This window comes from Aethalodelphis obliquidens, unplaced genomic scaffold (assembly GCF_003676395.1).
Source record: "Aethalodelphis obliquidens isolate GAN/ISIS:26980383/991018 unplaced genomic scaffold, ASM367639v1 scaffold32, whole genome shotgun sequence".
NCBI lineage: Eukaryota > Metazoa > Chordata > Mammalia > Artiodactyla > Delphinidae > Aethalodelphis > Aethalodelphis obliquidens.
The window spans coordinates 8,898,619-9,042,797 of record NW_020837976.1 but is presented as its reverse complement, the minus strand read 5'-3'; positions in this window follow the sequence as shown (position 1 = coordinate 9,042,797).

The window sequence follows — 144,179 nt, the reverse complement described above, 5'->3', positions numbered from 1 at the left end:
CCCTAGATGCACACTACTTTGTGTGTGCCCTCCAAGAGTGGAGTCTCTGTTTCCCCCAGTCCTGTTGAAGTTCTGCAATCAAATCCTGCTAGCCTTCAAAGTCTGATTCTCTAGGAATTCCTCCTCCCGTTTCCTGACTCCCAGGTTCAGAAGCCTGATGAGAAGCTCAGAACCTTCACTCCAGTGGGTGGACTTCTGTGGTATAAGTGTTCTCCAGTTTGTGAGTCACCCACCCAGCAGTTATGGGATTTGATTTTACTGTGATTGCGCCCCTCATAGCATCTCACTGTGGCTTCTCCTTTGTCTTTGGATGTGAGGTATCTTTTTTGGTGAGTTCCAGTGTCTTCCTGTCGATGTTTGTTCAGCAGTTAGTTGTGATTCCGGTGTTCTCTAAAGAGGGAGTGAGAGCACATTCTTCTGCTCTGCCATCTTGAACCAATCTCTCTATAAATTATAGTGAGATTTTTATGTAGAATCAAAATAGGTCACTCATATGATAATATGTAATTAGGTTTTGTATGTAATATTAGAAAATAAATTTAGCTAAACCTACAAGTCATATGTTCTATACCATGATTACAAGATTATTTTATTTATTTCTCCCCTTTCTTCTTTTATTCTCCCAAATACATTAATTTGGGTTTTGAGGAACATCCAAATTGATTTTTAAAATTTATTTTAAATATTTTTACCAAGTTATAAATCTTTTGGTCCCATTGAAAGATAGTAATATATTTTTTTTAATTAACCTTAAACCAACTCACTGAATTGTCTTAGCCTCAAATTAAGGAACACTCAACTTAAAGAAATACACCCATAAAGTCATAGTTTCGAGATAATGATTATTTCTGTTCTATTGTAAAATAAGTAACTATCAAACTAGATTCTTTCACATATGACATAAGATCAATTCAAAGTACATGTTCATCATTCTGGGGAACTCTGCTTTCCATTATTTCATGTATCCTGAAATAATTTATATAGTGCTCTTAGTAGCTGCCATTTGACTACACTGTTATTTACAAAAAATCTTTAAGGTAATTGTCATTTGACCCATTTCACACAATGGGGAGAATCAGTAGCTTGCTAAATGCCATGGAGCTAATTAATGCAAGACTAGGATTCAGTCTTGGGTCTCGTTGACTCCAAAGCTCAGACTCTTAGACACTAACCACTGACTTACTGATTGTCCTTTGATTTCAAGTCATGGATTTAACTCTGGATAAATGTCACCAATACTCACTTGGTAAGAAAGTACTGATACAAGAGATCTTTTGACAAGAAAGTATTAATGTTGGTGTCTTGGAAATCAACATTAATCATAAATATTGATTTCTTGACACAGTCTTCCAAGTCAGTTGTGTTCCAGCCTTGCCATGTACTAACTTGCTAGGTAATTATAATCTCTACTTGTGTGAGTTCTGTAAAGCCTAAGTGAAATTAGTTGATTGGCACAGTATAAACCATGGAACAAAAGTAAGCCTGAATGGAGTTCAAGGAATGTTGTAGTGTTAAATACATTTTCAAAATCCTTCCAAGAGTTGGATTTCATGCTTTGCTGATTTAGAATTTAGGATAATATTGCAGGATTCACTTCCTTTAATTTCCACAGTTCTTTTTATCCCTGTCATTTTAAGTAGTTATTCTTCAGTTTTATTTGCTGGGTTTCTTAAATTTTTACTACATGGATGCTAACCTTTGTACATGGAATCAGATTAATTGGTATCAACTGATGTGTCATAGATTTATTTAAAATTGGAAATGGGCCTAAATGGACATCTGGTATAAAACAACAAGTTGAAAGCATGACCTCTCCTTGGTGACAAAATATATTTGATTTAGAATTGCCAAAATATATCATTCTTTAGAGGTTTTTCTTTTATTAGAACATCAACCCTAAAACTTGATTTTACCTGGCAGAGAAATGAAGTGATAAGTTGTATTTGGAGATGTAATGTTGTTTCTTAAAACAACTTTTCTCCGTGAAACTTTAGAACATCATGGAAAATACCGATTTCACCTCTAAACACATTTTGGAGGATGCTAACTAACAACATTACTTTTCTAATACAGAAAATGAGGACTTTCCACATTCTACAGAGTATATTCTCTTCAGCATTAGGGCTCATGCTTAGGTGCACCAAGCAAATTAGAACATCTGCCCTAGAGATGCCAGGTGTATGCTCTGAGAGAGAGGTTAGCAAAGCATATTTTCAAGATGTGTGGATGTAATAAACTTATTTTTTGAAAACCATAAATTCTATTTTTGCCCATGTTTTTCTAAATATCAGGCACAGGTTTAAAAATCTGGAAGTGCAGCCACTTATCATGCATGTTTACATGAAGAATATTTCTATCAAAAGTCAGGATGGTTAAATATTTAAAAGTTATTTGTTAAGAGCAAATATACTTAAGTTCCTATATAGCACTTCATAAAGAACAGAGCAAAATATCTTAAAAGAGGGTTTTAGCAATATTTTCCCATTTTTAGAGAGTCCATCTCTATTTTACTAACACGATATTATTATTCAGCACATATATAAATTCTAATATTAGCTGGGTTGAATTCAAAAATATAAAAGTATTTTTAAGTTGTAATTAAAACAATCAGATTAAATAGAGAACGTAAGAAAATGATTAATAAGAAAAGTTGATCAAATGGTGAACTCTATTAGGTTTAGTATTGTAAATTAAGACATAAAGTAATGTAATGAAAAAAGTTAGAAAGTGAGGTGACCAATATTTACATTTAAAGGTAGCTGGTAAAAATTCCATTTAGTTAGTTTAGTTTTAATGTGTCAGGGCCCCTCTAGAGACCAAGTGAAAATCAGATGTGCTTGGGTATGTCTGGTAAAATAGAGGGGCCTGAACCCTGAGTCGTTGCCAGTGTTCTGGCTACACAAGGAATGAGGAGTCTCTGAGGAAAATTCATTCCACAAGAGGGGAGAATGCCCCATGAATATTAAACATAATTTTCTGAGATGAATAGACATTTCTTGGTATTATTGAATTGTTGGCTCGAGACCAGTACCATGGGAGCAGAAGAAACACTACCATGAGACCCATTAATAAAGCATAGTGAGAAACGAAAACCAAATGTATCACTTCCCCCCACTTTACTATGTGCTGCCATCAGAGCATTATAAGTGGCTGGAACCACAGAGGTCACCAGACAGACACTGTCATCATATTGGCATACTGGGAAACTCTGTAGTGCTGCCTGGGTGACATGCTGCCGGATGAAAAAGATACATTGCTAAACATATGTGAGGAATCACATAATCAAAGAAATACTCAGAGGAAAATATGCATGGGAGAAATGTCTTGAGAAAGACATTTCCTGGCTTCTTAAGTTGGCAAAAGTCTAGGAGAAGATTCACATACATTTCAAAGGGGCAGAGAGAGAACTTACAATTACAAATTTTCTAAAATAAGTGCTCTACGGAAGTGGAGGTTAGGGGCCTATAGTCAGAAAGAAATCTGTCTGAAGTTCATTCAAGCTGAGAGGAACTGTAAGGCCATCTTGATCACCATCATCCTGATGCTTCTTGATACATCTACAACTTCTTAAGAGTGCTCTTTGCAGTTTTGATGACCACCAATAATGTGTCAGCCACAGTCGTTATGAGAAGCTCTTAATGTTCTTATTGTCCAAGCTGAGAGAGTATTCCAGCTCTCAGCATTCCTCTAAATCCAGACAAACAGAGTTTGAGACTCCAGATTTATCTTTGCTTTTTAACAATCTCCTTTTCATGCTACATTTAATCCAGCTATGGTTGTCTGTCCTGGAGGCAGCCTCTATTATTTCTCTATGCCAATATTGAAACAACATTTTTATCACATTAAAAAAATAGTCAATTTTGCAAAGTACTAGTGAATAATGTAGATTTTACTAAAGAATCCTTAGCAGGAAAAGGATAAGAATTTAGGTCACCCAAAAAAATACAGTTCTAATTTCCCTCAATGGGCCCCTATCCTCCATCCCTTTTGAACTTTCTGTGAACATCTGTCCTCCTGGAGCACAGAAAAGGCTTTCTTCCAGCTTCCTCAAAGACAACTGCAGGGCCAGGTGGTAGAGACAAAGTCTTTGTATGTGCCTGTCAAAATACCCACCCCATTCCCCTCATTCCCCACACAGTGGGCTCTTCCATCAGGAGATTTTACTGCTAAGATAAAGAAGATCGTTCCTAGCAATAGTTATATTTGGATCCTTTGTCTCTAAATGCGAACAGTACTTTGGCTGTTGAAGAACATTTTTCAAATTTATAAAAATTCTAAAGAAAACTCCCAAGGAAAGAACATGCCTATGTTAAGTTATCATTCCCAAGATCCTGAAACTACCAGCCAGGGCTAACTGCTCCCTTGATCCAAGATTTTTCTGAGAATTCTGGCTCTTCCTTACTCACGCATAATTAAGTTAGGTCTTCATGATTCTGCTACAGCTCTCAGGCAAGTCAACTTAACTTTTCCTCAGAGTCCTCCCTGTTATGTGGCTAAAGTTCAGTTTTGTTTCCCTTTAGTGAAGAAGTAAACCATAGATTCCATTCAGATCATACAAATTTTAAAACAGGTCGTGATAGTCTATTGATTTCACAAAACCTTTGTGCTTTTATTCCTTTTTGTAAAAAAGGTAATAAAGTAAGTTTTTACTCTTCTGGGATAAGTAGTTCTCAGGTATTATTTTCAGATCATAACATAGTTATTCAGCATAGATACAGGCTGTAGGGTCAGATCCTAAGAAACTTTTAGGAAAGAATATGTACACAGAAAGAAATCTAAGACTTAAGACTTTTCAATGAAAGAATAAAATCCATCATCACAGTGTCATGAGCTTCTTAGTGTTAAAAGAATCACGTTCAGCAAATGAGGGTAAGATACTCTCTTAAAGCACACACACACACAAAAATCTGTTTTCTTTGAAAGGGAAAGTTGGTAAGACCTTTAATTAATGATTGGTTAAAAATTTTCTAATAAAAAGGGCAATTTCCAATTTGTAGTCTAAGGAACTCAAACAATGTATCATTAATGGGCTTAAATTCCTAGACAAATCCAGAAATGTTGTTTTAATCTGTAATGTAGCTGATAAAGTGTATAGATACAATAAATGGTAAGGGAACAATATCCATTATTGGCTTTTTTTCCTTCAAAATATTACTATCTAGTAAAGGCATTAAAGGTATCAAATAGATGAATAACCTACACGTCTTTGTCTTGATGGACTAGTTCCAGATAAAAATTATACGAAAGTTTCAGAAAGATGATTGAGGTAAAAGGTAGCCTAATCCCTTACATTTCCCCCTGATATCAAAAATTAAGAGGAAAGATATAGAAACAGGAAGATAGTAATTGCCAAGGAGAAATGATGCTGTGGAAAATGAAGCTAAGAAGTCTGAATATTTTACGCATTTCTTACTATAAAATTTAAAGTAACACCCATTCCAGTTAAAGGCACTTGGAGAAATGGAAATTTGGCATTAAAGAGGACACAGTAGTGAGCACCAGTTCACAAGTCATCTTCTTGCCTTCCTATCCATTCAATTAGCCATGTTGTCAAAGAAGCAAGCATAAAAGTTGACACCAGGAAAAAGAATTTCTCCAAAGGAAAAGGAGATGGGTAAGACATAACCAGTGACAATAGTTTTTGATTAGAGGAAAACAAGGCCAGATTAAAAAGAAAGTTTCATCCAGCAGTCCCATGTTGAAAAGGAGATAGAGGGAGGAAGAAATGAATAAATTAACAATACAATTATGCAAAGGCAACACATCTTGGCCCAAATACCTTCCTTGCAGCCTTGGTAATGTGAAGAATGTAAAGACAAGACACATAGAGGAAATATCTCTGTAGAAGCAGTCTAGGGGAAGGGATAATAGCACAAGGCAGAGGTGATGGCTGGAAGACATGAAGGTGGCAATCTGGTATCCAAGATGGTATGGAAATGGTTGTTTGGAAACTAATCTCATTTTCAAGGTAAGAGTTGCCTGTGTAAAGTTCATTCTAGTAATTTGGACTTTATAAACCATGTTTTGATAAATAATTCTCATATATAGACAGAGCCTTCAGAGAATGTAACAAAAGCTCCTGAGTACATTTGTTAGAATCCATGCCATTTCTGGACTATATTATATAGCACAGTATACCATGTAATGTATAGCAAGAAGTTGGGAATCTAAAGATAGCATTAAACTAATGAAGTGTTGTACAGACAAGGGACATTCTCATTATGTTTTGAAATAAGTTGTTGGGTCTTAATTTTTTCTCAAATTCTTTTTAAGGAAGATTAACTTAAAATATTTGTTATGTTAAATATTTGTTAATGTACCAGTTACTTCAAAGCCATTTAATAAATTAGATGGAAGAGTATGTAAATTTTCATACCTTGAACACTGTTATATAATTCAAAACATTTTTGATGGGTTTAAACTTTAATTTTTATTATCTTTATTCAGTATTGTAAGTTGATATAATTTTAAACAATTCCTTGATTTAGCCTCAAATAGGAGAAATATTGGCAGCTGCAATGGATTTCAAAATCCAAGTAGGATGCATAGTCTCTAAAGCAAAAGAGAAGAACATGATAAAAAATAAGGAAATTTAAAAATATTAACCTATTCCCTGCATGATCTTTTATATGAAAAAAAATTTTTTAATCATTAAAATTGCTAATAAAAATTCACTTTGCAGGTATAATCAATTCTGGAGATTTTGAGGACAAAAAGACTGATGTCCGCTTTAGAATTATTGGAGAGGTTTGGTTTTTGCCTTTAGCTTTCAGCCCTATCCTTCATGATAACACAGCTGAGGTGGATATACATATCTTTATGACTCATTCACTGATGAATGCAATTTCCTTCCAATAAAACAAGGGGTGTTTAGAACTTTTCATAGCAACCAGATTCCACAAGTGCTGCCTAATTTAACATAGCATTCAAAGTCAGAGAATGTGGCTGCTTTTGCAAATAAGAAATAACATTGAGAAGAATACATTGTAATTAAAGCAAACTTTAGAACTTGAATATAGATATTATATGTGGAAACTCCAACTTTTCTCCCATAAAAATGAGATTTCAGTGACCTGTGACTGCCAACCTCTTATTTTATTTTTTTAATAAGTTGCATGTTCAACTTAATGTTTTTACAAAAGTTTATTTAGTCAAGTTCAACATATGGATGCTTAAATCAAGTTTATGTCTAAATTTCACATAGATCATGCTGTGTTTTACCCTTACCTCTAGTTAAAGGACACCTTGGACCAGAGACAGACACTGGTCCAGTGTATTTGCTGGTAACAAATAGAGGTGGGTGGTATTTTCCTGATGGAATGCATCTGCTAGTTTTATGTTTGTATAAAATGGGTCATTATTTCTTTTATTTTTAATTTAACAGCAAGTAAAAATCTATGCATCTTATATTTTTTTGCTAAGATTTGTGATGATAAGAATATTCAACTAAAATCTTTAACTGCCACTAGGGGCACAGACAATTAAAAATTGTATTCTCTGGTAGAAGCCAAAGATTTATATTTTAAAATTTTATTGGCTTTTATAGCTTTAAAGTATTATTCCCCTGTTGACAATATATTTGTAATCATGAGTTGCCAGTAGATGCTTTTAAGTCTTCTGTCTTTTTAAACTTATGTTTTTATTAGCTTTTGCACATAACAGTAGGAAATCCATTTGCAATAATTTATGCAGTATATATTAGTGCCTAAGAGAGCAAAGGAGAGATCCCATGATAAAATAGAGTGGTATAATCATATTTACAGTGATAGAGAAAATTTCATTAATGGCTGGTTAATCATGTATGAATAAAAATAGGGACTATAATGAGTATATTTTGGAAAAACATCTTGCCTATATTTCCCATACAAGTATAGTTCAAATTAGAGTTTTTAAGTTATATATCATCTGAACTGTGCTATCTTAAAAATGACAGTTGTTTAAATGTCATGACTTAGAGTTATATTAGGGTAAATGTACATGAGATATGCAATATTACCTATTTACATTAAAAAGTTATATAACAGAAAAATTGATTATACTTTATTTTTTAATTTTGCTACATAAATGTAATAGTCTGAATTAGCCTAATTTGTCACTATGGATAGAATAACATTGTTATAGGAGTTTGTTATTTAGATATGTGAAGAAAAGATGACTTCTAACAATTTACACTAGTAGATTTCCAGTCCTAAAACGTTAGAATACATTAAAAAGAAAAAGCTTGCTAAATATCCTCTACAGTTAGAAAATAATGGAAAATACAACTTATAGTTGGCCCTCCGTATCTGTAGTTCCACATCCTTGGATTCAACCAACCATGGATCGTGTAGTACTGTATTATTTACTATTGAAAAATTCCATGTATAAGTGAACCCATACGGTTCAAACCCGTGTTGTTCAAAGGTCAAGTGTAGTTTGTTAATGAATTCTTTGTAGGTTAGAAGTTTTGAAACTATTTTTTTCATAAAGTTGTTATGAACATTTCATATCTCAGTTTCTAGTTTCATAAACTTTGAGGATTGTTATGTCCTTTTAATGAATTGACCACTTTGTCATTATAAAATGATCCTCTTTAGCCTTGGCAGTATTCTTTGTTTTGTAGTCTCATTTATCTGATATCAATATAACTATTCCAACTTTCTTTAGATTAATATTAGGATGGTATACATTTTCTGTCTTTTAAATTTTAATCCATGCTTGTCTTTACATTTAAAGTGTGTTTCTCACAAGCAGCATATAGCAGACTCTTGCTTTTGTTATCCAGTCCTACAATCTCTATAGTTGAAATGAATTTTTAGGCAATTTATATTTAATGTAATTATTGGTAAGTTTGATTTTAAGTCTTTCCTGTTGCTATTTCTTTTCTATTTTCCCCAACAGTTCTTTATTGCTGTCTCCCTCTTTTTTTGCCTTCTTTTTGATTAAATCCTTTTTATGATTCTATTTTATTTCCTTTGTTATTTTATTAGTTATAAATCTTTGCTTTATTGTTTGTATTTGCATTAGGGTTTATAGTATACATCTTTAAGTTATCACAGTATACCTTCAAGTGATATTATAGCACTTCCCGTACAAGAACTTTCCAATAGTATACTTGCATTTCTCCCATTCCAGTCTTTATGTTATTATCATATATTGTGTATTAAATATATATTAACCCCACAAAAATTGATACTATTTTTCTTTAACAAGCAATTACCTTTTAAAAGATTAAAATAATAGGCAATATTTATGTATATTCAATATCCTTCATTTCTTTCTGTGTATTCACAATTCCATGTGGAATCATTTCATTCTGCACGAAGAGATTAATTTTAACAACTGTGACAGTTATGAGTTGGTTTTGGTTGATTGATTTACTCCTTGTTATGGGACATATTTTTCTGTCTCTGTCCATACCTGGAAATTTTTTATTGAACTTCAGACATTGTTAATTTTAACTTCTTGGTCCTGGATATTCTTGTATTCCTATAGATATTCTTGAATTTTGTTGTAGGATGCAGCTATGTACTTGGAACAGTTTTATCCTTTAGGTCTTACTTTTAAGATTTGTTTTATGGGACCAGACCAAGATTTTGTGTCTGGCTATTTTCTACTACTGAGATAAGACTCTTCTGAGTACTCTAGACAATGCCCAGTGAGTCATAAGGTCTTTCAATCTAGCTAGTGGGATCAGTCACTATCCTCTGCCATGTGTAAGCATCAGCACTGTTTCTTTTAATCCTTCTGGATTGCCCTTGGCCCTGAACTAGTTTCCTTGGAAGTGTATGCTGATCAGTACTCAGCTGAATACTTGAGAAGGACCCTTTACATATCTAGAGTATGCTTTCTGAGCAGCACTCTCCTCATAGGTACTCAGTCCTGCCAACGCTGGCATTTTTGGTCACCCTAAACTTTCAGTTCAACTCAGGTGTTCTGCTGGGTTCCCCTGCCTGCACCATGGCCAGGAAACAAATTGAAGTCAGTAAGCTGGGGCAGACATAGTGCTCTCGTTGTCTGTTTTCTGTTTCCCAGGAATCATCTTTGATCAGTGGCTGATGTCCACTGTCTTTAAAATAATATTTTTATATATATTGTGATTGATTGGCTGATTGATTTTGGTTGTGCAAGGCAAGTGGGTAAATATGGTTCCTTTTAGTCCATCTTGTTTGGAAATGTAACAGCATTCTCTCTTTACCTGGTCTCTAAATAGGAACAAGTTTTTAGCCATTTTCCCAATGCTAGATGCTTTCTCTTACCTCTAGGCTTTTTAACATGCCTTACTTCTGTTCAAAGGCTTATTTTCTCCATTATTCCCCATAGTTAACTTGAAAAATTCTTTAAGACTCCAGGCAATAATTCCTTCCTTTCCTTCAAGGTTACCTAAAATCTCTATTTTCACTAAACCTGTGATTACACCTACCCTGCACTTACAGTGGATTATAATTTTTGATTTATTTCTCTGTTCCCTCACCAGCCTATGAATTATTTAAAGACAGAGATAGTGTCTTTTGTTATGGTATTTTGATGCTCAGTAGTATCTGGAATATAGTAATAACACAATAATGATTTATATAATGAATGTTTGGGTCTTACGTAAGGTGAACCAATAATAGAGAGTAAAATTGCTTTTATTCCATTATTTTTATAAAAAAAGGATGATATATATTAAATTAAGATGCCACTGAAGAAGCCACTAAAGATCAATTTAATTATTTCTAGGTTTCTCTTCTCTCTAATAATCTAATTCTGAGACCAAGTGATCCCACCTACAGAGAAATAACTTGTTCCAAACAAATTATTAATTGATGGTTGGAGGTTTTAAAAGTTTAAAATTCAGGTGACTTTGCATGAAGTTAACCTCACTACTGTACTAGTTTAATTATATTATCTGACAACATGTGGATTTTCTCATTTGCTCCTTCTCTTTGTCCTCATTTATTTGGGTTATCAATTGTTAATTTGCTTAGTACTTTGGGGGCATGCTTTGCTCCATTAGCCCTTTAGAGATTCTATAATATGGCATAGAGGATAAGCATAATGATATGACTGGTTTAAATTCCAGCTTGGCCACTTACTGTGTGACCATGAGGAAGTCAATTAACCTCTCTGTGCTTCAGTTTCCTCCTTTATAAAATGGGAATAATAATAGTAAATACCCCATAAGATGAGAGTGAGGATTAAATTTTCTTACACAGGACACATTTTAGAATAGTTCTAGAAGAGTTCCTGGCAATTGTAAGAATCATGTAAACATTAATTATTATCAATATGATAATTACCATTTGTCTTTAATCCAACCTTGCAACTTATCACTTCCTTTTAATACAACTTTGCTATTTTCATTGCTATAAAAAAAAACCCTGCAGGTTACAAAATCAAGTAAAGTATCTATTTATATTATTGTGGGGATGTAAAAGTTATAGGAAATGGAGGCCGTAGTATCAGGCTTCAACCATCTAAAGGACTGTTATATGGAAGGGATTGAAATTATTCTCTATTTTTCAGAGACAATAGGCTAAAATGTATGGAAGCTACAGGAAGGCTTTTTTTGACTTTCTAATAAATACAGATGACAAAAATGCAACGCATTTAAATTTTCCTTTCTAGAAGTGCAGGAGATGACTCTTTACACTAGAAGGCCTCTGACATGTCTTTTGATTCTAAAGACCTACATAATTCTAAGTAACATTTTTAGGCAGAGAAGACTTTCTTTATCCCTACACTACATGCTACAGGCCCCAATTCTGTTTATCAAGCGAGAAAAAAATCTGTTTGTCTTGTGAACATTTAGAGTGGAAACCTGGGAAGTACTGATACATAAAATGATAAAGTTCATGCTCATATCCACAACACCGTCTTTTATAACTAATAGTATGTTACCCACTTGTGGGTAAAGGAGACATTAGAAGCTGGTGTATTACTTCGTAACAACCCCTTAAAAAGTTCTTTAATTAATTTTGGTATGTAAACTTTCATATCTCTGAAGAGAATTCTAAGTTTGTTGAGGGTAGAAGAACTAGGATAGCTGGATCTGTAAAGAAATGTTCCTTTTCAGTTGACATGCTTATTTTGAAAACATCAGTGAGTGTCTACTATTAGTCAAATATTTATTTGATGGAGCATATTAACTGAAAAGTTGACTTTCACTTTGGGTAAATATCCACTTACAGTTTTGAAGGACTGTCACTTTACTAAGTTATAGACTGAGAGACATATCTATATATCTTTTCTTAGAGGACTTGTGAATAGTTTGACCATAGGCCAATTTACACAAGAATAAAAATTATATGTTGTCCTTTACTCATTCTGGACAAGCAGTATATTTGAAACGGAGCTACTGTGATCTAAAATCTCTGAAGTGTTTATTGCACTGGCTAAAAATCTTCTTTATCTAGCAAATATGTTTTTGAAGAAAGCCATCAAAGCACTGGACCTGAAATGAGAGTTACCTGGACGTGTGACCTTGGGTGAGCTTCTTTAACCACTAGGAACTGGTTTTTTCATCATTAAATTGACCATATAAACAATGGCCCACAACATATTATGTGAAACCTGTGGATCCAATTGTGTTTAAATTCAAATTTAGGAAAATCATGTAGTGCATCTATCATATTTATTTAATACTAAATAGGGTCTGGAGCAGCATCCCACAAAGAAACATATTCATATATTTGCAGTGATTCATGAATATTTATACTAAGTGGGGAAAGCAAGGTCTATAAACATACTGATGAAAGCTCAGGTTAGTTTTGCCTTTAAATGAGTTTTGGCAACAAACTTTGAAAAATTAAAAAAAAAAAACTTTTGGTCTTCAGAGATTTTTGAATTTTGAAAGAGGAGATAAAGGATCATACATCTATACTTGTACAGTGTGAAAGGCAGTTCTGAAGATCAAATGAGATAGCTTTAAGAAAGAACTCTACAAATTATAAAGCAGTATATAAAGTAAGGCATTATTATCAGCTATGTACTTGACTTTATGGCTATTTTCCAGGCTTTCACTGAGTATGAAGAGTTGGGAGATAATTTTTTATTATGCTGGGTTTGAGCCTAGTTTAAAGAAAAGAGATTAAAAGTTTTCTTCTACAAGTGTATGGTGCTCAAACTACTTGGATTTCGTTGAAATCAGCATGGATCTATGTGTTTTCCAGACATTCAAGTTCTCTTTCTTACCAAAATAATGTTTGCACATTTTTGCTATTATAACATTCTTTTAAATTATACCTCAGAGATATCAAAAGCTTAGAATTTAGTCATTTATTCAGTCAGCAATTGCTAATTTTGAATAATTATGTGTGGAGTAAGTATTCAGTAGGAAACAGTATTAGTTCAAGAACTTGACAGAAGAGTTGTTTGACAAAAAGAAAGACTGGAGATATTTCAGTGAGATGTTATTGGCAACTGTGGCCAGGAAAAGCAGTGAGTGCTCATCTGGACTTTCCCTGGCTGGGATTGGGCAGGATTCGGCTCCCCAGAGAACTCTAGGATGCTGGTCACACTTCAAACCCTTCTTTGGTAAACCACTCTGTGAATGACCTTAAGTGTGAGTATAGGAACCACTATACTGATCATTAGTCTCTTCTACCATTATTTGATATATACATTACTTAACTCTACATAATCCTAATCGAATGCAATCAACAGGAAGTATGGGAATCTATCAACTAATGTTTGCTTTATTTAATTCAGCAGCATCAAAACAGATGCTAATACTCTACCTTCTTGGACAAAAGTGGATGAAACTTTTTCTCACAAAGTGAGAATGTGAACGTAAGGCATGAACTTAAAGGAAAGAGTAATGATGAAAGTAATATATATGTTAACATACACGGTCTAGTCTTACTTGTCTCCTAAATCGACCTGATTTTAAACATAGAAACTTACCTGAGTCTTAATTTTCTCATGTATAAACTGTAGGGATAAATGTGATAAACCTGGCCCTGCTACCTGCTCAAAACTTTTCTTTGAAGCTCAGCATAATTTGGTGCTTTTAAATTTCACTTTAGCCATATACTATGCTTCAATAATCCACCCTAAATTTTGAAATGTCAGTGATAGTTTCAGCAGTTTGATACAGTTTTTCTTTTCATGTTTGTTCTTGAATGAAAACCCAGGCAATTTAGAAATCAGCTCCCCCAGTCCTCAGCATTCCCCAAGTTCTCTGGGCTTTGTTAGATTAATGAAAAACTGACATTGCTGTCTATGCACTTAGTGATGAATGCACTTTAAAACACAACTGGATATTTTACACCAAATATATTTTCTCAAATACTAATCATATTGTCATTTCTAACTTTTCAAACCCTTTTCTAGCTTTTTTATTAAAAAAATAACAATTATGAATCTTTCTAGAAGTGACACAGTGTAAGTTTCAGAGCAAAGATAAATTATTAAATGGTGCATGAGTAATGCAAGTAAATGAAAAGAAAGACATGATATGTAGGGCATTAGTAAAATAAAATTTATCTTGCAACTGGGCTTTGAAAATTGATAACGTAAGAACTGTAGTTAAAACACTGCTTCTAAAGAAATATGATTCTGAAAAGTATCATACTGTTCACCTTCATCGTCTTCCAATGTAGTCAATTCTTTTAACTTGTAATGAAAATACCTCGCCTCAGCTGTGTCTCAGTTGGCTAAACTCATGCATTAAAAAGTTGATCAATCTGAATTTAAGGAGATAGCAGGAAGAAAGGATGTGTTTTATTGTTGTTTACATATGTAGTCTCTTATCTTGTATTTTGGAATCAAGACTGTCATTGGTTTCTTAATGGTACTGTAATGTTACAAGTCAGGAAGTGATAAAGATAAATTCAAGGAGTGTAAGATTTTATCTTTCCTTTGACATTTTTATTCCAAGTTCTTTTTTAATTTGATAAATATAACTTGCTTTGTATACACCGAGCAATGTGTAATCAGGGACTGGAGATAAAATAATGAAAATGTATTTTTTTCCTTTCAAATAGCTTATTGTCCAGCAAAGGAGAGCAGTGCATTAACTATTACTGATTGTGATAAGAAATAGTAATAATTTCCATCTTTGGAGTGCTTACTATGCATCAGGAACTGTACTTCCCATTTTATATAAATGATCTCATTTAACTAGCACCATAATGCCATGAAGTAGATATTATAATGCCATTTGTCAGATTAGGAAAGTGAGACTTAAGAAGCTAACTTGCTCCAAGTCTCCTAGCAAGTCCATGGCAGAACAGATACTTAAACCTGGACTCTCTGACTCCAAAGCCAAAGCTCATAACAATTATATTATTACAATGGGACAAGTATTGACATAGAAGTATGTATAAAAATTTAAGGTAGTGTAGATGTATGAAGTGATTGACTTTAAACCAAATTAGAAAAGGGAAAATATATGGAAAACCTTCATAGGGAGAATGATGTTGAAGGATGAAGAGTTATTCACCAGGACAAGTGAAAGAAGATGATTACAGCAGAGGAAATAGGATTAGCAAGGGGATTGAGTAAATGTTGGTGTCTGAGGATGGTGGGCTGTCTGAAGAGAGGAGGCTTCTGACCCCAAGGTGTGGAGTGGAGGGAAAATGGATGAGCCTGAACAGGTGTATAGGAGTGGGTCAAGAACAATCTAGTTAAACCACCTTAAAGACTTAGACTTTTCTTTATGCATATATAGAACCTCCAAATGATTTCTCAACAGGGAAGTGCCAAAATAAGCTCTGCTTTAATGAGAACTGGCAACTGTGAAGAGTAGATTGGAGTAGAAAAAACTGGATAGGGAGAGGAGCTACAGTTATTAGAAGTGTGGCAGGAAGTAAACAGACCTTAATTGAAACAGTAGTAATGTGGAAGGAGAGGAGAGAAGAAATGCAAGAGAGAATTCAGGGATGGAATCAATTCAGTTGGATAATATACTGTGGTGGATTGGGAACAGTTTGGAATAACTCCATGATTAACTATATTTGGTAATAGGGTGAGCAGGAGATACATAAAAATGAACAAGTTTATGAAAACAACAACAACAAGAGAGAATTGTTATGACAATGTTGAGTTTCAGGAATCTATGGTTCAGCCATGTTGATGCCTAGTAGTTGTAGATAAGATGATGTAACTATTATTCTCATAAAAATAAAGTAAAAATTTATGCTGACTCAAAAATTGCAGCAGGGAATTCCCACCAGAGAAAATACTGATGGCCACTCTGAGCAACGGACACATTATTCATATGTGACTATTTTCCCTGCTCTTCAGTTGCCTCCAAGGAGGGCTTGGCACCAGTTTCTGTTTGAAGGCAGAGATTCCTTCTTTGGAACAGTCTCTCTTGAATCTGTGCATAGAGTAGGTACCCCTTCTTTCTCCAAAGGTGAAGAATTAGATTCATCTGTAAAACACAGCTTAGGGAAAATAATCTATAGATACATTTATTTTAAATAGTTTCCTTTGACTGAATATTTTTACTTTTATTTTGGGTTATTACATTTCTATACATGAATCATGCATTTTTTATTTTTTTGAATTAAAGTTGGGTTTTGTCTTTTATTATGGGAATAATTCATTTTTAAGCATGGTAGTCTTTTTGGTTTTTAATTTTTATTTTATATTAGAGTATAGTTGATTAGCAATATTGTGTTAGTTTCAGGTGTACAGCAAAGTGATTCAGTTATACATGTACATGTATCTATTCATTTTCAAATTATTTAATAAATAAGCACAATTAGGTTTTCAAATATTGTTTCAAATTTTGTTTCTTCTGACATGTTGTGATGTTAACATACATATGTAGGAGTCTCCCAAGTCAGAATTTCTAAAAAATCCTTGTGTTAGGAAATGTAATTTTCAGGTATTCAAGTAAAATTCTGTTAGCCCATTAGTTACTTAGGTCTACATATAGTTAATTTGGTGTTTGGTCATTTTAAAAAACAAAAATGAAAGCAAATCTTACCGTATAACATTCTAGATAAATACGTATTTGGTGCAATTTCAATACATAGCCTATAGTTTTATAGCAGTTTTCTATTTTAAGCTCAAATTTTTGCTTTTAAAGGATGGGTGCATCACTAAACATTCATTTAAGGCCTTTAAATTTGAAAATAATTTCTCATCTGCTATCTCATTTTACACTTTAAAATAACCTGAGGAGATATTAATAACTCATTTTACAGATGAAAAACAGATGCTGAAAGATTAAATGGAAAATATGTGAAAAGTCCATGTTTTAGTTTTACAAAGTATACAGTAAAATAATTGGCCCTTAATCTATAGTAATATTACCTTATGAACAAAGTTAAATGTCTTGCAAATAGCTCTAAGAATTCACAACATATAGAACCTTGTTTTAACCTTAGAAGTGACATGAGAAGTCAATTGAATGGTGTTGATTATAAGATGATCTATACAGCTAAAACCCAGAAATTTCTTTGATTTTTTTCCCCAGTTTCATTTAAGTGTATAATTGACAAAAAAATGTAAAATTGTTAAAGTGTACAATGGAATGATTGATATGCATATATATTGTGAAAGGATTCATCCTCTTGAGGTAAATAACACATCCATCACTTCACATATTTACCTTTTTGTGTCTGTGTGAGAACATTTTTCTATTCTCTTAGCAAATTTCTACTATATAATACAATGTTATCAACTATAGTCAACATGTTACACTTTAGATCCTCAAAACTGTACATCTTGTAACTGAAAGTTTGTACCCTTTCATTAACCTCTACCTATTTCTCCCACCCCCTAGTCTCTGCACCACTTTTTTACTCTGTTTCTGAGTTTGACTTTTTTTTTAAGATTCCACGTATAAGTGATACCATGCACCATGCAATATTTGTCTTTCTCTGTCTGGTTTATTTTACTTGGCAGAATGCTCTACAGTTTCATCCATGTTTTGCAAATGACAAGTTTTCTTCTTTTTTAAGGCTGGATAATAATGTTCCATTGTATATATAGAGATATATATACCACACCTTCTTTATCCATTTATCCATAGATGGACACTTAGGTTTTTCCATATTTTGTCTTGTAAATGATGCTGCTATTATGAACATGGGAGTAAAGATATCTCTTCAAAATAATGATTTTGTTTCCTTTGGAAATATACTCAGAAGTGGGATTGCCAGATCATGTGGTAATTCTATTTTTAATTTCTTGAGGAACTTCCATCCTGTTTGTCATAGTGGCTGTTTCAGTTTACATACCCACCACAAGGGTTCCCTTTTCTCCACATCTTCACCAACACTTGTTATTTGTTGTCATTTTGATAATAGTCATCCTAACAAGTGTGAGCTGATATATCACTGTGGTTTTAATTTGTCTTTCCCTGATGTTTAGTGTTGTTGGGCACCTTTTCATGTACTTTTTGGCCAGCTGTGTGTCTTCTTTGGAAAGGTCTATTTTGATCCTTTGCCTATTTTTAAAAATTGAGGTTTGTTTGTTTGCTTTTTTTCTATTGAGTTGTATTGAGTTCATTGTATATTTTGGATATTTATCCCTTAGTGGACATGTTGTTTGCAAATATTTTCTTTCATTCCATAGGTTGTCTTTTCATTTTGTTATGGTTTCTTTTGTCATGCAGAAGCTGTTTAGTTTGATGTAGTCCTACTTGTTTTTATTGCCTTTGCTTTTGCTGTCCAAAATATCATTGCCAAGACCAATGTCAAGAAGCTTTTTTCCTATGTTTTCTTTCAGAAGTTTTACAGTTTCAGGTCTTATGTTCAAGTCTAATCCATTTTGAGTTGATTTTTGTGTATGGTATACAACTGGAGTCCAATTTCATTTGTTTGCTTGTGGCTACCTAGTTTTCCCAACACTATTTATTGAAGAGACTACCTTTTCCCCATTATATTTTTGGCATCTTTGTCAAAAATTAATTGACCATATATGCATAGGTTTATGTCTGAGTTTCCTATTCTATCAATCTGTGTGTCTATATGACATTTATGCCACTATCATACTGTTTTGATTACTGTAGCTTTGTAATACAATCTGAAATCAGAAGGCGTAATAGCTCTAGCTTTGTTCTTTTTTCTCATGGTTGCTTTGGCTATTCAGGGTCTTTTGTGGTTCCATGCAAATTTTAGGATTGTTCTATTTCTGTGAAAAATGCCATTGAAATTTTGAGAGGGATTAAATTGAATCTGTAGATTAATTTGTATAGTATGAACATTTCAACAATATTAATTCTTCCAATCCATAAACACAGTATATCTATACATTTATTTGTATTATCTTCAATCTATTTAATCAAAGTCTTATAGTTTTCTGTGTACAGGTCTTTTACCTCCTTGGTTAAATTTATTCCTAAGTATTTAAATGTTTTCAGTGCTACAGTATATGCAATTTTTTCTTAATTTCTCTCTCTGATACTTTGTTGTTGGTATGTAGAAGTACAACACATTTTTGTATATTGATTTTTGTATCCTATAACTTTACCAAAATTGTTTATTAGTTCTAACAGTATTTTGGTCGAGTCTTTAGGGTTTTCTATATATAAAATCATATTATCTGCAAATACAGACAATTTTACTTCTTCCTTTCAGATTTGGATGCCTTTTATTTCTTTTTCTTGCCTAACTGCTCTGGCTAGGACTTGCAGTACTAGGCTGAAAAAAAGTGGTAAGAGTAGGCATTCCTGTCTTGTTCCTGGTCTCCTTCTTTGACTTTTGATTAACTAACTTTCCCTTTCTCTGTCTCTCTCTGTCTTTGTCTCTCTGTCTCTTTCTCTCTCTCTCATGTTACTGATAAAACCCCACAACTTTTGAGTCTGGTTTTTCTACTAAAGAATTAGCATTCAACTGCAAACGTGGTATCTGGGAGAAGAAAGAGAAAGTGAGGGAAAAGAAAAGAAGGCAATATTTTGATATTATGTTCTTTCTTCATGTCTCTTGACCTTCTTTCCCCCTTTATATTTTCCTCCCTCTCTTGGTTTTCTCACTCCTCAGGCATAAAGTGATGAAATAATGGGAAGTTTCACCTATGGCACTAGAAAGATGTTATTCAAAGGGAAGAGGAATAAAACATTTAGAGCTTTGACTCAGCCCGTGACCTGCTTCTTTTTATGGCTATAGTTCACAGGATGTTAAAAGGATTTTACTAATGTGGTAGGGGCTAAACACAGACTTATAGTGCTTGTAATTTGTACCATCTTATTTTATAAAGTTCATCTATTATCCTAATTCTAATTATTTTTTCAGCTAATTTTTTCTTATTCATTTTGTATCACATACTGCTGATCATTATTTGGTAGTAATCAAATCAATATCTAAACCTTACAGATAAGTTCAAGGGCAGTCCATACCAATGTCCTTGTTTTCTATAATCCAGTTCCAGATCAGTTTTCTAAAGAGAGGCTTGTCAAATTTCCAGGGAGTTTAAGTGATCAGGCAGCCATCTCTTTTAAATTATGGGTTATTTTATAAATTTCTCTTCGTTGTTCAATTGTAGAGATATATATATATATGGCAATTTAATGGTGATTTAATAAATATCCTCGGTTTTTAACCAGGAAAAATTACATCACTGAATTGAATTGCTTGGTGAATATCATATTCCATACAAGATATGGCAGTAAAATATTTCATGAGTAAAATTATAATTTTATTTCCAGGTTGAAAAATTGTACTACTGTGATCAAGGGAAACAATGAACTATTTTTTAAATTATTACAAATAGTTTTTCAAATATAAGATGTATTTATTATATACATTATTGTGAATATTATAACTGATTTAAATTAGTAATTATTAAAACAGTAATTATATTTATGTCATGGATTCACAATCTCAATGTAGATAATATTTCATTCCTTGATATAAAACTTGGTATGAAATTCCTGGACAAGAACTACCTTTAGTTCAATGTGATTCAATCTACAGTAATCCAAATGTTACAGTAAATCAATATTGGGGGGAGGGAGCAAAAGCATTCCCATAATGGTGGAAAGTGCCAATTGTACATTTTTTCTGAGAGCAGAATGAATCATCTGTGTGTGTCAAAATTGCAATATATCTGTATTTCCGTGTTTCTGGCATTTTACAGTAGTAGGATCAGAAATCTACTACTAAGCAGCTACTACTACTAACGAGACATCAACTACTAAGAAGCTCTTGAGCCTTGAAACAATAATGTGAATTCCAATCTTAATATTTTGATTTATTATTATTAATTGAAAATATTTATAGAAAAATAGATCTAAAACTCAGATGTTTAAACTATATTGTTAAAGGAAGTGACAAGGACATGGTTAAAGAGGATAGATTAATACAGCACAGAACTGAGATGAGGTATATGGGGTAATTATAGAACTAATGAGCTAGTTAATCATTCTGAGAACAAACCAGTGCTTCCACTTGATTCATCTGGTGGGAGGTTTGAATAAATGACTTGCATAGTTCTCATGGGACCTAGGATTCTATGACTCTGCAATTTAATATAATTTATGATCTGGATACCGGATTAATTAGAAGGTTTGAGAAGCATATTGTGTCTTTTAGGCCATTACAATAATGGTCTCAGTCAGCTAAGTAAAAGACTTAATATCCAAAGTTCCCAACACATTATTGTGAAGTTCTGAATCAATTAACGTATGAGGATGGTAAAATGTCAAAAACCAAGCAATATACACGAAGTGTTGTGTAATGAATTATTTTTCTGTCCCATGTCTAAAATAGTATCCTAATGATGTATTCATTGTGTCAGTCTACTCACTGTATCATTCAATTCATTGTATGATGTGAAATTTTGGATAAAAATAAACAACATCAAAGATTAATGCACTGATTAATAGATTAGGCTAAATTATCTTGTTTTTTCTTTTTATGATGTCGTGAAGACCTAGCCTATCGAAGTGCCAATTCAATTCAAGAAAGACAATTTATTAACGTCAGTCAGATAGGGTATAATTAACTTCTAACTCCCTGGAATCATATGTTCTAAGTGGCAGCCCAGTGATCTAAAACAGCTGTAAATCTTGACCTCCCTAGCTATCACTCCCAGCATTAGAGAGTAACTTTACTCTGAGGGGTGTCTAATCCATTAGGGTATATGTTATAACACTATATATCTGAAATAGTGGAATATAATTTAGGTAATGGAAAAAAGAAGTACAAAAAGTTTTATATATTTATATATACATTTTAAGTCCCTTCCTTACATTTGCCTTTTTATAAAACATGTGCTATATATATGATATATATATATTACATACCTAAAACATTTATTTATGTGTGTATATACACAGTTTATGTGTATACTTTTAATATCAAAGATTAAATTAATTTGCTTTTTGTTCTAGAGTGACCATTCTTCGGTAGCTGAGACAAACTTTGTTTATGTTGGGAGTCTTTGTATGCCCTAGTTTGGACAATGAATTCTCCCTCTACTATAACAAATACACGATGTCAGTTATCTTTGAATCATAAATTGAGTGTGTTATATCCTTACCAAGGCCCTTATTCATAAAAAGTTATAAGCCTGGTGTACATCTAAAAGCTTCATATGAAAGTGAAAAGATGTGCAATTTTTTAATGAATTCAAAGTGCATTTCATCATTGTATCATATAATAATTTTTCCAGAGGTTTTCAATCAAGGTATAAATTTTCTGATTTTCTCTTTTCAAAGGTAACAAGTAATCGACTTGATTGATCCAATGACAGTATGGTCAAAATGGATGTATAATGCTGAAAACAGCATAAATAACATACTTTACATTCTCTGGTAACAAAAATTTCAGAACATATTTTTAGATTTTTATAAACTTTTGTATTAACTTTATTCTTTTTAACTTACCTTTTAAATTGCATTAAGTCAGATTGGAGATGATTGATATAAAAAACTAGTTTATATGTCAAAGGACATTTTAACTTTTATACAACTTTAGAGTTCACTTTTAGGAAGAAGATAAGCAATCATAAAAATGATTGGCTGAAAATAGCCAATACTGATCATCACTTAAGGGAAGTTCCTCTTTGCAGAAACTTCAGGTTAATATTATAATACCGTGTTCACTGCTTAGATCTGACAGTTCATTTTTTCTACTTCAAATGATCTCTGAAACAATGAGCTCTTGGGGAATAACTGTTATTTTCCAGATTTTCTGTACGTGAGTTTACCTTGATGTTTAAGTCACCCCGTGATATGATCCCATCTGATAGATACTCAGGAAGTGCTGTTAAGTGACTGTCTGGCTTACTGCTAGAGGCTTTATGTACAAAATCTCATTAATATGAGACCTTGATGGAATTTGAATTTGCTCAAAGACAAAGGATTTGTACTTGAGCTTTCATCACTATATTCATGCTCATCTAAAAAACAAAATGAAGCAAAACAAGACCCATACAGTTAGATCTCCATAGCAGAGACCCTGGTGTGGGGATTTTGTTGGTTTTCTGTGGCTGTGTGTGTATGTACATGTTGTAATTCATTCTATATTAGTCTTATGTACTAATGTTGAGTTAGTTCACTATGATATTAACTAAAATCAGAAAGACCAAGTTTCCATTGAATCTAACAAAGACAACTTGGCAAGTTTTTGGATAGGGCAGGATCCTGAATGTTTTGGTGAGTGGGATGGGTTTCTAAAATCTTGAGTCATTTTTGGATAGATTATGTTAATGTCAGTTGGCAAGATTAGAAGACTTTTAAAAAAGTGATTCAATATTTTTATAGATTATAAAAATAATCTATTTTTATAGAAGATTTGTTATTCCATTTTAAAGTTATTATAAAGTATTGGCTATATTCCCTGTGCTGTACAATATATCCTTGAAGCTTATTACTTTTATGCTTAGTAGTTTGTACCTCTTAATCCCTTACTCTTATCTTGCCCCTGCTCCCTTCCGTCTTCCCACTGGTAACCACTAGTTTGTTCTCTAATCAGTGAGTCTGTTTCTGTTTTGTTATATTCATTGTTTTGTTTTGTTTTTAAGATTCCACATGTAAGGGACAGCCTACAGTATTTATCTTTCTCTTTCTGACATATTTCACTAAGCATAATACACTCCAGGTCCATCCATGTTGTTGCAAATGGCAAAATTTCATTTTTTTTCTATGGCTAAGTAGTATTCCATTCTAAATATATATAGTTGATCTTTGTTTTGCTGTTGTCACTCTATTACATTTAAGGACAGGGAATTTAATTTTCAAGAAATGTGATAGTTAAGACCCTCAGGGTGAGAGAAGATATACTTATTTATCTTTTCAGTTTTAGAGTCATTCGTTTCCACTATAATTGCATCATTAATAGCACCCAAATCTCTGGGCTATCTATGATGAAATGCATCATTGCACATTTTTGTTATCGAGGATTTAAAAGCTTTCTAGCTTATTCTATTAGGGAAGAAGACTAAAAATGGTCAAAGACACAAATTGATTATGATTTATGGTTTATAAGAGGGATAGTAAATGAAGGTCAACCAACAAAACAATATTTTCTGGAAAAAAGTCTTGAGGCAAATTATATGGTCTTGCAAGCAAAGGTGTAGTTAGGACCCATGCCACAGATGGATCTGTATTCCTACTCTGATGTATTCTTAAAAGTTAATTGGATGAAGGAGTGGATTGATTTGTAATTTTAGTGCAATGAGTAATAGTGAAGATTTATATCATTTTACTAATAATACTGATATTTAAATTAAAAATCTACCTTTCCATAAAAGAATAAAAATGGGTTTTGGAGTAAACAATAACAAATATACACATACAACTTTTTATCCCAGATATATTGCTTAGCTGTGGACCTTGGGTAAATGTTTAACTTCTCTGCCAATAATTACGAATAATAATTATATATAATAAACATAAAATTGAAATTATAATAAAGCTCTTAATGAGATGTTTTCTTATTTGCAAAGGGATCCAAATGAACACTGATACATGTCTCACTTTTTCTTTCTTGTCCATCTTCCCAGACCACTTTGCATTTGCTTTGCGTTGGCATGACTGCACTCATTCGCCTTTTATCTACTGTACCTTTCCCTCCCCTTCTCTGCCTAACTCCTCTCATCCTTTAAGATTCAGCTCAGAAACCACTTCTCTTGAGAAAATTTCCTGATCTCCTTCTTCTCTCTTAGCACCCTATGCTTTGTCCTGGTAGAATACTGTTTACTGTTGTTTGCCTACTCACCTCATACCCAATCCACTAGACTAGGGGCTCACTGAAGACAGGCACACTTTCATATTCATGTATATCTCAGTGCCTAGCACAGTGCTTGACACTTAGGAAGTGCCTAACCAATATTCATTCATTTCTTGAATAAATCTTTATCACACATCATTTAGTTGTGCCAGGCACTGTGTAAGGTGTTGAGGGCATGAGAGCGGACAATATAGAAGCAACACTCCACTCCTAGAAATATTAGATTAGTGGGAGAGACAAAGACACATATTAAACAAATAGACAGATATAGCTTTGCAAACCATTCTGAACACTCTGAGTTGGATCAGTTCAAGGAACTGGGAGAAGGTCAATATAGGACATGAAGGAACATGGCAAGGCATGAAGCTGGAAGGCCTTCAGAACCTGACAGCCTAATTGAGGTCTTTGGATTTTATTGTGAGTACAATTGTCAGGCACTGAAGGCCTTACGCAAGTGAGTGGCACAAACATTTTTGTGTTTTGAAAGCATTTCTCTGACTTTTGTGTGGACAATGAATTGGAGGGACCCAACTTTCATTAGATTCTAGTGAACCTAGAAAGGTGATTTAGGAAACCATTGCAACCATGCAGGTGGGAGATAACGGTGGGTTTGATAAGAGACACATTGTGGAAGTTGAAATGAGATGGACAAATTTAACATGTACTGTAAATAAATGTAAAAAACATATTTTCAAAATTCGTGCTGTTACTGTGCTATTGGGCTAGGGCACAATGTATTACAGGGCCTGGTTAAATTTCAACTTTCTTCATGTTTTCTATTTGACTGTATGCTTCACTTCACTTAATAAAACTCATTATCAACATCAAATATTTCAATACCGTAGGCAGAAAATAGCAGAAACATTTTCATTTCCATAAGTAGCGTGTGCAATTACTACATATTTTTATTGACTAAGGAATCCAAATGAGGCAAAATGTAAAAATACCAGGCAAACAGAATTACAAAAAAGAGACCATTCAATACTTTGAGATAATAATACTCATAAATACTTAGCAAGTGCTTACTATATTTGTATTGGCTATTGTGTTGGCCTGATGAGGTAGGGCCCCTTCTTGTCTTCATTTTTCAAATGTGAAGTGAAGTTTGGGGTTACTGTTTCTCAGTAAAGACAGAAACAGTATTCATAGTTGAAACTCCCCAAATTTTCATAATTTGGATAACTAGAAAATGTTATTTTTTTCTCCTACATTGTGATAAGATTTTCAGGAAGACCCAGTGCACTTACACTGAGAAATACCACATTTATGATTTGATTAAAAATGTACTATGGGTTAATTTTGGAGTAATTAAGGCCCATATGAATTTTAAAAATTATGATGAATGAACTTTGCTTGGAAATATCATTTCAGGAAAACAGCATCACTAAATAAAAGCAATTTTCTGCTCTAATATGCACAGAGCCAATAAACCTTTTATGTAAATCTGAGGACAAAATTTTATCCATAAATCTCTTAGAACAAAACGTGCAATAAAACCCCATAACCATCTCATCTTTTCTTCTCTTGTAAATCACAAATGGAGTTTTCTTTAATCCATTTGGACAAAAGCTACTCTATCTATTTAGTCTGAACTCCTGGCAAATAACATTAAGCATTCATCCCTGAATAAGAGCTTATTTTTCACTGTTTACCATCCCATGTGCTATCAGACAACTACAGTATGAACACTGCACTCTAATGTTGAGCCATGTCACACTGACCTTGGGAAGCAATTTTGCTAATGAGTGACAGAAGACCAATAACTGTGGAAAACCTTTCTTTATGAAGTCATAAAATGAGTTTTACAAGAAGTCAGTTCCTCATGCCCCTTTTTAAACAAACATCGAAGGCTACAACACCCTTATCCCACGCACATAGATCCAGGACAACAGGATTCTAAATAGTCCCTGACTGGGCTGTGAACCTGCAGTTGCTCAAAATGATGCCAGCTGCCAGCTTGAGTGTTTCATACTGTCAAGACCAAATGCACTGAATAAATTGGACAAGAAGGTGACCATTCTAGTCCGTGCTGATAACCTCATTTTGTGGATCTCCCTCAGAATCATTTACTTCACATTATAATGACAGGCAGCTGTAGATTCACAACAATCCTGCAGCTTTATCACTTGTCAGTTTTATAAAAAATAATCTTTTCAGTATTATAAGATTCAAACCTCTAGCTCTACATAAGGAAATACATGTTTCACACCACTCTTCAAGTATCGTAAAAAATATTGTTCAAGTGAATATTTACTGAACACTGTCATGTCCATATTCTTACAGAGTAATCATCACATTATCACACGAACAAGGATTAGTACTTGACATTTTAGGAAACTTACTGAAGTATTCCATGATTAAATTTAGAGTTTTCAAAGGAACTAGAATTTAACTTGTATAGTACTCGTTTGTGATTTTCAAATAGCCAAGAAAGTACTGAATATTTAATTTTAATAATTTAGAACTTATAATTATGTGCATTGCAAAGTTAAAATTATTTAAAGTGAGAGAATGATCATTTGGCCTGATCCAGCATTTTGAGCATTTAAGAAATGCTAAAGTTTAAAATTTGATATTCAAAGGAAAGGTAATTATATATGTTAGTATTAGAGAATTGCTTCTGCCTCTCTACAAAAATATTTCTATTAATACTTTGTTATAAGGTCATTTTCAAGACCAATATAAATCTTCCAGGCCAAATATGTAATAATAGCAACTGAGAGTCACAAAGAACTAATAGAGTCATAATTTTTCTCACTTAATCCTTTTTTTGGAGGTAGATTTTTATTGTCCCCATTTTTCAAAGGAGAGAGGAAACATATTCAAATAGCTCTAAACTCTTCAGAAGTCCTTGAATGCTTAATAAATAATGTCCAAAATCATTATTAAGGACATAAGCTGTACACAGTCAAGGTTCCACAGACGTATCTGGCTTTATTTCTGCAGCCTTTCTCCCTGCATCGCCACTTTCTCTAACAAAATAAATGAATACCTGGATTAAAATGAAATAATAACTCCTCATGCTAGAACCTCAGTGTCAAGCCTACATGATGATCTCCATGCCTTCATTCGTAGTGCTTCCATAGCCTGAAATATATTGGACCCAATGTGTGTTGAAAACGGACATTCCAATATTTCAAGATGCAGTTCAAAGGTCACTTCCTCTCTGAAGTGTACCGGGCTCCTCCATGAATTGTCTCCTTTTCTTCCTTCATTTCCTTCTTTTCCTGTGTACTGTCTAACATTTTAGTGGACTTATTTGTTTAAATGTTGTTTCTCTTTTCCTAGAATGTACCTCTCTTGAGGGCAGGGGCAAGGACTTTATTGATTTTGTATCCTCAGCACCAGGCAAAGTGTTAGCCCACAGTTTATAATGCACTAAATGCAGTTACAATAAGATATCAAGTGCTAGGTACAAAGTACAAGGCACAATATTGGCTCAAAAGACTGGTTAACAAGGAAAGAGGAGTTCCCAGCTTAAATTTAAGAAGGTCCTTGGTAACGTATTAAAATTTTGTGACAATATTTATTAGAATGTGTAGAACAAAATAAATTTGCTTTCAAGTCAAAACAAAAATTAAAAATGTAAACAAAATAAAAACATAAAGCTTCTTTCAACAAAGTTTGCTTTAATATGTGACCTAGATGAGGTATTGGAGTTTATTTTAAAGCTCAGTTTTGTATTTTTTCTAGATCTTTTTAAAGGTCTTTTCTTGGAAACACATTCTTTTATTGAATCCAAGATGCAGTCCATCCAATGCTAGGAATATTTTTACCCAAATGGTTCTGAACCCAAGACCCCAAGCTCATATTTTTACTTAGTCCCAACTTCACCCTCTGACCCCTTCACTGATGGAAATTGTCTAATTCCGTGGGGTTTTCATAAATTTAAATGGGTACACTCTGTGATTTATTGCTTTTTTATTGTCAAAATATCTTTTTGCAATTGCCTTTTCTTTTAGAAGGAAGGTTTTGTGTGTGTGTGTGTGTGTGTGTGCATCTTTATTCTATGTAACACAAATATTCATTAATCAGGATGTCAAAGGACGCTATGTTCCTAGCACAGTGTTTTTCCACTGTCTGACTTCTGAAGTATGGTGGCTACACTGCTGACTGTCCTGAGCCTTATATGGTGTTATGATATTAATCACTATGAGAGGTGAAACCTGCAAAAGCATAAATTGAAGGTAAGCCTATTTGGGGGGCAATTTACTATCCAGAGTTTGTATGCAGCTGAGAGTAATTTTTATTGCACACTGTGACAATAACACATTCATAATATGGGACAAAAAAGGAACTCAGGTTTAGTGTTTAGGACAGCAATTCACAACTAGCCAAAGAATTAGCACCACATGCCAGGAACAATTTTAATGCAAGGTACAAGTTGGAATTGGGACCTTCTAATTCTATCAGGTTCCTTCTGTCCACTATTAAAAGCAATCGTGTTTTTGTTTTGCTTTTTTGTTTGTTTTGCTTAAAATTTCTGGAGCTGTTATAAGTATGTGAGCAACAGAAAATGAATTCTGAATAAGCAAAAGTTTCAATGAAGGAACAGATGTAGGATTTAGGTGTTTTAAGGAAAACAGAAGTTCCTCACCTAACAAACCTTGAGTGATATCTTTTAAAAATAGTAATTCAAACTCATTCCTATTTAAAAATAGTAAACAAAACCTCCAGTGTATCAGTCAGGGTCCTAGAAGGCAACTGTATCCAACTCAGATGGTTCAAGAGACTTTAATTGAAGGCGCTACTTGTAGAAGTGTGGATGGTGTAAGGAACAGAGAAAGAACATTAAGCACCAGAGACCAGAGACTACCAGTAGCAGCGGGAAGCTACTAACAACTTTAGGTCTGAAGGGACCAGTGTGGGGACAGTGTTCCTTGGGCCCAGTGCAAGATGGAGCCAAGAGCCAAGGATGAAGGGGACCTGGCAGGAGCTGTCATCATGGGTGGGAATGAGCGATGTGATACCACTGCCCAAGTGAAGCAGCAGGGAAGAACAAGCACAGCATCTTTCCCCTTCTGCCTTCTAATCTCCCTGTGATTCTTCCCCCTGAGCACCCTGAGGAGAAAGCAAGAGAATGAAAAAATAGCTATGGGGAACGGGCAAGACATGGTGGTGGTGCAGGGGAATATCAGCACAGTTTGGTGTCATTTTAACATACTAAAATGCCAAGATCCTCTTTTTATTTTTAAACCTAACCCTGGGGATGATCTTTGAAATAATTTTTGAGTGAAAACAGTTTTGTGCTGTGTAGCCTGGAGCAAAACTCCTCAGGAAATTTTATCTGCACTCTCATAAAATGAGACAATATTCTTCTCATAGAATCCCAGTGACTCACTTTGCTGAAGGTTCTATACTTCTTCAACTTCCTGCACTGGCCACCTCTCTCCTCCAGCACCAAACTGCATTTTTCATAACTGAATTAGACATCTTTTCCCTTTACATCGCTGCTTCTGTTAAGAATATCATCTAGGCCTATATGTAAACTCCCGTGAAAGGATATTTCTTTTCTGATTTGTTCTCTGCTCAACTCAACAACTAGCCCAAATGTGGGAAGAGTATTATAAAGAACTATTCAGTAAATAAATGAATTCATAATTTCATGAATTTCCATATTAATTTTGAATGCTTTTTCTTTCTTGTCCCTCAAATCTAGTTGTTTTAGATTTTGTGAATGATCTTTCAAATTTATCATTTGTATTCCCACTATCTCAATCATAATTTATACCTTTATTAAATTTCTTTTTTGATATTGCAATATCTTCTATAACTGCTTATTTCCATTCTTTTCTATATTGTAACTTCTACCCAAAGCATCAGGATTGATTTGCCAAAACTGTAGGTCAAAATTCCAATTCTGTAATTATCCAGAACAAAGAAACAAAAAGCTGGGAAAATGTACATAAATTTTTCTAAAATTTTTATTTATTTATTTTTGGCTGCATTGGGTCTTTGGCACTGCGCGTGGGCCTTCTCTAGTTTCAGCGAGTGAGGGCTACTCTTCATTGTGGTGCATGGGCTCAGTAGTTACGGCTTGCGGGCTCTAGAGCGCAGGCTCGGTAGCTGTGGCACATGGGCTTAGTTGCTCCGCGGCATGTGGGATCTTCCCGGACCAGGGCTTGAACCCATGTCCCCTGCATTAGCAGGTGGATTCTTAACCACTGAGCTACCAGAGAAGCCCCAGGGAAAATGTACATAAATTCTTAACTAAAGTTAATAGAATCACAGATTTTTACCATTTTTGTTTCTTTATCAGCATTTTCTATACCTTATACAATTATCTTGTATTGCTTGAATAATAAAATTAATAAAACAGCCTTGTGCTTTAACTGGTTTTTATATAGGACTACCTTTATATTGGTCACTCAATGGAGTAAACAAATTCAATGGATTACGAGGGACTAGAAAAAACATGTCATAGATGAGTGTTGGAAATAATACACTTTATTTGGGAATTGATTAAAAGCTAGTTTATAATGATTCAATTAAAACATTCCTATTATATCCCTTGATAATAAATCTGTTGATTACAGCTTTTGAGGTAAAGTCCTATTTTTTTTCTTTTTGATTCGACATCTATTAGAACATCGGTCATAGTGTCTGTTATGTTCTAGAAATTGTTTTACATATTAAGAATACAACCAAGTTCCCTGACTTCATGGACATTTATTGAGTGAGGAAAAACAAACGTTAAACAAGTTATTAAATAGGACAATTTCAGAGATTAATAAAGAAGAAAACAAACAGACTAAAGTGATAATGCATGTGCGGGAGGAAGGAGGCTGCTTGAGTCAGTGGTCAGGGAAAGCTTTTCTAAGATGTGAAATTTAATTGAAGCTGAGGCAGAAATACCAAAGGAAGCCAGTGATGTAAAATTTGGGGCATGTAAATCTAAAGAAAATGTTAAGATGAATGGTTTATAATTCATCTCCTTAGTATAGTAAAAATGAAAGTGATGTTTATGCTGATGAAATAACTAGGGCAAAGGCCCTGGGGTGGCAAAAAGCTTGGTGTGTTAAAGAAATAGAGAATTCATGGTACAGTACATACAAACAGGGGAATGAGAGAGGTGGGGGAGAGAGAGAGAGATTGAAATGTAAGAAGATGAGGCTTCAGAGAAAGACAGGAGACTGGAGATGTGAGGACTTCTAAGCCTTGGGGAAAAAAGAATGTGTGTGTGTGTGTGTGTGTGTGTGTGTGTATTTTCTAAGTGATGAGGCTCCTTTAGAGGACTTTAAGCAGAGGAGTGGTGAAATCATATTCAAGTTGTAAGACATCATTGGCTGCTGTTTGAATAACAGAAAGACAAGAGAAGCCGAGGAATCAGTGTGGAGACTATGACAGTCATCTAGGAAAAGTGACAGTGGCCTGTTCATATAGCTCAGGACAAAGCTCAGGATCACTGGTTGGTTTCAACACTGGATAAATATATTAAAGTTTATCAGAAATGTCATTTTCTAAAGAACTGTTATTGGTATGGGGCCAATAAGTGTAATTTTTTTGCTTTATTTATTGAGATGCCTGTGGACCTGAAAAAAGAAGGAAGAAAGATTAAAAGGTCCAGTGAAAATGCCCTACAAAATTTATCTGGGGCAATTTTATGCTTTCATTATCTCTGGCCTTGTTCCCAGCACTTATTTATTTATGTGATGTTAAAATAAGTGGATTAAAAAATTATATTATCAACTAAATGTTTTCTTAAATGATGTCAAATATCTACCACTAAATATTAAATATACAAATTGAAATACAAGAATTTTCTATTAAATATATATTGATGTCCATTTAATGAAATTTGGAAGTTTAATATGCTCATTCAATGCCTTTTAAATTTTTTTTTCAGGAAGCTTTGGTACCATGCAGAGAGAATCAAATGATTTTATTTTAAATTATATTAAATATAGTCAAAATATATCGAATTGTCAAGTTTTTACTTCTCTAAAGTATTGAATTTGTGGGCTTTGTTTTATAAACTCCTACATCTTATTTATAAGCTATAAAATATTTCTAAAGAACTAAGGTGAACACCCTCCTAAGGCTTATTTTTCCCCCATTTAAAAGAAAATCACTTTATGATATTTCTCATTCTTCTTCTTTTGACTGACCTTGACTCGTCATTTCTGAGAATTAATGGAACTCAGTCACCTGAACTTTTCTCAATTCACATTTCACATTTCTCTAGTTTGGGTTTCTTGACAAACACAGAAGTTACGTGATTTATTTGAAAAGGAAAAAATGACCTCACACATGGCATACATAACTACATGTTGAAAAACAAGAAAAGCCTCGAAAAGAATAAAATATATAATAGGTCACATTGATCAGTGACAGTGAAGAATTACTGAAGGGATTTCTGACCCATACAGGTCCTCACACAGCTTCAGAACCAAGGCTTTGATTCAGGAAGAGGAGGCTACTTTGGTGTGATTTAAGGCCGCCAAAATCTCTCCCCACCTCGAGTCCCCCTTTCAAGTTAGAATTATGGAGCTGGAGGTAGGCTTTAGAGAACAAAACCAGCTTCCTTAATTTTCCAATTAGAAACACGAGACCCAATGTGGTGAGCAGAGGGGTTGCAGGTGAGTTACTCTGGGAAGCAGACACTGAGAAGGAAATTAGCAATTAGCCTGTAGGACATTTATTGGGGGAGTGCTCTTCAAATCAACATCCTGGAAGGGTGAATGAAACAGAACAGGCAGAGGGAGAAGCTGAGCCGGAATAAAGCCACAACGAAGGTCACAGTTCCAGAGCTCTGAGTCTGGGATGGCCTTGCAGAGTTGGGCAAAGGGACCTATGTACACCTGTATTCACCAGTCGCTGGATACAGGCCACCTTTGAGAATGGGGCATGAAGGACATGATCTTAGATGAGGCAGCCCTCTTCAGCCAAAAACAATCTGTGGAGGGGAGTGAGTGTTTCCATGTTAATCTGGCTGGAGTGGCATCTGAGTGCTGCAACATCTGTCCATTAGACCGTATCACCTGACTCCTGGTTCTGTGCTCTCAGTCTGCTGGAACGACCTAGGTGCAGAACTTAGCCGAGATCCTGACACGTAATAAGCACTCAATATGCTTATTGGAAGGTCCTCTTGTCCCCCTCTCCACTCCCACCTACTACTTTGGGTTAAGGCATGTCTTGGAACTACCTTTTGCTTAAACCTTGATCATCAAAGCCCTAAGTGACTCAGACAAGAGAGAAATAAGTATAGTGAGGCCTGGGCAAGGCCAAGTGTATGGGAGTTGTTCGGGGCCTGGAAATGAACATGGACACCTCAAAAATGAGGTACAGCTGTAAGGAAATAGACTTCTTCCCTGGAATTTTGAAAAGAACAGTTCTGGCACATACCAGAGATGTCTCAGCACAATAAGAAGATCTGGAAGCAGTTAGATCAGACTGTGCATATTTAAGTGCAATCAGTGCCTGGTGCCAGGTGTGAGAATATGGACAAGTAAAGAAGACTGCTAGAGTGCGTTTTCCAGCCAGAGGGGCCAGAGAGTAAAGACCCTAGACTCAAACTAGGAGTTTACCTAGTTCATCCTCCAAAGAAAATTCATGGGGGAAAATATAATCAAAACTTCATAGTAATCAGTTAACAATCAAGTAATCAGTTTAAAAAATAAGTTAAATTAAATTTAGCCTTTCAAAATGCCTTAACTCCTGTGTTAGGTCAAAATATCCCCTGTATATGTATAGAGAGCAGCTGGCAGGAATATGCTGACACAGAGAATATTCCACATTAGCTGCTCAATATTATTTCCAAGATGGGTAGCAGCAAACATCATTATACCACCAGGACTGTACAGAAAAGGTAAATCTCTCACATTGGGTGAGCTGCTGGCACAGGTTAAAGCCAGGCATAAGTCCTCAGATGCCTTCTTCTGACCATTCTTTTTGGAGCTCACTGTAGTATCTCTTCCTTCCAGCTCCCACTGGGGAATTTTGATTAAGTACTTTCACTGATTTACCAGTCACATTGTGAGGTGTATCTCAACTCAAAATTTAGGACATGACAAATATGAAGATTCTATATTCTTATGATATGATTCTAATTTATGATTTTGATTCTAATCTTATGATTCTAATTTCTTATGCTATGAAACCAAATATATTAATCCATTGTAAAAGCAGACCAAAATATTTTGGCTACCTGCAACAGTGATGCAGCGATTTATCCTTTTTATCATCTCACACAATAAATAATCTGGAAGTAGGCAGTTCCAGGATTGGTAAAGTGATTGAATAGTATTAGTGCCCTAGACTGGCATCTCAGCCATTCCCTTGACCTTCTTTACCTCCTGATCACAAAATAGCTGCTAGAGTTTCAGGTATTGCATCCACACATATAAAATACATGTGATATAAAATAAAGAGGACAAATATGGGCAAAATGAGGCTTTCTTTTGTCAAAAAGAACAAAGACTCTTCTTACATGTCATTGGCCAGAACTGGATCATACGTAGGGCTGGCTGGAAACTGTCTTTCGAAAGGGAAGGCTGCTTTAAGCTTACCACAGTGGGCATGTTGCCATCTCAACACAAATCAGGATTCTTTATAACGAGGAAGTGGATGGGGTGGGAAGGAATGATTCTAGGTTAGGCAATTAACCATATTTGGCATATAACATAAGGAAACCTTAAAATGTAATAGGAGAGGATAATGGGATCAGGGGAATTCAATTTTCCCCACTTTTGTGTATGTTTAGAAATTTCCACATATAAAGCCTAGTTTTTTATCATTCAGTAGCAGTAACCTTAGAAAGTTTAATTTAACATGTACTCAAAAATCAAAATAAAGTTTTACTTTTCTCTTAAAAATATAAAATAGGGCTTCCCTGGTGGCGCAGTGGTTGGGAGTCCGCCTGCAGATGCAGGGGACGTGGGTTCGTGCCCCGGTCCGGGAAGATGCCACATGCCGCGGAGCGGCTGGGCCCGTGAGCCATGGCCGCTAAGCCTGCGCGTCCGGAGCCTGTGCTCCGCAAAGGGAGAGGCCACAACAGTGAGAGGCCCGCGTACCGCAAAAATAATAATAATAATAATAAAATAAAAATAAATAAATAAACTAGGAGAGCAAAGGAAGAAGAAACTAACTTCAAATGGGTTCCTTCCCCTTTCTCTACACTTCTCACTATTTCTCTCCTCATTTCAGGTCTTCTAGCTCATGCAGCTTCAGCTGAGAGCTGGCGGCTTGTTTAGGAATCATAGGCACTTTCTCACTTTGCTCCACTTTGACAGGGAAGTGTTCATAGAGGCGCAAAGGGTTAAGTAATATTTCCAGAAGAGCATGGGGGTGGTATTACAGATATGGAGAGGAAAATGATCAGGGCTCAGGGCGAGCAACCTGTGTGCCATTGTGGCTCCAACCTGGCTGGTCATATGGAGATCATGTGCGAGCCAGGCAGCATATTCATGAGAAAGCCCAAGGTGCCCTTGAGAGGCACAATCACAGCAAACATCAAGAGTATCCTGTCTATCCAGGGCCATGTTCCATAAGCATTCATCACACAATCTAGTCTCCTTAATCAGGAACTCAAGGGGGAAGGGGAAAGAAGCTGACACAAACTTGGTTCAGAGACAGTAATTGGGCTCAGGAAAAGGTTATCACTAAGTGATAGTCAATTTTTTTCTGTACCAGACCTTAAGAACATGGGCTAGCATGTTGAATAAGAAGAGCTAAGTAAAGAAGCCATCCAATGAAGCTTCTGTATCATCACAGAGATGCACTAATTTGAGGACAAAAGTAGAGGAACTTACAGGTATTAAATATCTACTGCACGTGTGTGTGTGTGTGTGTGTGTGTGTGTGTGTGTGTGTGTTTGTATAAGGTGAGCGTAAAGAATACATTTTATGTTTTGATTTCTGTATATTATTTAAATGTCCATTATGTGATATGATCTATCTATGTGATACATACAATATTTAATTTTCCTTATAGCTATGCTAGACAAGGATATTTTTCTCTTAGTGGGCAGATGAGGAAACAATCAGAGCAAGAATTAACTTGTCCAAGGTTTATCACCAGGCATCATATCAAGAATTATGACATGAACTGCACTTGTCACTAGGGGTGAATAAAGAGCTAACCCTTGGGGATAAATAAATGATTTAAACTCTGAGGCGGAAGATGTGGTCAATCATGGTTCTTCACATCTGCTTGAGGGGAACCTCTGCCATTCAATAGAACCATAGGGAGGAATCTGACACAGCATGCCAGTGATTCTGCTGCAAAACAGTGAGGTGTCTGAAAGCTAATATTTTATTAACAGTTGTTATGACTCTATTGGACCCCCAGCTGCTGCAGTCTGAGGAGTAAGTATTACATTAGCTAATTGATGATACAGAAAAGCAGATGAAAAGTTGATTCTTTGTTATGCTAGAAAATCATAAAGTGTTAAAAAACAACCACCGCACTGATAGGGGGATGTCAAAGGGGTACAGAAACTACTGGAAGAGATCCCAATAGTCAAACCTGCAACTATTTGAGCAACAAAATAAAGTAATATTGGATCATAACTCAAAGTATAAAGTAAATATCCATGAGTCCACACTGATATAAATGATATTGACTGCACAAATAAATGGGGAAGAACATACAAACCTCCCATGAATAGTATTTCAAATAATTTATGTAGATACACTGTTCTCAGAAGTGCAGCAGACCTCAAGCCTCGGCTATGCACAGAAGGAAGTATCGAGTATCTTAAGCGGGGTAAAGGACTATCTTTACATTGAAAAACCTGACACACACTACCTTATCCAGGTGCTCAAGGTCAATGTCAACAGTGATACCTCATGTTGATTGTATGTATCCTTGGTATGATGTAATAACAATGGCACTTTATCTCTGAGGTCTTCCTCACATAATCCTAGTCTAATCATAAGAAAAAATCAGATAAATTCCAATAGAGGGCATCCTACAAAATATGTGATTGTGGTCTTCAAGAACTGTCAAAGTTATCAAAAACAAGGAAAGTCTGAGAAACTGTCCCTTCCAAGAGAAGCTTATGAAGATATGACCACTAAATGTAATGTGGTGTCCTGGGTGGGATCCTGGAACATAAAAAGGACATTAGGGAAAACTAAGGAAATGTGAATATAGTGTTGGCTTTAGTTAATAATAACACATCAATATTATTTTATAATTAGGGAAATTGGATTGGTTATATGGGAAATCTCTGTACTATTTTTATAACTTTTCTAAATATCTAAACCTATTCTAAAATATAAAGTGTATTATCTTTTTAAAAAGTTGCAGAGAACAAACTAGTAGTTGCCAGAGGGGAGGGAAGTGGAGGAATGGGTGAAAGAGGTGAAGGGGATTAAGAGAAACAAACTACCAGTTATATGAGTCACAAGGATGTAATGTACAGCACAGGTAATATATTCAATTATATTATAATAACTTTGTATGGTGCATAATGTATAAAATTTTCAAATCACTGTGCTGTACACCTAAAACTAATATAATAAGTCAACTATACTTCAATTAAAAAAATGTTGATCCATGAAAGTGTCTGTGGTATAAATAGAATAAAAAGCAGGACATGCAATTATATGTCCAGTATGCTGAAAGTCTGAAAATGGAAGCATGTATTAGGAAAAAAATAATAGGAACACAACAAAGCTTTTATAATATCTGTGTTTAGGTGGTATGACTATGGTGATTTTCCCCTATATTTATCAGTTTGCCAACTTTCTTTAATGATACGCACTGATTTTATAATAAAAAGAAAAGCAAGAAGATGCTTCATGGATCAAAGAACTAAGAGATGCATTTTTTCTAGACGTAAGGATTTACAGAGCAGAGACTTGGCAGTGTTCCTTTGATATAAAGTATTTAAAGGAACACACAACACTGGCAAAGTCATCAAAATAAAAATCAAAGCAAGAATAAAATCACAGCACAGTTATAGTTCCAGCTAATGCCTATATTTAATAGCTACCTCATAGAATAATTTTTAGCTTTTGTGATAGTTTCAGACTTACATATGATTTCTATTTTATTTTTTTTAATTTTTAATTTTTAGTTTTTAGATGTTTTCGGACTCTAATGTCCTTCATACGGTCAACATAAAACACTGACAATGGATGAACAATAGGGGAAAAGACTCTTCAGCAAAGATCTTCTCGAACTCACAGCATCACTGGTCAAACACCAGAAAGAGAACAGTCACGTGAAGAAACAGTAATGGAATTTAACACAGATTTTTAGTTTAACAACATAACTGAAAAACAAAACCAACCAACCAACCAACCAACCATTCTTCTACCCACTGAAAGGAAAGTAAAAGTGAATCAGAGAGCTTCCAAATCTTGTGAAGCAGCTTAAAAAGGGAGAGGGGAGGGGGAAGGGGAGGCACACAACTGTTGAGAACGTAACACTCTAATTCACAAGGTCAGGGATCCTAACAAATTCTCAAAGTCTCAACATATACCAACAAGAACCGTATTATTAGAAACATAAAGGTACAGAGATATAAATGCATAAAGATATAAACTATTTGGTATTAAAAACAGACCTTGCTATATAAACATATAGAAAGTCACTTTTATCGCTTTATGTGAATAACCGTATAAAGAAAGTCCAGAAGACCCCACTGCTGTCATCTTGCAAAGGATCAAAATTCAGCACCTAGAGGGCTCCACCAACCCTCCATGCTGTGTGTCTGTGTGTCTCTAAAAACAACAACCTGCAATTTGCATATAATTAAACCCATAGGCAGCTTTGAATATGAGATCTAGGCAGAAAAAGTAGCAGCAAAGACAACAGTAGCTGGAATTTGGTAGAAAAGCAAGAGAAGACTTTTTAAAAGCTTCCAGTTCAAGTCAGAATTAAGGTTAATTTTCAACAGCTTGGGATAGCTGTGGATGTTTTGCTGTTCTCTGAAAAAAGAAGAAAATCTATCATAAGTATGTTCATTCGAGAAAAATACTGTGTTTGTTTAGTATTTTAGACATGCCCAAGTGACTTTCAATTTTGTTCACTGTTCAAGGGCAGAGTGTATATTGGTTAGGATGTGCTCATAGCTGGTGCATCTCCAAAAAATGCTTCATGAAGGCTGCCAGCTTCTGACATCTTCGATGGTGACAGCATTATGCAGAGAGGCCCGAATGCCTCCCACGGACCCAGAAGAACCACCAATGCAGCCATTAAGAACAGGAACATCTGGTTGAGCATCAGGACGACCCTCCTTCCCGTCACCAGCTCCTGCGAGAGTCATGGCACCTGAGGCCATCGTGTCCAACCTCCCACCTGAAAGCCCCCGCAGGTGGCCAGGAGCGTCACACATCTCAGTCATTAGAAAATTCCTTTCCAACCCAGTGAAGGACCATCACGCTCACAGGTAACCTAGGTTAGCTCAACTCTTCGATGAGCCTGCCGTGCAGGGGGCAGGGAGCGGGCAGCTGTTCTCATGCGTGAGAACATACATTTTTCATGGAGCTGACAGAATTAACTACTGTCTCTGACGTTCAGGGGAGCAGCAGTGTCCGTTCTTACACTGAACAGGCTGTGCCAGCTGCACCAGAGATGGGATGGCACCTCTGTGCTGTCAGAGCAGAGATTTTCAAAGGTAATTTTGACCAAAGCTCCTAGAAGGTGTGGCCCCCCCATGCTCCCGGCCGTGGAATCGTGCTAAGGGGCCTGTAAGCAGCAGCAGGAGCACCCCCGTAACAAACGGTCTTTCCCAACTAGTTACAATAACTGCTACTCCAGGATGGGCAGGCTTCTAGATGTGTCTCCTTCAGCATCTGAAAACTAAACCAATTCTGTGACAAGCTTCTGGATGGGACATGTGCTCACCTATGCCCTTTCAGGGAGATCATACTGAGTTCAAGAGCTTTGTCAAGAAATCTTTTTTCTAAAGCATCATCTCCTTTGGTGTTGCCAATGTGGAATGGAATATTCCTCTTGCTTCTATTCTGGGGCTCCACTGGACATCAATTGTAATAGTAGCTTTTCCTTTTCGACCACTTTCCAAAATTATAGTTCTCTTCTTCTGTCTAGCAGCTTTGGATGGTTCCTTCACCGATGGAGAAGTTATCCACTGGTACTGTCTCGCCCAGCCGTGGCTGGAAGAAGCTCTGGATACAGATCAGGGGCAGAGGGTGCTCAGGAGCGCCGCCCAGTCCACCCCGCGGAGGCGGTCGGCGTTAACTCCAGCAGGCCCTCCCGCAGGGAAGCGCGCAAGGTGGGCAGAGGCACTGAGTCCTGCAGCGCGAACAGGTCCTCACAGCGCGGGAAGAAGTCGGCCCCGGTGTTGCAGCGCAGCTTCACCGAGTGATCATGGCCCGAGCGCAGCTCCGGGGACGCAAGCTGTGGACATGATGCCCACACCCGCCTGGGGTCCCCGGCTCGCCTCCCGGCCCCTCGGGTGCTCACTGCCCGGCGGCTGCGACCCCGCAGCGTGCGCAGGACCCGCGTCGCAGCCAGACGACGTAGGGCCACGGGCCCCACCTAGGCCAGCCCGTCAATGCCGCGCTCCCGTGCTGAATCGCTGGCCCTTGGCGCCAGCCTCATCGCCCTCCGCGCGCGGGGATGCCTGATTTCTATTTTAGAATACTCTTTACAACATGAATTATACTTGTATGGGAAGTGTCTGCAAACTCACCTGTGTACTATATTAAATGACAGTGATTATGAGGTTCTGAAACAAAAAAACATCACCTTTCTTTATATGGTAACATTATACTTATATACAACTATAAGTATAAAATATGGTTTATTTAAAAATACATGTTCACATTCCTTGTTTCTATTACTTACACATCTGCTATATGTGTATGGTAGTTGTAAATGACACTCAGTAATAATAGACAATATGTTTATAGTCTTTTGACTGCCACACTATTCCTGATAGTAGACTATATAAAAGTGCATTTCTTAAAATGATACATAAACAGAATGGGAAAAGAAATCTTGGAAGCACAATATTCTTTACCATAGAGGTTCATTACAAGGTAGGTAGATGCTCATCATAAACTATATAAAAGCATGTGGTCTATGTAAATATAAGAATGTATTCCTCAAGTGGTGTATCATGAATAAATACCAGAAAGTTAACATAAGTAATCAGTGAGCACAATTTTTAAAAATTGCTAAAAAATAATTGATGACTAAGATACATATACAGCCGAGGCTGAACTGAATCATATTTAGACCTAATGTTAAATGAGAACTACCAAATTCACCTTTATTAGTTTTTACACATTTTTACAAATCGAATATTCAAGATATTTACTCAAAGTTTACCCCATGCTTTAGGAGCTCAAGTGTGTTTTTAAATAAATGTGTGATTATCTCCATTAAAACCACTTCAACATAATTATTTTACATGTGATTTTTTCCTGGCCAAATTCATTTTATTACCCAGTGTATTGCCTTAATAATGTAATAATGAACTCCTTCTTGCTGCAATCAACAAGACGGTGTGGTGTGCTCTTTTTAATCAAATATGTTGCAAATGAGAAAATTAGATATCAAGTAAGAAAATGGGTTGTTTTCATTATAAAGCTAGCGTTGGCATTAATTAGATTGTGTTTACACAACTACATATCAAAGCATAGAAATAAATACACATCATAGAGTTCAACAATAACTGGCTGGCCTTTTGGTCTCTTTTTCAGCAGTCCAACTATGGCCTTTGTAGGTGATGCTCCCAAACTTGCAGCATGCCACTGGTGGCAAAATAAGTGCATGTAATGAAAGCAGCTGCTGAGATGCCATAAACTGTTTCACCAGCCAGAGGTGACAACCTCTTAAAGGCACTGAAAGCTTTAATGGAAGCAGTTTTGTTTACCTGCAGGAAGCAAGACTTCTTGCTTGAAAAGACTGATCAGTTCTTTCATCTGATAGAAAATTTAATTGAAGACAACATCCAGAGGTGAAAATATTGTTCAGCTAGCTGCTTCTCTTGCCATTCTGTCATATTAATCGGGATTGTCCTAATATTTTCATTGCTGAATTCACTTGACAGAATCACTAAATTACATTAAAGTTGTTTAAGCATTAATTCTGTGAGAGGCAATCTTTTTAAATTTGAGCAGTATGTAGAAAGCATGAAACGGATATATTAGAAGGATAATTTCATAATTCTTTAACAATGCAATATAGTGTCTACTTCCATTTACCCATGAGGTGTGACACTCATCTCACACTCCTATCAGTAATATGGGTAATATGTTTTGAAGCAAATGTTTACTCTGAAGTTGACATGGAATGTTTATTAATCATTTTCTTCTGTTTTCTTGTCTCCCATGAGAAGAGATGTGGTATTTTTACTTCTTTTGTACATGCTCAATTGTATAATTAACAGCAATAGATTACTATTTCCAGATTACTATTTCCAGATTACTATTTTCCAGCAATAGACTACGTTTCCAGAATGTAAAGAAAAAACAATATTGAGAAAAAAAGCCTCTATAACCTGCGTACTACACCATCCGATCACTCTGTTAGGCACTGTTTCTGGAACTGTAAACTGTCTCCGTAGAATCTTCTCCCAGTGGGGTCGCCATACTCTTAAACTCTACCTGAGGACAACTGGACAATATTTTTCCATTGACTAACATCCAAGTGTGTTGTGCTCTGTTTCTTACATTCTACCTACATGCTCAAAAGAGAAATTTAGAAGTCACAGGAAAGTCTCCTCGCACTTTTAATATCAAGTCCTACATCATTTATCTCTGAAATATTTTTCAAACATCTCTTGCATTATTTTGTTTCACTTCCAAGCCATGTTGTGTCACATAGACGCTATGGCACCAGCCTTCGCAACGCTGTTGCTAGTTTCTTCACACTGCCATTAAGTGACCTGCTTAAAATTTACACCTGCATTTTAGTACCACTTTGAAACTCCATAAATAATTCCCATAGTGTCTATAGGTGTCATCTAAGCTCTCCAGCATGGTTTACAATGACCTTTGTCATCTGACTCCTATTCGCAGGTACCTCCTGTCTTCATCCTGTAGTTCTCCCTCCCAAGCACTTCACTTAGCACCTGAACATACACCACGCTCTGGCTTACTTTCATGCTTCCTTCATATTCTCCAGTCTGCTGGAAATGCCCCACACCCCTACTCTAAGCTTTAGGTGTACGCCCTCCCCTCCAGGCATTCTTCCTGAGACAATCGCCCTTCACTGAACTCTTTACTTTTTCTATGTTATAATGCATCTGTTGTTTTCCTCAGTCATTGCCCTTATTATAAGGTATTTGTTTCCCTTACCAGTGAGTTTTTTAAACTGAGGACTAGATCTTTTCATCTTTGTAGTCCCGTTACCTTAGCATGGTGCCTGACACATACCAGGTGCTCATTAAATGCTCAGGGATGGCTGAATGTGTTTCAGTTGTAGAATGATTTTTTGATCTACGCTTTTTTGGTTAAAATCTTTTTTTTTTCCCAGAATGACCAGGTAAACTGCTCTTTATTGATCATCAACTTTTCCCAAATTTGTCAGCAATTTTAATCAGTCAGGAAAGTACACTCTGGAAGTTACTTATTTAAGAATAATGAAGTCAGAGATACCTTGGCCAGGAAAAAGACACAGACACAGACACAGGGCTGCTCTCCCTGAAGGATCAGTGTTCTTGCTGCCTAGAGGCCTGAACTCCACTGTTGAAAAACCAGATGCCTCTGCTACTGTGGTTCCGCAGAGATCTGATGTCCTCATCTCACACAGCTCACAATTCCATAGTTGATGGAACGCTAAGTGACATAGATGATCTTGGGCTGAGGGGAGCCTGGGAAAGGTCATTCTGTCTTTTCAGCTTTCACATTAGATGATGTCAAGTTAGAAGACAGAGAGTGTTGTGTGAGGAATCTTGTAATATCCCGCCACACCCTCAAATGTATAGTTGAAAGAATTAGCATTTTTTGAGTCAATAGAAATCAATCTATCAATAGCTTACAGCTGTTTTCTCTGGAACCTTGGGCACTAGAAATAACAATGGCAGAATTCTGAAAATTGTAGTGTAATGCCTTTACAGAGTTTTCTACCAGCCCATATTGTTGGCTTCCAAGGAAACCTAAAAACTCCATCTTTAACCACTTCCCCATCCCTTATTTACTATTATTCCATCCACAGAATTAGGAAATGTTGATGTAGACAGGTGGAGTGCTAGAACACAACTGCATCTCAAATGGGCATCATCTCTTTCAGGGCTCCAAAGCTTTAGGAATTCTTGCTAATGAGTGTGATTCGCTCTCAGCTCCTTCCCAAGCCCAAGAGAGATTTCAGCTCTTCTGTGAAATTCAAAGAGAAGCCATCTTTTAGGATTCAGACAATTAGAAATCCATTCGTTCCTCCCTCAATGGCACAGGGCCTGGGTGTGCTCATGAGTGGAATCTTGGCTCCTTAGGCTTGGATTGCTGGAGTAGGTGAGGACCGCAGTAACACCTAGGAAGAAACACTGCTTCCTTTATGAATTTCTGGTCTTCAGGATGTTTTCCCAGAACTTGTTTTCCCCTCAATATTATATTGTTAAGAGACAGAGGTCTTTCAAGAAAGAGAAGTCACTTAGACTTCCTATTAGCTTAGGAAAACAGAGGTTTCCACAAGGCCTAGGGTGTGTGTTAGGAAAACCACATGATAATAAAGACTTCTATTGTCAGGATTGGTCCTCTGCACGTGAATTTTTCTTGTAAAAGATGATTAAAACCATTGTAGGTGGTTGGACAAGGATGAGACTCTTGGTGGTCAGGATTCTGCTTCTTTGGCCAAAGGGTACTATTTATTGTTATTAACATGGTATATATACTGGGTTTCCTAGCCCAAATGCTCTTTGCAATGCATAAAAGTGGGGAAAATAGGACAAACCAACCAAAACAGGATAACTTCAATTTATCGGTGTGCACTTGAAAGTATACATGCACTGATCCTTTGTACATGTAGTTCTCCTAGGAAGTTTAGGAGTTATAACAGAGTTGCGATCTAAATGTGCCTTGCCATAAGTCACACTCAAGTGATTGTGAACTCAAATAGCAATTACTGTCTGTGGACTTCATTTGGTAATTTATCAGATAAAATCTTCTGATATCTGTTTCATTGTTGCCTTGAATTTTTACTTAAGTATTTTAGTGATGTTTAATATTTCACCTATTTCTCTATCTTATCTTTCTTACCAGATTATGATTCTCTAAGAACAGGGACAGAATCTTTTTTTTTTTTTTTTGTATCCCCATTCTGCCTGGCCCAATTTTTTGGAATTGGGTAAGAACTCAATAAATATTTACCAATGAGTCTCTTATACAGTGTATATTGTTTCCATGCTATTAGATTGAATCATAATGTAGCAGAAAAATCTTATATTTCCCAGGGTGCCTTTAAGACTCTAGTCCTGGTTTCATCTTTCTCTTCAGCTTCTTTAATTTCTCAGCAAGACAAGTGCCCTGAGATTTTTACGGGCATTGAAACTTTGGAATATTATATACTGCAGTTACCACTGGCTATTTCTGGTTGGAGTGTTCATGGATAGCCTTAATTGTTTTATACTTTTCTAAATTTCCCAAAATTATTTCACATCGATTTTGAAATTATAAAAGATATTTTATATTAATTTTTAAATAAATAAATGATCATCATAACTATTCTAGTTGTTTTACAAAAGGATAATCAACTTATCTCTGCCCTTAATGGGTATTAGATTCATTGTTTTATTTAACTTTGCATTTGTCTTTTCTATAGTCTTTTTGATTATGCTCCTTTTAGGGTGGATACAGAATTTGGCATGGTTAGGTAATAGACCACTCAGCCTCTCTTGACATTAAACTAACCAGACCGGGGCTCATTTTCTACCTTACTGAAAATCTTTACAAAATACTTTTCACTATTTTGCTAAGAATTATATATAAATACAAAGTCATAAAATCCCATGATCTATACAGTTGCAATCTGGTTTTATGTATATACAAATATAAATACGACTGATTTAATAACTTTTATTCATTCGAGTCCCATAAAAATAAAACAGTTTCTGGAATAGTAAAGGGAATATAATCTTTCTTTACTTCTTCACAAACCTCCCCCCCAAATCTTTGTACGAGTTGTATAAGAAGTCAATTTTGAACGTTGAGGAACAGTGAAAGATAAGCATAAGATGGCATCTCTAGCCTTGAGGAGCTTACAGGCTTTTACAGACAAGATATATCCATGAAATATTTGGAAGAAAATGTCATGCGTGTATGGTATAAGTTTATATTATCAGGATAGACTATACAAGATAAGAACATTTAAGAAGAGAAATCACAGAAGAGAGAGAAAAGAAAGGAACAGAGATTACTTTAAGGAGACACAACTAATTTATCGCTGAAGGCTATATAGGCTTTAATTGGTTAAAGAGGGGGCAGGCAGACAACAATCGAGGGAGAAAAAAACATCCATCATTTCACCAAATTCTATTGATTCCTTCTAGTACTCTCACTTCTCTGTTCATTTTTTCTTTTTTTCTACTTTAATGATGACTTACCTCTGAATTTATTTAAAAGATTCTGAATTATTTCTATCAATTGATAAATACCTACAATATTTTCTTTCCATATCAACATTTTTTTTAATTTACTTAATCTTTCTGTAATCTTACTGCTCTGAGAAGAAGAGCTGTTTCCTTTTCCCAGTGTTAACATCTATGAGACACTTCAAATCCCATTTCCCAGCTTTTTTATTCTTCAGAAATGCAACCTTCTCTCCATGTCTCTAGCTGTACATCATCTCTTCTCTCCCTGAGTTTCTGTAGTACTTGTGTTCTTCTCTATGACAACACTAGTGACATTTCTCTGGGTATTTACACACACACACACACACACACACACACACACACACACATCTTATCTCCTCTACTAGAGTTTTGGTTTCTTTAGAATCAGTGCTATATTTATTTTATCCTTTCAATCTCAAAAATTTTGCACATGATATCCACTAAGTAAATCTTTTGTTAAGTACATGAAAAGCTGTGCACTTGCTTTTACTATTTGTCAAATGCTTTATCTCTTGGCAGTTTACAGTTTTCCATATGTAACTTTTTCTCTTATACATGGGGAAACTGAGATGCAGGACAGCTGTGCTCAAGGTGAAGCAGCTAGAAAGTGACCATGACAGAATTCAAATTCATATTTGCCCCCTAAATCTATAGCCATTTAAAATCATTATTTGGACTTCCTCCTGTCTCTTTGATATTAATCTCAGCCCTGACATCTGTTGAGCAACAAATACACTATCCCATTGCCCACTTGGATATCCCAACCTTGTTTCATCATGCCCCTTCAGGGTAGATGATATAGACACTCTTAATATAGCAGGGGACATTGTTCCAACTGCTCTAGGGGCAGAAGCTCTCATACCTATCATATATACTTTTTTCTCTTAAGGTTTAATTTTTTAATTTGGGGGTAACTAGAGAGCAATTTGGGGATGATGGATAAGGTGATAATCAGTTAGCTTGTTGTGCTTGATGCCACTCTTTGTGGAGGATGGACCAAAGTTAGAGTAGCTCAGGAGAGAACTCGTGAGAACTTGAAGACAAGCAAAGCAGCTTAGGGTCCTGGTGACAAAGTGTGGCAAGAGCTGAGAAGCTGACCCTTTCCCATCCACTCCTCCTCTCTAGGGGTGGCTACTTTAGAGGCGTCAGGAGGCACAGCCTGGCAAGGACAGTCCACTGTGGCTCTACTGAGTGTGATACGTGGTGTTTGGTTCTATAGCAGAATAACATTTCAAGAAGCACAGTTTGAGAGGGTAAAAATAATTAAGTAAAAATTCTATTCTCCCTCATAGCTCCTGGAAGAAATTAAAGAAAATATAATTCGTAAACCCTCCCTTTTTTTCATTTCCAATTTTCCAGCATAACAGCACACTCCTGATCATCCTGTTTACGAAACAGTCTCACAAAATTCTCTCCAGCATTCTTCTCCTTTGCTCCAACTCTTTGCCCACCCTCAGACACCCATCCTTTGCTTTTTTTTTCCTATACATATATACATTCTTTTTTAAAGTATTCTTTTCCATTATGGTTTATCCCAGGAGACTGGATATAGTTTCCTGCGCTATACCACAGGACCTTGTTTTTTGTCCATTCTAAATGTAATAGTTTGCATATACCAACCCCAAATTCCCAGTCCATCCCCCTCCCTCCTCCCCCCATCCTTTGCTCTTTTGAGGTATATTGATTTTTTACAACTTTTTTGAGGTATAATTGATATACCAAAACATTTATGTATTTAATGTATATAATGTGATGAGTTTAGACATATGAGTTTGGACTTATAATACTATGTAATAAACATATTCATCACTTCCAAAATTCCCTGTGTCCTTTTGTTTTTGTGGTAAGAACACATAACATGAGTCTATGCTCTAAACGAATTTTTGAGTGCACAATATTATATTGCGAATTATGTACTATGTTGTACAGCAGATCTCTACAGCTTATTGTTTCTTTTGTATAATTATAACTTCATATCCACTGAACAACAACTCCCCATTTCCCCCTTCTCCCAGGCTTTGGCAACCACCAATCTATTTTCTGCTTCTACAAATTTTACTATTTTAGATATCTCATATAAACTGAATCACGCAGTATCTGTCCTTCTGTGACTGATTTATTTCACTTAGCATATTATTTTCAGAGTTCATCTATATTGTCACAAATAGTAGAATTTCGTTTTCTAAGGCTGAATAATATTCTACTGTATATATATCCACTCAATTTATTCCTTATCCATTCATCTGTGGATGGATATTTGGGTTGTTGTGAATAATGATGCAATGAACATGGGAGTGAAGAATATCTCTTTGAGATTTTAATTTCAGTTTTTTAAAATATATACCCAGAAGTGAAATTGCTAGACCATATGGTAGTTTTACTTTTAATTTTTTGAGGAATGTCCATACTACTTTCCACAGCAGCTGTACCATTTTACATTCCCACCAACAATGTGCAAGTGTTCCAATTCCTTAACAATCTCACTAACATTTGTTATCTTTTTTTCTTTCTTTTAATAACAGCCATCCTAACAATTGTGAGATGCCTTTATTCAGCATAATACTGGAAGTTCTAGCCAGTGCAATTAGGCAAGATAAAGAAATAAAAGGCATCCAAGCAGGAAAGAAAGCAGTAAAATTATCTCTGCAAATAACATGATTTTATATCTAGAAAAACCTAAAGACACCACAAAAAATGGTAGAACTAATAAACAGATTCAGTAAAGGTGAAGGATTCAGAATCAACATACAAAAATCAGTTGTGTTCTGTATACTAACAACAAACAATCCTAAAAGGAAATTAATAAAACAGTGCCATTTGAAGTAGAATAAATCACTTAGGAATAAACTTGACCAAGAAGGTGAAAGACTGGTACACCGAAAACTATAATACATTGATGAAAGAAATTAAAGAAGACACAAATAAATGGAAGGACATCCTATATTTGTGGATTGGAAGACTTAATGTTGTCAAAATGTTCATACTACCCAAAGCAGTCTACAGATTCAATGCTATCTGCATCCAAATCCCAATGACATTTTTTATAGAAGTAGGAGAGACACTCCTAAAATTCATGTGGAACAACAAATGATCCAGAATAGCCAAAGTAATCTTAAAAAAAAAAGAACAATGCTGGAGGGGCTTCCCTGGTGGCAGAATCTGCCTGCCAATGAAGGGGACATGGGTTCGAGACCTGGTCTGGGAAGATCCCACATGCCACGGGGCAACTGGGCCCGTGAGCCACAACTACTGAGCCTGCGCATCTGGAGCCTGTGCTCTGCACCAAGAGAGGCCGCGACAGTGAGAGGCCCGCGCACCGCGATGAAGAGTGGCCCCCGCTTGCCACAACTAGAGAAAGCCCTCACACAGAAACGAAGACCCAGCACAGCCAAAAATAAATAAATAAAAATAAATAAATTTATAAAAAAAAAAAACACAATGCTGGAGACATCAAACTTCCTGATTTCAAGATATATTACAAAGTTACAGTAATTAAAGCAGTATGGTACTGGCATAAAGACCAATAGAACAGAATAGACAGACCAGAAATAAACTCACCCATACACAGTGAAGTGATCTTCAACAAGGGTGTAGATTGACTTAAACTACCATGATTGAACCTTTCTTCTTCTCCAGATCTCTGTTACAATCCTTTTTGTCTGCTCACTGATTCTGCCTAAAAAAAAAATAAATAAATAACCTAACATTTAGACACACACTAAATGTCTCTCTTAATGGTGATGGGTAGGAAGGAGTAGGTGATTAAGCTGGAAAGGTTTTTCTTTGGCTAGTTAGGAGAGGAAAGAGTCTATGATTATGTTAGCATGTTGTATAACATCACTCTAGGAAAAGCAAGGATAATGGTGAAACATCCAAAAAGCTTTATAAACTGTGAACATGGAAAAATGGACCCCAGGCAAGAAAGAAGGAACCACACTGACATTTGTTGAGCACTGCAGATATTCTAGTGTGTTTGAGACCAAAACTCAATAACAAGGAGTGCCAGTCAGGAAGCTGATTGGAGCACCAATTCATAAGAAGCACAAATTATCACTGAAATAAATTAGAAATGATACCAAATGGTACATCCATTTATAACACCTTACTATTGAAATGCATTCATTTCTTCCTGCAGTAGATAATGCCCTTAAGAATAACTTTAAAAGACAAACAAAAAATGTTTCTGACTATTTTACTATACAGTTGTTGAGCCAAAACTTAAAAGACATCTGTCTGAAGGAGCTCTAAATTATCTCCCTGCCTGAAGTACTTATATCACTCTCGAGCCCTTTTTGAAAATCCTTTTTTCGTCTCAGAAATAAATGGAGTAATTTTGGTTCAGGCAGTTTGGGAACAAGGACAGTGGCCCTACTATTAAACAAACAAGTAATGATGATCTCAAAACAGTGCAATTTGGGGTTAAATAGATATAGACAAAACACATATAGAAGAAATGAACAGAAGAATAGACATTAAATTGAGACATTAAATTATTATTTAAAAATAAAATTAAAGACGTGATTTTAAAGAATAAGTCTTTGACAAGATTTGTCGGAACTGTGGATCTTGAAATTTTTAAATAAAAAGGAATGATAGAGATTGATTAGCTCATTTGTTTTTTGTTTGTTTTTAAGGGAAATGAGGATAAGGAAGTTCAGGGTCTTTCAGCTCTTGATATCTTTGTAAAGTGTTCTTTATGAAGATATCTTATTACTGTTCTTTTGATATATTTTTGTTTTACATGTAAGATTAAAAAAATATGTACATAGTTTAAAAACTCAAATGTTATTGTAAGGCTTGTAACCAACTCAGCAATCTCCTTTTCCTATTGCCCACCCACCAGACACTCCTTATGATATTAATTACATGCTTATATTAGTTCTTGATTTTTTCAAGTCTCAACATTATTATAGTTCTGTTTTTCCTAGAATTAATAATTAATGAATGTGTTTGTGTGCCTGGTTTTCTATGTGTCTATTACTAATTTAACCCTAAACTTTCACTCAGAACTATTAAAACTCCTCTCAAAATATCAGGAAATACAAAAAGGTATCATTTTACATTTTTCTTAGAGATTATGGCAGAGAGATTGCATTAATCACCCCAGTTTTTCACATCTGCCTGCATCCATGCCCTTTGATAGCACTCTTCCAATGACTCCCGGCTTGGCCGTATGAATTGCACTGGCCTCTAGGAGAGCAGCAAACTAAGTACCAGGAGCAGCTTGAAAATGTGCTTGTGCATTTTTGCTTCCTTTCATGAGATTATTTTTTGTTAGTTTGCTGTTAAGGTATGAGATAAATATAAAGGAGAGGAGTCGTCCCACAAGACCAATTTAGCACAGTCAGCCCTCAGACGATCTACTAGCTGATCACATAGTGATCAGTGAACAAGTCTAGCCAAGATCAGTCTGGCCCAGCCCAGATATGCAATCAACTGCTCAGTCAGTCTATAAATGTTAGTAATAATAAAAAAAAATTTTAAATAACTAAGTTTGGGAGTGGCTTTTACTCAACAACATTCAGTCAGTACAGAGATATTCTCACTAGAGCCTTTAGCTATGCTTCAATCTTGATTAGGATTCTTTTTTTTTGGCCGCACCGCAAGGCATGCGAGATTTTGCAGTGGAAGCGTGCAGCATCCTAACCACTGGACTTCCAGGGAATTTCTTGATCAGGATGCTTTAAGCCTGCTGTACAGCTATTGTCCTGGGATGTCTCCTTACCATCCTGGGAATTCCCTTTGTCTGTCTCCTACTTTGGAAACTTTTTTCCTGAGTCCCTGTATCTTTTGTGTTTTTTATTTCCTCCCTCATTTCAGAAGATCACATCCCCCAGTAGCACTTTAAGAAAGGATAATAGATGGATATAAATTTTTAAAGAACCATCAAATCTGAAACACTGTTTTCTGTCCTTTAGAATCAATTCATACTTTGATCAAACAAAAAATTATCGGTTAAAATTATTTCTCAGAATTTTGATGTTTTTCTCCTGCTCATCTCTAACGTTATTGTTAAGAAATGTTTTTAGCTTTTTGAAAGCTTCTCACCTCTTATTTTCACTGCAAAATTCAGAAATTTCACGATGCTTTAATATGAGCTTTATTTTATTTATTGTGTAAAATACTAAATGGGTTGCTACTATCTGGAAAATGATGATTTTCAGATCCAGTATTTTTTAAAAAATTATTTCTTTAATAATTTTCCTTCATCTGTTTTCTCCCTCTGGAACCCCTAGTTTTAATATGTTAAACTTTCTGAATCCATCCTTTATTTTTCACCAATTTTCCATTTTTAAATTTTTAAATTTTATTTTCTGGAAAAATTTTTAACATTACATTTCAAACTAATGGATTTGAAAATATTTCTGCCATATTACATTTAATTTCTAAAGGCTCTTTCTTGTTCTCCGAATGTTTCTTTTAAAAAGGACTCTGCTCTTAAGGAATGTATATCTTCTTTTATCTCTCTGAAGATTAAATTTTTAAAAATGTTTTCTATCCTTGTCTTCCATTATCTTTTTTTCTCCTGACTCCTTTCATTTCTGTTTATTTTCTTAGGTTTCTATGTTTTGTGTTGGAGGTACTCTTCAACTGTTTGATGATCTCTGAGTCTAGTTTATATTTAGACCAACATCCTAAAAGCACATAGGAAACCGAATACTTGAGTAGATCTTGCTGATTTGAGATCCCCTAAACCTGACAGGGACGATACCAGGCCCATGGCTGTTAGTATCTGTGTGCCTTTTCTCTTGGGTTGGTTATTTTCCCCAAAGAAAACTCTTTTAATTATATGACTGGATATTAAAAATCTGCTTTGTTGCTGAGCAAGATAATGGGGTTGGGCGGGTCTCAGGATTTAAGACCTACACTTTCACTCGATCCCTTTGTATTTCATAGAGCCACACCCTCTCCCTACCCTACCTCACCACCACTCCCAGCTCTGATATTTTTACAGAGAAAGACTTTTGCCTTTTGCCAGATGGAAAAGGGATAATTTTGTTGTTGAAGGGCCTCAAGAAGAGAATCTGGGGTATAATCGCTCTTTATAATGATGTGCAATCAATTCTCTTGGTTTCTTTCGTCCTGCTCTCCAAAGATTCCTTCATTCCCAGACTTTCTCTGTTTCCCATGCAGAGAATTGACCTGCCTCGGATTGGTCTTCCTCCTCCTCCAGGCTCCTCGGACCTACTAGTCAATTGCCACCTCTATCCATCTGCTTTCCAAGGTCCAAACTACTGAAGACATATTACTTCTCCCATTACCTTTCCCCATTTGTCCCTCTGGGTTTATACCATTATTTTTAATTTTCACTATCATTTTTATAGAATTGGTGGAAGGGGTACATGCTTTCTCTATGCTATATTTAATTTATTAAAACTCTGAGTTCATGACTTTAAACTTCAAAATATACATTAAAATGCATGTAATTATAGTGGAACCTCTATTACCATAGTTACACAAAGTCGGACTAAAGATGCTTTTAAATACTTTTTGAAAATAGTACTGATTATTAATATGTAATAATTATTAATTCACAAGTGCAGAAGGAGAATAAATACTAAATATTACTTTAAATGATGTGCTGCTGTGAGTTATAGGAGCTATAAAAATTAGGTAAATATTTCTCATGTCCTTGAAAAAAATATATATATATATATTTTAAGATGATTAATTCTAGGAAAACAAATGTTATAAAAGCTTACCTGTTAAACAAGGTCAGATTTTCCCACTATGAAATAAATGTTATTTTTCTCTGCATGTATTTTTTCTTCACAAATTTGGGAGTAGTAACTTTTCTAACCTTCTATTATCTCTGTAAATAATGTTTTCTCAGAACATAAGTTAATGAGGTAAGTCTTAGTGATCTACTCATTAAAGTTCTAAAAATAGATCAAGAGATAGATGTGGTGTCAGAATTTCCAGACAAGGGGAAAATCTGTATCTAACAGTCATCAGTGCCCAATTCCAACGTCATGACGCTGCATATTCATTTAATGAACCTCTTATCTGTTAATTACTACTCTTCCCTGGATTAGGCTGATTCTGCTTTCTGTGAAAAACCTGTAATAATATTGGACTTTTGTATACGATTATTTGTCATTTGCTGAATTTTGGAGGTGATGTGATATGGACTATGTTTTCCAAAGCTCTGAAGAGCTTCCATTATAATTTACAGATAAAAGGAATAACCTTCTCAGTAAAAACTTACTATAAAGGACTATTTTAAGAAACAATTCTTTTGAAAGAATTCAGTGCAGGAAAACTGGCGCCACTGAATTTTGTCCTGCAGTGCTGTTATGAATTCCATGCACATATTAAAAATGTACGGCTCCAAGACCTACCGCTTCTGAATTCCACCTCCACTGAACAGCTAGGGATTGTAAAGTTAGTACTGCAATCAGGTAGTCCAGGCTTGAATACCTACCATGTGTTAGCTGTAATGACCCTGGGAGCGTCAATCACTCTGACAGTCTACATACTCATCTGTAAAATGGGGGCACTGCCATCCACCTCCTAAACAATGGAATCTTGTAAATCTGTTTAAGCTGTGCCTGTGAAACACAGTGCCTAGTGCCAGGCGTGCTGCAGGTAATCAATCCATGTTGGTTTTCTCTCCACAGTCAAAAAAATATATAAAAGATACACAGAGGTCCTAACAACAAGAACTTTAAAAACAAAAGATTTAACTGACCTGAATCATAAATTAACCTGATTTATGAATCAGGTTAATCTGTGTGTAATGAATTCAGTTCTTGATTCCATCTTTCTACTGGGAAGTGGACTTTTTTCCCCTGAATTTATTAGTAAGTATTTGAATAAATTGTTCTCACCAGTTAGTAGAGGGAATGTGTATGTGTCAGAATCAGCTGGGTAACATTTTCAACTGTTATTCTCTCTGCTAGATCTTTAGCGCCAGAGATTTTGATATATCAACTTCTGTCAAAAATTCACTGTTTCAGGCCTATGAAATCCAATTCTTATAAAGACTTTCTGAAATCACATGTCAGGAATGTGAATTTCTATGAAATCATACTTGCTTTCAATTATGTTTGGATAAATGACAAAGTTCTTTCCACTAATTTCATGGTTTATGACAGTATGTTGCTTCCTCATCCAAGTGCTCATGTATTCACTGGTATATATCCAAGGTATATATCCAACTGCAAATTCTAAGCAGATGTATCAGGGCAGAAAAGAAACTAAAATACTTCTTTAAAATTTGGCATGTCAATAAATAATAAAGCATGTCTGTTTATAATGTTCAGACAGCGTCACAATGTTAAAACAAATTCACTCCATTTTATCAATTTTTAAATCATGGAAATTCTAGGTTAAAGATAATTTATTTTTACTGCTGCTGCTACTACTACTACTAGCAGTAATCAGTGGGAAATATCTGAGTCATTACTATGTGTTAACTACTGTGTTAAACAACTTTAACACAGTAAATTGCATAATTTCATCTAATCCTTCCAACTGTATGAGAAAGTTCCTCTTAAGAATAATCTAATATAGCAGTTACAGTTCCAGCTTATTGAACTATAAAGGGTATCTAATCCTTAGTCCTTATAAAAGTCTTTTAAACAATAGTGGACAATTGTATGTCTCATTTTTTCAGATCTGTATTTTTTTCTTCCTGAAATGGTGAGATTGTGATTTTCCTTTCCACTTTGGTAACTGACCTCTTAGTGTCCTATTTTCCTCTTCTAAATGCTACGTGGAACTGAATACTCCTGTACACAACAGCCAAGGATTATCACCTCCTTTGTGTTGGATTTAGCTTCACTCTTCAATCTAATGGCACATTAGCTCTTTTGGCCTCTGTGCCACGTATCTATTAGAGGTTGTGTTACCCATATTTATTGTCCTTTTTCATCTAACTGTCTTCTGAAAATTATTAGTGAAATGTATAGATATGAATTTATAATATCTGTATCTCAAATTTATATAGTTAATTACCATTTTAGTAAACTTGTAGAAATGATGAGGGCTACATACAGTTTTTAAAAATGTGAAAAGTCAACTTGTATTTTTTTTTTAAGAACGTAGACGGAGACAGAAGCTCAGACACATACTCATGCCATCACTGATGTTTTCTTGACTTCATTCAACTCCTAGCATTGTAGGAGTTGGTTGACGTATAACTAAAAATATACCCAAATAAATAATTAGTCATGGAAAATTGAAAACTGACACTCTAATTTCAATAATGTGAGTAAAATGAAAAGCAAGTCTAAACAAAATTTGTAGACATTAAAAATATCCAATGGGGCTTCCCTGGTGGCACAGTGGTTGAGAGTCCACCTGCCAATGCAGGGGACACAGGTTCATGCCCCGGTCTGGGAAGATCCCACATGCCGCGGAGCGGCTGGGCCCGTGAGCCACGGCCGCTGAGCCTGCGCGTCCGGAGCCTGTGCTCCGCAACGGGAGAGGCCACAACAGTGAGAGGCCCGCGTACCGCAAAAAAAAAAAAAAAAAAAAAATCCTATGTGTCCAAGTACACACACACACACACACACACACACACACACACACACACACAGAATTCTTAATTTAAAGAAGTTATGAAGATTCTTACAGCAAATCTATGCATATAGGTAATATATTATGTTGGTAAAGAGCCAATTTCATAGCTATGTGGAACTTAAAGGACACAGAAACTATTTAATGTTTCCAAAGCTTTAGTAGCTTTCTTCATTTCTATCTTTCAACGTTCTCCCAGATTATTACAAAAGAAGATAAAGAAACAAATATGAGTTTCCTTTTGTAGACATGGCCAAATAACTACAAAGAAAGTATTCTATAAAAGCCTTATATTTTGACTTATAAAATTATATTCTTTGGACTGAACTGGACATTTGGACTTGGCCTTTGACTGCTCCATTGTTGAAATAAACAGAATTTCTAAAAAGAAAACGTGCCTTTGGTATATTTCCCCTCTATTTACTCAAAGTATTTTATTGGTTGGTTGTAAATATATTTATATCTTAGGTGATGCTTTTTCTTCTCCCTGGTAGATTCATTTCTCCCAGAGGCTCTCTACTGTTACATATTTTTAAAATTATATATGAACTTTAAGATGCGGTCTTTTCAGCATACTTCCTTCTCTTCCGTATAACACTGAATTTTATCCATGATTTCTTAGTTTATCCGGGGTCTATTCAAAAGAATGCTATCTTATGAATGCTCCTTTATAGATAGATATTTTGTAAGTGGCCTTTCTATAACTTTGAAATTGTCAAAAATATTTCTATATGCAAACTGATGGGAATATCCAGAGTTGCCCCAAACCCATCATTTTTCTTTCTTATGTTTCCTTTTTCTTCATTTCCTGACCCTATCACATGTATTTAGCTCATAGAGTTTTTCTCCATTAATTCAGGTAAGATGAGAATCATTTCTTTACAGATTAGGAATTTTTGAATGTCTTTCGCCAGTTGTAATAATGGTATATTTTTTAACATCTTTATTGGGGTATAATTACTTTACAGCTCTTTGCTAGTTTCTGCTGTACAACATAGTGAATCAGCTACATCCGTACATATAAACCAAATCCCCTGCCTCTTGTGTCTCCCTCCCACCATCCTTATCCCACCCCTCTAGGTGGTCACAAAACACCGAGCTGAACTCCCTGTACCATGCAGCTGCTTCCCACTAGCTATCTATTTTATATTTGGTAGTGTATACATGTCAGTGCCACTCTCTCACTCCGTCCCAGGTTATCTTTTCCCCTCCCCGGGTCCTCAAGTCCATTCTCTAAGTCTGTGTCTTTATTTCTGTCCTGCCCCCAGGTTCATCTTTTTTTTTTTTTGTAATTCCATATATATGTATTAGCATATGGTATTTGTTTTTCCCTTTCTGACTTACTTCACTCTGTATGACAGACTCTAGGTCCATCCACCTTACAACAAATAACTCAGTTTCATTTCTTTCTAAGACTGAGTAACATTCCATTGTATATATGTGCCACATCATCTTTATTCATTTATCTGTCGATGGACATTTAGGCTGCTTCCATGTCCTGGCTATTGTAAATAGTGCTGCAATGAACACTGTGGTACATGACTCTTTTTGAATTATGGTATTTTCAGAGTATATGCCCAGTAGTGGGGTTACTGGGGTTGCAACCCCAGTAGTGGGGTTGCATATGGTAGTTCTTTTTTTAGTTTTTTAAGGAACCTCCATACTGTTCTAAATAGTGGCTGTATCAATTTACATTCCTACCAACAGTGCAAGAGGGTTCCCTTTTCTCCACACCCTCTCCAGCATTTATTGCTTGTAGACTTTTTGATGATGGGCATTCTGACCAATGTGAGGTGATAACTCATTGTAGTTTTCATTTGCATTTTTCTAATGATTGGTGACGTTGAGCATCCTTTCATGTGTTTGTTGGCAGTCTGTACATCTTCTTTAGAGAAATGTCTATTTAGGTCTTCTGCCCATTTTTGGATTGGGTTGTTTGTTTTTTTGATATTGAGCTGCATGAAGTGGTTGTACATTTTGGAGATTAATCCTTTGTCAGTTGCTTCATTTGCAAATAATTTCTCCCATTCTGAGGGCTGTCTTTTCGTCTTGTTTATGGTTTCCTTTGCTGTGCAAAAGCTTTTAAGTTTCATTAGGTCCCATTTGTTTATTTTTATTTCTATTTCTCTAGGAGGTGGGTCAAAAAGGATCTCGCTGTGATTTATGTCATACAGTGTTCTGCCTATGTTTTCCTCTAACAGTTTTATAGTGTCTGGTCTTACATTTAGGTCTTTAATCCATTTTGAGTTTATTTTTGTGTATGGTGTTGGGGAGTGTTCTAATTTCATTCTTTTACATGTAGCTGCCTAGTTTTCCCAGCACCACTTATTGAAGAGGCTGTCTTTTCTCCATTGTATATTCTTGCCTCTTTTATCAAAGATAAGGTGACCGTATGTGCGTGGGTTTACCTCTGGGCTTTCTACCCTGTTCCATTGATCTGTATGTCTGTTTTTGTGCCAGTACCATACTGTCTTGATTACTACAGCTTTGTAGTAGAGTCTGAAGTCAGGGAGCCTGATTCCTCCAGCTCCATTTTTCTTCTTCAAGATTGCTTTGGCTATTCGGGGTCTTTTGTGAAGTTTTTTGTTTTAGTTCTGTGAAAAATGCCATTTGTAGTTTGATAGGGATTGCATTGAATCTGTAGATTGCTTTGGGTAGTATAGTCATTTTCACATTAGTGATTCTTCAAATCCAAGAACATGGTATACTTCTCCATCTGTTTGTATCACCTTTAATTTCTTTCATCAGTACCTTATAGTGTTCTGCATACAGGTCTTTTGTCTCCGTAGGTAGGTTTATTCCTAGGTATTTTATTCTTTTAGTTGTGACGAAGAAAAGGGAGAAGAAAAAAAAGAAAGAAAGAAAGAAAGCAAAGAAAAATAGTAATAATAAAATAAAGTTATTAAAATAAAAAATATATATTATTAAAAATAAAAAAAGGAAAGAAAGAAAGAGAGCAACCAAACCAAAAAAGAAATCCATCAATGATAACAAGTGCTCAAAACTATACTAAAAAGAAAATGAAAAGACAGAACTGTAGGACAAATTGTAAAAAAAAAAAAAAAAAAAAAAAAAAGGCAAAACCCAAGAAAAAATTAAAAAAAAAAAACAAAAAAACAAAAACACACAAAGAAGTATACACATACAGACTCACAAAAAGAGAAAAAAGATGTAAAAATATATATATATATTGAAAAAAAAGAGAGCCACCAAATCAATAAACAAATCTACCAATGATAGTAAGCTATAAATACTAAACTAAGATAAACATAAAAACAGAAACAAATTAGATATTGAAAGCAAACCCCAAGTCTACAGTTCCTTCCAAAGTCCACCGCCTCAATTTTGGGATGATTAGTTGTCTATTCAGGTATTCCACAGATGCACGGTACATCAAGTTGATTGTGGAGATTTAATCCGCTGCTCCTGAGGCTGCTGGGAGAGATTTCCCTTTCTCTTCTTTGTTTGCACAGCTCCTGGGGTTCAGCTTTGGATTTGGCCCTGTCTCTGCTTGTAAGTCACCTTAGGGCATCTGTTCTTTGCTCAGACAGGACAGGGTTAAAGTAGCAGCTGATTAGGGGGCTCTGGCTCACTCAGGCTGGTGGGCGGGAGGGTTACAGAATGAGGGATGAGCCTGCAGCGACAGAGGTCAGATAGACGTTGCACCAGCCTGAGGCGTGCCATATGTTCTTCCGGGGAAGTTGTCCCTGATCACAGGACTCTGGTAGTGGTGGGCTGCACCGGCTCCTGGGAGGGGACATGTGGATAGTGACCTGTGCTTGCACGCCGGCTTCTTGGTGGCTGCAGCAGCAGCCTTAGTGCTTCATGCCTGTCTCTGGTGTCTGCGCTGATAGCAACGGCTCACGCCCGTCTCTAGAGCTCATTTAGGCAGTGCTCTGAATGCCCTCTCCTTGCGTACCCTGAAACAATGGTCTCTTGCCTCTTAGGCAGGTCCAAACTTTTTCCCGGACTCCCTCCTGGCTAGCTGTGGCGCACTAGCCCCCTTCAGGCTGTGTTCACGCAGCCAACCCCAGTCCTCTCCCTGGGTTCTGACCTCCGAAGAAGCTGAAGCCTCAGCTCCTAGCCCCCACTCGCCCCGGCAGGTGAGCAGACAAGCCTCTCAGGCTGGTGAGTGATGGTCGGCACCGATCCTTTCTGCTGGAATCACTCCGCTTTGCCCTCCGCACCCCTGTTGCTGTGCTCTCCTCCGTGGCGCCAAAGCTTCCCCCCCATACACACCCTGTCTCTGCCAGTGAAGGGGCTTCCTAGTGTGTGGAAACTTGTCCTCCTTCACAGCTCTCTCCCAGAGGTGCAGGTCCTGTCCCTATTCTTTTGTCTCTGTTTTTCCTTTTGCCCTACCCAGGTACATGGGGAGTTTCTTGCCTTTTGGGAAGTCTGAGGTATTCTGCCAGCGTTCAGTAGGTGCTCTGTAGGAGTTGTTCCACATGTAGATGTATTTTTGATGTATTTGTGGGGAGGAAGGTCATCTCCATTTCTTACTCCTTCACCATTTTCTCAGTGCCCCCAGAGTGTATTTTTTAAAAAAGAGACAGAATAGGAGTTACTGGAGGAGTACAAGGCAAACTAGAAGAATAGAGAATCACAGAAGCCAAGGATATAAAGAATATTTAGAACGCAGTGACAGATAAGCAAATGCAATTAGCAATATCTAGCAGAGTTACGATAAACACATTATATATTCATAGGGTGTGGGCATCAGAACATCTCTGGTGATCTCAGAAAGTGCTGCTTTGGGAGTGTGGTACTGATAAAAACTGAATTACTGTATTTAGTTGAGTGAAACAGATAAGAGGGTGAAAACAAGAAAGATGTTTACTTCTTTTACACGTTTGTATGAAGAGGAAAAAGATTTTTCAGGAGTATAAAGAGGGCATATAGTTAAGAGAGAGAGATTATTTTTAAGATAAAACAGAGATTCAGATATGTTTACAGGTTGCAAAGGAAACAGCTAGAGAGGGTACAGGACTGGTGGAACAAAGCACTGGATAAAAGCAAAAGATGGGAGGTCTTGATGTCAAAGGCATTAGTGAATGAACCATGTTATTATGAAGCAGATTGCATTATTCTCTTACATTTTCAAGTAGGAGCAGGGGTAAGGATGGTGATAATATGTATTTTAAATTATAAAAGAAAGAAAATTAGAGAGATTATCATTTTTAGTTTGTCTGCTAAAAGCAAAGTTGATGGAGATTGAAATGACTTAAGAGGAGAGGTGAATTTCTGTAATACTTGAAAGAAATGAAAAAACAAGATAAAAAAGAATGTCTAAAATGACCGAATGGACCAGCTAAAATTGTAATTGAAACACTTTGCAGTTTTACTGGTGTTAATTTACATACTGGTTTAGCTCTAATCTATGCACTAGCATTCAATAACTTGATGATAGGTAGTGAAAAAAATGGGATTGCATTGTTGACCCAGAGGACCCAAAAGTGGAGTTTTGCTGCCTAGGTGTGAAAATAAATAAATAAAAAATAAAGAAATAAAGCTGTAACATAATGCAAAGTAGTGTTAAAAATAAATATGCAGAAACCTCTGACATTTCTATACATTAATAGCAAACCAGCAGAAAGAGAAATTAAGAAAACAATTCCATTTACAATTGCATCATAAAGAATAAATTACCTAGGAATAAATTTAACCAAGGAGATGAAAGACCTCTACACCGGAAACTGTAAGACACTAATGAAAGAAACTGAAGAAAACGTGCAAAATAGGAAGATATTCTGTGCTCATAGATTGGAAGAATTCATATTGTTAAAATGTCCAAAACAATCTATAGATTCAATACAATCCCTCTCAAAATTCGAATGGCATTTTTCACAGAACTGGAACAAATAATTCTTAAATTTGTATGGAACCACAAAAGATCCTGAATAGCCTAAACAATCTTGAGAAAGAAGAACAAAGGTGGAGGTGTGAAGCTTCCCGATTCCAAACTACACTACAATTCTATAAGAATCCAAACAATATGGAACACAAAAACAGACACATAGATCAATGTATCAGAATTGAGAGCCCAGAAATAAGCCATCACACATATGAACAATTAATCTATGACAAAGGAGCAAATAACATACAATGGAGAAAGGACAGCTTCTTCAATAAACGGTGTTGGGAAAACTGGACAGCCACATGCAAAAGAGTTAAACAAGACCACTATCTTATACTATACACAAAAATTAACTCAAAATGGATTAAAGACTTGAATGTAAGACCTGAAACCATAAAATTCCTATAAGAAAACATGGGCAGTAATCTCACTGACATCAGTCAGAGTGATGTTTTTATGGATCTTACTCCACAGGCAAGGGCAACAAAAGTAAATATAAACAAATCAAACTAAAAACTGCACATCAAGGAAACCATTATCAAAGTGAAAAGGAAAGCTACTGAATGAGAGAAGGTATCTGTAAACAGTATATTTGATAAGGGGTTAATATCTAAAATGTATAAAGAACTCATCCAATTCAACAACAAAAAACCAAACAACCCATTTAAAAACAACGGGCAGAGGATCTGAATGGACCTTTTTCCAAAGAAGACATATAGATTGCCAACAGGCACATGGAAAGATGTTCAACATCACTAATTATCAGGAAAATGTAAATCAAAATCACAATGAGATACCACCTCACACATGTCAGAATGGCTAACAGATAAGACAAGACAAGAAACAACAAATGTTGGGGAGGATATGGAGAAAGGGGAAGACTTGTACACTGTGGTGGGACTATAAATTGGTGCCATCACTATGGAAGAGTGTGGAGAGTCTTAAATATATTAAGAATAGACCTATCTTATGACCCAGCTATTCCACTTCTGGGCATTTATCCGAAGAACACAATAACACTAATTTGGAAAGATATATGCACCCCTATGCTCACTGCAGCATTATTTACAATAGCTAAGATATGGAAACAACCTAAGTGTCCACTGATAGATGAATAGATAAAGAAGGTGTGATATTCATATACAGTGGAATACTACTCAGCCGTAAAAAGAATGAAATCCTGCCATTTGCAACAACAGGGATGGACTTTGAGGGTATTACAGTAAGTGAAATAAATCAGAGAAAGATAATACCATATGGTTTCACTCACATGTGGAATCTAAAACAAAAGAAATGAACAAACAAAATACAGCAAAAGCAAACTCATAGCTACAGAGAACAGATTAGTTGTTACCAGAGGGAAGGGGGTTGGGGGGTGGGAGAAATGGGCGAAGGAGGTCAACTGTATGGTGATGTACGGTAACTAGACTTGTGGTGGTGATCACACTGTAGTGTATACAGATGTTGAACTATAATGCTGTACACCTGAAACTTACATAATAAGAAAAAAGGAAATACAAGGTATTGTTAAGAGTTTAGTTCAGGTGCTCAATCACAGATTCTAATACAGAGAAGAGAGAAAGAAGATCCAAGTGGCTATATTGAGTCTGGATTAAAAACCAGGCAATCTAGAGCCTGGAAATTTCTGATTTGATGAACATATTTGTTAGGAATAATTAAGTTGTGGGGCTGAAGTTACAGTGAATGAATGGAGTATTGGAATTAAACATTTCTGCAGTGTATTAGTTCTGGTCATTGAAAAGGTAAAAGGCACAGTAATTGGTGGGGGAGGGGTGGGTGGCTAAAGACTGGAGATGGTTTATTATGTTAAAAAATCCAGGCTTATATGTACCACAACTTCTTTATCCACTCCTCTGTTGATGGACATTTAGATTGCTTCCATGTCCTGGCTATTGTAAATAGTGCTGCAATGAACACTGGGGTGCATGTATCTTTTCGAAGTATGCTGAATTTATCTACAAAACAGAAACAGAGTTACATATGTAGAAAATAAACTTATGGTTACTCGCAGGTAAAGGGGGAGATAAATTGAAATATTGGGATTGACACATACACACTACTATATATAAAATAGATAACTAATAAGGGCCTACTGTATAGCACAGGGAACTCTACTCCATACTCTATAATGGCCTATATGGGAAAAGAATTTTAAAAAGAGTGGATATATGTATATGTATAACAGATTCACTTGCTGTACACCTGAAAATAACACAACATTGTAAATTAACTATACCACAATAAATTTTTTTAAAAAATCTAGGCTTTGAAATTTAGGCTTATGATGACGTTTGGAAGCTACTGTTTCACAGGAGATGACCATAAGACATCTACTATAATTCTGCTCAAGGAAATTGCCTCAACTCCAGTCATAATATTGTTCTACAAATACCTTTATGTCCTTTTAAAGAGCCCTAACAAGGAATAGGGAAGGCAAAAAGTCTGATTCTTAAACATGGAATAAAGCTGGATTAGACTTATATACTCAGTCTCTGTGGTGACCAAGAGAACTGTAGGCAGATAATAAGCAGTTTACTCAAATTGGTCAGTACTAAGAATAATATCTGATGATAATTAAAGTGTGTGAGCCATCAAAAATGATAACCTCATCTTAAAATAACTTGAGTCAGTGTTTCATCTGAAGGTGAAAAGTTAATATGACACACATGTATCTAATTCTCTGTACAGCTATGCATTTCACACAGATCTTGATTTAAATCACAGCCCTGCAGCCTTATAGCTGCTTGACCTTGGGCAAATTAATTAACCCTAGGGATCCCAAGTTCTTCAGCTGCTGAATGAGGAAAACAGTATCTATCTCAGCATTGTTGTCAGAATTAGGAATAGTACATGTCTATCACACACAATATGTCTAACACAATAATTACTTATTCAGTACATTTATTTGAATTAGAAATAATAGCACAAATAACACTAGGATGTTGCTTAAAACATAGTACATGTTAATAGGTATATCCATTCCTCTTAGTTGCTGGATTTAACAATTGACTTATAATTGACTGAACCATTACATGTCCATTAGTCCTCTAGGTCTTGAAATATATTGGAATAATTTTTTGAAATTGTCCTAACACGCTTATAATGGTGGAGTGGTAGCAATAAAATGAGGAAACGTTGATAAGCCTCTTTACCTGGTGGGGTAATCTGGGATGGGTCCTGTAGTGTGGATGATGAAATGTTATGCTTCAAAGTGATTGTTCCCCTGGTACCCTGCCACCAGCTTCCTCTGGGTCAGGAACAAAGCCTGGAACCTATATTGTGGACTGGACTGGACTCAAATCTGTTTCATCTTTCTTCCAAAAGTCTCCTTCCAGGACCCCAGTCCTCCTCTTTTTGGCTCTCAATTTCAAAATAAATGTTCCATCCTTTAATGATTTATTTCACAGACAACTGAGTTTGACTGTCCACTACACAAAGGGCTCTTCCTTGGAAACTCACACATACTTATATTTCTTCCTTGAGTATAGCTCTGCCAAATCCCAGACATTACAAACAAGGATGCCTATTCATCTTCTCTGTGGAGAGATGAATAGTATTTTCTGCTTTCATTTTTCCCTGACACGTCTCCACATTTTAAGAATGAACAAAGGGAGTTATTTACTTGCAGTGCCTTACTGAAGGGGGACAACAATGACAAAGTCAAGCCTTCAATGCAATACCATCGATAACTGTGGTGGCCTTGGATTTAAGTTCCAAAACCCTGATTAAAGTTTCTTAAGTTTCCTCTCAAGCAGAAGATTTTGTTTCAAGATTACTGAATGATAAATACAGATAGACAAAAATGTATTAAACACCTTTCAAAGGTGTTTGTTTATTTTTTTCTGTTTCTATCTCCCTTATAATTTACCAGAGAATGAAAAAATACAGGAAGGGGGTGGGCATCTTAGAACACCTCCCATAACTTTGGTTAACTTAATATTAGGGAAGAAAAAGGTTGCAACAGAAGAGGAGGTAAATCCAATCAGCTGTGTGGAGTGGCAGGCTTTGAGCAGACAATGCAGATATTTCATGGAATTTGGAAGTGGAAATGATTCCCAAACCTGTTCTATCTTTGAGTGGCATGTTCCAAGTCCTATCCAATCACTGGATTGTGTATATTTTGAAGTGCAGGCAGTGCAAGTGTGATTCTAATCCAGAAAGGAAGTAAAAATTAAGACTTGATTAAGCAATCATGTCAAGCCATCTAAAACAGAGGTTTTTAAACAGAGGTCAATGAAAATACTTTAAGTAGTCTGTGGACCTATGAAAATTGGAATTAGAATTTAATGTTTGTACAAAATATTCAGTTTTCTAGTGGAAGAGTCATAAAGTTTCCACAAATCAAAGTTTTAAGAATGAATGATGAATGGCGGAGGGTTGGAGAAAGAGTGGGATGTAGGGGACGGTAGAGAAAAATTCTTGTGTGGGCCAGATCATCTATGACCCTGAGCAGGTGGCTCCTGAAATCACAGAGAGCTGCACTAGCAACAGTGGATCACCAGGAAAAACTAGTGATGGCTCTGAAAAAGAAGTCGTTTCTGGGTCTCTGAAGAGGATGGCTTGACTTTTGTTTGAGCTTTTCAAAACTTTGAAAGGTGCACAGAAAGGAAAAAGGGAAAGAAGATGCATGGTATAATGTGTTTACACATTCCAAGGTATAAGAGGATGCGGGATAAATTAAGAAAATGATGCGAACGAACAACTTGTGCCTTGTAGAAAATAATAGCCCTTACTATTCTTTGAGAATTATTTTTTAAAACAAATCCAAGTACATTTTCTGATGTATCTTCAGGTGGAGTTAAACCTCTAAATAATAGGAAAAACAAAAAGCCCCAAACTTAACCTCAAATAACTCATTTTCTGGAACCCCAAAGCAGAATATATTCAATAAACATATTTTTATAATTGTCTAAAATGGGTGATCACAATTAAAGTTTTATTCTTTTTATAAGGCAGACCTGAGCTCTGGACCTACCCCTTCAGCACCCCAATAAATCGACCTGGAACAAAGTTTCCTGAGAATTGTCCCATAATAACTGACTAAGAATATTTCCTGTAATCTCCAGGTGAGATGATATAAATACCCCATTTATTATTATTATAATTAGCGGCTGTGTAATGAAGAAAACCAAGGCAAGAACAGAATTAAAATCTTGGCACAAGGATTAAAATTATATTAAAAATTCAAAGAAAAGAATTGAGCAATCTATGTAGTACTAAAAATAATTTCCCTCTGGACTTCCCTGGTGGTGCAGTGGTTAAGAATCCGCCTGCCAATGCAGGGGACACGGGTTCCATCCCTGGGCCGGGAAGATCCCACATGCTGTGCACCACAACTACTGAGCCTGTGCTCTAGAGCCCACGAGCCACAACTATTGAGCCTGCATGCCACAACTACTGAAGCCCACATGCCCTAGAGCCTGTGTGCTGCAACTACTGAAGCCCGTGTGCTCTAGGACCTGCATGCTGCAACTACGGAAGCCCACGTGCCTCGAGCCCATGCTCCGCAACAAGAGAAGCCACCGCAATGAGAAGCCCACGCATCACAATGAAGAGTAGCCCCTGTTCGTTGCAACTAGAGAAAGCCCACACACAGCAACGAAGACCCAATGCAGCCAAAATTTTTTAAAAATTAAAAAAATAAAAAGATAATTTCCCTCAAAATTTTTAAAATATTTTAAAATACTCTTGTTTTTCATTAGTCTCAAATTAATTTAGCTTAAATAGCATAAGCAAAGCACTTTACATTAATTATGGTTACTAATCAATATTAATTTTTGTTTCAATTTATTAATGTTTTATAAGTAAAACAAGATAAGAGAAATAAACCAGCATTGATTTTACTCTTCAAAAAATTTTCTTTGAAAAATCTTTTTTTTTTTTCTTGGTAAGGTCTTATTTCCCTTCTTTCCTTTCTTCAAATTTGTTAAAAAAAAAAAAGTCACTACTATTGAACGGCTGACAAATGGCTTGAGCTGTGTAGTACATAATCAGACACTGTGCGTTTTATGGTTTTATTCTACAGAGAAATATTTAGATATTCAATGATTCTCCATTTTAGATCATTCTCTCCACGTGAATGTAGAGATTCTATTCAAAATAGAAACTGTGTTTGTATCTATGTCTGAAAGTGTGGTGTGTTTGAGGAGACCAGTCATAACAAGAAATCAGAGAGCTAATTATAAATCATTTATTAAAACTCCGTCAGTCAGAAGAGGTATTTTTCTGCCAGTAGGAATATCTATAATTTTTCCACAAGTGGCTCACTTATAATAAAGACTAAATAAACAAACATTCTGGATACATAAATTATTAAACATATTCTCAAAAGTAAAAATGAATAAGGGACGCTATTATGCTTATAAACCGCCATAGTCTTCCTGGTGCCATACATACGTAATAATGTAGATCGGGGGCATGGTGCATCTACAAAATTGGGATCATAACCAGTAATTTTTCTCTAAATTTTCCCTGACTTTGAAAATGAGAATTAAGCAATGTAAAGAATTCTAGAGCTAAGAAGTCATGAATAATAGATTTTAAGTAGAGATGAATAAGGAAGTTATGAAGAAAGGGAAACATGACATAAAATGAGTCCAAAGAAATTGAGGCTGTGCTCATTCAGTTAAAGGGATAAAACTAGCCCAATATTATTCACCTAACATTCTTTTAACTGTATCACAATTCAAGCTACTATTTTTAAAGCTTAATAATTACCTCTGAAAAAGTTTAAAATGTTACCTCAAACAGGTAAACCCTGAAACTCAATGGCTAAACACAAGAGCATTTTCTCTTCCTCATGCAGTCCAAGGCATTTAGGGATCCAAGCTGTTTGAAACTCTGTAAGCTTTTGCACAGCAAAGGAAACCATAAACAAAACAAAAAGACAGCCCTCAGAATGGGAGAAAATTTTTGCAGATGAAGCAACTGACAAGGGATTAACCTCCAAAATATACAAACAGCTCATGCAGCTCAATATCAAAAAAACAGGGCTTCCCTGGTGGCGCAGTGGTTGAGAGTCCGCCTGCCAATGCAGGGGATGCGGGTTCGTGCCCTGGTCTGGGAAGATGCCACATGCCGCAGAGCGGCTGGGCCCGTGAGCCATGGCCGCTGAGCCTGCGTGTCTGGAGCCTGTGCTCCGCAACGGGAGAGGCCACAACAGTGAGAGGCCCGCGTACCGCAAAAAAAAAAACAACAGCAAAAATATCAAAAAAACAAACAACTCAATCAAAAAATGGGCAGAAGATCTAAATAGACATTTCTCCAAAGAAGACATAGAGATGGCCAAAAAGCACATGAAAAGATGCTTAACATCACTAATTATTAGAGAAATGCAAATCAAAACTACAATGAGGCATCACCTCACACCGGTCAGAAGACCATCATCAAAAAGTCTGCAAACAATAAATGCTGAAGCAGGTGTGGAGAAAAGGGAACCCTCCTATGCTGCTGGTGGGAATGTAAATTGGTACAGCCACTATGGAGAACGCTATGGAGGTTCTTTAAAACACTAAAAATAGAACTACCATATGACCCAGCAATCCCACTCCTAGGCATATACCTGGAGGAAACCATAAATCGAAAAGATACATGCACTCCAATGTTCATTGCAGCATTATTTACAATAGCCAGGACATGGAAGCAACTTAAATGTCCATCAACAGAGGAATGTATAAAGAAGATGTGGTACATATATACAGTGGAATAGTACTCAGCCATAAAAAAGAACAAAATAATGCCATTTGCAGCAACATGGATGGGCCTAGAGACTGTCATACTGAATGAAGTAAGTCAGACACAGAAAGACAAATACACGATATCACTTATATGTGGAATATAAAAAAGGGTACAAATGAACTTATTTACAAAAGAGAAGTAGAGTCGCAGATGTAGAAAACGAACTATGGTTAGCAGGAGACAAGGTGGGGGGAGGGATAAACTGGGAGATTGGGATTGACATATACACACACTACTATATATAAAATAGATAACAAATAAGAACCTACTCTATAGCACATGGAACTCTACTCAAAACTCTGTGATGGCCTATACGGTAAAAGAATTTAAAAAAAGACTGGATATATGTATAATATATGTATAACTGATTCGCTTTGTGGTACACCTGAAACTAATGTAACATTGTAAATCAACTATACTCCAATAAATATTAAAAAAAAAAAATGTTAACTTCAGTGCATTCACTACATTCCTGGTCACTCTCTAAACTGAGATAAGAATAAGAGAGACAACGAGCATAGGCTCATGTGGGCTAAGACTAAAAAGAGCGCTTATCATGTCCACCCATGTGTAATTGGCCAAAGCTTAGATACGTGATCACACCTAACTGCAAGAGAAAGTGGGAAATGTAATACGGCAGTGTTCTCAGAAGGAAAGAGAAATGAGGTTGGTGAATAGCTACCCAGTATCTGCCATCTACATATGTGTAGGGAGAATCTTTAAAAGCATGAAAGTTGTTAGGTCTTTTTAATGCAATAGTCTCTTACTTCTCAAACTTCAGTGAACATACAAGTCATTTGGCTATCTCGGTAAATGCAGATTATGGTTCAGTGGGTCTGAAGTGAGGCCTGAGAGTCTAATTTCTAATAGGTTCCCAGGTGATGCTGATACTATTCATCCATGGATCTCAGGATCAAAACAACCATCATTACGTGAAAACAAATCCCTAACTAACAAACAAAAACACAGACTCAGTGGGATGAAGTTTAAGTCCTATCACCATCTTGCTGTTTCTCTTGGAATACATATTCCATCTCTGTGCCCTGATTCAGCTAAGTAATGTGACTTTAATAATACATAGTTTCTCCAAAGTGCAGAGAAATCTGGAGATTTATGAGATAATATCTGCAAATGCTGTGGCCTCCTTGGGGAAGAGGTATTAGAAATATACTAGGTATTAGCTTGTATTTGGCTGGAAGAAAAGAATGTCCTATTGGGGAAGGATGTTGCATGTTCCTCTAAGTTGCTGAAAACCTGTGCAAAGAAAAGGAGCCCTTTTCCCTGTATGGATTATTTTTGCCATTATTGTTTCCATTATTCTATTTTGACATTTTCTACTGGGGCATACAAAAATCCAACCATAGCATACATATAACCATACAAATAATCACAGAAATGTGATGATTCATCTAGCTTCATAACACACCTACTAACAGTAGAGGACTTAAGAATTAAAATACACGTACACACCTATTACTTGCTGCAGAAACATGGGGATTATGTGAGCAATAGCATATAAACATTCACAGAACCTCAGAAGATTACAGATCCTGCAAACTTTGTGAAGATTTCCCGTTAGTCACATTTACTCTTTGTCTTTCTCTGCCTTAAACAAATAAATATCCCTTTTCATTGTCTCTCTGTAGCTGAAGACATGAAGCCCAGGTTGTCAAGATTGGTTGATTCTTTGATTTATTCATTCATTCATTTAGACTGATTTTTACTTCTCCCCTCCATCCCCAAACTCAGGTAGGCTCAGAATTAGCTGGAGAAAAAAATTAAGGGGGAAGAAAGGGATAAAATGGGAAACTGCAGCCTTCTTTTATCTCTCCAGTTTATAGCCTACTTTCCCATTTCAGCTGGGAGGTTGTTTTGTAGAACTTTCAAAAATACAAATCAAGAATTGCAGTTAATGTATCCTATGGGAGTAGAAAAACAAAGCAAAATATTGGTAAAAGTCAAAGACCTATATTCTTATCATCACTCTTGGTGAGTCTTTCCTAATGAGTTAAAATGAATGCTAAGTGAAAGAAATGTCAAATATGGGATTTTGAATAACAATATCAATCCTCCAGTACTTTTTGTCTTGAAAACTTATGAAATAGCTATTTTAAGGTAAAAATATTCTGCAACATTGTCAGCATATAGCCTTCATTTAAAAATATAATTTTGATATTTTGAATGAATATCTGGTTTTGTTGGTAGCATTATTTGAATTATTCAAGCAAATGGAAATTTTCTGAATATATACAAAACTGCCTCCATCTCTTCATAGCTAGACACGACCACAGTTTACTACCATAATACTAATAATACAGTATGTTACAGTAAGTCTGGTTTTAGCCCTAACAGAGCTCTGAAAGATGGACTAGGTCTGATTATATTGTTGCAATTTCATTGATGAGAAAGAAAGATCAATCAGATGAAGTCCCTCAATATCAATTGCAGTACTGCTAGTAGAAGAGAAAAACTAACTTGATTTCCTGATTCCAAGTGCAATATTACTCTTTAAAATTAGACTGATTAGATCAAATTAGATTTAATTTCCAATTCCCTTTTTTAATTAGATGAGTGTTTTTTAATTATATAAAGTAATATAGGTTCAGGATTTCAAAACAGAGTACAGGAAGGTAATTGATAAAAAGTTAAAATTTCTCCTCTCCAAACTTCCCTGCCAACCAAAATTTTATTCTGCTGCCAAGAGACATGCGTTATTAACAATTTTTTTGCATGTACCTCCAGGAATTTTCTGTGCATATACAGGCATATATATGTGGGTAAATATCTCAATTTCCTTTCTAACTATAAACCCAATGTAGACATAATACGAATTGTATCACTTATATAATTTAATGTGTTATGTTAATGACTAAAATCCTGATAATTATTGTGAATTGAAGGCTTTATTTGGATTATTTTTTAAAGTTTAATTTTTCCCTTAAATCTAAAAAAAGATTAATTTTATAATTTTCATTAACATGAGAAAGCTACATTATTATAGTTATTCTTAGAGCATATATACACAAGCACAAACATATACATGGTCCTTTGTCTATGTAGAAACACCTCTCATTTCAGCTTTTTAAAATCATGAAAACCACTGAGCTAGATGAATTCCCTTAATCATACTTCTCTCTTGTTATGCCTTATTGCTGAAAGGTAGCAGATGCTGGGCTTATTGTCCAAATTACACCAGTAGCTGTATGTAGTGCTGTTCAGAGTGCAGTCACAATGAATTCAAATCCCATCCAAATACACCCTAAAAATGTTGGTTTGACCCCTAATTAGTTGGTGCATGTCTGTGAGCCACCCAGCAAGGCTGTAGGGGTTGAAGAATCGCATTATTCTTTCTTAGTGAGCCTTTTCCCTACTTTCTCAGCAGACAGATGAGTCTCTTATCAGAAGGAGCAGATGGCAGCGTGAGTCTGTTTGAAATTGCAGACATGCACTTGGAGAACAGTTCCTAGAAATTTTTTGTTAGAGTGTATTACATAGAAGGACAATTGGTGTTAGAAGCCTAGGGAAAAACTTCTGAATTTTGGCTCAGAAATATTTCCTGGGTTTGGCTTTAATAGTTATGCAATGTTGGAATTGAAAATGAGACAGCTCATTGGCCCTTTGTCTTCTGAGATGTGGAACACTGATAACCATTTCAGATTTAAGAATTCCTGAACTTTAAACTAGTGGCCCTAGAATAACATTAGCGAATTATTTTAACAGTTTACAAGTGCTTTCATACCCTGGATCTCACTTAATTCTCAGGGCAAATTGATTTTTTGTAAGTCCTCTTTCATAGGTAAAGAAACTGTGGATCAAAGAGGCAAAATGGTTTATTCTAGGACACGTGACTCACAAACAGCAAATCCGCAATTTAGTTCACTGGTCAATATGTGCATAATAAGTGAAATTCAAGAGGTGGGTAGGTAGTTATTATGTGTCAATCATTGCGGTAGATGCTCTATATACATAATGGCTTATTTGTCAGAAAATTGCTGTAAGGAAGGAATTATATCCATTACACATATGAGGTTACTGTGCATAACTTGCCCAAAGCTGCCCTTCTTGGAATGGAAATGTGTTTCAAGCCTACATTTAGTTAACTTCAACTTTCATGCACCCTTACAGCTTCCAAAAGGAACACAACCCTGACAATATCTTGATTTCCTGATTCCAAGTGCAATATTACATGTTTCAAGCCTACATTTAGTTAACTCCAACTTTCATGCACCCTTACAGCTTCCAAAAGGAACACAACCCTGACAATATCTTGATTTAAGCCCAGTGAGACCTGAGTCAGACTTCTACAGAACTGTAGATAATAAATTATGTTGTTTAAGCCACTAATTTTTATGGTAATTTGTTACAGCAGCAATAGAAAACTAATACAGGAGTTTTGTGGGTATTAAATGAGATTAGATAGATGAATTAGGTACATAAATATGCAACATGGCATTCAGTAAGGATTCCATGAATCATAGTTATTATTTTAACGATATTTTATTTTCTTTGGCTATGGCAGTGTTTTGTACTTTGGGAAGTACCCTGCACCTTATTTTGTGTGTCTTAGAAAGTAGTCCAGAAAGTCACATAGCTTTTGTTTGTATGCACATGTGCTTTGCATAAAGAGACTCATATATATATGTATATATATATATATATATATATATATATAGTTCATAGGTTTGAAAGCAGATCTATCCATCTATTTCTTTTTTGTTTTATTTAACTGTACAAAACGTAGTTAACTTTTAAATGTTAAAGGGAAGAAAGACAAAACAAAATAAAGCAAAGACAGACACAAAATAAAGTAAAAAGTTCTACCAGGGATACACAGAGAAAGAATTGTTTTTATTTAACATGCTAGAGATCAGACTAGGATTAGTTCTATTACTATTTTTTCTATTAGCATTATTTGTCATTTTATTTACTTGCATTTTCCTAACTTTGTTAGGAATGGGTTTTTAATTGAAGAGGTTTGCTCCCAGGAATTAAAGATGGAAGCTTAAATAACAAAAGTGCTATGGGTTAATATTAGTTTTGCAGAGTGGTATCACAAAATATGCTTTTAATATTCTTTATTCCTCATGAATTATAAATCAAAAATAAAAATTATTACACAACTAGTATATGCCAGCATTAATTTAGGTGCTGCGGATATACCAATAAACAGAGACAAAAATTCCCATCCTAGTGGGGAAGACAATCAGGTAAGTAAAGCAAATGTTTACTTGTCTTAAGGCAACATGGAAGTTAATGCATTTAAAATCTTGATGGTTAATGTTATAGAATCAAAGAGTTGACATTTAGTCAGCTCTAGAGTAAAACAATGGCTTACTTCTCAGGCATTATATAGAAATAAAGCGTTTCACATAAATGAAACTTCTTCTTGTAAAAGTCATTATTTGTTTGTATGTTCTACATTTAAAACTTTTTGAGGTAAAGTTTTTACTTTGACACCAATTTTTTGTGGACTTTGGAACAGAGTATAAAAAGCATAATTTAACATATGGTGATTATTCTACTTTTATTACAAAGATGAACTTGGAAGCTATTTAACTGTACATGGCTAATTAGCTTTACAAAAATGGCCCCAGACTGTTAAGCCTTTTTAATTTGTATGTTTATCAAAAATCTTTTTCTGTCCCTCCCTCTTGGTTATTTTATGGCACCTAATCCGTATACCTGATTTTTGCAGTTCCTTTGCTGTTATATTTTAGTGAACTTATTTCTAGCCTTGGATTCAAGATAACCATACCTAGCAAATTTTGGTTTAAAATAAAGAGAGCCTTAAGTAAAAATTTTCCAAAACGTGTTTTCCAAAAAGTAAAGGCAGTGGTCCATACATTTTGGTTCATAGATGTTTGTGTTATCAGAGAATTTGGTGGCTTACTTCTGGGATCCTGGTTTTATTTACTATGGCTGAGGTTACCATGGAAATGAGGTAGTCATACGTGGATGAGCTCTGATTGACTCCTCAGAAACAACTCTACTTAAACATAGTTGCAGTCAGAAAACCTGCATTAATCCTATTCATTTTTTACAAGATATGTGAATCCCAGTACCTCTAGATCCAGAATCTGAAATATAATATTATTAAAGAAACTCCTTAACCAGTTTCCAGGAACACCATGCTTTCTTTCCTCAGTTTTTGTGGCTGAAGCGTTTTCAGTTAGAAAATACTCTAGGCCCTTAGAATAAAAAACTTTTACTAAAAAACATCCTGGTGTGAACATCCAAGAAAGCCAGCCTTATCTAATTCTTGCCTTTTAAAGTTTGAGAGTCCCCACCATAACTGGCACTCTTTGGAAGTTAAGATCTTTATAAAGTTCTAGAAATAATGTATTATAAACAAATGTAGTAAACAATAGAAAAAAAATGTTGAGACCAAAAAAAATGAAGCACAATGATTTTAAGGAAATTACAAAGAATTGACAATGAGATGTCTTAGATTTTACTTAATGTGGTTTTAGCTTACAATCATAGAATGCCAAAGCTGAAGGCATTTTTATACATGATGCCCAAGGAAATTAAGTGAATTTCCTAAAGTGATGTATTACAGAGGGAAAGAACTAGGATGTTAAGATGTGAATTTAGGATTTTGGCTCCTAGCCCAGACTTTTTAGAAAATACCATACCATGGTATATTGCTCTATTGTAATTTTAGTAATAACAATACCTTCAATGTTTTTAGATTTCTTTAAATCCTCATATCAATTACGTAATGGTGAATATATTTAATCCAATTTAAGAGCTGAACACAAAACAGCCTAGCTGGGCATACCAGCTAGGTGTTAATTATTACAAAAATTTTGTGTAAGATGCTGAAAATAACAACCACACTATTTATGTTATGTAAGTATTTGAGGATAGACTATGTGATAAAAGTTTTTGAAATATTGAAAATATCTCTGTGAGATTTTATTATTTTATCTAAGAGAAGAGGCTGAACTATAGATGGCTGCAGGGGTAAATGTTGGTCTTGTATCTGAACCTGAGCCAACCTTGCTAACCTTCACTTACTTTGCATGAAATTACTAACTGTGCTCACCCAGCCACCAGACCAAAGTGTGCTCCTGATTAAGCAAAGACTTGCTTTTGGCAGTGCAAACAATCTGACATACCCAGGACTTAGCTGTTGGATTCATGCAGTATTCTTTTGCTCTCTAGCCATCCACAACTTTTCTGATTAGTTTCTTTCATTTCTACATAGGTTCTGTTTCAGAGGATTGGCTTTTGGAATTTAATGGATCTGGATAGATAAGAATATCTTTTCATCTGAGCTTTATTCCTATTTGTTGAATAGATTTTAATATGGAAACATGGAATAATGCCTCATTGTCTATGTAGAAAAGATAAGAAACCTAAATTTAGCATTTATTATAAGACACCAAAGTGCTTTAAATACTATGCTCACTGGCAGGTATAGGGGTGAACGTCCTTTCTCCTTTACTTCATTTATTTCTGGAGTGATTTCCATTGGCCATGGGTACCACCTCTGCCTTCTTCCTTACTTCTCACACCTTTCTGTGGTATCTTTGGAAAAAAATGTCTGTACAAGTTTAGTTCAGTCTTTCCTCCTTCCTTTTAGGAATAAGTACCTGCAGAGATAGTGTGTCCTGGACTGCTCCCAATTTTATGGGAGTCTTGGTAGGGTAGGATATGTTCCTGTGCGGTACTCTGCTGAGTATATCTGTGTAATTCAAGTACATATATTAGCAAGCTATCTGACCAAAGGTTCAAAGCTCTGTCTCCAATCAGATTTAATAGTCATAAAGATGTCTTTAGGAAACACATGGTAAAATGAGTTAAGTGACTCAATTCTAATTTTTATTTATAAGGACATTTGAATTTTTCCCATTAGTTGTCTTATAACAATCAAAGCATATTTTCTAAACAAGAACACATGAATAAATCCAGAAGCCTCATTTTAGAATTGACATTACTTTAAAGAATAATGTTTGTTGTGTCAGAGGTTAAATTTTTCATTATTACGGAAAATTTGATTTATTTTTTCTATTGGTACAAGGCTACTCTATTTTCTCCAAAATGTATTTGTATCCTATAGTTCAAAAATTTCTTGACATACAGATGTTTGTAATAGTATTTTGTAACTCTTGTCTCTTTGTTTTATCTTTAATTTCTGTCCCTCCTCCCTCTGGTTTTTATTTGTTTTGTTTCTTTGTATTTTGGTGATCAGTTTTTTTTCATTTTTTTGTCTAGATTATGTATCTTTGCAAACAATCAGTTTTGTTTTTCATAAATTACTTTCATTGTCCTTTCTACTCATTTCTGGTCTTTTTAATTTTTTCTACCTTTCGTGGAATCACTGTTTTGCTTTTCACCATTTTTGCTCATTTATTCTTAGCCTTTCTCATTTCCTTATAGATAAAAATATACAAAATCTCCTCTAAGTATTGCCTGAACTATATCCCCTAACACTTCTACCATTAGTGCTTTGATTGTCATTAAATACTAAATATTTTATAATTTCCTTAGGAAATGCTCTTTAGCTAAATGTTATGAAGGGTTATTATTTTCAGACATCAATTTTTACCACTGATTTTTAATTGTATCATACTTTTGCTAGAGACCATAAACAATCTGTATTTTATGGTCTTGCTAAAATATCCTATCTTGGTCTAGTACATAGCTTATTTCTGTGAATGTTTCACGTAGACTCAAAATGTTTATTCACTCCATGTTTTCTCTGTAAGCAGTTGTTACATGTGTGTGTGTATGTACGTATACATATATTCATAGATACATATACATATATAAACTCAAACTTATAAATTGTGTTTTTTTTTTACCTTTCCAATAATTTGCTTAGTTTTAATTTTTGATATATTCGCTTCTTAAATAGTACATTAAAATGTCTAATTATAGCTGTTGATTTTTCTGTTTCTTCCAGATAATCCTGTAAATTATTGTTTTAATATATAAGCTGTATTGTAAATGCATATATTTGCATGTGTGACATATCCTCTTGATCTTTTTACTTTTTTCAATGTATATTATTTCTCTATGATTCCTTCACCTTTTATTCTATTCTACCTAATATTGAAGTTACTATCTTAGCAATTTTATTTGGTTAGTATTTATCTTTTTTTTTTTTTTCCCCTGCTGTACGCGGGCCTCTCACTGCCGTGGCCTCTCCGTCGCGGAGCACAGGCTCCGGACGCGCAGGCTCAGCGGCCACGGCCCACGGGCCCAGCCGCTCCGCGGCACGCGGGATCCTCCCGAACCGGGGCACGAACCCGCGTCCCCTGCATCGGCAGATGGACTCTCAATCACTGCGCCACCAGGGAAGCCCTATCTTTGTATTTTTTCAGCTTTTCTTTTCAAATATTCTTTATCTTTTCTTTTAAATAGTCCTCTTTGGGGGCTACATATTGCTGAATCTTCTTTCATACCCAGTTTATGTGTCACTTTTCTCACTGTGTTTAATCTTTTTACATTTGTAGTTATTACTTCAATTAATAAACTTTATATTATTAACATATTTTATATATTAATACTACTTACATATTATATAAATATATATACTAAAATTATATTGTCTGTCCTCCTTTGTCAAAATTCAGTTGCCTATATTGAGGGTCTCTATTCTATTCTACTTGGCTGTTTATTCTTTCACCAATATCACAATGTCTTGATTACTGTTGGTTTAGGATAGGGCTTGAAATTGGGTAATTCCAGTACAATGACTTTGTTTCTCTCCTTCAATATTAAGTTGCTTACACTGGGTCTTTTGTCTCTCCACATAAGAGTTAGAATCAATTTGTCAATATCCACAAAATAACCGTGCTTGGATTTTTACAGTGATTGCATTGAATCTATAGCTTAACTTGGGAAGAAGTGACATTGTGCCCCTCCCTGAATCTTCTACCATGAACATGGAATATCTCTCCATTTATTTAATTCTTATTTGATATCTTTATCAGAGTTTTGTAGTTTTCCTCATATAGATCCTGTACATATTTTGTTAGAACTATACTTAGGTATTTTGTTTTGGGGGTGCTAATGTAAATGGTTATGGTGCTCTATGTGTACTTGTTGAATGAGGGAAGAAATGAAAGTCTAAGTCCAAGGCCCTTTCTAGTACAAGGTAATGAGGAAGGGAAATATTTAGTACCTAATATATTTTTTTTCCTAGAGAACAAGCACTTATTTTCTTATTTGACATTTATTTTCTTATTTTATACTTTATTTTTAACATCTTTATTGGAATATAACTGCTTTGAATTGTTGTGTTAGTTGCTGCCGTATAACAAAGTGAATCAGCTATACGTGTACATATATCCCCATATCCTCTTCCTCTTGTGTCTCCCTCCCAGCCTCCCTATCCCACCCCTCTAGGTGGTCACAAAGCACAAGCTGAACTTCCTGTGCTATGCAGCTGCTTCCCACTAGCTATCTATTTTACATTTGGTAGTGTGTATATGTCAATGCCACTCTCTCACTTTGGCTCAGCTTACACTTTCCCCTCCCTATGTCCTCAAGTCCATTCTCTAAGAGTCTGTGTCTTTATTCCTGTCCTGCCCCTAGGTTGTTCAGAACCTTTTTTTTTTTTTTAGATTCCATATATATGTGTTAGGATACAGTATTTGTTTTTCTCTTTCTGACTTACTTCACTCTGTATGACAGACTCTAGGTCCATCCACCTCAATACAAATAACTCAATTTCGTTTCTTTCTATGGCTGAGTAATATTCCATTGTATATATGTGCCACATCTTCTTTATCTATTCATCTGTTGATGGACACTTAGGTTACTTCCATGTCCTGGCTATTGTAAACAGAGCTGCAATGAACTTTGTGGTACATGACTCTTTGTGAATTATAGTTTTCTCAGGGTATAGCCCAGTAGTGGGATTGCTGGGTCATATGGTAGTTCTATTTTTAGTTTTTTAAGGAACCTCCATACTGTTCTCCATAGTGGCTGTATCAATTTACATTCCACCAAGAGTGCAAGAGGGTTCCCTTTTCTCCACGCCCTCTCCAGCATTTACTGTTTGTAGATTTTTTGATGATGGCCATTCTGACTGGTGTGAGGTCATACCTCATTGTAGTTTTGATTTGCATTTCTCTAAAGGTTAGTGATGCTGAGCATCCTTTCACGTGTTTGTTGGCAATCTTTATATCTTCTTTGGAGAAATGTCTATTTAGGTCTTCTGTCCATTTTTGGATTGGGTTGTTTTTTTTGATATTGAGCTGTATGACCTACTTGTATATTTTGGAGATTAATCCTTTGTCAGTTGCTTCATTTGCAAATATTTTCTCCCATTCTGAGGGTTGTCTTCGTCCTGTTTATGGTTTCCTTCACTGTGCAAAAGCTTTTAAGTTTCATTAGGTCCTATTTGTTTATTTTTATTTCCATTTCTCTAGGAGATGGGTGAAAACGTATCTTGCTGTGATTTATGTCATAGAATGTTCTGCCTATGTTTTCCTCTAAGAGTTTTACATTGTCTGGCTTTACATTTAGGTCTTTAATCCATTTTGAGTTCATTTTTATGTATGGTGTTAGGGAGTGTTCTAATTTCATCCTTTTACATGTAGTTGTCCAGTTTTCCCAGCACCACTTATTGAGGAGGCTGTCTTTTCTCCAGTGTATATTCTTGCCTCCTTTATCAAAGATAAAGTGACCATATGTGCGTGGGTTTATCTCTCGGCTTTCTATTCTGTTCCATTGATCCCTATTTCTGTTTTTGTGCCAGTACCATATTGTCTTGATTACTGTAGCTTTGTAGTATAGTCTGAAGTCAGGGAGCCTGATTCCTCCAGCTCCGTTTTTCTTTCGCAAGATTGCTTTGGCTATTTGGGGTCTTTTGTGTTTCCATACAAATTGTGAAATTTTTTGTTCTAGTTCTGTGAAAAATGCCACTGGTAGTTTGATAGGGATTGTATTGAATCTGTAGATTGCTTTGGGTAGTATAGTCATATTCACAGTGTTGATTCTTCAAATCCAAGAACATTGTATATCTCTCCATCTGTTTGTATCATGTTTAATTTCTTTCAGCAGTGTCTTATAGTTGTCTGCATACAGGTCTTTTGTCTCCTTAGGTAGGTTTATTCCTAGGTATTTTATTCTTTTTGTTCCAACGACAAATGAGAGTGTTTCCTTAATTTCTCTTTCAGATTTTTCATCATTAGTGTATAGGAATGCAAGAGATTTCTGCGCATTAATTTTGTATCCTGCTACTTTACCAGATTCATTGATTAACTCTAGTAGCTTTCTGGTAGAATCTTTAGGATTCTCTATGTATAGTATCATGTCATCTGCAGACAGTTTTACTTCTTTTACTCTGCTTTTCCGATTTGGATTCCTTTTATTTCTTTTTCGTCTCTTGATTGCTATGGGTAAAACTTCCAAAACTATGTTGAAAAACAGTCGTGAGAGTGGGCATTCTTGTCTCATTCCTGATCTTAGTGGAAATGGTTTCAGTTTTTCACCACTGAGAACAATGTTGGCTGTGGGTTTGTCATACATGGCCTTTATTATGTTGAGGTAAGTTCCTTCTATGCCTACTTTCTGGAGAGTTTTTAACATAAATGGATGTGGAATTTTGTTGAAAGCTCTTTCTGTATCTATTGAGATTATCATATGGTTTTTCTCCTTCAATTTGTTAATATGGTGTATCACATTGATTGAATTGTGTATACTGAAGAATCTCTGCATTCCTGGGATAAACCCCCTTGATCATGGTGAATGATTCTTTAATGTGCTGCTGGATTCTGTTTGTTAGTATTTTGTTGAGAATTTTTGCATCTATGATTATCAGTGATATTGGCCTGTAGTTTTCTTTTTTTGTAACATCTTTGTTTTGGTATCAGGGTGATGGTGGCCTTGTAGCCTGAGTTTGGGAGTGTTCCTCCCTCTGCTATATTTTGGAAAAGTTTGAGAAGGACAGGTGTTAGCTCTTCTCTAACTATTTGATAGAATTCACATGTGAAGCCATCTGGGCCTTGGCTGTTGTTTGTTGGAAGGTTTTTAATCACAGTTTCAATTTCAGTGCCCCTGCTTGGTCTGTGTATATTTTCTATTTCTTCCTGGTCAGTCTCAGAAGGTTGTACATTTCTGAGAATTGTCTATTTCTTCCTGGTTTTCTATTGTATTGGTGAATAGTTACTTGTAGTAATCTCTCATGATCCTTTGTATTTCTGCAGAGTCAGTTGTTACTTCTTTTTCATTTCTAATTCTGTTTGAGTCTTCTCCATTTTTTTCTCGATGCATCTGGCTAATGGTTTATCAATTTTGTTTATCTTCTCAAAGAACTAGCTTTTAGTTTTATTGATCTTTGCTATGTTTTACTTCATTTCTTTTCACTTATTTCTGATCTGATCTTTATGATTTCTTTCCTTCTGCTAACTTTGGGGTGTTTTGTTTTTCTTTCTCTAATTGCTTTAGTTCTAAGGTTAGGTTGTTTATTTGAGATGTTTCTTGTTTCTTGTTTGTGGTTTGTTATTGTAGGTCTTATCCTTCTCTTGTGTTTCCTGCCTAGAGAAGTTCCTTTAGCATTTGCTGTAAAGCTGGTTTGGTGGTGCTGAATTCTCTTAGCTTTTTCTTGTCTGTAAAGGTTTTATTTTCTCCATCGAATCTGAATGAGATCCTTGCTGGGTAATCTTGGTTGTATGTTTTTCCCTTTCATCATTTTAAATATGTCCTGCCCCTCTCTTCTGGCTTGCAGAGTTTCTGCTGAAAGGTCAGCTGTTAACCTTTTGGGGATTCCCTTATATGTTATTTGTTGCTTTTCCCTTGCTGCTTTTAATATATTATCTTTGTATTTAATTTATTATTATTAGATTAATATGTGTCTTGGCGTGTTTATCCTTTGACTTATTGTGTATTGGACTCTCTGCGCTTCCTGGACTTGACTATTTCCTTTCCCATATTAGGGAAGTTTTCAAGTGTAATCTCTCAAATACTTTCTCAGTTCCTTTCTTTTACTCTTCTTCTTCTGGGACCCCTATAATTTGAATGTTGGAGCATTTAATGTTGTCCCAGAGGTCTCTGAGACTGTCCTCAATTCTTTTCATTCTTTTTTCTTTATTCTGCTCTGCAGTAGTTATTTCCAGTATTTTATCTTCCAGGTCACTTATCCATTCTTCTGCTTCAGTTACTCTGCTATTGATTCCTTCTAGCGAATTTAATTTCATTTATTGTGTTGTCCATCATTGTTTATTTGCTCTTTAGTTCTTTTAGGTCCTTGTTATATGTTTCTTGTATTTTCTGCATTCCATTTCCACGATTTTGGATCATCTTTACGATCATTACTGTGAATTCTTTTTCAGGTAGACTGCCTATTTCCTCTTCATTTCTTTGGTCTGGTGGTTTTTACTTTGCTCCTTCATCTGCTGTGTATTTCTCTGTCTTCTCATTTTGTTTAACTTACTGTGTCTGGGGTCTCCTTTCGCAGGCCGCAGGTTCGTAGTTCCTGTTGTTTTTGGTGTCTGCCCCTAGTGGGTAAGGTTGGTTCAGTGGGTTGTGTAGGCTTCCTGCTGGAGGGGACTGGTGCCTGTGTTCTGGTGATGAGGCTGGATTTTGTCTTTCTGGTGGGCAGGACTGCATCCGGTCGTGTGTTTTGGGGTGTCTGTGACCTTAATATGATTTTAGGCAGCCTCTATGTTAATGGGTGTGGTTGTGCTCCTGTCCTGCTAGTTGTTTAGCATGGGGTGTCCAGCACTGGAGCTTGTTGGTCGTTGAGTGGAGCTGGGTCTTAGCATTGAGATGGAGATCTCTGGGAGAGCTCTAGCTGATTTATATTATGTGGGGTCAGGAGGTCTCTGGTGGTCCACTGTCCTAAACTCGGCTTTCCCACCTCAGCGGCTCAGGCTTGACACCTGGCTGGAGCACCAAGACCCTGTCAGCCAGACAGCCAGGTACGTGGGGAGTTTCTTGCCTTTTGGGAAGTCTGAGGTCTTCTGCCAGCATTTCAGTAGGAGTTGTTCCACATGTAGATGTATTTTTATGTATTTAGGGGGTGGAAGGTGAGCTCCACGTCTTATTCCTCTGCCATTTTGAAGGTCCTCTCTTATTTTATACTTTAAATAAAATCATTATTGAAAGGAAAATTCTTTTTGCCTTTACATCACAAATAAAAAATTGAGTTTGGCAAGATCGATAACTTGTTCTGGGGCCCACTGTCAGTATGCGCTAGGCCTGATGTTTAAATTATGTTGTCTAATATCAAAACCTGTGCTATTTTCATTTTATCATAAGATATACACACCTTATAGTTAAAAAGTAAGCTTGAGGAGTATTTTAAACTAAAAATTGCATGTTTTCACACTAATGCTAATTGGATGTTGAAAGACACAAAAATAATCATCCTGTATTCAGTTGAACTGTGAACTGATCACTGTTTAGATCACTGAAAAATCTAAATGTTTCAATTTATTAGTGTTAGTAAAGTTATCGTGATCAGCACATAAGTAATCAGTTGAATTTATTGAAAATTTAGAGTGATTTGAGACTACTACTATGCTTTGTGTAGATCAGACATACTCAATTATTTAATAGAACAGAATCAATAATCTATAAAAATGGATTCCTAATTAAGTGCAAAAGTGAGTTTCTTTTTATTTACCCTCTTTGTGGTACTGATGAGGATGAGGACTAAATTTCAGGTTGATTCAAGAATAGAAAGTATGTATAATGTTGATTAGAAATTCAACTGCTATCTGAGTTAAAATTAGCAATGTTTAATGAGAAGGGATGTGTCAATATATAAATACCTTTTTTTTTTTTTTTTGCTATTTGGAAGCTTTCTTTATCTTTTAACTTAAAATGCATCCTCATCACTAAGTTAAAGAGATCTGTTGAAAATTAAAAAAAATATATGAATTCTCTGTGGCTCAGAGATTTACATACATGTGTTTGTCTGTACTAGCTATGAACATACATATGTGTGTATGCATATATGTGTACATATATGTGTATTAGCTATGCTTATTTTCATTTAGTCCTCAACTTGAAGATTTTTTTGTCAGTTTGCTTGTTGTTTGCCTAGACTAGCTTAATGGCGCCATATCATTTTTTCCTGTTATAAAACAGAAAACATGAGAAAGAGAACTTGTTTTTCTCCTGCTGTTTTATAATAGGGAAAGATGATATGGGGAAGATGTGTGGCTCTGATAAAGTAGAAATATATATTTAAAAAGATATTTCTACCTGAAGCATTTTGGAGGAGCACCACACACAGGCTTTAGGGTGAGATTTACAGATAGTGGCAAAGTTGAGTCTCTAATATTTACTTTCAGGAGAATATAGGAAGACTTCAATTACAGCAAGTTAAAGAGAGTCACATGTGTCTGAAACTGCCTCAGGTCAGCAATAAATAAATGGCAAACTATACTAGTTAGATGGAATTCTAACTTGTAACTAGTTTAGAATGTGCAACAGTAGCTCACTATCTGATGTGTAGTAGGAATAATAGTGCAGACTGAATTCTCAGAGTAGACCATATTATCACACTGACTCAGGACAATGGTCTCTCTAGGGCTGGAGGAACTGTAATCACAAATCACTGAGGTAGCTAAACCACTAAAATAGCATCAATATAATATAAAAAAGTAGCCTGAAAAACCAGTGTATAACATTACTCTATGGAGAAAGCAGTTGTTAAAATTTACATCTAAGTCATCTGATATTGTACTATCAACAATAGAAGATTTCCTCCAAAATTTTGTTTATCAGGGTCAGCCTCAGATATCTAATAGAGTAGCTTGCCAGTGATTTAAGCTGGAAGGCTCTGTTTTCCATGGTTTTTGCACAGAGAATTGAATTTATGGACTATTCACGCAGCAGGAGCTATTACATGCAAGGTGCCAATGACTACTTGATTATCTCGGAAGGACCTCAAAGCTAGTTGGGCATGAAATAGAGGACCTCTTCAAATGAAAGGGATCAGAATATTCAACACAGTTTATAAAGTGTGACAATTCTATTATGTAAGTTTGAACAGCAGCCACTGTTGGAAAAAAAAAATCCATGAGAATATCCAGGAGAAAAATAGCTTGGCAGGACTAGTGACCGTGAAAAAATATAGGCTTCATTACTAGTGGGAGAACAATGTTTGGAGATTTTCTATCTTGAAAACTTGAATTATTCTCCATAGAATATGAAACTGGTCCCCAGTAATGTGAAGCTATTATAGCATAGATAATATTTGTAATAGCTGGCTCTAGATTTAATGTAGAAAAATTTCTCCATGATTGGGTTTTGAAATTAGTGATAATATCTAGTCAACTTTGGTTTCTAAATAAGAATCATGCATAGCTGTGTGCAAGAACGAAGAACAGGTTGGTTATCCATCCTTTCCTAAGGGAGGAGGAAATTTTTTTTTTTAAATATACTTTTTATCTTAGAACAGTATTAAATTTGTAGAATTATTGTGAAAACTGTGCAAGAGTTCCCATTTGCCCCACACTCAGTTTCTCTTATTATGAACATATTACATTAGCATGCTACATTTGTCACCATTAATGAACAATGAACTGTTACATTATTAGTTAACTTACATACTTTATTCAGATTTCCTTAGTTATTACCTAAGTCCTTTTTCTGTTCCAGGATCCCATCCACGATACCTAATTATATCAATTTGTCATGTCCCTCTTGGTTGTAACAGTTCCTCAGACTTTTCTTGTTTTTGGCGACCTTGAGAGTTTTGAAGAGTGCTGGTCAGATATTTTGTAAAATCTCCTTCAGCTGGGATTTGTCTGGTATTTTCTCATAATTAGACTGGTGTGATATATTTTAAGGAGGAAGACCATAGAGGCAAATTGCCATTTTCCTCACATCAAGGGTACATACTATCAGTATGATTTATCATTGTTGATCTTAGCGATCACTCCACTTAATGTAGTGTTTGTCAGTTTTACCCGCCATAAACTTATCTTTTTTTCTCCCTATCTGTACTGTATTCTTTGAAAGTCATTGTGCAGAGCCCACATTTAAGGAGTGAGCTTATGCCCTACCTCCTTAAAAACAGAACATTTACATCAATTACTTGGAATTCTTTTGCACTGGAGATTTGTCTCTTTTCTTCCTTTTAATTTATTTGATCCATCATTTATTTATAACTAATGGACTCATGAATATCTATTTTGTATGTTGGGTTATAATTCAATATGAGTTTACTTATTTTGTTGCTGAAATCATTCCAGCTTTGGCCATCAAGAGCTCTTTCAGATGGCTTTTGTATTTCTTTGACATATTTCCAACTTTGTTTTATTTTGAATGTTGTTTGTTTGCTTTTAGTACTTACTTTCTGGCACTACAAGGTTTTGGTGCTAGTTGAGCTCATTGAAACTGGGATATCACTGTTTCTATGACCTCTCAGATGACAGAGCAAAAAGATACCATGTATATGTATATATTCACTTACCTACAAATATTTCTGTATGTAACCATATGCATCTATTTTAAGTTAAACACCAGTTCATACTGAAATAGGACTTTTTTTGTTTAGCATCCAGGACTGTATTATGATGTTCAGAAACGGCACATTCTATATGTCTTTTTGGACACTCTTTAATAAATTTGTATTATACAATCTTGCACTGGTCTGTAATTTTGTTAAAAATAAAACTATTTTCTCATAGAACTATAACTACTCTTATTTTAAGTAAAATTTTCAGTTTTTATTTGCTAGGGTTCTGGGTTTGAGAATATAATCTCCAAACTCAGATGGTCTGAGACCCCTGTGGTCTCTTCTTCCAGGAATGGCAGATTGTTGGAGAACTGGTTTATACTTTTCCAGCCCGAAGAACACTGGTTTTTCTCCTAGAAAATGATTGGGTTTCTTTTCCTCTCAATTTGGCAGAGTGCCTATATATATGTGTCTTTCAAACTTGCCTAAATAACTAAATCACCTGGAGAACTTAAAAGAAAAAAGTACTAATATGATCTCTCTACTCCAGACCAAATTCAGTTTGTGTAGGATGAGGCCGTGGAAATATATATTTTTAAATCTCCCAGATGATTATATTATAGAGCTAGTAATGAGGGTAGCATTGATATAGGTGACTTCTAAGATCCTTTGGTCCTGAGATTCAGCAAATCTCTTATCTTCAATAATATGATCGGTCTGGATCAGTTGGTGTTTCATTCCCAATACAATTTAATACATGCAAAATAAACACAGTTCTAAAAGTTATTTGGTGCTTGAACAGTCAGATTAAAGAGTGTTTGCTTTATGTTTGCTATAGACCCTTTTATCCTGGTACCATATAAACCCCATTTTAGACAATGGGGCTTGTAGCCATCTGAGAAAATAAAATTGAACTAGGCCAATGTGACTCTGTTATTCCAGAATTCAAAGTTCAAATCCACTGTGGGTGATTTGAACTGCTTCCCATATTGGTGAATTGCATACTCTTTGTTGACCTACTTTGAGATAGAAAGATTCAGTTCTTAAAAAGCAGAAAAATAGTGCTTCTCCACCTTCTAAGTAGGACTGTACCCAAAGCAAAATAACAGTGTGGGTTTTTCTCAGAGATCCTTGGGGAAGATTTCACAGAACACTAATAATACATTCAGGTATTGAGTGAGGCCCAAGGTCAGGAAACAGTGAAATCTAATGACTGAAAGTATTAAACTAGAAACCTAGATATTTGGATTTTAGTTCTGAGTCTCTGTAAAAGGCTTTCTGATACCAGGGAAGTCACAACACTTCTGTGTGCTTTGGTTTCTCCATCTGTAAAACCAGGATAATTTTTCTTCTTCGTTACAATGCCAAACAGATGCATGAAGAAATCTGTAAGAAAACACTTCAGATGCTATAGTGAAAAGTCACCTACACTGTACCAAATGCCAAGCTGTTATTGCTCTTCTATTTGATCCAAATATCTTTTGTAATCTAAATAAGCTGCTTCCTTGACAGTGTTTAGGAAAATTAGAAAACTAGTTTACCACAGCTTATTTGCTGATTTGCAATGAGGTCCTTCCCAATGTTTGGCCCAGTGTTTTTCTTTCTAATGCCAATCATCTTTGTGTAGTCATATGTGTGTGTGTGTGTGTGTGTGTGTGTGTATACATATATATATATACATACACACACACACACACATACATGTACATATATTTTCCACATGTTAAGTCAAGTTATGAGTCCCCTAAGGTGAACCTAGAGTATTCCCCAAGAATAAACAGAGCCTGCTACTGCTGATTTACCCAGGTTAAAAGAGTGACTTAATTTTAACTGTTTTATCAGCTTTTGCTTTTCCAGCTCTGAAATTCTGTGATTCTAATAGTGTATGTGAAAATTCTAAATAGATTTAGCTTCTGCATTATAAAGATCTCTGACCCAATCACACACTAAATAAGGTAAGTTGGAGCAAATTATATTAAGAACCTTTATTCTGGGTTTTGATTACGAGCTATTTAGTTGGATGTCTTTCTCCATTAGCTCCTCTGAAGGGCTTCATTTAGCGGAGCATGAGACAATGTAACAGTGTACGTACAGTGCTGCTGGGTTCCAAAATTAAGCTTCTTAATTATTTTTTAGCTATACTTTTTTACAGCTTCTCTGGTAGTTCTTGACTCAGAACATTTGAATGCTATTTCTCTGTAGGTGAAGATGGTGACACACAGTTGGAACTAACTCATTACCTACAGTGCCATATGCAGCTCAAGAGAAAGTTCAGTGAAGGGCAGGAAAAGTAGTTCAGACTTTTACCATTGTCTTTTTGCACCCATCACCTTGTATCCAGACAGCCTAGAAGGGTGGTGTGTGCAAAAGTGGGTTCAGCAGACATGAACCTAAAGACAGGATTGGACTGTAGTTTTTATATCAAAAAAAAAAGCAAACTATAAAAACACATTGGATAATCCCATTATAAACTATATCTTCACAAATATTCCCAGCTTCTTAGACTCTCTTGAACTAAAGAACTTTTAAAACAAGATATATATGGTCAATCTTCTAGAAAGAGTAAATTTTTTGTTAAAAAATACTAAAAAGGGATTGGGAAGACATGGACATCTGAACACTAATGCAATATAGGGAAAGAATCTGTGTCCCATATCTGAAAAGAAACTAAAGATTTTTCTTTAACAGTGAACAATAGATTTATTTTTAGAGAGAAACTGTAAAACAAACTATAACTTGTGCTTTCATTTAGTACTTTGAAAGTGCCAGGTATTTTTATATGATGCCTGATACTTTCTTGAGGTCCTATCTATTTACCCAAAATGTACCCAGCTTTTTCAACCATAGTTGTCTCAAATACATCTACTACCATCATCCGCTCCTCATTGTATAGAGCTTTTGATAACAGACGGAAATGGACTCAACCCATTTTCCCTGAGACAAATCAGAATATGAAACTCTAATCAAAAGGGAAAGGAGAGGATTCCTTGAAAACCTCACCTCAGTGTTTAGCTAGACTTGGGTCACAATTGAGATTTCAGTTCTAAGTCACAAAGGACAGCAGCGGGAGGGAATGGGGCGCCTTGCTCAGTGGCTTTCCCTTTGTGCTTGGATACGAGGCAGAGCTACTTAGAGCCAGGCTGAGGAGCAACACACACCTAGGTTGTACCTTTCCTCCACCACTTACACTTTACTAACTTTGGAAGGGCCACTTGATCACACTGAGTATTTAACCCAGAAGGTTAGCATAAGGATTGACAAAATCAGGTTACATGCATACTCTGTAGAAAGTAGACACTCAATATAGCAATTATTATGTTATTATAGTGTTCATAAATAATATATCAATATATTATCCAAAGTGTCAGTAATATAGAGTTCTAAGTAAATTACTCAATACCTGAAACTGCACTGTCAAATCATTAAACCCTGGTTTTGATCTTTGACCCTTCTGCCACCTAGTAGCTGGGTTCTTCCGACAGCTGAACTTCCGTCCTCACCCTGCCAATCTAGGCCTGCCCTCTGTTTCCCAATCCCAGGTGACAGAGCTGCACCATGGAAGGAAACATTTCAAATCCCTGAAACATATCCTGAAATAAGAATATTTTTTAAACACTCTAAAAGGTAATCATTCTAAAATGTATCCCTTATATCCCTGTAGGGTAAACAAACATGGCTTTTCTGGTGTATTGAAGCTGTGTCATTAGAGTACTCCATCCAGTTGACTGGCACTCATTTATTACTCTCACCCCTATAGCTAATTCAGCCATGATGTCCAGCTGATTCCTCCTACCAAATTTCTCTTAAACCCATTACTTTTTCCTTTCCATCTGCCACCATAGTAGTCCATGCTGCCATCATCTCTCATCGCCTTGGAATACTGCAATACCTCCTAGCAGGTCTCCCGGCTTTCACTAGAGCCACTTCCCTTCACTCTCCCCAAATCACTCTGAGAGGATTTCCCTTGTTCTCCGGATAAATTACAAAGTTCTAGGGCAGCCTGAACGTCCTGCATGATCTGGTTTCTGGCTTCTAGCCTGTTCTCATGCCACTCTTACTTCTTGGCACTCTAGTCCCTCTGTGTTTATCTTAGTCCTTTTTGTCAGGTCTTCAGAAGAGATGTTTCTTCTTCTGAAATGACCACCCTTCTACTCCTTCCTTATCATTAGAGTTAACTTCAGCTCACCCTTTGGAATTTAGTTTAAATAACATTTCCTCAAGGAAGCTCTCCCTGATTTTCCAGACTCCCCAGATTAGTCAGGTCTACAGTATGCAATATATTCCCAGTGTGTCTGACCTTGTCATAGCACTTACTGCTATGATCACTTAATGATTAATTTTGTAATTAGCTATTTATTATTATATAATTATTTAATAATTATCTCTGCTGCTAGAATTTAGCTTCAAGAGGGCAGGGGCAAGTTAACTTTCCTTTGGGTGTCTATGTTTGTAAAATTGTTATAATAGTAGCCTCTACCATGGGAATAAATAGATGATGCAAGAAAAGTGCTGAGTACGGTGACTTGTATACAGTATGTTCTCACTAAAACAATATTAGCGTAACTGTTGTGTTGTGTATGGGGGGGGGGGAGGGAGGAGGGGCTGTAGGACCAAGACAATAGTGCCTAGTCTTTTACTGACTAGTGATGTCTTATCAACAGGTGGTGTCAGAAGGAAAGGCTGCCTTGCCAGACCTGTGGTGGGCTTAATTTTAGCACAAATTAAGCAGTGTGTGCACAGAATTGAGGCAGAGCATCAGAAGAGAACAAACATAGTGGGTGATTGTGTTACTTACACATCCAGGAAATTGAAGCAATTTTAAAACCTCAAGCTGAGGTTTGAATATCAGGCCCACAGAACTCTCAGCAGACTTGAGAATGCACTGGTCTTTTCTATAGAAAGGATAATCACCAAAAGGGGGTTGGTTAAATATGCCGACGTCCTGTGCTAAAACATTTATTCTAAAGTTAACTGAGGTGCTGAAGAGTTTTACTCTTTTCCTGAAGAAACTACATAGTTGACATTTTCTCTGTTGATGGTGAACTGCCTACAGAGAAAGCTTTTTGCTTTACATCAAAAATTGGCCAAGAAGAAAGTAATGAGCAAAATGCAAAAGGACAAATCACTACAGAGTCATTATTCTCACTCTCTGACCTTAAGGAAAGGCAAATTTTGTGTGATTAGGAAGAGTCAGAGAACTGTAGTTTTTCTACTAAAGTTTCTCCTTTGCCTAGGCCATTGAAAAATTTTAAAACAGTCAGCAGAAGCAGAGAAAAAAGCTGTAAATATTTTTGAGACTCTAAAAATGTTTCTAAACATCCCCAGTCTATCATTTTAAAATGTAGACAAAGGTAGAAGAAAATCAGCATGTCTTGAGCACCAATTATGTGCCTGGTCCTGTAATAGGTGTTTTCTTTATATTTTTCTTCTTTGTCTTATTTTAATCTTTAAACAACTCTGAAAGAAATATGTTATTGTTTCCAATTTACTGTTGTTGTTTTTTAAAGTAATTTGCTAAGTCTAATAGTAGATGTATCTGGCATTTGGAAACAAGTTCACCCAGCTTCAAAAACTGTTCTGAAATATATTTTCTCCCAAAGCTAATAAAAACTTTGAGTCTCTTCCAATTCTAAAATTCTAAAAATATATTTAAATCATAGCATTAACAATCTTCCTTCTAGCAAAATTTCAACATGGTTAAATGCGACTCTGCACATATTCCTTGCCTGCACCTGAAAAACTAAAAGTGGATTGAGAAAACCCATAAAAATGCTAACTGGACTCACTTTAAATTCATAATTACAAACCTGAAGGGGACTTAGGTCCTTCCAGGCAATCCTTCTCTCTGTCTCCCTGGTGGAGTCACTCTGTCACTCAACTCTTTCTCATCTGCTCCTCTTTCCTCCAGCCTCTACAACCTTTTCTCCTTCTCACTCTCAGTTACTAAGCATGCTTTTCATTAATAGAGAAATTGGAAAATTTCCAGATGCTTCCATTTACATGTCTACCAACTCAGTTGTATCTGTAGATATATATTTTGTCTTTCCTCACGTTACAGCAGATGGGCTGGCCGCCACAATCTACTGACGGCACCTCAATTTATGCACTGGATTCCAACATCGCATTAATTTAAAGAATTTCCTCCTTAAATAGTTCCTTCTCTCAATCATTATCAGATTTTTTCATATCTACTGGAAAATTCCAAAGAGTATGTGTATATATGCTTATGAATATATAAGCACACATGAATTCATACACATGAATACACATATATATGAATGCATATATATATGACTACATACATATATATATAAAATTAGTTCTATTCACACTAGTTTTGTTCTATAAATTCACCAGGAGTGCTGAATTAGTGAATATGTAAGCTTTGCTCCTAGTAGAAACACAGGGTTATGTTCCTGAGAGCCTCAGTTTACAGCATTTTGTTTTACATGTGTTTCTGTTTAAAGGAACCGTATTTAATACATATTTCTTAAATATAATTAATTTCATGGTCTTTGAATATTTAAGGTTAGGAACTTTGAAATTTATTTGCATTATGTAGGTTTGTTTTCCAAAGTCCTTGTAAAACAAGCCAGTCTCATCAGTGTTGAAACATACTTAACCATATAATTTTTTCCCTGTATAATGCTTAGCAGTTATTTTTTCAAATTCTCCCACAGCCTCCTGATCTGTGGAATCTGCCTTGCCTTCAAGTTTAACATTTTCATACCAGATCCTTTTTCTGAAATGTGTGAACCAGCCAGAACTAGCTGAGATGGGTTTAACAGTTCCCTGAACCTGGATAATGGGACAAATTTCTTTGGCTTTCATCCTCACTACAGTACAGTTCACTGTGCCTTTTTTAAAATCAGTCAGCATCTCATGAATCTACAAATTTAGCCACTTTTCCATATTTACCATAGTTTCATTACACAGTTTATGGAGGAGACTCACATACAGTTCATTGAATTTCCTCTTCCTTTTTCTAACTGTACTGTATTGTTGCTTCATCAACAGTGAACTCAAAACCAATGGCATGATAACTCATGCCCAAATGAAGCTTATTAACATACACATTTCTCCCTAAGGTATACTGAACCTTCTTATGCTTAGGGGCACTAGATAGCTGTACTTAGTATCGCATTGGGAGGGTGTTTTAAACAGGGGAATCACTAGACAAAAAGCACAAAAATGAAAAAATTGTGACACTAAGTAGACCATGAAAAAAAAAAACACTTGTTTACAGTTTGAGAGCTGAAACAAGAAGGCAGAACATTGCCTTGTTGACCTCAATGGAGAATGTACATGTCAGGCCACTCAGGGTTTTCACCAGGTGTTGATTTTGGGGTTACACATAAATTTGAGCAAGTAGTGAATTGGCAAATTCAGAATCTGTGAATAATGGGCATTGACTACATATATGTATAATATATACATTCTCTGTACACATGCAGTAATTATATTTTGTAATTAAAACCACAAATATACTTCGTATAGTTATATAAGTGCTGTAATTGAAAATTAACAAAACCAAAAAGTTTTGTCCCTGATTCATCTGCAATTTATTGCCCTATATCTCTGCTCCCTTTGAAATTTTATACAGTCTTACTAGCTCCAGTAACTTTTATCCTATTCTTTCTTAAACTGCAGTATCAAAACTCCACTGTCAAGCTCATCAACAACTATACATTGTTAAATCCTACAGTTAATACTTAATCCTCATCTTACTCAACCAAACTCATCATCTGATACAGCTGACCCCCTTCTTAAAACTCTCTCTCCAATTACTTTCTGGACACTGTTCTCAGTTGGTTCTTCTTTTCTGGGGCTTTCTCCTCTAGAGCAGGGATTTTCAAATTTATGAGTACATAGTTACAGGGGTCTACAAAGACTTTTCAAGTATTACAATGACAAACACTTTTAAGGGAATCACTGTATCCATTTTATTTTTGCCTGAGACTAAATCATGCTGGTTCTTTTTTGTTTCCTTTCACAGTCACTCTTCTAACTTTACCAAAGAAGAATATACCTTTGCCTTTCCTGAAACTCACTATAATGAACTGCCCTAAACACAAGAGGGTGCCACATAGATGCTAATGTAGGTGCTGAGAAAATGAAAGACTATAACAACTGAGTGACTAATAGCTTTACAATAGATTGCCAGATCTTTCCAATCTTTATTTTTAACGATATTGAAGGAGAACTCTGTGATGTATTAGGTAGAATCTTATGAGAACCAGAACTCATGAACCACCAAACACAGCTTGGACACTGAGACTCAAAACCACCGACTCCATCCCCACCCCCACCCCCAACATACACACATCCTACAGTCTACATTAAGGTGACTTTACCGTTTTAATGTTATAAGAATTAAAGTTATAAATATTTATAGCTTTATTATTCCCGGAGAGACTCATCCAGCGACAAATAACTTAAGTGTTCACTACAGGAATTTCCTGAAAGACTCATAAATTCTTCAGTAGAAAGCATCAACAGGCAGGTTACCCTGCTTCACAAAATACTAGAATTCTGGTTCCAGTAATTATAAACTTATATCATGATTCTTACCCAATTCTAATCAAATCACTGTACCCTCCTCCTGCCATTTACTGAAACTCATGCCTTAAGCCAGACTTGAAATTCTCCATAATATCCGACCATGTTTTTGGCATTACTGCAAGACCCTACCACAAAGCTCTGACTGGGTGGCATTCTCTCTTACCACTATAAACCTAAACTCAGCTTTGACTTATCAACAGTTTGTGTTGGTGATATTTGGAGATCTGGCATTTGACAGTTAAAACCAATCTTTGTAGATTACATGTCTTTGGCAAAAAATCTAAGGGTTTTAAAATCAAGTGACTGTTGATTCCCATCTAAATATTTATTTGAGCAAGGCTTTTTGAAGATTTTATACACACACACACACACATATGTAATGAAAAATATTAATAGAATTGATGCTAACCCTATCTTATTATTATTATTTTATGTTTTTATTCTTTTGTGGTACACGGGCCTCTATCACTGTTGTAGCCTCTCCCGCTGCGGAACACAGGCTCCGGACGCGCAGGTTCAGCGGCCATGGCTCACGGGCCCAGCCGCTCCACGGCATGTGGGATCTTCCCGGACCGGGGCACGAACCCGTGTCCCCTGCATCGGCAGGCGGACTCTCAACCACTGCGCCACCAGGGAAGCCCCCCTATCTTATTAACTTTGTAATCAAAATTTAATGTTTTTGTTTTTGTATTTAATAATTGTACTACTAATAATCGTAACAATAATTCAATCAGAAAATAATTTTCACACTTAGAATTTTATGGAAATTTTTACAGAGAAGTCTTATCTCCCAATGATTACAAGACATAACAAATTTACACTTAAAAATATAAACTTTTTTTTTGCCAGAGAAATATTTTAGTGGGTGACCTTAAAAGTTTTTCAAGCACAACAGTACATAATATTAAATATATTTTACAAACTAAGTAGAATAGAAATATTAGCTGAATAGAAAAAGTGTAAAATTCCTGACCATCAAAGAAGCACTTGATCAGGTATTTTTAGATGAACGAGGGTAACCATCAAAGTTCATCATCTTAGAATCAGTAAGTATGCTTGAAATGTGATATAACAGGGCTTCCCTGGTGGCGCAGTGGTTGAGAGTCCGCCAGCCGATACAGGGGACACGGGTTCGTGTCCCGGTCCGGGAAGATCCTACATGGCGCGGAGCGGCTAGGCCCGTGAGCCATGGCTGCTGAGCCAGCGCGTCCAGAGCCTGTGCCCCACAACGGGAGAGGCCATGACAGTGAGAGCCCCACGTACCAAAAAGCAAAAAAAACCAAAAAATGTGATATAACAGTGTTATTTTAAATTTTTAAAATGTCAATATTTATAATACATTAAATTATCTTCTTTATAACATCTTGGGCTCATGATAACATTATTTTAAAATGTGCAAAGGGACAGCTGGTTGTTTCAAAATCCTTTCAGGGGACACAGGGAAACATGGTTTGAAGCCCACTGTCCTATTTTGCCTCTAAGCTTAAGTATCAGGACTTAATTAATCTTTTGCCTATTTTCTCCTCTAAGAGCTTCCTCTGGGGGATATTCTTGCGTCTCATGGCATTAAATAATATCATGTCACTGAGTACCACCTAATTTATATCTCCACTCCCAGACTCATATACACAATCTTACATGTGGCATATCTACTTAGATATTGCTGGGGAGGAAGAAAACTTTCCTCTACCTTTCTAGGTTTCTCTGGCTGGTCTGAGAATTAAATTAACATGAAACAGATGGACAGGAGAAAATCTAATTTAATTTTGTACCCGTGGGAATCCCACGCATGAGAGGTTCAAAGACAGAAGAGTAAAATGAGGTAGACCATGCCATCCTGAGCTAAGGAATGGGACAGGGCTCCGGGGCTTCCAAAGAGAGGAGGGTCATTCACAGGACGGTAAGAAGAGCAGGTGTTTGGTAATTAGGTATTTGCACTATATAGATGAAGCCACTCAGATATCATTTATCTCTGGTAATAACTCTTTTTCTGGGGAAAAAAAACCCAATTTAAATTCTTCCAAGTGGTTAAGGGAGGGATAATAGTTTCTCTTGAACCCACAGGATTTAGATTGCTTTTAGTTCAAAAGAATTCTCTTGCAAAGGTGGAACAAATTGGGGAGGCCTATTCTGAACCCCTACAGTGTCAAATATGCATCTCAAAACCAAACATATTCCCTCAAAAAATACTCCCAGACCACCTAATATTTTTCTCTCCATTATTTCCATTTCTGTAAGTGCTATTGAAAAAGAAAACTGAAAAAATATACAGATAACTTGAAGTTATCACAGACCCATCTACTTTTCTCTTTCTGTGAAATCTGTGGGCTCTACCTTAGAAATACATCTGGAATCTGACCATGTCTCATCATCCTCACCTCAAAAATCTAAGGAAGTCACAATCACTTGCTCCCTCTACCCATCTCCCCCGACCCTGATCATAGCAAATGAATCTGTGAACTAGTCTTGCTCATAAGTTTCTCTAGAAAGTAGGAACAAGTCTTTACAATTTAAGTGAAATTTTGTTATTTCTCTTTTCAAACCCACCAATGTCTTCCCCTCTACACTTCAAGGTCCTCGTTGATCTAGGCCCCCATTTCTTTTATTTCCCACTTCTCTTCCTAAACTCTGCAGTGCCAGTCACTCAGGCCTCCTTTGTCACTTACCTTTCCTTCAGCCTAGAATGCAATTTCCCCAGCTAGCCACATGATGTCAGCCTCTTCAGGCATTCAGGCCATCTTGTCTCTGACTACCCTGTGTATTAACACCTTCACGTAGTATTCCTCCTTCTGCCACTATTCCTTACCATGCTATATTTTTCCCTCACAACACTTATCTCTGTCTGACATATAAATATGTATTTGCTACCATTCTTATTATCTTCTTTCACCTCACACCAGAATATCAGCTTCTTGAGACCAGGAAAAATTTGTTTTACTACCAAATTCTAAGAACTTCAAACACTACTTAGCACAGAGTAGGTACTCAGTAAATGTTTGGTTAATATATAAATGAATATCTTTTTGGATAGGAAAAAAACCAAGCAAGTAAGGGAACTGACTTTATTCAGTCTATTGCATTAGGGAGATCTAAAAGTCAGTGTCTCAGCCATGTGGGTTTGCCTTAGACTTCTACAGGGAGGAGTAAACAAGATAAAGGTGAAGTGATTTACCGGTGGGGTTGTTTTTGCAATCAGGAGATGTCTCAGTCAGTGAGCCAAACAGAAAATGTTTATCCCTGTGTCTAGCTAGTTTCAGGAGGACCAACAGTTCTAATGTCAGCTAATTAGTCATGAGACAGAACCTGGGAGTTGGAGGATCTGCATCTGGCATTTCAGGAGGTTCAGTGGACAATGAATCTTACCATGAAGTCATATGGGGTAGGGAGGCTCTTTGTGGGAAGCCTTTTCTGGAACACAAAGAGGGAGGTATTTCTTAACCATCTTTGTTTCTGGACTCAGATGAAGTTCAACATTGTCACCTATATTATTTTAGCTTTTCTTAAAAATGTTTCTGATAAGATACTATAATATTTGGACATGTCAGGTATTTTGTTTTGTTATTGTTTTCTTAACTGGTAAAGTTGTTCTGTATTGGGTACCAGTATTGAACATGCAAAATTTTAAACTTCTTTGAGTTTTATTACTTTTTATATTTTTAAAATACCTCCATATGCCAAAACAACTTTACTTACTGCTAACAATTTGTAAAACCCAAAGAATACTATGAAAGATGGAGAGTAGGAAGAAACTGAGGCTCATGGGGATCATATAAGTCCTCTAAGGCCATAGAACATGTAAAAACTGGACCAAATCAAATCACGTTCCTAATGAATATATCTTATTATTTCTATCTTGTAGAACAGTTATCATTGGGAAGACTAATAATATGTTTCTGATTCTTGACTTTATGGTATATCATTACAATTCCTGTTTTGTGTGTTAAAAATAGCTATCACATATATGTACTGTAGCTTATTTGACCAAATAATATCAGCATTTTGAGACTGCCACACTTTTTTTTTTTTTTTTTTTGCAGTACGTGGGCCTCCCACCGCTGTGGCCTCTCCCGCTGCGGAGCACAGGCTCCGGACGCGCAGGCCCAGCGGCCACGGCCCACGGACCCAGCCGCTCCACGGCACGTGGGATCCTCCCGGACTGGGGCACGAACCCACGTCCCCTGCATCGGCAGGCGGACTCTCAACCACTGCGCCACCAGGGAAGCCCTGCCACACTTTTTAATATCATTTCTTCCCTCCTATTTTTCCCAACATTCTACTCCTGTCACTCAGGCAGGAATATGTATTTAGGTTTTTGCCATAGGTGACTCTGAATATTTATGGAACTCAGTGCCATCCCACACATCCAATAAACAGCAGCTAAATATATCACTGCAGACATCCTACAAGGATTTGGTCCTTGCTTAATCAAAGAGCATATGACTAAAATGAGAACTAATCGCTCTGTTGAACAACTTGTATTATTCATAATTTGGAGTATTTCTCATACTGACATTCATTCAAAATTCACCAACTTATTGATAAGCTAGTACCATATACTAATCACAGTGGGGAATAAACCTGGCATGATCCTAAATTATAATAGAAGGAAAAGAAAGTTATGTTAGTGACTGCTTGGAGATCATTCTTGAGCCTCTGAAAAGGAAGGAAGGAAGGAAGGAAGGAAGGGAAGAAAGAAGGAAGGGAGGAAGGAAGGAAGGAAGGAAGGAAAGAAGAAAGGAAGGGAGGAAACTGTCTTCCCTCTCTGGTTTTACCTGGTGTTCATTTATTAGGGATCAGGTAGCCATCATCTTGAATTCTCTTTTTCAGAGACATATGATGCTTTAGAGCAATTATTTCCTTATAAGTCTGTCTATACCAGACCTAAGTCTATCTAACCTCTAAATTCACTGAGTATAGGCACCATGTATAAATATTACGTTTTTGTTTTATCTCTGAGTAGTTGAATGAAAAAATGAATTAAAAAATAAGATTGGTTTGTTTCTGAGTTTTCAGGTTACTATTTATTAACTTTATTTTTTTTCAATTTTATTTTTTTATACAGCAGGTTCTTATTAGTTATCTATTTTATACATATTAGTGTATATATGTCAATCCCAATCTCCCAATTCATCCCACCACCACCCCCCCATTATTTATTAACTTTAGCAATACTGTTAAGCTTTTGAAAAAGAAGTCATTCATTTGTCCATTCATTTATTTAAAAGTATTTAATGAACAATTACTATGTGCCAAGCACTGTGCTATGTGCTAAACATAAGTAGTCAATAAAATGGACTTGATCTACGTTTTCATGTATTTTAATACAGGAGAGACTGTTGATATTAAAGTAATAAAAAGGCAAAAAGAAACACAAATAAAAATATGTAAATGTAGCTCCATAAGGACAGGCTAAGTTTCTGTCTTAGTCATCAGTGTATTTACTTACAGTAGCTCTTTGTACCTAGTAAGCATTTGATCAACTTTCTCTAATTAATTTAAGTAAAATTGTAAGAAAATTACATAATGACTATAACTTGTGAATATAATTTAAAATTCTGGGCAAGGAAGGGGTGCTATGAATAGAATAAACTAAATTAGAAATGGACTCTAACACTATCCTACCAGTACTATGTATAGCAACAGACCATTGTAGGAGAGGAAAAATAATTTTCCCTCTACCCTTCTAGGTTCTTGGCTGAGACCACCCTGTAATAAAAAAATAGATTAATAGGAGAAAAACAAACAGAAGTTCAATAACGTGTATACCTCCCCTATACATGGGAGATATCCAGGAAAACTGAATAACTCCTGGAAATGGCCCAAGCTACCACATTAAATACCATCTCCAGCTAAAGACAAAAGAAGATGTTTTGGGTCGGGGAAGCTGTTCTGGGAGGTTATCAGGCAAAGCACAGTAAAAAAGGGTACAGTTGTTATGCAGATTTAACTTCCTGCATTCTCCATTGATAAATTTCTAGAGAATTAGTCATCCTACTCTTCCTGGTACAGAGAGGGAGACACCCTTACAATGGTGATTTCCCTTATAAATGTAAATTTCTCCTACAAAAGGATAAATTCTATTGGCTTTCAGAGTTTTTCTTGTGTCTGCAGTTCCTTAAAAATAACCAGCTCAGGGCTTCTCTGGTGGCTCAGTGGTTGAGAGTCTGCCTGCCAATGCAGGGGACACGGGTTCGTGCCCCGGTCCGGGGAGATCCCACATGCTGCGGAGCGGCTGGGACCGTGAGCCATGGCCACTGAGCCTGCGCGTCCGGAGCCTGTGCTCTGCAACAGGAGAGGCCAGAACACTGAGAGGCCCTCGTACCGCAAAAAAAAGAAAAGAAAAGAAAAAAAAAACAGCTCAAGATAATCTTTCTGCCAAAGAAGGATATTTTGGGGTAGAAAATTCTGCTCCCCTTCACCATCCTTTAGGATATGTTTTCCTTAACTGACAGTTCTGTTTTTTCATTCAAACTTTGAAGGCTCTAAAACAAGTGAAATGAATTATTTGTATATATAATGCCTAAAATAATTTATCTTATGTTATTTAAGTACTTTTGACTACCTTTTTTTTTTTTTCTGTTAAGTAGAAAGAGTAAAATATCCAGTAATGTAAGTGCTTGAAACATAAAATGAATCCAGTAAATGTTTATATAATGATCCCATCACTCCATTTAAATGTACATTCCTGATATTTGCTAAGTATCACTTTGCTTAAGATAAGACATTTCAATCTTGTATGTTGAGAAATTATTTACGTTTTGTAATGTTATCTTTCAGATAGTGATATATTTTAATAATTCTTTAATGCCAAAACAATGTACAATTAAACACTTTTTAAACCATCTGTGCACACCAAATACTATCTCTTTTTTATTCCACTGAAAGATTATTAAAAGGTCTAAATGGTTGTGTGGCAACCATTGTATCCCTTCCCTGCTACAATACTAACATGCCCAGTTAATATAATATTAAAGAATCAACTTTATTCATATGTAAGTTTTCATCCTTGGGGACTTCTATTTTTAATTTTAATGAAATTCCAATCACCTTATGTAGTCGCATTTTAAGATGATCATCACTGTCCAAATATTGTTTCTCATGTATGTTTGTTTATAGTAATTAGTCTGATTTACTTAAATGCACTGTAAGATAACAAATATATGCAAATAAAGCCTAGAGGGAATAGGATCAAAATTAGTGTTCCTGATTCAGAATGGCCTGTTCAGAGACAGCTTTAGGCAAATTGAAAAGTGTAGAGAATTAACCTGTATCATACCATTTTTGGTACCTGTTCTTCTTCCCAAAGATTCAATATCATTTCTTTTTTTCACCATCCTTTGCAACCAGATTAAGGCGCAAGGGTACTGTCACTCCTCCCCCAAATAAATAAACTCATGTGTTTTTCTCAAAATAAGAATTAATCAAATTGAAAAATAAATAAACTCTAGTTCTGGTAATAGAGTTTCATCTAAGTTAGTATACATGGAGATTTTTTTTTTTTTTAATAACCAGGTGTACTGAGGTATAATTTACATACATTAAAATTTACAATTTAAAGTGTATAATTCAATGATTGTTGACAGTAAATGAGATACTATAGAAAGTGCCTAATCTATTGCATATCATACAATAGTATCTCAGTAAGAAGCTACTCATCATCTCAAAGTCTACCCAGTTCATATTTCTAACCTCTATACTACAAGATTCATAAAAATCATGATTTGTTTTTGCTTCATAATCTCCCTCTAATGCTTACTCCAAACTGTGGAAGAGATAGAAGCCAAATGTGATAAAGGATATATAAATGAAAATTCCTCTTATGTTCCTATTCTCCAGCTGAAAAATTTCCCCTTGTTTTGTTTTTCTAGTTTTTAATCCTTGTAACTATTTATGAGACTCCAGCTCCCATGCTATACCTTTCTGTCCTGCTCTTCCCTTGTGGTATCTCTGTTTCTCTAGAACACATTCCTCAACATGATCCACGTGTCATGATACTGCTTCCACTACTTTGCCTTACGTGATATCTAGTTTTTCCCATGATACTCATTCCTTTGAACATTTCTTATTGATGTGGATACTTCAGAGCTGAATGATTTAAGGCCTAGGTGAACCCCAGTGATGAGTCCCAATCCATCAGACACCAATCTCCTGGCCCAGATAGATTGCATTTACCATATTTCCTCCTGGGAAATGTAATATATGTATTTGCAAGAGAATCTTGGATAAGCCACTTGGGCTAGGGGGTGAGATCTCTGGAGGGACATGACAGAGATGATTTTAAGACTTTTAGACTCAGTACTCACATTTTATAACACACATTATTATAAAATGTTAGTTCTATAAGGCATACCCCATTTACTATCCTGGAATAAAGTTCATGGATAACATAACACAAAATTTCCAAAAAATTATATATATTTCTTATCTAAAATATAAAGGCAAATGAAAAAATAATGGATAATAGAACACTGCATTTCAATGTAAATTGCCTGGACATGATGAAACATAAAGACATAATGAAATAGCCTGATACTGGAACTCAGTAATAATTAATTAAGAAAAGTAAAAGAAAAAATCAGAGACCATCTATATAAAAAGTACAGAAAAATACAGAATAAAAATTGGTGTTAGGAAAAGTAAAAATATACCAGGTTTTAGTTTTCTTTTGTTTTTGTTTTTGATGAGAGAAATAAGGAAATGACATTAACGGGCACAGGAATAACATGCCAAGACAAATTACAGACTGTGGAGGTTGGAAGCAATGAAGAAGAAAGTATTCTCACAAATAAGCAGGTCCTTAGGTGTAAGTTAACGTCAAAACACTCCTCTGTGTTATGACATAGACTGGGGTAGTCACAAGTATCACAGAAAACAAGTCATACAAATAAACAATTTGTATTGTTAAGAAATAGGCTAATGATGGGATTCAAATGTGGAGGCTTATGCGCAATAGATTTAACCTATGATATCGTCTAGAGGCAGATCAGATGGCCAATGCCAACATGTCGCTTTCAAGGAAGCAGCAGTATCACCCATTTCCCAGCCACCAGCAAGTGCGGAAGGAGCACCCAGATACAGGGCTCCATCACTAAGGAGATGATTCAAAAGTGCAGACATTAACTCTTTGTAATGCCATTGACCAAACTTAGTCATATGGACATACCTAGCTGCAGAAGAGAGTTGGGAATGTGACCAGTGAAAATGCAGGGGGGATTTATTTATTGCTCAAAGGAAGAGGGAGCAATCTTTGACACAAAATTCCTCTGTAGAGGCAAATATTCAGTTTCTGCAACTTAAAAAGACTTTAGTGATCATATAGAACTAGAGGAAAAGTTGGAAATTTTAAAGAAAAAGACAATATACAACAGGCTATAGAGATATAGAGTAGACCTTCTGGGACTGTGTCATTGTAGACTGAAAAACAATGATGCCTCTAACAAACAATTTTAATGTATACTTTTCAGGTTAATAAGTGAATATGAAATATATTTTACATCACCTTTACTAAAGAAATTCAATGAAATCTCTGCATTTCATGTGTCTCTGTTACATGAAAGGATTTTGTTTCTCTGCTGTTAAAAAATAAATCCTGAAATTTCTTTGTTATTTATTTGCAACTAGTGTTGCTGCCATTCAAACACCTGTTTTAATCGAAATACATACTTGGAAATGCTCTAATAAGAAATTTAGTTTCTTTCCAAGGAATGATTTTGTAAGTTTTAATGGGGTCCAAAACTTATCATAATTAGATGTATTAAATCATGCTTTGGGTTCAAAATCATCTTTTAATTAATTCTTCCTGAATTATTGACTAGCATGTTTCATATCCATTTCAAGTGGATTAATCATCCAACCTAGTATTACATGTTCATACAGATTTTTAAATTTAAGCATTATATCTTTTTAAATAGAACACAAATGAGAGCAGTGTAGTTCCATTTCTGTGTGCTTGAGCTTATCCTTATTTAACTGCTGCAAAGATAGAAAGTGAAAGTTCCTGGCAAGCAAGGATTTTTAAAATAGTATACAATTGTTAATAAAGTTACTAATACTCCCTTTACTTTATGGCATAAAAGAACCTCACTTATCTTTTCAAATACATATTAAAAATATGTCACATCATTTCATAATATTTTAACTTTGGTATTCAATTTTTATTTGATTAACTAAAAGAATTCTACAACAGAATCAATTAGTGAACAAAATTCTTTTAGAATAATTTTAGGATCAGTTGTTCATTTCTTTATTGTCTTTTCACAGTTTATGAAATTTATCATTCAGTGGGTTACATTAATTATCCATGATAATGTTGTTATCATTAATAACAACATTCTTTGGTTTATGAAGTCTTTAATTCTTGGTGGTTAAGTGCGATTGACGAATATTGAAACATATGCTAAAATACTTGATTCAACTTTAAAATGAGACTTTAAACCCACCTTACTGACTTCCTAACCCTAGGGCTCCATCTGTTTCATAAGCAATGATATCGGAGAGAGGAAATTTTTCATGTAAACTGATATATAAACGTTATAAAAATTGTCAACAATTGTCAACACCCTTTGCTAGGGTGTCAGCTCAGGTTCTTCAAGAGGCAGACACCAAGGCAGGATTACACATTTAAAAATTTCTTGGAGGAAATGCCTATGAAGAACAAAGGGAAGGAAACAGAAGAAGACAAGGAGTGTCTTCAGAATGCAGCACAGGTCTGACACCTGTGAAAGGAGAGAGGAAAAGAAGGAGGACTGGGAATAAAGAACCTTGGATTACGGAGCAGATTTAAGAAAAATTAGAATAGGCAGATGGGAGATCCTCAAGCTAAAGTCACCCACTACAGGAACCTACTGCCCTGTTAGAATGGACTTGTGCTGGTACCTCCGCTGTACTCACTGGAACAGCCCACAGGAAGCATGGCCTCAGTATGAATACAATGGTAGATCCAGAGGGTAGATAAGTCCAGCTGACATCAGTGAATGTCGCCAGCCTGTAGCAGATCTGAGCAGCATATTTCCATAGCTGCCAAGTTAGCAATTCTGAAAGTCACATTTCCTTTATGGTTTTTTAATTAGTGATAAACCATACATCTCCAAGCAGTAGAACTTTATTTTTATAAGAATACTTTCATTCACTTCTAAAGAAAAGATGCTTATCTGCTGTTCATTACAGAGATGGATTTTTTTTTTAACTTTCACTATCTTATAGATTCTTCTTCAATCATTTTCACTGTTTAATTCAATAGAAGAAAATAATTTGATTTGGGTGTTTCTCCTTCCTTAAACTAATGACCTGCTGAAGCTGATAAATTTACCTTTTCTCCAATATTTTTTAGCTTTTGATATTTTTGTATCAGTTTGCTATTCTTTAAGAAACGAGTGCTTTATTATTCGGATTGGAATATTTATAAGCATTCCAGGGACAGTATTATAGTTCTCGGACATTACTGTAAATCCTGGAAGTATAATTTTGTCAGACACAATGGTATTTTTTTTTGTAAAATGTACACTTAATTTTGACCATTCCATAGTGTAATTAAAAAAAGAAAAATTGTTGGCAGAGTAATTCGTAACTGTGGATTTGTGGGCAAAGCTATAAAACTCAACTTCAAATTTCAACTAAATATTGTCAACATTTTGCATTTATTTGGCATTTTGAGATGAGAACTACTTAAACACTCACACACACGTATATATACACACGTGTGTATATAATTATCTTGTCGATATAAGTTTATATTTTATCATGAATACAACACCCACAAACTTACATTGATAGGTATCTTTAAATGGTGAATCAAACACCACCACTGGCAATTTAATTTCTCTAAATGTTAAGCAACTGTTGCTAATGTTCTAAAGAGAACAGTGTTAAAAATTTCCCTAAATTTCCAGTTATATGACTGTAGAATTTAATGCCTTCTAGAATCATGCAAAAATAAGTTCAGAAAGTCATAAGTACATTTTTGACCCATGAAGTTCCAGCAAGACATTTAAAATCCGTGGGACAGAGGTAGTTCCTTACTGTGTAGAAAAACTATCCCTTATGTTGCAAAGTGTCTCCCATTCATGGCTCCTTCAACCGATTCCAGCAATGCCCCTCAGTTGTGATAGTCAAAAGTATCCTTACTTTTATCCAAAATACCCCAGGAAATGCCAGAGTCCTGTGAAGTAGAGAACTTTTTCTATGTTAAAGAGAGTATGTGAGGGCTTCCCTGGTGGCGCAGTGGTTGAGAGTCCGCCTGCTGATGCAGGAGACACGGGTTTGTGCCCCGGTCTGGGAAGATCCCACATGCCACGGAGTGGCTGGCCTGTGAGCTATGGCAGCTGAGCCTGTGCGTCTGGAGCCTGTGCTCCGCAACGGGAGAGGCCACAACAGTGAGAGGCCCGCGTACCACAAAAAACAAAAAAAAAAAAAAAAAAAAAGAGTATGTGAGCTAAAGCATTTCCCCTGGACTACTCAACTGCTTTTCTAAAATAATGATGAATAGGTACTTTAAATGTGTTTGTTTGAAGGGCCATCAATTCATTGCCCTGTCAGAACACCTGAACTGTTTTTGGCTCTGATCTGTTTTCTATAACACCTGGAAAAAAGAGTGAAGGGAATTGCTCAGTATATACCCAGGACCCCAGAATTTCAAGTTCAGGTAGGCCTTTAAGAAAGTTGATCCTATAAAGAAAAATAAGCAATTATTTCTGCCCTGAATTCTTGTGGTCCAGAGCATAAGCTTCTGCAAGCTACAACAGGTTTGTCAGGTCTCCCCTGTAGGACTCTTGCTGGAAACAATAGGACTGGGCACTGGACTTCCTGTGTTTTGTCAGTCTCGCCTGAGAAGGAGTAAATAAATATTTCCTTGTCATAATTTTCAACATTTACTCCTAAAAACAAATTATAGCCAGTACAAATGGAATCATAAAAAAGATACAATTAAGAAACAAGAGGAAATAAAGAATTTTTTTTTCAGTTTGCTGTTTTACCCAGAGACCAGATCCCAGTTTATTTCCTTGCCCTGAGCAGAAAACACTGATTTTCCTAAGTATAGCCTGATCTTGTGAAGCCTAGACAGTCTATTTGGCATGGTTCTTAGAAGTCTCTCCCCCATGCCATCCTTAATTTAACTCTATGGTTGACCAGTCCTCTTGGAAATATCTTATTTCAGACCTTACTTCAGGTTGTTTTGCTGTTAATGTCCCTTCTCAGTCACTGAAATATTAATCTCCCTGTCACTGAAAGAGACATTTTTCTTGGGATTATCAGTTTAAATATGATGCCGACAAATGTCATCATTAGGTCTACGGATACAACAAATTACTATGTTTTCTGTGGAAATGAATGCAAATATTAATTTTTTTCTGAATTTATACTGGTTAGAGCAAAAATCTCAGTATATACACATCTGGGTTGGAATCCTGGCTCTAGCAGATTCTGACTTTAATATTTGCTGGATGAGTATCCGGAAATCAGTTCTGTGACCTCTTTATGCCTTCAGTTGCCTTACTGGTAAAATGAGGAAAATGTGTCATATTATGAGATTGTTTGAATGATGAAATGAGATGTTTATAGCAATAGCTTAGTGCCTGGCCTAGAGTTAGAGTTCAATAATATTAATTACAGTAAAAGTATTAAAATGATAACACTTTTCTTTATACTTTGTGGAGTAGTTAGTATGACTAATAAGTGATCCAACAATATTTCAGAGGTTTTAAAACATAGAGTTGATTTCCCTCTCACTTAACAGTTCAGGAATGGTGATCTGCATCAACAAGTGGCAGCCATTTGATGGCAGCTCTTCCAACTTTATAACATGGCTTTTAAATTCTCTCTGATCATCACCATGCAAGCCCCATGAAGTAGGGGGTGGGTGGGGGCATGTAAAAGCAGCATGATGCCACTCTTAAATGTGCTGAGCAGAAACGGGACATACAGTTTTCAATCATTTTCTACTGGTGAGAGCTTGGTCACGTGCTCACCTAACTGCAAGTGTGGCTGACTGGTCAATTATGTCACAGCTATAGTTACTATGGGCAAAGGAGAGAATAGATTTTTGTGGATGGACAATCTCCCACCTTGACTTTCCTTAAATGAACAATGCAATAGTCTTTTCTCCATATTTCACATGGTAAGGATTCTCTCTACTACCAGGGAGTAAAAATAGGGGAAGTGGGTTTTTACTTGAGCCTCTGGGACAGTTTCTTAAACTTAGAGCCAACATGCAACCTCCTGGAGAACTTGTTAAAATTGTAGATTCCAGGCCTCTAGATGACCCATTGATCAACCTCTCAGGGGCATGACCTAGATATTTATTAACTTTCATCAAGTAAGGTGGGTGTTCCTTACATGCATTCAATTTGAGAACTGTTGCCATAAAATCTAAGATGATACTTCATTTTAAAGTCACAGGTGACCAAATTTCAATTCTTCAAAGACTGCTACTATTTGTTCTTTAACATGATAGGAGTAAAAATTTAAAACACAGAAAACAAAAAAAGCAACTCATGGTGATTCTCTCTCCATGATGAGTCATTTTATTTTTTAAATGACATTGCTATTCTTCATATGAAAGACAGACAGTGATGAATTAATTTCAGTAGAAATTACATCATTTGGTGTCTTACCTTCTATGACCATCCCAATCCAGAATTATAATATTGTGAATAAAATTATCATTAAGAGATATGAGAAGTTGGTTGTTATTAAGGGAAACTTTGATTTTTTTCAATAATCATAAATTTTCTTCAATGATCAAAATTTATTTTATGACCTTGATTTAAATCACTACTAAATATCTTATTTTAAACAATTCAACTTTATAGGGAAAATATCCTTTAAAATAAAACTCTAAATGATTAAATAGTTTACATAACTTATTTCATTCATTAGGGTATTGTTTTATAACCTGTATCTTCAAATATAGTCTTTAAATTTTTTTCAGTTGTCGTATGTTATTGTATAACAATATTGTTATATGTTATTGTTAAAACGACACCATTTTAGTACAGTAGTTTTATGTGTTCCTTGATACCCTAAATGATTTTATTTTGTTATATATTTGGTTTCAGGCTTTCAAAAATGCTATTTCTGTTTTTGAAAGTATTTTCTTAACATTCACGATTTGACTGAAAATGTCTCATCTTACATTGAGCTAGCAAAAGATTAGGCTTTCCCATTTTTTTTTTTAACATAAAGATCAAGGTTTCTCAAACTTGGTGTGACCTTTTTCACTTTTGATGTTTTTTATATGCCTAAGGCCAGTGAGTTTCCTATTTCAGTTTCCACAGAGAGCTCAGATCTGTGAGAATTAGCAAGGGATTAAAGTGTTATTTTCTCCCCTGTGCTCTTGCTTCTGGCTACTGTGCTCTTTCTTTTACTGCATAAAGTTTTCAGGAGATTTTTTTTAAAATTCACTATTCTTTATTATGTCTTCTATTTTTCTAATATTCTTGCCAGATTTTCTTGACATCACTTTGGCCAACAATGCCATCAATGTTGGCTTTATTTCCCTGTAAATAGATTTGGATGATTTTGAAGAAGAGATAGAATGTGAAGCTGTAAACCAAATTCATGTTAACCTGCCACAAAAGTTTGAACTAGGAATGAATTTCTCACCTCTCATTTAAGAAAACAAATGAAATGTAGCTTAGTGGATACTGAGTATGATTACTGGGTACTGGGTTTGTTAGAAAGCAATCAATGTTTTGACATGTTACCAGGTTAAGTGATTTTCCCCACTCATTATTTACAGGGGCAAGGCACAATCACATACTTAAGTGTATTTGCCTATGCTTAAATAAGAAAAGTCAAGTTTTCATATTATGCGTAGAATATAGTAGGTAATTCTGAATTCTTGAGTATAATTTTTTTTCACAATGACATTTATGATTAAATCAAAACAGTCCTACTGAAAGAACTCATTTTAAGTCTCAAAAGATCTTATTTTTAAAATTTTAAGGATGCTTACATGGTATAAAATGTGAGATTCTGCTTATTGAGTTTATTGTAAATAAAAGAAAATAATTAATTGGTTGTAAATAAATGGTTAATCACCAAAATGCCTTTGCATTCTTGATTCTAGAGCTTATAGATACGCTGAAACATTAACAAAGGGATAGACGTATGATCTGTGTGATGGAGAAGAAAAAAATTGTGACTATATTGTCGAGCCTTTGCTGAAATTTCATTGAATTTTAACTTTTATATAAATATTGCTCCCCACTCTGACATTAACTCTTGATATTGTGTTGATTCTAAGACCAAATCTAATCTACAAATCTAACAGGAAATGCCATCCAGCATTTCATGAAGTAAATATGGGAAAAGAATTAGCCTCTCTTCCTCTATCTCTTGAGAGACAAAAAAATATGAGGCACTATGCTAAGGCTCCTGTGTACACTATCTCATTTAATTACATTGCTTTTATACCCCTCTTTCATAAATGAGGAGCCTGACCCAAGGGATGAAATTATCTGTCCGAGAGTAAATAAAGAGAGGAACCAGGAGATGCAAGCACAAATCCAACCATGAAAGACTGTGCTGAAGTCTAGACCTACTGATTTTATATCCCAGGGACACTTGGGATTTATTTCACATTAAACCCAGGTAGGCCTGGAAAGTCTTATTTACACAGATAATAGGAATGATGGGAATGAATATTCCAGGGGTAAGATACCCTTATGCTGGTAATTATACCATCTAGTGTTGTTAACGGCTCACTTTTGGCCACAACTTACCCCACTGGCACATATCAGAATTTCCATAAACCTTTAGGAACAGTTGGATCCAGCCACAAGGCTATCAAGGTCCCTTGAGAAGGGTGCAGGCTGAACTTCCCAAAAGACCTGACAAGGTCTTTACGGTAGTCTATGACACATTCCTTGTGATTCAAGGCCAAAAAAAAGTGCACACTGACTGTATGTTGTATACATCCTAGGCTTTGAAAAAAAAATATTGTAGTCTTCCAGGAAGGTTTCTTGTGATAACTGCTAAAACACCAGCACCAACACTCTTCCCACTTAGGCTATTTCTCACTTAGGCATGCTTCTGTGATAGTATACAAGTGTTAATTTACTTACTTAGGCACTTTGGCATGAGCCAGTTTCTACCTGAGATTTCCCATTCTGTGATAACACAGAGTATACTGATTGAAGCAAACTCTCAACCAAAAAGTGAATCGTGTGTGCCTTTAAATACCTTTAAAATGCAGGCATATTATTTTTACTCTATCATTAAATACCATAATTATCAGCATCAACCATAAATAAATTGAACTCTCTTTCTGGCAGAACAATTCCATGTTTTTACTTAAAAATAAAATTAACAATCTCTCTTGAGTGCCTACAATTAATTTGGAGAGACAGTGTGTAGATAAAATACGTTGTACTCTAAAAATAATAACCGTGAGGCTAAAATATTTTATAGACACAAAGAAAGATAAACATTTAGGGATGTATAATACTTTTCTAATATTGAAAGTTGCCAGTAGACAACTCAGGGGACCTGGATGGAGCAAGCAAAATGGTCGTTTCCAAAAAAACCGTGAACACGATGCTCTTTTAAGGAATTATCAGATGGTTGTAGATATTATCACAAATTCTCTTTAGCCTTAACACACGTGTTGAACGGTAAACAAAAGCCATTTATTTTGAAAAAAAGATATTGTTTTATCTGTTTAAAATTTCAACTCTGACAATTCTAAAGATAACAGTTCCCTTAGATCTAATGAACATTATCTCCATATGTTTTATGCACTTATTTGGAGCAAAATCTCATTAAGCAGTGAGAAGAAATTAGCCCCTTATAAAATTACACATCTAAGAGAATTGACAGCTTTTTTTTTTTTTGATAGTGCCAGCATTTGTCAGAAAGAGAGGAACAGACAGACCCCGAGTCACAAAACATGGTGTGTTTTGTATTATAACAGTGCCAAGTTAACTAGGCATTTCTGTCAGTTTGGAAAGTCCAGGATCTCAGTATCACAGACTATCCTTCTAGGGCTAACTGGATAAAAAACTGACATTCTTTTAAACTTAGGAATATTTTAGTGACTCGGTGGATTGCTATAAAATGACTTCAGTTGAATGGGCTTGACAGGATTCTGACAAAATCTTGTTATTAAAAGTAAGGTTAATTTTTAGGTTTTTTTTTAAAATAAAAAGCTCACAGTAATTTAACATGAAAATTATCAACCATCTTGGTTTGTAAGTTAGGTCTGGTTTATTCTATATTATTTCATATTCATATACAATGTTTATTATCTCTGTAGGCACTTTTACAATTTATGTTTCTCTTATATGTTCAATTAGACTTTTAAAACTGAGGAACTAAAAAAAAATTTAAAAATTAAAAAAATTAAAAAGAAAAAACTGAGGAACTAGAAATGTTAACTTTTTTCTTAAGTTATTAACTTATAATACAACCAGCAGATAACTAGAAACACATTCATTTAAACAAATGGGGAATTACATTTTCTCACCTAACCAATAGTCTTGAGGCCGGAGTTGCACAACCAGCCATACAGCTGCCAACAATGTCACAGACAGTTATATTATTTTGTTCTCATGTTTATTTCCTCACATATGCAAATTGTTGCTATAGCTCCAGCCATCATGTCCACTTTCAAGGCAGAATGAAGGGCAAGCAGGGCTGTGCTGGAACATCCTTTATCAGAATTTAACCAGCAAACTTCTCAGTGTACTCCACTGGCCAGGACTAAACCGTATGCCAACTGCTAGCTTCTAAAGAGGGCTGGAAATTGGGGACTAAGTGAGATTTTATTGGTTGATCATTGGATTATATTATTTTATTAGCAGGGAAGTCAGAAAACGAAACTGTGTCTGTCAAATACATACTCATTGTAATAAAAAAGCAATGACAATAAAATCTATACAGTAAAGACTAAAGATGGGAAGTCCTTGTTCTTTTCCTTCAATTCAAATCCAGTATGAAACCTTATTATTGCTTTGCTTTTTAAAAAAAAATTAATTTAAATTAATTTTTCTTAACTTTAATTTGTTTAAAAACTTTTTTCAGTTTTCTTCTTATATTAAAATTACACATGTATTGTAATTGTAATCATTTTTATATATCAATCAAAAAATCAAACAAGTAAAGAGCAAATATATATATATTTGCTCTAATTTGTTCTTTACTTTTTTGACTGACCCATGGGCCCCTACTACCCTTTGTACCTGATGACTCTGAGAGTAGAGTTTCTTCAGGCCTCAGTACGGAGGGAGGACATTCATCTATGCAGCGGTTCTTGCCTACACTTGTTTTTTGGACTGTGGTTTCTCTGATCTGTTTCCAGCATCATTTTCAAACCTTTTTTTTTTTTTTTTTTTGCAGTACGCGGGCCTCTCACTGTTGTGGCCTCTCCCGTTGCGGAGCACAGGTTCCGGGCGCACAGGCTCAGAGGCCATGGCTCACGGGCCAAGCCGCTCCGTGGCATGTGGGATCTTCCCGAACCGGGGCACGAACCCACATCCCCTGCATTGGCAGGCGGACTCTCAACCACTGCGCCACCAGGGAAGCCCTAAAACCACTTTTTGAAAATAGAAATTCCCCCAAGGTTCTGATAAACTAAAGGAACTCTTTCTTATTTTCCAGGATTGTTATATATTAATTCTTTAAAGTATTGTTCCTATCACTTCAATGGCATGTGGGGTGGGATGGGTGATAAACACATGCATTTATCATTGGAAATAGAAGTTCCTTCTATTGATATAATTCTCAATAGTTCCTTATTCAGTTGAACTTTGCAAGTTTACTGAGAGTGCATCAAGATCAAAGCATAGTGCTGGTTCTTAAGGCTTACATGCAGATGACTAATATACCCTTTTTTAAGAAGAGGAACGTTCAGTCTAAAAAAGGATCCAGGAAGAAATGAGTCTTACGTACTATTTACAGCGCTATTAAAGCAACTATTAATAGAACACTAATGGTAGACAGGAAAATCTCATGTGGCCAAAAAGTCTCAATCTAAGAAAAAGGTGTAATAATGGGAGGTAGAATGCCCCCAGAGAGATACAAAGCATATATTCTAGGTGTATAAAATAGGGTAGATAACAAAGTCAATAATCCCTGAGAATCAGACAGAAAAAAGGTGCCCTCTGGCAACAAGTCAAACATGTATAATTATTTTGTGGGTTGTAACAAATTTTCTATGTGAATGCAGAAGTCATTGAGAAAGATGGCAGGAGGGAGGTGAGAGTGAACATTTTAATAAGGAAGCAGAGGTGAATTTTGGGTTGCAGTAGGCCATAGTAAATAGTGATTGAACAGAAACAAGAGTATAAGCTTCAAAATATAAAAGCAGAAGACTAGGATGAAGAGAACTGGTACAGAGTTGGTTATCAAGTCTGCAGAAAGAAAAGATGGTCTAAGACTATTCTTCTAGATGGCCAAGTGCCATTAATTGTATACTATGGAAATCCAAATCAATTTTTATCCATTTCGAGCATAATCCTCAATATGCAAATGCAATTTAGTAACTGAATTAGTAGCATTGATCTCAGGTAAATTATCTCAACTGCTTCTAAAAAGTTCTAAAATTCATGCATTAAAATAATTTGCCTAGAGCTGCACATCATGTCAACAACAGATCCAAGGTGAAAATTCACCTATAGCTCTACTAGACAAAGTTGAGTAAAATATACATGCATGTTGTGTGTATACATGTCTGTGTGTATATGCATGTAATATGTATGTTTTTTCTTCATTTGATTTCATGTATTTTACTTAATGTATATAAATTGAAAAAAATATGATTATGCTAATTAATGATGAATATATGCAAACAAAATAGGAGCAATGGCAAAATGAGTGTGTCTCCATTGCTGAAAATACATTTCATCACCTGAGACTCAGTTTTAATTGCTCCCTTAGGGAGAGTATGATAAGCAGTTATTTACCTGGCTGAAATGAATACTGTGGCAAATCATAGTTTTCACTATTCCCTCTACAGCTTACACTCCCTTTGTGGTCATTGATGGCTCCCAATTTCATTTACTTACTAGATGTGGTTGCTGATGCACGGCAAGCAATAATTTCTAAACATGAATACTGAATTGAAATTGCTCAATTACTAAAGTTTTATTTTTGTGATATTTATAAATGTTTGGCTATGGCTGCAAGTAAAATGACTTTTAGATTTTGCACAGGTGAAGAGCTTTAGTGGGTTATTGCTGTACTGAAATACTTTGTGGTGTCTTGTAGAAAATATCAGCATGTCTATCTGTGAGCAGAATGAGAGCAGCAGAAAATAGCAATCTTGGGGTAAGTGATACTGATCAGACCAACCTCTCTCACTACACATCCCCAGCTCACAGTTCTGACTGTGAGATTTCAAGTGATGAAGCTGTTACATGTTTGAGTTCTTCAGAGAAAAAGTATAATTTATTGAATTAGTTCTACATGTTGCAAATTAATAGAAATATTTAATCACCTTGAATTTAGTATTTCTAGACATTCATTTATTAGTGGAATTTCAGAAAAGACATGGGACTCTTTCTGTATTGAAGCTTCTTTAGTTATTCCTATATATTGTACAAGGAAGCCCAAATCACTGCTATCTTATTCTGTGTGCAGCTAAGCAAACAACTGACAATGTCAGGAATTTCAGGTACTTACAGTAAAGAATAAAAAATTCTCATTATAGTAATAGTTTCTAATCTCTTATAGTTTTTATGAAAATTCAACACCTGATTAAAAAGAGGAAAAAAAGATGTTCACATGTCAAGAAAAAAAAATAGGGGGCCTTTTTCAGAATCAATATGTATAAAATGTCTGGTTACAATTGATATACACATTTTTGTGAACACCAAAAATGTGTGCCAATTATCAAAAACACCAAGTATTTGCAAAAAAATAGACTGCTTAGGAAATATGCATTAGGAGTGCAAAGATAGACAGAATGAGGAGAAAAGAGAAGTTCATCAATGTAACCTACAAGCAGGCTGGGCAAAGGATACCTCATGAGAGACTCAAAAGCCAATAGAAAAGTATTTCATTGTTATCTAGTGTAGAAATCCAGCTGGGGCATCATCCCTGGGATCTTTGGGTGACTTTGGGACAAACAATATACTCCAGGATAAAAATGTGAGGTATGATAGACAGAAGTAAATCTTTGCCATAGATTTTTATTAGGAAGATATTAGGGAGATTCCCAAATCCAGTTTGTTCCAGGAAGTGAGTAGGTTGGATATACAAGATCAAATATTGGTCCACAGTCAGGATGTTTTCACAAAATTCATAAAGTAAATGTAGATTAATCACCAGGACCAGATGGTATCTACCTGAGGGTTTTAAGGAACTCTAGGATGAAACTGAGAAACTGTTGGCCATGTGCAACCAATCATTACAAAGAAACACTGTGCCAGAAGACTATTTGTTTGCAAATTTAACTTTTTTTAGAGGGTGTTTCAGGGAACTACAGTCTGTGAGTTTATTTTAGTAAGAGACAAAAACAGTGCATCTAAAAAAAGAACAGTCATTATGTACCTTCAAAATGTCTATTCTTTTTATTTAAAAAAGAGATTCCAAAAGTCATCTTTAAAATTACTCTCCATGAATTTTATATTCAATTACATAAAATTTACCTTTGTTTGAAAATTGAATAATACTAAATATAAGTATGTGTGCATGTGTCTCTGTATCTTTCTCTCTATCTATAAACACATATATATATAAATATATATTGGGCCCTTAGCCATGCCTGGCAACTCTATATATTTTCCTTATTAGTGCACTTTCTAAATCTTCATAACCTCTTACTCTGCCTAATCTCAGCTGATGTAATTCCTTCTTGTTTTATGGGACAAAAAGAAAAAATGAAAAAAGAATTTATATATTTTCTCACTAAATATTTACCAGTATATATAATGTTATAATGAAAAATATATATGTAAAGTTATACGTAAGTTTATAAAAGTAATATATAAAATATATCTAATATAATAAAATTTAAAAATCAACAATAATTTACAGATAAAAGATAACATAAATATACTGTACAGCACAAGTAAGAATAAAGAAGGAGAAATGGTTATCAATTTGCTTGACAAAAAATATTTTCTTCCATTATCTCTCTCTTTTCAAACTCAGTAGAGGCTGGGAATAATTGTGTGGTATTTTTCAGCTACATAGTGTTAAAAACTAACACTATTCAATCTCCTGTGCCTCTTTTACAAAAATATCACTAAAACTATATTGCTTTGTGGATGAAGGTGAAAAAGACCATTTCTTTAAGCAGTTCATATGGCTGTTTCAAGTTTGGGCTACGGAATAGTTCTAAGGCAAAATGGAATAACACAAGGACAGGGAGCCTGATTTTAGTTTACCTTCTACCTAGTGCTATGATGTAGCAGTGCTTGAATGCATTATTTTAATGAATTGGTGTTGAGACCATAATTTCTTGATATTGATGTCTATGAATCTGGAGGAGGCTCACATCCTGATTGTTACTCAGTCAGAGTCAAATGTGGGGGTCCAACAGCTAGGAAGAGCCAGATGGGAAGAGATAAATGTGAGACTTAAGGTTCACTCCAAATGCAGTAACTACCAAAGAGCAGTCATTAGTCCACAAGCCAATCACTAAGACAAACAAATGCTATGCCAAAGGCAAAAGGTGAAGAGTCAAGAACAAGGGCTTGTTGTTAGAATGGTATAGAAGTGAGTACAACTTATATGATGAGCATAAATGTAAAAGGAAACCTGGAAACTATTTTCTATTGCAAGTATTGTTTATCAATATTTACCTTACCACCTATTTGAACCTTAATTCTCATTGCACATTTAATTAGCTCTGCTTTTCTGAATCCAACAGGCCATTCAGGGTGAATCTTTTATTGGAGATATTTTTACTAAATCTCTTCATGTTGATTCATCTTCTTTGTACCAAGAGAGGTACAGTCTACTGGTCCTCTACCAGGCATATTCAGGTACATGATTATTTTTCACTTGAAATAATACTGTCTACATGACTACACGGCTCCAGGCCTTGTGACAGGCACTAGAGGGGGAAAGTTAAGATGTACTATTCATTAGTATATGTGTTATACAGCTGAGAATCTTTAAGAAATATATTAAATACCACGTGTAAACTGCACCGAGCATTTCAAAGGCACAAGTTATAAAAGCACAAAAGCACAGCCCTAGATCAGGGGGGTTCAGGGGAAGTCTTTCTAGAAGAGATGATACATGGTAAGTCTTAAAGAATGAGTTGGATATAGCCAAGGGAACAATTAGGAGAAGGTAGCTGGCAGATGGAAGATCACAAAGTCTCCGTCACCTTGGTAGGAAATTATAAGCAATTCAGCATTGTTAGTGAAAGAAAATAAAGACAGGGAATTACAGCAGGTGAAGCTGAGAGGCAGGCAATAATCAGACCACGAAAGGCCTGAAATGTCAAGTTACAAATTTGGGGCTTTATCTTGAAGGTCGTGTTCACATTCGTATTTCAAAAAAATAGGAGTCAGTGTGAAGAATAATGTGACGATAAGGGCAAAACAACAAATGAGAAGTTCATTGTCACAGTCCAAACAAAATGTGATAGGACTGGAACTAGGATAATGGTAAACTGGTGGAATGAACATATTCAGGTAGTTCTTGCTATTCTGGCCCAAGATCTGAGATAGGAATTACTGACGGAGAGGTTCAAGTGAGATTTTGAGTTCATCTAAGTATATGTTGACTTTGAGTTGCCTGTAGACCATCCAAAGGATATATTCAGTAGGCCCTTAGATATCAGATCTAATGGTGAAAAGATCAGGATTGGGTGGGTCAACTCACCAATATGCCAAATTGATGAACCCAGGATAAATTTGGTCAAGAGCCCATGTACAGACAGAAACATACTCTACTACGGGAAGGTTTAAATGAAACTGAGCAGACATAAACCAGTTAAAAACATATAAAAAGTAAAAGCTGGGACTGTTTTAAAATAGAGTGTGTTAATGGAAATTTTGAGGTATAGCAAGGCCAACAGATCAGGAGATGCTTATCACTGAAAAGATATTTGTTACTCACAGTTCCTAGGGGAAGGGAACACTCATTTTGTGGGGGGCTCAGATGGATCTGTCACAAGACAGAAGGAGAGGGGAAATGTCAGCAAGAGGGTTTAGTGTGGTTTTGTGAGAAGGAATAGGAAAGGCTGGGTAAGCAGGCTTAGGACTGGCTAGACTGAATAATTTCAGTGGGCATTGGGGCATAGGGACATGCTCTTGTCTGGAATTTTGCCCTGGGTGATTGGGGCAGGTAGATAATGACCCAGAGTGTGAGACAGTCTGACAGGGGTGATGGTTGGGGGTGTAGCCTCTGGACTGGTTGGTTTGTATGTGGAAGGCGGGCTCCCAGGAGGAGGACTCCTTGCAAAGAGGGAGGGTAATGAGGGAGGCAGAAGCCAAGGCAAGGTGACTCAGGCGCATTATCATGTTGTCTGGAACAGAGTGTTGGACATTTGAATAATGGGTAGATGTTAAAGCACGAAGTTTACAGAAGCTAGAAACATGGTTAAGACAAGGACCCAAGGTGTGAAGGAGAGGGGAGCTAGTTTCTAGAGAAGACGTTGAATGTACAAGAAGACTCACAAAATCAAAGAAACAGGCTAATATAAACAATAATGTCTGCAATATGCCAGGCACTGAGCGGCGTGCCAAAGAGTAACTTCTGCAAATGATAGAGAGTACAGTGCCAAACACAAGAAGCACATAGGACATGGTGGTTATTTCAGGCTTTTCTTCCTGGCCTCTAGAAAGAAAGTTGCAGAATTCCCAATACTTCTTCCCCTAACCACAGAAATACTTAGTTAGATTATTTCTTAGCCTAGAAGGGGACACAATTAATTAGAAACGTGATGACGTTGTTAACAAAGGGTGATACATTAAGAAATGTTTCAGGGAGCTTCAAAAAGAAAAATTGATAGCCTTCGGATAAGTCTGTTTATTCAGGTATTTAAATGATGTTCATCATTGCAGCATCTGGGTGTTTCACATCTCAGAAAACCATCATTACTGAAAAACAGGTAATTTCAATAGCAGAAAGCAAAATAATAGAATTGAATTGTTGCCTGCAGGACTGAATGACCCATAAACAACAGAAATTTTGAATAATCACACTGAAGAATAAAAGAGGAAGGTAAAAAAATTAAGCAAAATAGGGAAACACTGAGTTTAATGCTCTTAAATGGTTACCAGTTTACGGTCCTGACAGATTATTTCTGAGTGTGAAAACAACAAACTTTACTCACTCATCTCTCATAATCTCTGCTTGGAGCCATGTAATGCCTGCTGTTTTTTCATAACTGTGGATTTGTAGATTCAAACGTTTAAAATGGTTTATTCTTTTATCAAAAAAATCAATCATACAATTTATTCGCAGCCAGCAGGTTGCAATTAGGTCTCATTCATTACCACATAGTTGAAGTGGTCAATACTTAGGTGCGTCCAAAACAGTTTTCAACAGACATGAAAGATACCAACTCCTTATTTAAAAAGTAAGACTTAAACTGAATTAAACAAATGCTCTGAACAAAGAAGCTTTAAAAATCAATTTCTCTTTTCAATTCTTATAAAAAAAATTCTAAAAGTATTTAAGGCAGAGTCTTTTTAGAAATGTTGTGAGAAACACTGGTATTTTGGATCAGTGATAGAGAAAAAAATGAAATGTTATCACATGGTGTACCGTTAATCACTATGTTCTAATCTGTAAAACTTTGTTGGTCCATGGAAACAAGTTACATATGAAAAGGTAAGTGATCTGGTTGTTTGATGGAAAAAGAGATTGTGAATCACAATAATAAGATATACTTTAAATATTTTTCAATGTCAGCTCTTGCTTTACTTATAAACTCATCCAAACTATAATCTTAAGAGTTTTAAGACCATTTCACCACTTTTCCTCAATAAAAAAGCAACAACAGTAACAACAAAACTCTGAAATAAGGTTCACTAAACTTCAACTCTCTTGGTGGTGCTTAGCGCTCCCTCGTTGGTGGAATGATTAATATTTCTTCTTGTTGCTTCTCTGTTTGGCCACATTTTACCATATTTGTTCTAAGTCTATTTTAATGAAATAAAACACTGTAAATAAATCTAAAGTGACCTGTGTCCCTCACCCCAAATTCTATCCCTTTGTACCTTCCCAGTACTACAAGCAACTTCCCAGTATGTCTTTTGATTGTGTGTGTAAGAGAGAGAGCAACATATAATAGTACTTTATGTGAGTTTCATTTAAATATTGAGCACAATACTGCAATTTCTCTTTTTTCACAATTGTTTTGCTCTCTATTGTATCAGTATATGCTAACGTAGTTAATTCCTTTTCTTCTATATATAGTATTCCATCATAGAGTTAATAACACATTTTATTTGTTAGTCTGTTGATGGACATATAAAATTGTTTCCAATTATTTCTTATTACAAAAGGAGCTAAAATGGAAATCATCATATGTATATTTTTGTGCACCTGTGCACCAACTTTTAAAAATAGATTATAGGTAGAATAGAATGATTGGTTTGAAAGGGATATAATTATAATGTTTTCACCAATTTTTCTCTTAAGTTATTGTAACATTTTATACTCCCATATATAGCTATGACAGTTTTCCCAAGACCCTTTACAGTATATCATGTTATCAAATTTTTAAAAATTTTGCCCGTATGAATAAGAGATATTATTTTCTTTGTAAGCTGGTACTTCTCATATTGTTGAAAATGTTTTGGTATATTCTGATACTTTTATTGGACTCCTGGGTTCCTCTTCAGTGAATTGCTTATCATTGAATCTTTTAATTCTTTTCCTACTAGGATGTATGTGTTCTTATTGAATTCAGAAATGCAATTGGATAATAATTATCTGCTACAAAGTGGCATATATTGTCTCCTAGTCAACCCTAGCTTATCTTTTAACTTGGTTTATGACGATGTTAGTCATGCGGAAGTTCATAGTTTTGATAGTCAAATTCATCAACCTTTATAAGATGTGTTTATGTATTCAATTTAAAATTCTTTCACTATCATATATCAGATATTTTGCCTTCTCCTACAACTTTGTTGTGATATTTCTAAATTTCAGTGTTCCTATTGAGTTATTTCCTCCATCTGGAAAAACTTCATATAATGTAAGATAAGAACCAATTTTTTTCTTCCTTTATGCAACGACTATGGTTGTAACATCATTTACTTAATAGTTCTACTTTAGCATACTGATTTGTAATGTCCCCTCTACCAAGAGAACGTGTTTTCCTGGGTCTATTTATAAGTTCTCTATTCTAGTCTACTTGTGTATTATCCATTTCTGATTTGAATCATACTTATAATAAGTTGTAATATTTGGCAAGAAGAAACCTTCCATTATTACTTTTTCCCCAGAACTATCCTAGATATTTTTGTTGCATTCTCATTAAATTTAAGATCTACAAGAAAACTTTGTTTTTTTAGATTTTCATTGTAATTACATTGCACTGATCAATATACTTGGGACAGAATTAACTTACTTAAGATATAAAATATTTCACTCATGAACTTATTATCTACTTCTATTTATTCAGAGCTTCTTTTATGTTTTTCAATACTTCATAATCTTTTATTTCATAAAGAAGTTGCACATATATACCGGCAATTTTTGCTCTTAATATTTTAGTTTATGTTGATATTGTGAATGGAGTATTTTTTAATACTATATATTTTTAGTTATTTCAGATTGTGATCTTGAATACAACACATTTGCTGCATGTTCTTATTGGTTCTAATGATTTACACATTGTCTTAGGTTTATCCTGTAGACAGAGTCTGCAAATAACTATGAGTTTGCTTTCCTTTAAAATATTTGTGCCTCTATTTCTGTTTTTCTGTCATTTAATTGGCTAGCTACCAGAATTCTCAGTTCAATGTGAAATAATTGGGATATAGAGGTTCAGTCTTTTATTTAAATTTTTTTAAAGTATGACTTATCTATGGGATGTATAAAGTTTTGGTACATAAACTTCATCAGGTTAAGGGAATTCCCTTACATTTGTAGTCTGATGAGAATTTAAAAGAAGAATTAATTATTAATTCTATCAAACATTCTGGTACACCTCTTGAGATAATACTTTTTATCATCAATGTAATAGAAGAAACTTATACTGATAGCACATTCTAATGCTAGAATATCCTTGTTCTCCTTCAGTAAACTTAAGTATTATATTAACTTGATGAAGGTACATTCAGTTTTAAAATTTTATTCAATATTTCAGCCTGTACATTCAAATTTAACACTGCTCTCTGTCTTTTTTTTTTTAAATTCTTCCCACTTCTTTTGTGAAGTCAATGAAAGCCATAAAAAAAAAATCACATGGCTCTCCTTGTATTTTTACACCTAAAAAACTTTTTTACAAGATGAACAGTCTCCATCCTTTAAAAATTAGTAAATCTGCAAAGTGCCTAGCCTACAAATGTTTTTAACAGCATTATTGTGTTAATGATTTAACTGCTCTAATGTTCAAGTTTTTCTTTATTTTTAATAATACTTTACTGATTTATGTTTTTCTAAAAATGTTACATCCTTATCTGACCCCAAACCATTGCCACTTATCATATAAATCAGTGATTTTAAAAAATCTCTATCTGCTACTATGTCCCCTCTTTTCTAAACTATTTTGTATCTACAGTTACATTTCATCTTCCCTAAAAAAGTTTTTTTCAGTTTGTTAGAATATGGAAATAATGGAAATAAAGCAAATAACGTGACGCTAATTAACCCCCTAACTGAACTAACTAAAAGTCTATTTAAACGGTCTTATAAAATAGATGAGCTATTAAAATTTCACTGTGGAAACAAACACTTTCTTATTCCTAAATTAGGTTACTTCCTACAAAAGATTACTCCCTATACTATATATTTTATAGATAATATTTCATGATTTTATTTTAAATATGGCATATTTTTCTATAAAGGTAAAATACATTGGTCTATTCTGATAAATATATTCCTATAAATAAGATTCTAATGAGATTAAGAAGATCTGCTTTTGTCTGTATTTAAGGTTATATTTTACTGCCTCATTTCAGAACTATCTATGACAAAAATCTTTGCTCAAGATGTTACCTTTCATATTCTCTTGAATAAATAGTCTACCTACAGGAGAGACCTTCAAGATGGCAGAAGAGAGTAAGATGTGGAGATCACCTTCCTCCCCACAAATACATCAGAAATACATCTACATGTGGAACAACTCCTACAGAACACCTACTGAACGTTGGCTGAAGACCTCAGACTTCCCAAAACTAAAGGAACTCCCCACGTACCTGGGCAGGGCAAAAGAAAAAAGGAAAAACAGAGACAAAAGAATAGGGACAGGACCTACACCTCTGGGAGGGAGCTGTGAAGGAGGAAAAGCTTCCACACACTAGGAAGCCCCTTCACTGTTGGAGACAGCGGGTGGATGGTGGGTGGGGGAAGCTTCGGAGCCACAGAGGAGAGAGCAGCAACAGAGATGCAAAGGGCAAAGCAGAGAGATTCCTCCCGCACAGAGGATCGGTGCCGACCAGCACTCAGCAGCCCGAGAGGCTTATCTGCTCACCCGCCAGGATGGGTGGGGGCTGGGAGCTGACACTCCGGCTTCAGAGGTCGGATCCCAGGGAGAGGACTGGTGTTGGCTGCGTGAACACAGCCGGAAGGGGGTTAGTGCGCCACAGCTAGCGGGAGGGAGTCCAGGAAAAAGTCTGGAGCTGCCTAAGAGGCAAGAGACCATTGTTTCGGGGTGCACGAGGAGAGGGGATTCAGAGCACTGCCTAAACAAGCTCCAGAGACGGGCACAAGGCACCGCTATCAGCGCAGACCCCAGAGAAGGGCATGAAATGCTAAGGCTGCTGCTGCAGCCACCAAGAAGCCTGTGTGCGAGCACAGGTCACTATTCACATCTCCCCTCCCGGGAGCCTGTGCAGCCCGCCACTGCCAGGGTCCCGTGATCCAGGGACAACTTCCCCGGGGAGAACACACGGCGCGCCTCAGGCTGTTGCAACATCACGCCAGCCTCTGCCACTGCAGGCTTGCCCCGCATCCGTACCCCTCCCACCCCAAGGCCTGAGTGAGCCAGAGCCCCCTAGTCAGCTGCTACTTTAACCCTGTCCTGTCTCAGCGGGAACAGACGCCCTCAGGCGACCTAAACGCAAAGGAGGGGCCAAATCCAAAGCTGAACCCCGGGAGCTGCGCGAACAAAGAAGAGAAAGGGAAATCTCTCCCAGCAGTCTCAGGAACAGTGGATTAAATCTCCACAATCAACTCGATATACCCTGCATCTGTGGAATACCTGAAGAGACAACGATTCATCCAAAAATTGAGGTGGTGGACTTTGGGAGCAACGATGTATTTTTTTTTTCCTTTTTCTCTATTTGTGAGCGTTTATGTGTATGCTTCTTTGTGCGATTTTGTCTGTATAGCTTTGCTTTTACCATTTGTCCTAGGGTTCTGTCTGTCCATTATTTTCAGTATAGTTTTTAGTGCTTGATATCATTGGTGGATGTGTTTATTGGTTTGGTTGCTCTCCCCTTTCTTTCTTTCTTTTATTACTTAAAAAATTTTTTTAATATTTTTTATTTTAATAACTTTCTTTCTTTCTCTCTCTCTCTTTTTCTTCTTTCTTTCTTTCTTTCTACATTTTCTTCTGAGCCCTGTAGCTGATGGGGTCTTGGTGCGCCAGCCGCATGTCAGGCCTGTGCCTCTGAGGTAGGAGACCTGAGTTCAGGACATTGGTCCACCAGAGACCTCCCAGAACGACATAATATCAAATGACAAAACTCTCCCAGACATCTCCATCTTAACGCTAAGACCCAGCTCCACTCAACGACCAGCAAGCTCCAGTGCTGGACACCCCATGCCAAACAACTAGCAAGACAGGAACACACCCCCACGCATTAGCAGAGAGGCTGCCTAAAATCATAATAAGGTCACAGACACCCCAAAACACACCACCGGACACTGTCCTGCCCACCACAAAGACAAGGTCCAGCCTCATGCACAAGAACACAAGCATTTTCCCCTTCACCAGGAAACCTACACAACCCACTGAACCAACCTCACCCACTGGGGGCAGACACTAAAAGCAATGGGAACTATGAACCTGCAGCCTGCGAGAAGGAGACCCCAAACACAGTAAGTTAAGCAAAATGAGAAGACAGAGAAACAAACAGCAGATGAAGGAGCAAGGCAAAAATGCACCAGACCAAACAAATGAAGAGGAAATAGGCAGTCTACCTGAAAAAGAATTCAGAATAATGATAGTAAAGGTGATCCAAAATCTTGGAAATAGAATGGAGAAAATACAAGAAACGTTTAACAAAGACCTAGAAGAACTAAAGAGCAAACAAACAATGATGAACACCACAATAAATGAAATTAAAAATACTCTAGAAGGAAGCAAAGCAGAATAACTGAGGCAGAAGAACAGATAAGTGACCTGGAAGATAAAAGAGTAGAAATAACTACTGCAGAGCAGAATAAAGAAAAAAGAATGAAAAGACTTGAGGACAGGGCTTCCCTGGTGGCGCAGTGGTTGAGAGTCCGCCTGCCAATGCAGGGGACACAGGTTCGTGCCCCGGTCCGGAAAGATCCCACATGCCGCAGAGCGGCTGGGCCTGTGAGCCATGGCCACTGAGCCTGCGCGTCCCGAGCCTGTGCTCCGCAACAGGAGAGGCCACAAAAGTGAGAGGCTCACATATCACCAAAAAAAAAAAAAAGAAAAGAATTGAGGACAGTCTCAGAGACCTCTGGGACAATAGTAAATGCAACAACATTCAAATTATAGGGGTCCCAGAAGAAGAAGAAAAAAAGAAAAGTACTGAGAAAATATTTGAAGAGATTATAGTTGAAAACTACCCAAGTATGGGAAAGGAAATAGTTAATCAAGTCCAGGAAGCACAGAGTGTCCCACACACGATAAATCCAAGGAGAAACACACCAAGGCACATATTAATCAAACTATCAAAAATTAAACACAAAGAAAAAATACTAAAAGCAGCAAGGGAAAAGCAACAAATAACATACAAGGGAATCCCCATAAGGTTAACAGCTGATCTTTCAGCAGAAGCTCTGCAAGCCAGAAGGGAGAGGCAATGATATACTGAAAGTGATAAACGGTAACAACCTACAACCAATATTACTCTACCCAACAAGGATCTCATCTAGATTCAACAGAGAAATTAAAACCTTTACAGACAAGCAAAACCTAAGAGAATTTAGCACCAGCAAACCAGTTATACAACAAATGCTAAAGGAGCTTCTCTAGGCAGGAAACACAAGATAAGGAAAAGACCTACAATAACAAACCCAAAACAGTTAAGAAAATGGTAATAGGAACAAGCATATTGATAACTACCTTAAATGTAAATGGATTAAATGCTCCAACCAAAAGATCTAGACTGGCTGAATGGATAAAAAAATAAGACCTGTATATATGCTCTCTACAAGAGACCCACTTCAGACCTAGGGACATATACAGACTGAAAGTGAGGGGATGGGAAAATATATTCCATGCAAATGAAAACATGATGACCCAAAACTTATGGGATGCAGCAAAAGCTGTTCTAAAAGGGAAGTTTATAGCAATACAATCCTATCTCAAGAAACAAGAAACAACTCAAATAAACAATCTAACCTTACACTTAGGGCAATTAGAGAAAGAACAACAAAAACAAAACCAATGTTAACAGAAGGAAAGAAATCATAAAGATCAGGTAAGAAATAAATGAAAAAGAAATGAAGGAACCGATAGCAAAAGTCAGTAAAACCAAAAGCTGGTTCTTCGAGATGATAAACAAAATTGATAAACCATTAGCCAGACTCATCAAGAAAAAAAGGGAGAAGACTCAAATCAATAGAATAAGAAATGAAAACAGACAAGTAAAAACTGGCCCTGCAGAAATACAAAGAGAAATACGAGAGATTACTACAAGCAACTATATGACAATAAAATGGACACATTGGAAGAAATGGACAAATTCTTAGAAAAGCACAACCTTCCAAAACTGAACCAGGAAGAAACAGAAAATATAAACAGACAAATCACAAGCACTGAAATTGAAAATATGATTAGAAATCTTCCAACAAGCGAAAGCTCAGGACCAGATGGCTTCACAGGCAAATTCTACCAACTATTTACAGAAGAGGTAACACCTATCCTTCTCAAACTCTTCGAAAATATAACAGAGGGAGGAACACTCCCAAACTCATGCTACAAGGCCACCATCACCCTGATACCAAAACCAGACAAAGATGTCACAAAGAAAGAAACCTACAAACCAATATCACTGATGAACATAGATGCAAAAATCCTCAACAAAATACGAGCAAACAGAATCCAACAGCACATTAAAAGGATCATACAATGATCAAGTGGGGTTTCTTCCAGGAATGCAAGGATTCTTCAATATACACAAATCAATCAATGTGATACACCATATTAACAAATTGAAGGAGAAAAACCATATGATCATCTCAACAGATGTAGAGAATGCTTTCGACAAAATTCAACACCCATTTATGATAAAAACCGTCCAGAAAGTAGGCATAGGGGGAACTTACCTCAACACAATAAAGGCCATACATGACAAACCCACAGCCAACATCATTCTCAATGGTGAAAAATTGAAACCATTTCTACTAAGATCAGGAACAAGACAAGGTTACCCATACTCACCACTATTATTCAACATAGTTTTGGAAGTTTTAGCCACAACAATCAGAGTAGAAAAAGAAATAAAAGGAATCCAAATTGGAAAAGAAGAAGTAAAGCTGTCACTGTTTGCAGATGGCATGATACTATACATAGAGAATCCTAAAGACTACCAGAAAACTATTAGAGCTAATCAATGAATTTGGTAAAGTAGCAGGATACAAAATTAATGCACAGAAATCTCTTGCATTCCTATACATTAATGATGAAACGTCTGAAAGATAAATTAAGGAAACACTCCCATTTGTCACTGCAACAAAAAGAATAAAATACCTAGGAATAAACCCACCTAAGTAGAGAGAAAAGGCCTCTATGCAGAAAACTATAAGACACTGAGGAAAGAAATTAAAGATGATACAAACAGATGGAGAGATACACCACGTTCTTGGATTGGAAGAAACAACATTGTGAAAATGGCTATAGTACCCAAGTAATCTACAGATTCAATGCAATCCCTATCAAACTACCAATGGCATTTTTCATAGAACTAGAGCACAAAATTTCACACTTTGTATGGAAACACAAAAGACCCCGAATACCCAAAGCAATCTTAAGAAAGAAAAATGGAGCTGGAGGAATCTGCCTCCCATACTTCAGACTCTACTACGAAGCTACAAGACATCAAGCTATGAAGCTACAAGACATCAAGACAGTATGGTACTGGCACAAAAACAGAAATATAGATCAATGGAACAGGATAGAAAGCCCAGAGATAAACCCACGCACATATGGTCACCTTATGTTTGATAAAGGAGGCAAGAATATACAATGGAGAAAAGACAGCCTCTTCAATAAGTGGTGCTGGGAAATGGGACAGCTACATGTAAAAGAATGAAACTAGAACACTCCCTAACACCATACACAAAATTAAAACTCAAAATGGATTAAAGACTTAAATGTAAGGCCAGAGACTATAAAACTCTTAGAGGAAAACATAGACAGAACTCTCTATGACATAAATCACAGCAAGATCCTTTTTGACCCATCCCCTAGAGAAATGGAAATAAAAACAAAAATAAAAAATGGGACCTAATGAAACTTAAAAGCTTTTGCACAGCAAAGGAAACCATAAACAAGATGAAAAGACAGCCCTCAGAATGGGAGAAAATATTTGCAAATGAAGCACTGACAAAGGATTAATCTCCAGTATTTACAAGCAGCTCATGCAGCTCAATATCAAAAACATGAACAGCGCAATCCAAATATGGGTAGAAGATCTAAATAGACATTTCTCCAAAGAAGATATACACACTGCCAACAAACACATGAAAGGATGCTCAACATCACTAATCATTAGAGAAATGCAAATCAAAACTACAGTGAGGTATCACCTCACATCACTCAGAATGGCCATCATCAAAAAATCTACAAACAATAAATGCTGGAGAGGGTGTGGAGAAAAGGGAACCCTCTTGCACTGTTGGTGGGAATGTAAATTGATACAGCCATTATGGAGAACAGTATGGAGGTTCCTTAAAAAACTAAAAATAGAACTACCATACGACCCAGCAATCCCACTACTGGGCATATACCCTGAGAAAACCATAATTCAAAAAGAGTCATGTACCGCAATGTTCATTGCAGCTCTACTTACAATACCCAGGACATGGAAGCAACCTCAGTGTCCACTGATAGATAAATGGATAAAGAAGATGTGGCACGTATATACAATGGAATATTACTCAGCCATAAAAAGAAAGGAAATTGAACTATTTGTAGTGAGTTGGATGGACCTAGAGTCTGTCATCAAGAGTGAAGTAAGTCAGAGAGAAAAACAAATACCGTATTCTAACACATATATGTGGAATCTAAGAAAAAAAAATAGTTCTGAAGAACCAAGGGCCAGGACAGGAATAAAGACACAGATGTAGAGAATGGACTTGAGGACACGGGGAGGGGGAAGGGTAAGCTGGGACGATGTGAGAGAGTGGCATGGACTTATATATACTACCAAACGTAAAATAGATAGCTAGTGGGAAGCAGCCACATAGCACAGGGTGATCATCTCAGTGCTTTGTGACCACCTAGAGGGGTGGGATAGGGAGTGTGGGAGGGAGATGCAAGAGGGAGGAGATATGGGGATATATGTATATGTATAGCTGATTCACCTTGTTATAAAGCAGAAATTAACACACCATTGTGAAGCAATTATACTACAATAAAGATGTTAAAAAAAAAAGTCTACCTACAGAAACACAGCTAATTGAATTGACCATTTTATTCTATGACATTTGTTGTGCACATTCTTTTGTTTTCTTAACCTATCTAATCAAATATTGATTGACAAAAATGGTTAGTTAAAAGCAATGGACATTTTTATTTTGCTATGTGTGGTTATTCTGCCTTCAGAAATAATATAAGAAATTATATTCCTACCAGCACAAAATAAATTCTAGTTTTAATTTGAATATTTTTTTGTAACTGATCCTATTTTTTTTTTTTTTTTTTTTTTTTTGCGGTACGCGGGCCACTCACTTTTGTGGCCTCTCCCGTTGCGGAGCACAGGCTCTGGACGCGCAGGCTCAGCGGCCATAGCTCACGGGCCCAGCCACTCTGCAGCATGTGGGATCTTCCAGGACCGGGGCACGAACCCGTGTCCCCTGCATCGGCTGGCGGATTCTCAACCACTGCGCCACCAGGGAAGCCCCAACAATATTGTTAATAATACAAAAAGATCCCACATCTAACATTCACAATGTTGGGCAGTCAAACAAAAATTACCAAGTATGCAAAGAAATAGGAAAATGCTATCCATAATAAGGGGAAATATTAATTAATCTGAACTGAATCAGAAATGATGAAGATGATACAATTAGTACAAAAATGCATTAAAATAGCAATTATGTTTGAGAAAGTAGCAAAAAATTGAGCATATAAAGTAGTGAAATGGAAGGTTTAAAAAAAGAGTCAAATTTAACTTTTAAAAATGCAGATATAATATTTGAGGTGAAAGTGTCCTGGATATAATTAGCAGTAGATTAAGCCCTGCAGAAACGTGTGTAATGAGCTTGGAGCCATAGCAATAGAGTGTACTGAAAATAAAACAGAGACAAAAAAAAAGAACAGAGCTTTAGTGAACTACGGGACAAATTCAGGAGTTAAAGGAGAAGTTAAAAAAAAAATTACTTGAAGAAGTGCTGACTGATGTTTTTTCCTGAACTTGATGACAAGTATTAGCCCAAAGATTCAAAAAGTTAAAATGAACCCAAGCACAAAGAACACACCAATGCACATCATGATAAAATTATTTACCTCCAGAGATAAAGAGAAAATATTAAACTCCAATAGAAATGAGAAGCATTGAACTCAGATGAGCAAAGATAACTGTGACAGATTTTTTTTGTCAGAAACAACACAAGCTAGAAGACAAATGAAAATATCTTTAAAGTTTAAAAAAAGAATTTCCAATCTAGATAGCTTTACCCAACAAAAATACTTTTCAAAAATAAAGACTTTTTCAAATATACCTAAGTGAAATAATTGAATATCAATCAGTAGACCTGCACTTTAAGAGAAGTTCTTCATGTAAAAGGGAAATGATAGCAGATGAAAATCTGGGCTTACCCAATGGGATAATAAGAACTGGAAATGGCAAATATAAAGAATTTTTCTTGTTTTTAAAAATATTTAAAAAGAGAAACAACTGTTTCAAGCAAAAGTAATAGCAATATATTATGGAGTTTATAGTATAGCCAGAAGTAAATTGTAGAACAATAATATAACAAAGTCTGAGAAGAGTGGAATAGAAATACACTATTGTAAGGTTCTTTTACAATATATGAAACAGCACAGTATAATATAATGTGAAGATGTCTCATGATATGTTAAAGATGTGTACTGTAATTCCTTAAGAAACCATTAATATAACACAGCAAGGAGCTATAGCTCACAAATGAAGAAAAGAGATAAAATAAAATAATACCTATAAAATTAATTCAATAGAAAGCAGAAAAGGGGACAAGAGGAACAAAGAAGATATGGAGAGAAAATTTTAAACCAAATCATATCAAAAATTATTGTACATTAAATATAAATGACAGAAACAAACAAATTAAAAAGTGAAGATTCTCAGATTGACTGAAAAAGGAAGAAAGCTTATCCTACTTATGAGAAAATAACTCTAAATATAAAAACACAAATATTTTAAGAATAAAATGAAGGAAAAGTACATATATTCCTAACATTGATTAAGAGAAATCTGAAATGGCTCTATTAAGATTAGATAAAGTAGATTTCAGAGCAAAGAAAATTACCAGAAAGAAAGGAAGTCATATAATGAGAAAGTGACAAGCTTATATGGAAAACTTAACAATCCTAAAAGTTTATAAAACTAATAACATAGCTTAAAAAATCACAAAGTGAAAATGGATAGAATTTCAAGGAGAAATAGACAAAGCTACACCTATAGTAAAAGTTTTCAGATATCTTCCTTAATTAATAGAATAATTAGACAGATGATCAAAAGATATAGATTTTAATAATGTTATAAACCAAATTGACCTAATTGACATTTATAGAATACTTCACTGAACAAAAGCAGAATACACATTCTTTCCAAGTATACATGAAACATTTACCTAAATAGGCCAAATTCTGAGTCATAAAACAAGTCTCAATAAGTTTAAAATGATTCAAGCAATACAAAGTGTGTTTTTATATTACTATGGCATTAAATTAGAAATTAACAACAGAAAGATATCTGGAATGACCCTCAAGCATCTGCAAACAAAATAATACACTTCTAAATAACCCATTGGTCAAACAAATAATCGAAATAGAAATTTAAAAGTGTTTTGAACTGAAAGAAAATAAAATATCAAAATTTTGTGAATGCAGTTACAGAGTAGTTAGAAGAACATTTTCAGCAGCAAATGTTTATATTAGAGAAGACTGGTGTCAAATCAAGAGCCTCATTTTCCACCTTAAAAAACTAGGAAAGAGGAAATAAAATCAAAAGTAAGCAGAAGAAAGTAAATATCACAGTGGAAATAATGAAAGAGAAAACAGAACACAATAAAGAAAATCAGTGAAGCCAAACCTGTTTGATGAGATAGATAAATAAAACTGATAAAATTCTAGCCATATTGATCAGAAAATAAAGAGTGCAAATGACCAACATTAGGAATGAGTGAATGGATGTCACTCAATATTCTACAGATATTTAAAGCATAAAAAGATAATATTACAAACAACCATTCCAATTAATTTGAAAACAGATGATATAAGCAAATTTCTTGAAAGAAGCTACAAACTCACTAAAAATAAAACAGATAACCTAAATACTTTTATGTCTATTTAAAAAATTCAATTTGTAGTTAAAAATCTTCCCACAAGAAAACTCTAGGCCCACCTAGCTTCACTAGTGAATTCTGTCGAATATTTATGGAAGAAATATTACCAATTTTACATAACCTCTTGCACAAAATTTAAAAAGAGGGACTTCTTCTCAAATCATTATATATAGCTATAATTATTCTAATACCAAAAGCAGAAAAGATAATAAAGAAAACTACAGGCCAATAACCTTCATGAAAATGGATGCAAAAATTTTCTGAATAAAATTTTACCAAAATGAATCCAACAACATATTTTGAAAAATTACACATCGTAAGTGATGTTTATTCCAGGAATGTAGAGTTGGATCAATGTTCAAAATTCAGTGTAATCAAACACATAAACAGACAGAAAAATAAAAATGATATGTTTATACCAATAGATGCAGAAAAGGCATAAGAAAAAAACTTCCATTTGTGATTAAAAAAAAAAAAAACCTCTCAGAGGTCTTAGAAATTTCCTCAGCCTGAGAAAGGAATATGTGAAAAACCTAGACCTAACATCATAATGGTAGAAGACGGAATGTGTCTTCTCTTCTTCTCTAAGGTAAGAAAAAATGCAAATGTGTCTATTCTGATCATTTCTACTCAATATTACACTCAAGAATCTAGACCATACATTAAGGCAAGAAAAAGAAACAAAAAACTTCAAATCGGACAAGAAGAAACAAAAGTTTTTGCAGATGGCATAACCATCAACATAGAAAATCCTATGGAATGTACAAAAAAGTGACTAATTTAGCAAGGATGCAGAATCAAAGATCAACATAAAAATCAACTGCATATTTATTACTAACAAACCATCAGAAATAATTGGTGAAATATCCCATGTTTATGGGTTTGAAGTCACGCAGTATTTTTGTTACCAATCTTCTAAAAATGATTTATAAATTCCATATAATCCCAGTTTGTAGAAATTGACAAGCTGATTCTAAAATATACATGGAAATATGAAGAACTTAGTAAAATAATTTTGAAAAAGAACAAAAAGCTACAGTAATTAAGACAGTATGTTATTTGCATGAAGATAGGTAAATGATTAATGTAGCAGAATACATCTAGAAGTAGACACACCATATAGGATCAACTGATCTTCAAAAAATGTGCAAAGGAAATTTAGTGAATAAAGGATAATCTTTTCAGCAAACAGTGCTGGAACAGTTGGAAATACCTACGAAAAAAAAGAATGTAGATCCATACTTGCTACAAAATAAAAAATCCAACTCAAAATTTATCACCAACCTAATTGTAAAACCTAAAATTACAAAAATTATAGACAAAAACACACGGGAAAATCTTTGTGAGCTTGGTTAGGCATATATTTCTTAGATACACAAAAATCATGAGGCATGAATGTAAAGAAAAGAATAAATGGATTTCATCAAAATTGGAAATTCTATGCTCAAAAATCTCTCCTAAGAAAATAAAAAGACAAGCTGCCGATTCAGAAAAAATATTTGCAAATAACGACTGATAAAATGTTTCTATACGGAATATATAAAGAACCCTCAGAAGTCAATAATTAAAAGAACACAAATAACCCTGTAAACATAAGCAAGATTCAAACAGACATTTTATCTCACCAGAGAAGATATAGGGGTGAAAGATGTTCACTCAACATTGTTGGTCCTAAAGGGTTTTCTAATTAAACCTAAGTGATTTAACTACTTACCTACTTGAACGTCTAAAATTAGAAACTCTGGCCACCCCAAGTGTTGATAAGGATGCAAAACAACTAGAAGTCTAAAATGCCGCTAGTGGAAATGTAAAGCAGTACTAGCACTTTGTAAAACAGTTGGCAGTTCCTTTAAAAATTAAAAGCACACCTAATCTACGGTCCAGACATCCACTCTTATGTATTCATCCAAGAAAATTGAAAACAATGTCCATTAAAAGACTTATATTCAAATGTTCATAGCAGTTTATTTGTAATAGCCCCCAAACTGGAAACAACACAAATGTTCAGTAACACCTTCTGGGCAAACATTTGTGGTATATCCATATACCACAGTACTGCTTAGCAATATAAAGCAAAATAATCATTGATAAGGACAATTCTACCTTAAAATTTAATGGATATATCTTAAAATAATTCTCCAGAGCAAAAGAAGCCAGAAAAAATATTGCATACTGTATGATTCCATTTACATGAAATTCTAGCAAACGCAAATTAATCTCTAGTAACATGAAATAAATCAGTCATTTTCTGGGGACAAGAAGAGTGATTGGAAAAGATGGGAGGGACAGATTACAAAGAGGCATAAGGAAATGTTTGGGGGTGATGAATATGTGCATTATCTTGATTGTAGTGATTTTTTTCCATGGGAATGTACATTTGTCAAAATTTATCTAATTGTACCCTTTAAACATGTGGAGCTTATTGTACGTTCATTATATCTCAAAGTAAACACAAGCATGTCTAAATATTAGCTTTACCACTATACAGTTGACTGACTTTCAGCCACTTGTTAATACATTCTAAGACCAACCTTCCTTCTAGGGATATTGGAAGATAAAAATGAAATAATCTTTGTTAGCCATCTATTACAGTGCTAAGCATAAATTTAAATTTTGCATAACAAATATTAATTATTGGATGATAGATCTAAACAATATGAATCATGTCAAAAACAATATGCTATACCACCTTTTTAATAACCACTCTCCCACTCTAGCACAACATCCACTAAAGTGTTTCACATGATGGTTCTCAATCACTTACTAAAATTCCCATGTTCTGGAAATATTATTTAAGACCAAATGCTTAAAACTACTACTCTACTACTAAAGGAGAGTATAATTAGTTGACTACATGGCTATTCAGAGTCAACATATATTCTGACCTATATCACTAAAATTACAAAGGCCAACAAGTGAAAAAGTAGTTTAACTTATAACATTTGCCTCACTTTTCCCCTTCAGTTCATTAATACAGAGCTGTCTGAATACAGTCTGCTTAATTTCCTCTAGACTTTGCCAGGGTAAATACATTTAATTAAAATCCTTTTGTTCAATGAACAAAGTCAATATAGCAACTCATCTAAAAAATGAAGCCCCAATACAACTTTAATCATTAGTCAGAGGCTTTGGGCTCTGAATTAATCTGGATTATGTCTCAACTTCATTTTACCTGCCCTACTTAAATAGGAGGCTACTTTCATAGGAAGAATATGTCTAAACAAAAAATATATTAAATAGATCTCTGTGATTATTTTCCTTCTTCCCCATTCTCAGTATCTATATGGAAAAATATATAAATCACTAAAGATCAAGTAAAATGATGCATGTGAAAGCATTATACAAAGGAAAACAGTAATATTATTAGATTGCTACTACTGCTAGTACTATTACTACCATCAATAGTACTATCATTATTACTACGACTACTACTACCACTATTACTGCTACTTACAAGAGCCGGAAAGTGGAAGGAAAAGGAGGAAGAGAAACAAGAAAACAGAAAGAAGAGAGGGAGTAAAAAGGATAACTGGCTATCGCCACTATTCTAATTTTTTATGTTAAGGGATTTTAGTCTTCTGTTCCAGAAATCAGGATAGACAATATTAGCCCTCTAACTGCCTTCCCCCTTTCTGGGGTTGCCAGATTTAACAAAGAAAAATACAGAGCACTAGGTTAAATTTGAAATCAAGATAAACAACAAATTATTTTTTACATAAGTAAGTCCCAAGCAATATTTGGAATTTATACTAAAAAATTATTTGTTGTTTATCTACAACTAAATTTAAGTGCATCCTACATTTTATCTGGCAATTCTACCCTTTTCTCCTGTATTTTTCACTTTTCGTATAATACGTGCTTCCAATAAAGCATGCAAGAGTAACTTTCATGAGTCATATAATTCAGTAGTTTCATCGGAGTGCAAACTTCCTATCACCACCTAAGTGTGGACGCAAAACCTTCTACCTTCTTTGTTTGGCAAATACCCAATTGTAAGGAATGAAAGATAAAGAGGAAAGAAAGCAGGAGGAGATGAGCACGTGAGCGTTTTCAGAGAGATCATAACAGTGACTAAGTTGTGTGGAAATTAAGGAAATATGCCTTGGAACATAGGAAGGCAGAACATGGAGCAAGTGGCTGTAGACATAGTTGGACTGGTCCTACCACACAGGAGACAGTACGTGAGCAAATAGGTATTGTCAATTAATTTGGTTGACAAACTACCTTTGCTTAATCAAATATACTATTGCATCATAAAGTGTGTTCATTAGCCTTAGGATGGGAGAGTGCAATCCTCTTTTAGAGTGGCTGATGTGGCCAAATCTTTTTCAATCTTCTCATGCTACCATATGTAAATATTCTAGAAATGAAAAAGGTACTGATAATTCTACTTGTCCTACCAAATATAATTTATGCAACTAGGACTTATGGCTGAGAATTCATTCTTCTTTGCTCTTTAAGAGTAGCTTTCAGCCAATTATTTCCAAATGTTATATTTGCTGCTTGATCTTTGGTAGAAAGAGCAAGGAACCAAAAATCAGGAATTGGGATTTTAGTTTTCTACCTTGAACTAGGGCAAGAGTCACTCAGCTCATTTGTGACTCATTTTATTTAACCTGGATAATGCAAATTAATAAAACCTGCTGACCTATCTCATAAGATTCTTGAGGAACTTAATTATTTCTTAATGTGTTGGAATATGTAATAAAAACTATTGCTCTAGACTTATTTCATATGGCAAGAGGGAACTGTTTAAATCTATGTCAGGAACAAAGGGAAAAAAAGAGCCGTTTCACTTTAGCAGTGAAATAATAGGTTTGTCACCAACAAATTAGTAGAAAGGAGGAATAGGTAGGGTAACCCTATAATTTATTGTTCTAACTGGGAGATTTGGGTAGTAAATGGACTATCAGTAACAACCCCAGTACAACAGATATAAACGGGGATTATCCCAGGCAAACTGAGTTATGTGGTCAATCTAGATCTGGAAAACTCATCTTGAAGCTGCATTTACATAAACTGTACAGCATTTTTACTGATTACATGTTTGTTTTGTGTGACTGAGAAGAAGTGGAGTGATGGAGATTTGGAGGCAAATAGGGATTCCCAAAGAAGGGAAAACTGTTCAGAGTTAGATATTTTAAATTATTTATAGAAAAAGAGGTTTCAAAAACCAAGAAAAGGTTTGAAAATTTTTGAAAATTTGTATGTCTGGAGACTCCAAATGGTGAAAAAACATTTTAAAGCATTTAATTTTCATATTCTAGCAACACTGAAAAGTATTTAAAAAGTTAAAGTGTGGTAAATTTTGTAGTCATTTGAAAAATTTTACTTAAAATGGAAATAAGTGAGGATTATATTCCAAATTGCTTTATGCATCAAACATTATATCAATACACATATTTTAAAAGTTAGATGAAAAGGAAAAAATATTCCAAAATTCTTCAAAAGATTATATACTTTATCAATGAGTACATAAAGGAGGACACTACACTATAATGATGAAAAGGAAGATTATTTTACATTATGAGTACTTTATTTAATCAATATGAACTATGA